This window comes from Mauremys reevesii, linkage group 3, assembly GCF_016161935.1.
Source record: "Mauremys reevesii isolate NIE-2019 linkage group 3, ASM1616193v1, whole genome shotgun sequence".
NCBI classification, from domain to species: Eukaryota; Metazoa; Chordata; order Testudines; family Geoemydidae; genus Mauremys; species Mauremys reevesii.
Window position 1 is genome coordinate 207,426,374 of NC_052625.1, and position 121,896 is coordinate 207,548,269.

General features: G+C 62.5%; 3 protein-coding genes across 5 annotated transcripts; all 3 read right to left on the reverse strand.

The window, feature by feature from the left end:
• Positions 1 to 28,419: 28,419 nt before the first annotated feature.
• Positions 28,420 to 77,503, reverse strand: TRIM54 (tripartite motif containing 54). Of its 2 annotated transcripts, none has more exons than XM_039533088.1 (10): positions 77,209 to 77,503; positions 61,745 to 61,917; positions 60,704 to 60,875; positions 57,711 to 57,806; positions 41,565 to 41,798; positions 41,239 to 41,261; positions 37,870 to 37,994; positions 37,290 to 37,388; positions 29,052 to 29,087; positions 28,420 to 28,564 (listed from the first exon to the last, which is right to left on the reverse strand). In XM_039533088.1, the coding sequence occupies exons 1-10, from the start codon at positions 77,374 to 77,376 to the stop codon at positions 28,554 to 28,556; spliced, it is 1,137 nt and encodes a 378-aa protein (XP_039389022.1). In that variant the 5' UTR covers positions 77,377 to 77,503; the 3' UTR covers positions 28,420 to 28,553. The 2 variants fall into 2 exon arrangements, with proteins under 2 accessions (XP_039389022.1, XP_039389021.1); XM_039533087.1 differs by having other exon boundaries at positions 29,052 to 29,090.
• A 16,144-nt stretch (positions 77,504 to 93,647) lies between these two features.
• On the reverse strand, positions 93,648 to 101,033 carry DNAJC5G (DnaJ heat shock protein family (Hsp40) member C5 gamma). Its single transcript, XM_039528390.1, has 5 exons — positions 100,876 to 101,033; positions 98,538 to 98,656; positions 97,967 to 98,180; positions 96,059 to 96,212; positions 93,648 to 94,560 (listed from the first exon to the last, which is right to left on the reverse strand). Exons 2-5 carry the CDS (start codon positions 98,648 to 98,650, stop codon positions 94,472 to 94,474), a joined length of 570 nt encoding a protein of 189 aa, XP_039384324.1. The 5' UTR covers positions 98,651 to 98,656; positions 100,876 to 101,033; the 3' UTR covers positions 93,648 to 94,471.
• Positions 101,034 to 101,466: 433 nt separating this feature from the next.
• On the reverse strand, positions 101,467 to 120,694 carry LOC120401520 (uridine-cytidine kinase-like 1). 2 transcript variants are annotated; one of them, XM_039531610.1, is made up of 16 exons: positions 120,552 to 120,694; positions 119,794 to 119,993; positions 115,747 to 115,853; positions 115,181 to 115,351; positions 114,116 to 114,187; positions 113,568 to 113,757; positions 113,068 to 113,129; positions 111,336 to 111,352; positions 107,884 to 107,982; positions 106,313 to 106,406; positions 105,129 to 105,191; positions 104,491 to 104,613; positions 104,213 to 104,320; positions 103,412 to 103,568; positions 103,164 to 103,179; positions 101,467 to 102,024 (listed from the first exon to the last, which is right to left on the reverse strand). In XM_039531610.1, exons 1-16 carry the CDS (start codon positions 120,596 to 120,598, stop codon positions 101,619 to 101,621), a joined length of 1,932 nt encoding a protein of 643 aa, XP_039387544.1. In that variant the 5' UTR covers positions 120,599 to 120,694; the 3' UTR covers positions 101,467 to 101,618. The 2 variants fall into 2 exon arrangements, with proteins under 2 accessions (XP_039387544.1, XP_039387545.1); XM_039531611.1 differs by lacking the exon at positions 101,467 to 102,024 and having other exon boundaries at positions 102,631 to 103,179; positions 120,552 to 120,693.
• Between the last annotated feature and the right edge of the window lie 1,202 nt (positions 120,695 to 121,896).

Consider the following 121,896-nt stretch of genomic DNA (forward strand, 5'->3'; position numbering starts at 1 on the left):
CCCCCGAAGACCCGCGGCGGGGACCCCCCCGCCGCCGAATTACCGCCGAAGCGGGACCCGCCACCGAAGCGCAGCCCGGTCTTCGGCGGTAATTCGGCGGAGGGGGGCCCCCGCCACGGGTCTTCGGGGCACTTCGGTGGCGGGTCCCGGAACGGAAGGGCCCCCCGCCGCCGAATTACCGCCGAAGACCGGGTTGCGCTTCGGCGGCGGGTCCAGCTCCGTCTTCAGCTGTAATTCGCCAGCGGGGGGTCGTTCCGCCCCGGAGCGGAAGGACCTGCCGCCGGCGAAGACCGGGAGCAGAAGCAGCTCCTGCGCCCGGCCGCGCAAGAGTTTGCCGGGCCCCCCGGAGGGATTGAGGGACCCCACTCCAGGGGCCCCGAAAAACTCTCGTGGGGGCCCCTGTGGGGCTCGGGGCCTGGGGCAAATTGCCCCTCTTGCCCCCCCCTCTGGGTGGCCCTGGCTACAAACTGAAGCTCTGAACAAGGGACTGACCGACCCATCCCAGCTGTGGATGTTCCAGAGACTTGATTTGAACCTGCAGTTTATTCCATCACTGCTACAAGCCTGAACTAAGAACTTTGCCGTTACTGTATGTAATTGATTCCATTTAACCAGTTCTAGCTCTCATCTCGATCTTTTTCCATTTATGAATAAACCTTTAGATTTTAGATTCTAAAGGATTGGTAACAGCGTGATTTGTGGGTAAGATCTGATGTGTATATTGACCTGGGTCTGGGGCTTGGTCCTTTGGGATCAAGAGAACCGTTTTCTTGTATTGGGGTGTTGGTTTTCATAACCATTTATCCCCAGGACGAGTGGGACTGGTGGTGATACTGGGAGACTGGAGTGTCTAAGGAAATTGCTTGTGTGACTTGTAGTTAGCCAGTGGGGTGAGACCAAAGTCCTCTTTGTCTGGCTGGTTTGGTTGCCTTGGTGTGCAAAGGACCCCAGCCTTGGGCTGTGACTGCCCTGCTCGGACCAATTTGTCCTGAATTGTCTCTCTCAGAAGTATCCCGCCAGAGGCAGCATTGTAACGACAGGGAAGCAGGGTGCTTCCAAGTATGGGACTGAAGTAAGTGACTGAAGCGCTGATCAAAGGGGAGAGCCTGGCTAAAGGGCAGCCAGCCAGCCTGTGTGAGAAGCATCTAAGTTTGTAAAGGAATTGAAAGTGCTAAGATCAGCTTAGAATGTGTTTTGACCCAATCTGACGTGTTGTGCTTTGACATATAATCACTTAAAATCTGTCTTTGTAGTTAATAAATTTGAAGAAGTGTGTTTGGTTTGAGATGTGTCAGAGACTCCCCTTGGTATAAGAAGTTTGGTGCCTATCAATTTCTTTGTTAAATTGATGAACTCATATAAGTTTGCAGCATCCAGGGGGCATAACTGGACACTGCAAGATGGAGGTTCCTAGGGTTGTGCCTGGGACTGGAGCTATTGGCTAGTGTCATTTGGTTGCAAGTAGCTGGGAGCAGCTTACATAGAATCATAGAATATCAGGGTTGGATGGGACCTCAGGAGGTATCTAGTCCAACCCCCTGCTGGCTACTTATACAGCCCAAAATGCCATTAGCCTTCTTGGCAACAAGGGCACACTGTTGACTCATATCCAGCTCCTCGTCCACTGTAACCCCTAGGTCCTTTTCTGCAGAACTGCTGCCTACCCACTCGGTCCCTAGTCTATAGCAGTACATGGGATTCTTCCGTCCTAAGTACAGGACTCTGCACTTGTCCTTGTTGAACCTCATCAGGTTTCTTTTGGCCCAGTCCTCTAATTTGTCTAGGTCCCTCTGGACCCTATCCCTACCCCCCAGCGTATCTACCACTCCCCCCAGCTTAGTGTCATCTGCAAACTTGCCCAGAGTTCAGTCCACACCATCCTCCAGATCGTTAATGAAGATATTGAACAAAACCGGCCCCAGCACCGACCCTTGGGGCACCCCACTTGTTACCGGCTGCCAACTAGACATGGAGCCATTGATCACTACCCGTTGAGCCCGACCATCTAGCCAGCTTTCTATCCACCTTATAGTCTGCGCAGTAAGTGGCTTGGCAGTGTGTAACCTCGGGAGTTACAGCGCAGAAAGCTGCTTTACTGCGCAGAAACTTGCCAGTGTAGACAAGGCCGGAATGAATGTTCCCCTGACAGCGAGCTGGGAGGGGGAGAGGCTTTGGGTGTGTTTATGTAAATATAGTTTGCTCCTGCTCTGCTTTATATTCAGCAGATAGAGCGGTGTCAAAGTAATCAGCTTTGGCTGGTGTTGGGTACGAATCACTTTAGTACTGAATGCAGGGGCAGTGAAATGCTGTTACCAAAATGTTGTAATTATTGTAGGAATGCAAAGAAGCAGGACTGTGCTTAGCCTGTCCCAAATGAGGGGGGTGACCTTCAGCTGAAAGCACCTTGTTAAGCCAGGGGCTCGAATGCCAGAGGCCTGTGAAAGGAAGAGTGGGTGGGAACAGATCTTCCAGCCAGGAGGTGTGTGGCCTCTGCCTAGGAATCCCTAGACTGTTCCTCCCCCACTGTTCAACGACCAAGCTACGTAAGGGCTTGTCTAGACTGAAAAGTGCTGCCCTGGCACCAGCGCTCTAAACGCACCCTCTGCCCGGGGGGCGCAGCTCCCCGTGCTGGTGCCCTGTCTACACTGGTGCTTTACAGCGCTGAGACTTGTGCTCGGGGGGTGTTTTTTCACACCCCTGAGCCAGAAAGTTGCAATGCTGTAAATTGCCAGTGTAGACGAGGCCTCGGTTTCATTGGGAGCCTCTTTTGTTATTTTAAATGCTCCATCACTGAGAGAGGAATCACTTGGGATGGGGCAGTGTCTGCCCAGCCAGCGGAGAGCTGAAAATCAGTAAGAGACGGCTGAGCAGAGGGTGCAGCAGAGAGGCAGGTGGCTGGCAGAGGAGTGGCGGGTGAGCGGCCAGATAGCTGTCAGGGGAGCATTCCCTCAGACCCATGGTTAACGGGAAGTCAGAAATGCAGGTGCTCAGGCATCCCCGGGCTCACCACCAGACACTGGACTCTGATGAGTGGTTACTGAAAACCAATTTCCTCACATATGGGGCCTCTAACCCCAGGAGAGCAGCCCCTTAGCCAGGCCAGGAGCCAGCTCAGATCTGCCCCAGTAACCGCACTGCTGCCATGCAGCGGCGTATTATCGCCTAGGCCAACAAGGCCTAGGGCTAGGGCAGCAAATTTGCTCGTGACCCCTCTCCAACTCCGCCCCTTCCCCAGATCCCCGGCCTGCCTCCTCCCCCAGGTGCGCCGCGCTTCCCTCCTTCCACCTCCCTCCCAGGCTTGCCGCGCGAAAGCGCTGGGAGGGAGGGAGGGAGAAGCGAGTAGCGGCACTCGGAGGAGGCAGAGCAGAGGTGAGCTGGGGCCTGCAGGCGCGGGGAATAACCCGAGGGGGGCCGGGAACCGGTCCCCGCCCAGCTCACCTCCACTCCACCGCTGCCATCCCCCGAGCGTGCCACAACTCCCCTTCCCCCCCCGCCCCCCAGGCTTACCACGGGGGAGCGGAGGTGAGCTGGGGCCGGCGGGCGCGGGGAATAACCCGAGGGGGGCCGGGAACCGCTCTCCACCCAGCTCACCTCCACTCCACCGCTGCCATCCCCCGAGCGTGCCACAACTCCCCTTCCCCCCCCGCCCCCCAGGCTTACCACGGGGGAGCGGAGGTGAGCTGGGGCCGGCGGGCGCGGGGAATAACCCGAGGGGGGCCGGGAACCGCTCGACGCCCAGCTCACCTCCACTCCACCGCTGCCATCCCCCGAGTGTGCCACAACTCCCCTTCCCCCCCGCCCCCCAGGCTTACCACGGGGGAGCGGAGGTGAGCTGGGGCCGGCGGGCGCGGGGAGTGACTCTTTGGGGGGGGCAGGGAACCGGTCCCCGCCCAGCTCACCTCCACTCCACCGCTGCCATCCCCCGAGCGCGCCACAACTCCCCTTCCCCCCCGCCCCCCAGGCTTACCGCGGGGGAGCGGAGGTGAGCTGGGGCTGGCGGGCGCGGGCGGTGACTCTTTGGTGGGGGCAGGGAACCGCTCCCCGCCCAGCTCACCTCCACTCCACCGCTGCCATCCCCCGAGTGTGCCACAACTCCCCTTCCCCGCCCCAGGCTAGCTCACCGCCACTCCACCGCTGCCATCCCCCGAGTGTGCCACAACTCCCCTTCCCCCCCGCCCCCCAGGCTTACCGCGGGGGAGCGGAGGTGAGCTGGCCGGGGGAGGGATTTTTTGAGGGCCTAGGGGCGCCAAATTTGTTAATCCGCCACTGCTGCCACGCCCGTAGGCACTAGAAGCTACAGGGTTAATGGCAAACACAAGAAGAGCGCGACTAAGGCCTGGTCTACACTGGGGGGGGGTTGAACTAAGGTACACGACTTCAGGAACGGGAATAGCGTAGCTGAACTCGAACTACCTTAGTTCGAACTACTCACCCGTCCAGACGCCGCGGGATCGAAGTCCGCGGCTCCCCCGTCGACTCGAACGGCGGTGGAGTTCCGGAGTCGACGGGAGCGCGTCCGGAGTTCGAATTAGACGCGATCGTTCGAACTCCGAGAAGTCGAACTCTCCGCGTCGACCCGGCTGGTAAGTATGGACCTACCCTTAGAGTTAGCAGCTCACCCGCAGCCCACCATTGCGACGCCCTCGTTTCAGGGCAGTGGCAGTGACGGAATAGCCTGCTGGCTTGCAGCATCCCGCTGGCATCTCCCAAAAGTCTGGGAGGGCCTCGGTCCATAGTTCAAAATGCTCCGCTCAGCGGGAAAGCCACAGGCCAGAGAAGCAGGGCAGGCAGTGGCGGCCCAAAGGGAGATTTCTCAGGGCTTTTATATCCTCTGCCATGTGCCTGGAAATTCACTGTCTCACACAAGCCCACAGCCAGGGGCATGGAAAGTTAGTGGCCCAAGCTGGAGTCCAGGGTCACATGGGCACATGCACAGCCCCAGCCGCTGTCTGGCCTTGCAGTAAATCTATGGGGCTCGTCCCGGCGGCCGGCCCGTGTGTGATGCCAGGGCATTGCCAACACTCATTACTTCAGCCAGTCGCACCTTCCCCCGGGCCGGCGGCCGGGACAGGCTTGTACCAGATTTGCTGCAATTGTCGAACCCTGGCAGCAGGCACTCGCCCAGCAGCGCAGCCCGTCTGCCACGGAGCCGGGCTGCGAGGCGCCTGCGGGGGGCGCTGGCCGCGGAGCGGCTCCTTGAGCTGAGGGGTTGGCGGTGCCGGTGCCTGCAGGTGGGTGACTTGGTGCAGACGGGCGGGAGGTCTGGGCGTACGGGGCGTGTGAGGTGGGAGCGGGTGGCTCCTATGGGGCATGCAGGAGGGGCTCGCAGCCAGGAAGTGGGGAGGCTGTTTGTGGACACCCCTCCCCACACCCTGTGCCCCACACGCATGGCCTGCTGGGACGAGGCTGCAGCCAGCAAGGGCCCATGATTAACCCCTTCCTAACGGAGCTGTTCTGTTTGAGAACGTCGGGCCCCTTGTTCTGTGCTCGTGGCAGATTCTCACGCGGGTAACTCATCGGCCCCCTTCCCTCTCTCATTCACCATGGCTGATGGGCCGAGCTGGGGGCAGGGGGCTCATCACACAGACCCCTCCCCTGACCCACACCCCTCCCTGCCCCATCACACAGAGCCCTCCCCCATTGCACAGACCCCCTCCCCTCCCCATCAGATGGACCCCTCCCCTGGTGATCCCACACCCCACACCGCTCCCTGCCCCATCACACGGACCCCCTCCCCTGATCCCCACCCCTCCCCGCCCCATCACACAGACCCCTCCCCCATTGCACAGACCCCCTCCCCTCCCCATCACACAGACCCCTCCCCTGACCTCCACCCCTCCCCTGGTGATCCCACACCCCACACCGCTCCCGCCCCATCACACGGACCCCTCCTGATCCCCACCCCTCCTGACCCCACCCCATCACACGGACCTCTCCTGACCTCCACCCTCCCTGACCCCACCCCATCACACGGACCTCTCCCCTGACCTCCACCCTCCCCTGACCCCGCCCCATCACACGGACCCCTCTCCTGATCCCCACCCTTCCCTGCTGCATCACACAGACCCCTCCCTGACCCACACCCTCCCCATTGCACTGACCCCTCCTCCCCATCCAACAGACCCCTCCCTGATCCTCACCTCCCCTGACCTCCACCCCATAACACGGACCCCTCCCCACCCCATCACACGGACCCCCATCCCCTCCCTATCACACAGACCCCTCCTGACCCCGCCCCATCACACAGACCCTTCCCCATTGCACAGACCCCCTCCCTGCCCCATCACACAGACCCCTCCCCTGATCCCCACCCTTCCCCGCCCCATCACATGGACCCCTCCCCTGATCCCCACCCCTCCCCTGACCCCACCCCATCACACAGACCCCTCCTTCCCTGCCCCATCACACGGACCCCTCCCCTGACCCCACACCTCCCCACCCCATCACACAGACCCCTCCGCTCCCGCCCCATCACACAGACCCCTCCCCATTGCACAGACCCCTCCTCCCCATCAGATGGACCTCCCCTGGTGATCCCACACCCCACACCGCCCCTGCCCCATCACACGGACCCTCCCCTGATCCCCACCCTCCCCGCTGCATCACACAGACCCTCCCCATTACACAGACCCCTCCCTTCCCGCCCCATCACACAGACCCTCCCTGACCCCACCCCATCACACGGACCCCTCCCTTGACCCCCACACCTCCCCACCCCATCACACAGATCCTCCCTTCCCTGCTGCATCACACAGACCCCCTGATCCCATACCCCACACTGCTCCCGCCCCATCACACAGACCCTCCCCTGACCTCCACCTCCCCTGATCCCACACCCCACACCGCTCCCGCCCCATCACACAGACCCTCCCTGACCCCACACCTCCCTGATCCCACACCCCACACCGCCCCGCCCCATCACACAGACCCCTCCCCTGACCCCCACACCTCCCCACCCCATCACACAGACCCCTCCTTCCCCGCCCCATCACACGGACCCTCCTGACCCCAACCCCTCCCCACCCCATCACACAGACCCCTCCCCTGACCTCCACCCTCCCCTGATCCCACACCCCACACCGCTCCCCGTCCCATCACACGGACCCTCCCCTGATCCCCACCCCTCCCGCTGCATCAAACAGACCCCTCCCGACCTCCACCCTCCCCTGACCTCCACCCCTCCCCTGATACCACACCCCACACCGCTCCCGCCCCATCACACGGACCCCTCCCCTGATCCCCACCCCTCCCCTGACCCCTGCCCCTCCCCGCCCCATCACACAGACCCCTCCCCTGACCCCCACCCCATCACACGGACCCCTCCTGACCCCCACACCTCCCCACCCCATCACACAGATCCCGCCTTCCTGCTGCATCACACAGACCCCCGATCCCATACCCCACACCGCTCCCGCCCCATCACACAGACCCTCCCCTGACCTCCACCCTCCCCTGATCCCACACCCCACACCGCTCCCGCCCCATCACACAGACCTCCCCTGACCTCCATCCTCCCCACCCCATCACACAGACCCCTCCCTTCCCGCCCCATCACACGGACCCCTCCTGACCCCACACCTCCCACCCCATCACACAGACCCTCCCTTCCCGCCCCATCACACGGACCCTCCCTGACCCCCACACCTCCCCACCCCATCACACAGACCCCTCCCTTCCCGCCCCATCACACGGACCCTCCCTGACCCCCACCCCTCCCCACCCCATCACAAAGACCTCCCCTGACCTCCACCCTCCCCTGATCCCACACCCCACACCGCTCCCGCCCCATCACACGGACCCTCTCCTGATCCCCACCCTCCCCACCCCATCACACGGACCTCCCCTGATCCCACGCCTCCCTTGACCCCCACCCTCCCCGCCCCATCACACAGACCCTCCCCTGACCCCCACCCCTCCCCTGACTCCCACCCCATCACACGGACCCCTCCCCATTGCACAGACCCCTCCTCCCCATCACACGGACCCTCCTGATCCCCACCCTTCCCCACTGCATCACACAGACCCCTCCCCTGACCTCCACCCCTCCCCCATTGCACAGACCCCTCCCCTCCCCATCACACAGACCCCTTACTTGATCCCACACCCCTCCCCACCCCATCACACAGACCCCCCTCCCCCCTCCCTATCACACAGACCCCTCCTGACCCCGCCCCATCACACAGACCCTCCCCACCCCACCCTGAACAACACAGACCAAGAAACTTCCCCAAAATAATTCCCAGAGCTGATGTTTTAGGAAAACATCCAGTCTTGATGGAAAAACAGCCAGTGCTGGAGAACCGCCCCCACCCCCGGCCCCTGTTCTGATGGTTAATCACTCTCATAGCTACATTTACACTGTATTTACAGTCTGAGATTGTCTGGCTTCAACTTCCAGCCCTGGGCTGTGTCAGACCTTCCTCCGCTCGATTGAAGAGCCCATTAGCAAATATTTGTTCCCCATGTAGAGCCTGATAGACCATGGCTCTTCTCTGACCCTCACCAACTGATCAGCATCCTCCCAGGGACACAGGATCCCAGCAGCTGTCACATCAGCACCAAATCCAGAGGGAAAAATAACCTCTCGGCTCCGACGCAAGATTCCCCTCTTTGTCCAGCCCAGGATCACGTTAGCTGTTTTACTGGAATCATAGACGATTAGGGTGGGATGAGATCTCAGGAGGTATCCAGTCCAACCCCCTGCTTAAAGCAGGATCAACCCCAACTAAATCATCCCAGCCAGGGCTTTGTCAAGCCTGACCTTAAAAACCTCTAAGGAAGGAGATTCCACCCCCCCCCAGAGAACCCATTCCAGTGCTTCACCACCCTCCTAGTGAAATAGTGTTTCCTAATATCCAACCTAAACCTCCCCCACTGCAACTTGAGACCATTACTCCTTGTTCTGTCATCTGCCACCACTGAGAACAGTCTAGATCCAGGGGTAGGCAACCTATGGCATAGGTGCCGAAGTCGGCACACAAGCTGATATTTAGTGGCACTCACACTGCCTGGGTCCTGGCCACCGATCCAGGGGGCTCTACATTTTAATTTAATTTTAAATGAAGCATCTTAAACATTTTTAAAACCTTATTTACTTTACATACAACAATAGTTTAGTTATATATTATAGACTTAGAGAGAGAGACCTTCTAAAAACGTTAAAATGTATTACTGGCACGTGGAACCCTAAATTAGAGTCAATAAATGAAGACTTGGGACAGCACTTCTGAAAGATTGACGACCCCTGGTCTAGATCCATCCTCTTTGGAACCCCCTTTCAGGTAGTTGAAAGCAGCTATCAAATCCCCCCTCATTCTTCTCTTCTGCAGACTAAACAATCCCAGGTCCCTCAGTCTCTCCTCATAAGTCATGTGCTCCAGTCCCCTAATCATTTTTGTTGCCCTCCGCTGGACTCTTTGCAATTTATCCACATCCTTCTTGTAGTGTGGGGCCCAAAACTGGACACAGTACTCCAGATGAGGCCTCACCAGTGCCGAATAGAGGGGAATGATCACATCCCTCGATCTGCTGGCAATGCCCCTACTTATACAGCCCAAAATGCCATTAGCCTTCTTGGCAACAAGGACACACTGCTGACTCATATCCAGCTTCTCATCCACTGTAACCCCTAGGTCCTTTTCTGCAGAACTGCTGCCTAGCCATTCGGTCCCTAGTCTGTAGCAGTGTGTGACGTTATGTGTCTGATCTAATATCTCATTGAAGGATGACAGGGCCAGAAAGAGTTAATTACCTCCCAGACTGACCTGACCCAGGGCCCAACCTTAGAGACTGGTTAGGAAGATCTGTAAATGACCAGAGCTTTGAAATGCAGCCGCATTGTTAGAGGCAGAAGGGGAGGTGTTTGCTCAGGGCTTGGGATGTCAGCAAACAAGGCTTGTCTATTGCTAGAGCTTTGATTCAAAGATCAAAAAAGGAATATTAACATTTAGGAAGACACTTGAATGAAATAGTGTTATTGTCTGTGTGTCTCTTTGAAGGTTGTGGTAACCTGTATCTGAACTGTTTAATGGATGAATTACCCTGTGCTAATTGCCAGGATGTTTGGGAGAAGGAGAGTTAAGCCCATTGTTTTCTCAGGCCGAAAGGCTGCTAAGAACCCTGGGACATGATCCTGCTTCATCTCAGATCTGCTTTGGGTTTCAAGGGGGGGAAACCTTAAGCCACAAGGATTGAGATCCCTGGTCACTGACTGGAGCTGCCCAGAATATGGACATTGGACTATAACCTATGGACTATTTCTAAAAGGACTTTTAGCAACTACAAGCTCATCTCTGCTGTGTCTGAACCTCAAGAACTGAATTCAAGTCTGTCTGTGTATTAATCTTTCAACCAACTCTCTCTCTCTCTTTTCTTTTTAAATAAATTTTAGTTTAGTTAATAAGAATTGGCTGTAGCGTGTATTTTGAGTAAGATCTAAGTTATAATTGGACCTGGGTGTGTGGCTGATCCTTTGGGGTTGGAAGAACCTTTTCTTCCGCTCTACTCCGCGCTGGTCAGGCCTCGGCTGGAGTATTGTGTCCAGTTCTGGGCACCACATTTCAAGAAAGATGGAGAAATTGGAGAGGGTCCAGAGAAGAGCAACAAGAATGATGAAAGGTCTAGAGAACATGACCTATGAAGGAAGCTGAAAGAACTGGGTTTGTTTAGTTTGGAAAAGAGAAGCCTGAGAGGGGACATGAGAGCAGTTTTCAGGTATCTAAAAGGGTGTCATCAGGAGGAGGGAGAAAACTTGTTCACCTTAGCCTCTGAGGACAGGACAAGAAGCAATGGGCTTAAACTGCAGCAAGGGTGGTTTAGGTTGGACATTAGGAAAAACTTCCTAATTGTCAGGGTGGTTAAACACTGGAATAAATTGCCCAGGGAGGCTGTGGACTCTCCATCTCTGGAGATATTTAAGAGTAGGTTAGATAAATGTCTATCAGGGATGGTCTAGACAGTATTTGGTCCTGCCAAGAGGGCAGGGGACTGGACTTGATGACCTCTCGAGGTCCCTTCCAGTCCTAGAGTCTATGAATCTATGATGAGATAAGATTTTCAGGATTCATCATCACCTGTGACAGGTGTGTCTGGACAGAGGCCTGAGGCTGGGCACTTTAAGGGAACTGTGGGGTTTGGACTCTGAGTAACCAGTGAGGTGCTACAGAAGCTGTTCTATGCTGGTTGGTAAATCTAAGTACTGGAATATCCACCAGCTTCTGGGGTTTGTCTGCCCTGTTTTGTTTGCAGTTCACCCTAATTAAGTGACCTCAGCTGGCTCCCACCGGCAGCACCGTCACACAGTACATGGGATTCTTCTGTCCTAAGTGCAGGACTCTGCACTTGGCCTTGTCAAACCTCATCAGGTTTCTTTTTGGCCACAGCATTGCTCTGGGAGCTCATGTTTGTCTGTCGTGTGCCCCAAACTTTTCCAGAGTCCCTGCTGCCCAGGACCGAGTCCCCCAACCTGTATGTACAGCTGTATCCTTTGTTCCTAGATGGACACATTTACACCTGTTTGCTTAACATAAGAACGGCCATACTGGGTCAGACCAAAGGTCCATCTAGCCCAGTATCCTGTCTACTGACAGTGGCCACTGCCAGGTGCCCCCGAGGGAATGAACAGACCAGGTAATCATCAAGTGACCCATCCCCTGTCCCCATTCCCAGCTTCTGGCAAATTGGTTAGGGAGACCCAGACCATTGGGTTGCATCCCTGCCCATCTTGGCTAATATCATCCAGGAACTTATCTAATTTTTGTTGAACCCAGTTATACTTTTGGCCTTCACACCATCCCCTGGCAATGAGTTCCACAGGTTGTGTGGTGTTTGAAGAACTACTTCCTGTTCTTTGTTTTAAACCTGCTGCCTATTAATTTCATTGGGTGACCCCCGGTTCTTATGTTATGTGACAGGGTAAATAACACTTCCTCTTTCACGTCTTCACATGATTTGCCTCTATTGTATCCCCCCTCAGGCAGCTCCTTTCCAAGCTGAAAAGTCCCAATTTGTTTTCTCTCTCCTCATACAGCAGCTGTTCCATCCCCCTAATCATTTTTGTTGCCCTTCTCTGAACCGTTTCTAATTCCAGTAGAGCTTTTTTGAGATGGGGTGACCACATCTGCACACAGTGTTCAAGAGCTGGGTGTCCCATGGATTTATACTCAGGCAATATATTTTCTGTCTCATTATCTGTCCCTTTTCTAATGATTCTCAACATGCTTTTCGCTTTTTTGGCTGCCGCTGCACATTGAGTGGATGTTTTCAGAGAACTATCCACAGTGACTCCACGATCTTTCCTGAGTGGTAACGGCTAATTTAGCCCCCATCATTGTATATGTAGCATTGGGATGATGTTTTCCAATGTGCATCACTTTGCATTTATCAACATTGAATTTCATCTGCCATTTTGTTGCCCAGTCGCCCAGGTCCCTTTTTAACCAGCGCAGCTTCTTTTTGACTGTTGGATTGTGGATTTGGGGGCACCTGGTACGGTGTCTTACATGAGTTCCAATTCTCAGTCACATTTTTCTGATTAAACTCTTCCTCCCAGCTGATCTGGCTCCTAATTGTTTTCAGCTCTGTGAAAGTGGCCCTGTTGAAGCCCCAGATGTGCATATCACTGGTCCGGGCTTTATGCTGGTTGCGCATTATAAATGTGATCAAGTCATGGTCACTGTTACCGAAGCTGCCAGGAATTTTTCGCTCTGTGATCAGTTCCCCTCTGTTAGGACCACAGGAGCCAACTTTCCTTGGTGCCGGTGGGTGCTCGTACCCCCCTGCCCCTGGTCCCGCCCCTGGCCCACCCCGACTCCGCCCCCTCCCTACCCCTATTGGACCCCTCCCCAAATCCCTGCCCCGCCTCTTCTCCGAGCGCCATGTTCCCCCTCCCCCCCCAGCGCTTGCCGCGTGAAACAGCTGTTTTGTGGTGCAAGCGCTGGGAGGGAGGGGGGAGAAGCAGGACTCAGCGGCGCCCTCGGGGGAGGATGCGGAGGTGGAGCGGAGGCGAGCTGGGGCGAGGAGCTGCCGGTGTCGGTGTCGGAGTCGGTGCCTATGGTTAGGACCAGGTCTAATGTACAATCCCCCGCATCGGCTGCAACCCTTTGGGAGGCAGGGATTTGCCATCGCTATGCGCAGCCATTCCAAGGATGTTTCGCGCTGGCAGGACGAGCCCTCCAGCAGGTCACTCAGCATGAAGGCGCCAGCGGTCACGGCTTGTTCCCCTGCATGCTGCGTACGGCGCGGGTCATCCTGGGGTCTGGAACACACACCAGCTCACGCCCTGTCCTGTGCTTAGGCTGCTAGGACATGGAGCCAGAAACAGCTACCATCATTTTCTTCTGAGTTATCCATGACTTGGAGCCAGGTAATGCCCCTCCCTCTCCCCTGCCTGGGTGGGGTGCACCACTGATTGTGCACCAGCTCTGTGTCAGAACAAGGAACACGCTCAGAAATCAGCAGTCCCAACCCCCCTGGCTCCGCGCCGTGCTGCAGCGGCACAGGGAGGAGAGGAGCCCTTCTCGCCATGGCCTTCGGCTCCTGAACGAGTTGTGTTCTCAGCAGCTCCAGCCTGTGCTGAGCGCTCGGCTCTGCTTACCCCTCCTGTGCGAATAGCTGAACCCCCCCAGCTCCTCCAGCCAGCCCGTCCCGAGGAGAGCGGCCCCCCTCCAAGGTGCAGGCCAGGCAGCCCGTTCCGCCCCCTCGCCCTGTAGAAGGGGGCCCCATATTCCACTACCGCAAAGCCCTCCACCTACATGCCTCACCTGGCCAGCGATTCCCCTCCTGCCTCCTCTGGCTCCTTGCTCGTGGGCCAGGAGGGCGCTCGGAGGAGATGGCCTGGCCATTCCTCGTCAGCAGGCTGCTGCGAGCTCTGATGTCTCCCCCTACCCATGAGCCAGCCCGGCACGCCAGGACCGAGCCCCGGGGACCCCTGCCTGTGGCTGTCAGACCCTGGCCAATCTTCGCTCCGGGGAGGGCGCACCCCTTGGGGCCAGGGCTGCTGGGGGGGGAGCAAGTGGGGCAATTTGCCCCAGGCCCCCATGAGAATATCATATTCTATAGTATTGCAACTCTTGTTAACATAAGAACATAAGAAAGGCCGTACCGGGTCAGACCAAAGGTCCATCTAGCCCAGTATCTGTCTACCGACAGTGGCCAATGCCAGGTGCCCCTGAGGGAGTGAACCTAACAGGCAATGATCAAATGATCTCTCTCCTGCCATCCATCTCCATCCTCTGACGAACAGAGGCTAGGGACACCATTCTTACCCATCCTGGCTAATAGCCATTTATGGACTTAGCCACCATGAATTTATCCAGTCCCCTTTTAAACATTGTTATAGTCCTAGCCTTCACAACCTCCTCAGGTAAGGAGTTCCACAAGTTGACTGTGCGCTGCGTGAAGAAGAACTTCCTTTTATTTGTTTTAAACCTGCTGCCTATTAATTTCATTTGGTGACCCCTAGTTCTTGTATTATGTGAATAAGTAAATAACTTTTCCTTATCCACTTTCTCAACATCACTCATGATTTTATATACCTCTATCATGTCCCCCCTTAGTCTTCTCTTTTCCAAACTGAAGAGTTCTAGCCTCTTTAATCTTTCCTCATATGGGACCTCTCTAACCCCTAATCATTTTAGTTGCTCTTTTCTGAATCTTTTCTAGTGCTAGAATATCTTTTTGAGGTGAGGAGACCACATCTGTACACAGTATTCGAGATGTGGGCGTACCATGGATTTATATAAGGGCAATAATATATTCTCAGTCTTATTCTCTATCCCCTTTTAATGATTCCTAACATCCTGTTTGCTTTTTGACCGCCTCTGCACACTGCGTGGACATCTTCAGAGAACTATCCACGATAACTCCAAGATCTTTTTCCTGACTCGTTGTAGCCAAATTAGCCCCCATCATGTTGTATGTATAGTTGGGGTTATTTTTTCCAATGTGCATTACTTTACATTTATCCACATTAAATTTCATTTGCCATTTTGTTGCCCAATCACTTAGTTTTGTGAGATCTATATGAAGTTCTTCACAATCTGCTTTGGTCTTAACTATCTTGAGTAGTTTAGTATCATCTGCAAACTTTGCCACCTCACTGTTTACCCCTTTCTCCAGATCATTTATGAATAAATTGAATAGGATTGGTCCTAGGACTGACCCTTGCGGAACACCACTAGTTACCCCTCTCCATTCTGAGAATTTACCATTAATTCCTACCCTTTGTTCCCTGTCCTTTAACCAGTTCTCAATCCATGAAAGGACCTTTCCTTTTATCCCATGACAGCTTAATTTACGTAAGAGCCTTTGGTGAGGGACCTTGTCAAAGGCTTTCTGGAAATCTAAGTACACTATGTCCACCGGATCCCCCTTGTCCACATGTTTGTTGACCCCTTCAAAGAACTCTAATAGATTAGTAAGACACGATTTCCCTTTACAGAAACCATGTTGACTATTGCTCAAGAGTTTATGTTTTGTTTATGGAAGGGGCCCCCAAAATTGCTTTGCCCCAGGCCCCTGAATCCTCTGGGCGGCCCTGCCTGGGGCCTGGGGAGCGATGTTGCATGTGGGTGCATTGCTGGGGGGCGGAACATCCCTGTGGGTGCATTGCTGGGCAGGGCATGTCTTGTGTGTCAAGGGATGCACTATGTGGGAGGGGTGGGATGTGTTGTGGGGGAGATGTGCTGGGTGGGGGTGAGCTGTGCCATGTGGGGGTGAGATGCACTGTATTGCTTGGCAGGATGCACCGTGTGGGGAGGTGGGGTGATCTGTGTGGGGTGGGATGTGCCATGTGAGGGTGGGATGGGTTGTACTGTGCTGGGGGAGTGGGATGCATCACGTGGGAGTGGGATGCAACATGGGGTGGGATGGGTTGTACTGTGCTGTGGGGCTGGATGCACCGTGTAGGGGTGGGATGCACTGTGTGGGGTGGGATGCACGGTGTGGGGGTGGGATGAGTTGTACTGTGCTGTGGGGGGGGGGCGGGATGCACCATGTAGGGGTAGGATGCGCTGTGTGGGCTGGGATGGGTTGTACTGTGGTGGTGGGGGGATGCACCACGTGGGAGTGGGATGCACCATGTGGGCTGGGCTGGGTTGTACTGTGCTGTGGGGAGTGCACCGTGTAGGGGTGGAATGCACTGTAAGGGGGTGGGATGGGTTGCCCTGTGCTGGGGGGGTGGGATGCACTCTATAGGGATGGAATGCACTGTCTGGGGAGGGATGCTCTGTGACGTGGTGGAATACACTGTGAGGGGGTGGGATACAGTGTATTTCTTGGCAGGATGCACTGTGTGTGGGTGGGATGCACCTTGTGGGAGTGGGGTGCACCATGGTGGGGTGGGATGGGTTGTACTGTGCTGTGGAGGGGCAGGATGCACCCCGTGGGAGTGGGATGCGCTGTGAGGGGGTGGGATGGGTTGTACTGTGCTGGGGGGGGATGCACTGTGTGGGGTGGGATTCACTGTGAGGGGGTGGGATGCAGTGTATTGCTTGGCAGGATGCACTGTGTGGGGGTGGGATGCACTGTGAGGGGGGTTTTCCCAGCTCCGGATCACACTGGTCGCCCGTTGCTGGCCCACGGCTCTGTGCTAGCCCAGGCAGGTGGGGGCCGTGCTGCGGTGGCAAGGGGAGCTGCCCGGTGCTCGGACCTACATCCCGCAGCCGCCCTCGCGTGCTTCCCCCCAGCTCTGGGCAGCGCTCACCAAACCCCAGCAGAGCAGAGAGACGGGCACCGACCAGCCCCCGGCAGCGCCCACCCGGGGGCACCGCTGATGGACCCCCAGTGCGGGCCAGACCCGGGAGCCCCTGCGCCCGGTAACCGCGGCAGCCACTTCCCTGCCCTTGGGGTTCGGGGAGCGGAGCGGCCGGCAGCAGAGCTCAGCACCATGGACAGCAACGCGTGCAGGCCCGGGCCTCCGGCCCCGGGGGGGAGACATAGGGGGGGCGCAGGCCCGCGCCTCCGGGCCCGGGCTATGGGGGGCAGTGAGTGTGGGGGGCTATGGGGACAGTGGTGGGAGTTTTGGGGGGCAGTGAGTGATGGGGGCTATGGGGCAGTGAGTGTGGGGGCTGTGGGGCAGAGAGTGTGGGGGCTATGGGGGCAGTGGAGGGGTTATAGGGGCAGTGAGTGTGGGGGCTGTGGGGCAGAGAGTGTGGGGCTATGGGGGCAGTGGAGGGGTTATAGGGGCAGTGAGTGTGGGGGCTATGGGGCAGTGGAGGGGCTATGGGGGCAGTGAGTGTGGGGGCTATGGGGGGCAGTGAGTGTGGGGGGCTATGGGGCAGTGGAGGGGGATTATAGGGGGCAGTGGAGGGGGGCTATGGGGGCAGTGGAGGGGGCTATGGGGCAGAGAGTGGGGGCTAACGGGGCAATGTGTTATGGGGGCTGGCTCTAGGGGACGGCTGTGGGTACATCGGGCTGTGGGTGGAGCGGTTATAGCTGGGGGGTTGCTCTGGGGGGCAGTGTGGGGGCAATACGCTATGGGGGTGGTTATGGGGCGGCCAAGGAGGGGGCATGGCCACGCAGGAGGAACTGAATGGGGGCCACATACCTATGGGCTGGCTATGGGTGGGGGAGGCTTTCTGGCCGCTGCGCCCCACGGGCAGCTAAGAATCTGAAAATAAAGCGCAGGGCGAGGCGAGACGCAGGGCCTGGGACCGGCCCAGAACGAACCGTCCCCGAGCCGCGGCGCTCGGTGCCCCCGGGGCTCAGGCTCCAGGTCCCGCGCTGCGCGGGCCGGTCCCATGGCGGGGGGCGCGGACCGGGCCGGTCCCGGCGCTGGCCCAGGCCGGACCCTGAGTCGCTCCATCTCTAATCAGTTCATGTCCCACTGACGTCAATGGAGCTCCCGGCTCTATATAAACATCCCGCGAGCCTCCGGCTCAGCGCGCTCGGGACGGACCGGACCGGACCGGACTCACCCCCACCCCGCACGGCACCACTCGGTGAGGCCGCCGGAGTGGCCGCGCGCCCCGCCCGATTCCCCAGGACCGGGCTGCCCGGGACCCTGCGCCGGAGAGCGCAGCCTGGGGCGGGGGCGGGGGCTCGGGGGCAGCCCAGGGCGGGGTGTGGGGAGGCTCGGCGGAGCGGGGAGGGCTCGGGGAGCGCAGCCCGGGGCGGGGTGTGAGGGGGGGGGCTCGTTGGGGCGGGGGCGCACCCCGGGGCGGGGACGGGGTGGGACTTGGGGGCTCGGCGAGGCAGCCCGGGGCGGGGTGTGAGGGGGCCTGTTGGGCGGGGGGCGCAGCCCGGGCGGGGTGTGGGGAGGGTGCTCGTTGGGGCAGCCCGGGCGGGTGTGCGGAGGGGGCCTGTTGGGGCGGGGCGCAGCCCGGGCGGGGTCGTTGGGGCAGCCCGGAGCAGGGGACGGGGTGGGGCTTGGGGCTCGGCGAGGCAGCCCGGGTGGGGTGTGGGAGGGGCCTCAGCGCGCGCAGCCGGGGCGGTGTGAGGGGGCTCGTTGGACGGGGCGCAGCCCGTGGCGGGGTGTGAGGGGGCTCGTTGGGGGGGCGCACCCTGGGCGGGGTGTGAGCGGGGCCTCGTTGGGACGGGGCGCAGCCCGGGGCGGGGTGTGAGGGGGCTCGTTGGACGGGGCGCAGCCCGGGCGGGGTGTGAGGGGGCCTGTTGGGACGGGGCGCAGCCCGGGGCGGGGGTGTGAGGGGGCTCGTTGGGGCGGGGCGCAGTCCGGGGCCTGGTGTGGGGCGCTCGGCGGGGCTCGGGGCAGCCGGGCGGGGTATGAGGGGGCTCGTTGGGGCGGGGCGCAGCCCGGGGCCTGGTGTGGGAGGGCGCTCGGCGGGGCTCGGGGCAGCCGGGGCGGGGTCCGGTTCCCGGTCACCTTCGCGGTCTCTCCGCAGGTCCCGGACCGCGCCCGGCATGAGGCGGGCGCTGCTGACCGCGCTGCTGGCGTCGCTGCTGCTCCCGCTGCGCCCCGCCGGGCCCCGCAGCAGCGCCGAGGCCGCGCCCCGCCCGAGCCGGTCCCTGCGGGCCCCGCGCAGCGCCCCGAGCCGGCCCCGCTGCTGCGCGCCCTGCGGCCCGTGGGCGGCCTGGCGCGGGCGAGGCGCGAGGAGCCGCCGCTCTCCATCGACCTGACCTTCCACCTGCTGCGCCACATGCTGGACGTGGCGCGGGCGCAGAGCCAACGCGCGCAGGCCGAGCAGAACCGGCTCATCTTCGACTCGGTGGGCAAGTGAGGCCACGTGCGCGGGCCGCTGCGCCGGGCCGGGCCGGGCCGCCGGGGGCGCGCAGAGAGCCCGGCCCCGCAGCGCCCCCCGGCCCGGCCCGGCCCCGCAGCGTTTCGCGCCAGGGCGCAGCTGGAGGCGCAGCTCGGGCGCTGCGATTTTCTAATAAAATGTCTTGGGAAAAGCCACGGCGTCTGCGCGTCTGTGCTGGGCGGGGGTGCGGGGCTCTTCGGGGCGCAGGGGCGGTGCGGGGCGGTGCGGGGATCTCCCGGGGCAGGGGCGGGGTGCGGGGCTCTCCGAGAGGCAGGGTCGGTGCAGGGTGCGGGGGTCCGATGCTCTCCCGGGGGCAGGGTCTGTTCTGGGCGGGGGTCCAGGGCTTTCCGGGGACAGGGGCGGGGTGCGGCGCTCTCTGGGGGGCAGGGTCTGTGCTGGGCGAGGTGCGGGCTCTCCCGGGGGCAGGCGCGGTGGTGCGGGGCTCTTTGGGGGCAGGGTCTGTGCGGGGTGGGGTGCGGAGCTCGGGAGGCAGGGTCGGTGCAGGGTGCGGGGTCCGGGGCTCTCCTGGGGACAGGGTCTGTGCTGGGCGGGGTCCAGGGCTCTCCGGGGGCGGGGTGCGGAGCTCTCTGGGGGCAGGGTCTGTGCTGGGCGGGGTGCGGGCTCTCCCGGGGCAGGGTCGGTGCAGGGTGCGGGGGTCCGATGCTCTCCCGAGGGCAGGGTCTGTTCTGGGCGGGGGTCCAGGGCTTTCCGGTGGCAGGGGCGGGGTGCGGAGCTCTCTGGGGGGCAGGGTCTGTGCGGGGTGCGGGGGTTCGGGGCTCTCCCGGGGGCAGGGTCTGTTCTGGGCGGGGGTCCAGGACTCTCCGGGGGCGGGGGCGGAGCTCTCTGGGGGCAGGGTCTGTGCTGGGCGGGGGTGCGGGGCTCTCCCGGGGGCAGGGTCGGTGGTGCGGGGCTCTCTGGGGGACAGGGTCGGTGCAGGGTGCGGGGTCCGGGCTCTCCTGGGGACAGGGTCTGTGCTGGGCGGGGTCCAGGACTCTCCGGGGGCGGGGGCGGAGCTCTCTGGGGGCAGGGTCTGTGCGGGGTGCGGGGGTGCGGAGCTCTCTGGGGGGCAGGGGCAGTGCGGGGTGCGGGGGTGCGGAGCTCTCTGGGGGGCAGGGTCTGTGCTGGGCGGGGGTGCGGGGCTCTCCCGGGGGCGGGCGGCCTGGGGGCTGGAGCCGCAGGGCCGGGGACCGCCGAGGGCTATGGGGGGATGCGGGGATCCGGGCGGGACTGGGCTCTGCTGGGGCGGCGCTGCCCGGGACGGGAGCGGGGCCGCAGGGCTGGGGCCCGGGGCCCTGTGTGCACCCCGGGCCCGAGGGAGCGGGCGGGAAGCGAGCTGGCCCGGAGCGCCGCAGCGGAGCTGCCTGGGGTCCCAAGGCCCGGCCGGGCCGGGCCCCCACCGGCCGCTGGGCGGGTCGTTAGCCTGGAGCCGCCGACACCAGTCCCCGGCCGAGTCCGAGGAGGGGGAAGGGGCGTCTGACCGGGGGGGGAGCCCAGGGGGCCAGACCCCGAGGGGGAGCGGGCGGAGTTGGGCCAATAGCTCCGAGGGGCTCCAGCCCCGTTGCTCGGACCTCACCCCCGGCCCAGGGTCAGTCCCGGGGCCCCGCCTGTCTGGGGGAGCTGGGGCCTGATGCGGAGCCGCTGCCTGGGGGGTGGGGGACAAAGCGGGGAGGGGCCCTGCCGCCAACACCCAGCCGGGCTGGGGCGGGACCGAGACCCGGAACATTGGCCTGGCCCACGGGGGGGGGCGGGGGAGGTCAGGCGGGAGGCACCTCCCCCTGTGCGCAGGGCAGAGCCGGCTGCTGAGCCCCGAGTTCGGTCCGCCTCCCCCTTCTGGGTGCACCTGCAGGCGGGGGGCGGGGGGAGAGTTCTATGGGCCAGGGGCCGGGGGGCGGGGAGGGGACCCCGACGAGCCAGGGGCCTGGGGGAGGGGAGGGGACCCCGACGAGCCAGGTGATGGGGAGGAGGAGGGGACCCCGACGAGCCAGGGGCCTGGGGGAGGGGAGGGGACCCCGACGAGCCAGGGGATGGGGGAGGGGAGGGCAGGGGACCCCGACGAGCCAGGGGTCGGGGGAGGGGAGGGCAGGGGACCCCGACGAGCCAGGGGCCTGGGGGAGGGGAGGGCAGGGGACCCCGATGGGCCAGGGGCCTGGGGGAGGGGAGGGGAAGGACCCGAACGGGCCAGGTGATGGGGGAGGCGTTGGCTGCCCCCTCCCATTGCAAAGTCGCTATTGACTCTGGTGTTTCGTGCTGCCCGTCTCAAGGTCCCTGGGTGCCCAGGGTGGCGGATCCTGTAGTTGGGGGCTCGGTGGTGCCTGCTCAGAGCCCCGGGGAAGGCAGCAGGGTGCCATGGGGCTGGACCCTGCCCCTGCTTCCTTTCTCCCTGGGGGGCGCAGGCTTTGTTCGGGTGGTTCCCCGGTCTCCAGAGGGGCCCAGCCACCAGCGTGCCAGGAGGGGCAGGGACTGGGGCGCCCGGGTGGGTGGGAGACAGGGCAGGGCCTGGCCCTTTGTGGTGCGGTGCCCAGGGGTGCCCTACGGTGCTGCTGGCAGGGTGCTGGGGCCCAAGACAACCCAGACCCCGGCAACCTGCCGCAGCCTTGCAGGGCAGAGCCGCGTGGCCTGCAGCACCAGCCCCTCTGCGCCATGAACCCCCTGCAGATTCCCTGGGCGCCCGGCAGCTCTGCACGGGCCTGGGGCTGGACGGGTTTGCTTGGCTGCAGACACAGAGAGTGGGTCTAGCCCCCCGCATTGGGGGAAGCAGCTTGTAGGGCCCAGGTCTTGCTGCGTGGCAGAGGGTTTGCAGCATGGGGGACACTGGGGGGCATGGGAATGGAGGAGCGGTGGCTCTGAGGGGCACAGGGCTTGCAGCACAGAGACAGAGGAGTGGGGGAGCTGGGGGGACAGGGACAGAGGTGCAGAGTAGGTGGGGGAACCTGAGGGACCTGGGGCACCACAGGGGAAAGAGAAGTGGGGGAGCTGCGGGGCACGAGGACAGAGGAGCGGAGGGACCAGGGGCAGCACAGGGACAGAGGAGCAGGCGGCACTGGGCCGTATGGGGACAGAGGAACAGGGGAGGTGGGGGGGACACAGGGACAGAGGAGCGGGCGGCACTGGGCCATACAGGGACAGAGGAACAGGGGAGGTGGGGGGACACAGGGGCAGAGGAGCAGGCGGCACTGGGCCGTATGGGGACAGAGGAACAGGGGAGGTGGGGGGACACAGGGACAGAGGAGCAGGCGGCACTGGGCCGTATGGGGACAGAGGAACAGGGGAGGTGGGGGGACACAGGGACAGAGGAGCAGGCGGCACTGGGCCGTATGGGGACAGAGGAACAGGGGAGGTGGGGGGGACACAGGGACAGAGGAGCAGGCGGCACTGGGCCGTACGGGGACAGAGGAACAGGGGAGGTGGGGGGACACAGGGACAGAGGAGCAGGCGGCACTGGGCCGTACGGGGACAGAGGAGCGGGCGGCACTGGGCCGTACGGGGACAGAGGAACAGGGGAGGTGGGGGGACACAGGGACAGAGGAGCGGGAGGTGGGGACACAGGGACAGAGGAACAGGGAGGTGGGGGGACACAGGGACAGAGGAGCGGGCGGCACTGGGCCGTATGGGGACAGAGGAACAGGGGAGGTGGGGGGACACAGGGCCAGAGGAGCTGGCGGCACTGGGCCGTACGGGGACAGAGGACCGGGGGTGGTGGGGGGACACAGGGACAGAGGAGCGGGCGGCACTGGGCCATACGGGGACAGAGGAACAGAGGAGGTGGGGACACAGGGACAGAGGAGCAGGCGGCACTGGGCCATGGGGACAGAGGAACAGGGGAGGTGGGGGACACAGGGACAGAGGAGCAGGCGGCACTGGGCGTATGGGGACAGAGGAACAGGGAGGTGGGGACACAGGGACAGAGGAGCAGGCAGCACTGGGCTGTATGGGGACAGAGGAGCGGGCAGAGGCACGGAGGAGCTGTGGGGCACAGGGACAGAGGAGCGGGCGGCACTGGGCCATATGGGACAGAGGAACAGGGAGGTGGGGACAGAGGACACTGGGCCGTACAGGAACAGAGGCACGGAGGAGCTGTGGGGCACGAGGACAGAGGAACGGGCGGCACTGGGCCGTACGGGGACAGAGGAACAGGGGAGGTGGGGGGACACAGGGACAGAGGAGCGGGCAGCACTGGGCCATACGGGGACAGAGGAACAGGGGAGGTGGGGGGACACAGGGACAGAGGAGCGGGCGGCACTGGGCCATACGGGGACAGAGGAACAGGGGAGGTGGGGGGACACAGGGACAGAGGAGCGGGCGGCACTGGGCCATACGGGGACAGAGGAACAGGGGAGGTGGGGGGACACAGGGACAGAGGAGCGGGCAACACTGGGCCGTACGGGGACAGAGGAACAGGGGAGGTGGGGGGACACAGGGACAGAGGAGCGGGCGGCACTGGGCCATACAGGGACAGAGGAACAGAGGAGGTGGGGGGGACACAGGGACAGAGGAGTGGGCGGCACTGGGCCATACGGGGACAGAGGAACAGGGGAGGTGGGGGGACACAGGGACAGAGGAGCGGGCAGCACTGGGCCGTATGGGCACAGAGGAACAGGGGAGGTGGGGGGACAGAGGAGCGGGCGGCACTGGGCAGTACGGGGACAGAGGAGCGGGTGGCACTGGGCCGTACAGGAACAGAGGCACGGAGGAGCTGTGGGGGCACGAGGACAGAGGAGCGGGCGGCACTGGGCCGTATGGGCACAGAGGAACAGGGGAGGTGGGGGGACAGAGGAGCGGGTTGCACTGGGCCGTACAGGAACAGAGGCACGGAGGAGCTGTGGGGCACGAGGACAGAGGAGCGGGCGGCACTGGGCCGTACGGGGACAGAGGAGCGGGCGGCACTGGGCCGTACGGGGACAGAGGCACGGAGGAGCTGTGGGGCATGAGGACAGAGGAGCAGTTCCAGAGCATCGCCCAGGGACCCCATGACAGACCCACTGTTGGACACCTGTGGGGCCGGGCCCATGGGGGTGAGCCCAGGGCTGGGTTCTGGGGGCACTGGCAGGCACTGGACGTCCCAAGGCTTCTGACCTGAGCCCCTGGCTGGCCTGGGCTCAGGTGTCCTCACAGGCCGCAGCGCCACCCGCTGCCCTTGGAAGTGGCTATAAAACTCTACTGCTCCATGGGGCTGACACTGAGGGCTTGGGGGGGGGGGGGGGACAGACCCAGCTGCGCGGCTGCCCTGACACTCCCATGGCGTCCTGCAGCCCCAGAGCCGCTTGCATTGGGTGTGGCAGCTTGTACAGGGGTGAGCGGCTGCAGACTGGAGGGGCCACCAGTCCCCCCACCGAGGGCCAGGCCCTGCCATGGCTGGTGTCTGGGGGCCACAGTTCAGCGGGGCCCCTGGCCCCAAGGAGCAGAGGCCGCTCTGGGGCAGACCCCTGCACTTTCTGGGCACCAGCAGTGAGCTGGGGAAGAGGATATCAGCTTCCTGCAGCCACAGGAGAGGGGAGGCCAGACCTGGTGTGAGAACTGGGCCTGTTCTTACTGGGGGCTGTGAGTGCTGAGTGGGGGGTGTTGGCCTGGGAGGACAATCTGCATTGGGGGATGGGAGACTGGCTGGAGGGAGGAGACCTGAGCGTGTAACGTGAGACCCCAGGAAGGGGGAGAGGCCAGGTGAGGCCAGGTGACACCTCTGCCCAGGAAGCTGAACAACGGCTGGGAGAGGAGACGCTGGGGGGAGTGAAGGAGTTTTCAGGCGGTGTCTGGGGAATGGAGGGAAGCCCAGATGGGGCTCTGACCCCCCAAGGGGGCTGTGATGCTCCTGGGACCCCAAGAGGGACCTAACAGGGGGGATCTGGTTATCTGTGCCTGCAAGACCCGTCTGGGACTGTGTCCTGTCGGCTAAATAAACCTTCTGCTTTCCTGGCTGGCTGAGAGTCCCGGTGAATCGCAGGAAGCCGGGGGTGCAGGGCCCTGACTCCCCCACACTCCGAGACTCCTTGCCCCCCCATGGGGGTATTCAGAGTGGGGGGCTGAGCCCCCCCCCATGCTATAAGTGCTGTGCTGAGCCGCCTCGGCAGTGGCGTCAGAGCCCAGCTGGGGCCGTGCCCAGAGCTCCGCCCGAGCGCCTGCAGCTGCCCCCCATGTGTGCTGAGCCGGGGCTGGCTCCTGCGTCACTGGGCCTGCCGGCGGCTCCAGGGCCAGGGTCAGGTTTGTGGAGCCAGCGTGGGCTGCTGCAGGCACAGCGCCGGGAGCAGGCAGGGGCACATCTCCCAGCTCACGGCAGTAATTGCACACAGCCCCACGCTGCTGGGTGCCCGCTTGGCTGAGCCCTGTTTGCCCACTGCCGCCAGAGGAAATTGCATGAGACACAGCACCTGCCCCATCTGCACAGGCCCATGGTAACGGGGGGCTGCGGGGGGCTCCATGCTGCTCCCCCTCCCTGGCCGTGCCCACAACTCCTTCCCATGGGGGAGCCACCACCCCCACAGCCGCATACAACTGGAGGCTCAGCAGGCTCAGGCGGCACAGCCAGAGCCCTGCACCCCTGGCAGCGTGTGCAAGGTGAGCAGGACACCTGGCTTCTATTCTCCGACACCCCCTCAGGGTATTAATACCTCACAGCTCTGACCCCAGGCTGGTGCCAGGGAGCAGCTCAGCAGGGGGCGCTCTCCCCCGGCAGGCAGGGCAGGCCCCAGGGCGGCACTAGGGGGCGCTGTGCTGCAGGGTTGGGGGCTCAGCAGGGGGCGCTCTCCCCCGGCAGGCAGGGCAGGCCCCAGGGCGGCACTAGGGGGCGCTGTGCTGCAGGGTTGGGGGCTCAGCAGGGGGCGCTCTCCCCCGGCAGGCAGGGCAGGCCCCAGGGCAGCACTAGGGGGCGCTGTGCTGCAGGGAGCAGGGTGGGGAGCTCAGCAGGGGGCGCTCTTCCCCGGCAGGCAGGGCTGGCCCCGGGGCGGCGCTAGGGGACACTGGGCTGCAGGGAGCAGGGTGGGGAGCTCAGCAGGGGGCGCTCTTCCCCGGCAGGCAGGGCTGGCCCCGAGGCGGCACTAGGGGGCACTGGGTTGCAGGGAGTGGGGTGGGGCACTCAGTAGGGGGCGCTGTGGTGCAGGGCTCAGCAGGGGGCACTCTCCCCTGGCAGGCAGGGCTGGCCCCAGGGTGGCACTAGGGGGCGCTGTGCTGCAGGGAGCAGGGTGGGGAGCTCAGCAGGGGGCGCTCTTCCCCAGCAGGCAGGGCTGGCCCCAGGGCGGCACTAGGGGGCACTGGGCTGCAGGGAGTGGGGTGGGGCACTCAGTAGGGGGTGCTGTGGTGCAGGGCTCAGCAGGGGGCACTAGGGGGCGCTGGGCTGCAGGGAACAGGGTAGGGGGGGCTCAGCAGGGGGGTGCTCTCCCCCAGCAGGCAGGGCTGGCCCCGGAGTGGCACTAGGGGGCGCTGTGCTGTAGGGAGCAGGGTGCAGGGCTCAGCAGGGGGTGCTCTCCCCCAGCAGGCAGGGCAGGCCCCAGGGCAGCACTGGGGGCGCTGGGCTGCAGGGAGTGGGGTGGGGCACTCAGTAGGGGGCGCTGGGCTGCAGGGTTGGGGGCTCAGCAGGGGGCGCTATCCCCTGGCAGGCAGGGCTGGCCCTGGGGCGGCACTAGGGGCCCATGATGCAGGGAGTGGGGCAGGGGTGCACTGGGGGGTGCGCTCCTGTTGCAATTGGCGTGGTGCTATCCAGTCTTTCCCTGGTGGAGGCGCCATTGCATGGCGGGGGTGTCGGATCGGGGGGTGTGTATGACAGGCCTGGTCATTGAGCTCGGGGGGGGCTGTGATGGCTGCCCCCGCCTCCCCCCCCCCCCCGCCCCATATGTGACCAGGGCTCTGCGGGACGGGGCCTGATGGCCCTCTGAGCTAGCGCAAGTGGTGACGCAATGGGAAGATCCGGCCCCCACCTGTGTCATCTGAACCCCAGCCCCCTCCACCCCACCCCACCCACAGCACCACCCAGCCAGGGACACCAGAGGGTTTTTCACATGCTTTTAACAAAATTACAAACAAAATTCCATTATTCTTGGAATATAGAAAACCTGAGGGAAGGGGGCCAGGAACGGCAGGGACTTAGCTTGGGCGTTCAAGTGGGGGCTAGGAACACAGGGCCTCGGCCGGGGGAGAGGGGGCCGGGAACACGGGGGTCTCGGCCGGGTGAGGGGGGCCAGGAACGCGGGGTCTCGGCCGGGGAGAGGGGCCAGGAACGCGGGGTCTCGGCCGGGAGAGGGGCCGGGAACGCGGGCCTCGGCCGGGGAGAGGGGGCCGAACGCGGGCCTCGGCCGGGGAGAGGGGCCGGAACGCGGGGTCTCGGCCGGGAGAGGGGCCGAACGCGGGTCTCGGCCGGGAGAGGGGCCGGGAACGCGGGGTCTCGGCCGGGGAGAGGGGCCGAACGCGGGGCCTCGGCCGAGGAGAGGGGCGGGGAACGCGGGGACTCGGCCGGGGAGAGGGGTCCGGGAATGCGGGGCTTCGGCCGGGGAGAGGGGCCGGGAATGCGGGGGTCTCGGCCGGGAGGGTGCCGGGACCGCGGGGGTCTCGGCCGGGGGAGAGGGGGCCGGGAACGCGGGGGTCTCGGCCGGGGGAGAGGGGGCCGGGAACGCGGGGGTCTCGGCCGGGGGAGAGGGGGCGGGGAACACGGGCCTCGGCCGAGGAGAGGGGCCGAACGCGGGGTCTCGGCCGGGGAGAGGGGCCGGGAACGCGGGGGTCTCGGCCGGGGGAGAGGGGGCCGGTAACACGGGCCTCGGCCGAGGAAGAGGGGCCGAACGCGGGGTCTCGGCCGGGGAGAGGGGTCCAGGAACGCGGGCCTCGGCCGGGGAGAGGGGGCCGGGAACACGGGGTCTCGGCCGGGGAGAGGGGGCCGGGAACGCGGGGTCTCGGCCGGGGAGAGGGGTCCGGGAATGCGGGGGTCTCGGCCGGGGGAGAGGGGTCCAGGAACGCGGGGCCTCGGCCGGGGGAGAGGGGTCCAGGAACGCGGGGGTCTCGGCCGAGGGGTCCGGGAACGCGGGGCCTCGGCCGGGCGAGAGGGGGCCGGGAACGCGGGGTCTCGGCCGGGGAGAGGGGGCCGGGAACGCGGGGTCTCGGCCGGGGAGAGGGGTCCGGGAATGCGGGGGTCTCGGCCGGGGGAGAGGGGTCCAGGAACGCGGGGCCTCGGCCGGGGGAGAGGGGTCCAGGAACGCGGGGGTCTCGGCCGGGGGAGAGGGGGCCGGGAACGCGGGGGTCTCGGCCGAGGGGGCCGGGAACGCGGGGTCTCGGCCGGGGAGAGGGGGCTGGGAACGCGGGGTCTCGGCCGGGGGAAATCGGTCGCTGATGACACCACGTCCTGGGGGTCTCACTCGTGGGCTCCTCCTGCAGTGCCGGCTCTCAGTGCTGACCTGGCGCGGGGAGAGGGGGATCAGCACCCGCTCCCTGCGCTGGAGCCCCCTGGGCGGGCACTGGCTGAAATCCCAGAGGGTCAGGCCTAGTGCCTGGGGGGCAGGTGCTGGGGGGCAGGGGCTGGAGGCTCCCAACTCAGCCAGGCCAGGGTCCGGGGCAGGCCTGTCCTGACAGTCGGGGCTACAGGACTCTCCCGGCTGGTTCCTAAGCATCTGAGCAGCAGGGCCTCCGGCTCCCCTGGGAGACGTGTTCCCGGCTGCACCCATCTCCCTGCCAGGGAGTTTGCAGTTCCACCCAGTCACCCCCTAGCCCCCCTCCCCCCATGGCCTTTGCCATCTTCTCAGCCCCTGCCCCCATCTACACTCTCCCCTGTGGGTCGGGACCTCCAGCTGGACGTCAGCTGCCCCCATGTAGGGCCCCCCCGACCCCCAGGCTGGCCCGGCTGCACCTCGGCCCAGTGGCGGCCTGGCCGGGAACGGCACTTACCATGCGGGGAGCTCGCTGGCTTCTGCCTGGACCCCACTGCTAGGGAGGGAGGGAGAGAGGGCGGGTGAGCTGGAGCAGGAGGCTGCCTGCGGCTGCCCCTCCCCAAATATTCCCCCCACCCCCGCTGCCCGGCGCCCCCACCCAGCCCCGCTGGGGAGCCTGGGCCCGGTGAGCTGATGGAGGAGGGGTCAGTGGCAGGCCAAGAGCGGAGCCAGGCAGCGGGACAGCAAAGGCGCGTGGGGCCCTGGGTTCAGGAGCCTCCAGCCAGACCCACCCTAAGTGCAGGCCACGCCTTCCCCTCCCACCTCCCTGCGGCCCAAGTCGCAGCCTCTGACCCTTGCGGGCCCCGGGCTGTCAGGCTGGGACTAGGGGGCATTTTCTGTACTATTTTATGAGCCCTGCGTGTGGCTCAGTTTCCCCTCGGTGCTGCGTCGTTACCGAGTGGGTGGAAAGGGGCTGTGTGCTCCCAGGGCAGGGGGAGACGGGGGTGGGTGTCACCCAGCTGCCCAGGCCCCCTCCCAGCGGAGCTCTGCGGGTGACAGTGGCAGATCCAATCGCCAACGCCCCAGAGGGAGAGGGACGTCCCACCTCTCCGCAGGGCAGCTGAGCACCAGTCCCCAGCTCAGAACAGGCTGGGGGGGGGGGACTGGCTGCTGGAGGGGGGGCCCGCGGACCAGGGATTTGGACCAAGGAGTGAGATGGAGACAGACAGAGCTTGAACCACGGGGGTCACTGCAGCTGGGCTGGGCTGTAACCGTCACTTCTCTGGGCTCCCCAAGGGCTGCCTGGGCCGTGCGCCAGGCCGCGGATACACCCGCCTGTCTGCCCGCGCTGGCTGGGTGTCCCCGCAGACGCTGGCGGGGGGGTGCTGCTCCCCCAGATTGCACACGTCTCCCCCAGGGTCTGTCCCAGACTCGCTGCCCAGAGCTCCCGGGGTGGGGCAGGGGGGCTGCAGCCCCAGGGGCCCAGTCTCAGGAGGTGGGGAGGCCGTGTGGCTCACCCTGGGGGAAGAGTGAGACCCCAGGGGGTCAGGGTCACTGAAGGCCCCTCCCAGGGACTGTTAGAATCATAGACTTTAAGGTCAGAAGTCCTATACATAAATGTTTATGACTTCTCGCTCATTTTTTAATCTGTATGTGATCCTCTACTCTGACCTCCTGCACAATGCAGGCCACAGAATCTCACCCCCCACACCTGTAACAAACCCCTAGCCTATGTCTGAGTTACTGAAGTCCTCAAATCGTGGCTTAAAGACCTCAAGGGTCAGAGAATCCTCCAGCAAGTGACCCGTGCCCCATGCTGCAGAGGAAGGCGAAAAACCTCCAGGGCCTCTGCCAATCTGCCCTGGAGGAAAATTCCTTTCCGACCTCAAACCTGGCGATCAGCTAAACCCTGAGCATGTGGGCAAGACTCACCAGCCAGCACCCAGGAAAGAATTCTCTGCAGTAACTCAGATCCCACCTCATCTAACGTCCCATCACAGGCCATGGGCATATTTACCACTAGTAGTTGTGACGTTATTGATATAAACTGGGACCATATAGAACATGGGTTGCAACCAAGGTCCTGTAGTGGCACCAAATCTTAGGTAAAGGGGGTCATATAAGGTGTCTAAGACCAGGTTCTGGGTTGCTGGTTATGATTATGCTGTCTGTGTGCATGTATCATTTTTAGTTGAAGTTATGTATATTGGCTCTATCCTGTCTGTATTTCAAGTTGGTGATGTGCTTCTGGGTGATATCCCAGACAAGCTGGTGTTAGCTCTGCATAGCTGGCTTGATGGCCCATTAAGGACCATCAGCTACACAATTGACCCATGGAGAGAAGGCAGACACGCCTTGTGACTCAGCGAAGTTTGCAGGGACTGGCCCATGTGACTCCAGACTCCATTTTGCTGTAATTTTCCAGAGTAAGGACAAAGAGGTTCTTACATCTGGAAGATCCTATATAAGGCTGATGCATCATCTCCATCTTGTCTTCAATCCTGCTTCTACCTCTGGAGGGACTTTGCTACAACCTGAAGCTCTGCACAAAGGACTGATGACCCATCCCAGCAGGGAATGTTCTCCAGAGACTTGATTTGAACCTGCAGTTTACTCCAGCACTGCTGCAAGCCTGAACTAAGAACTTTGCCATTACTGTATGGAATTGATTCCATTTAACCAATTCTACCTCTCATCTCTACCTTTTTCCCTTTACGAATAAACCTTTAGATTTTAGATTCTAAGGGATTGGCAACAGCGTGATTTGTGGGTAAGATCTGATGTGTATATTGACCTGGGGCTGGGGCTTGGTCCTTTGGGATCGAGGGAACCTTTTTCTTTTATTGGGGCGTTGGTTTTCATAACCATTCATCCCCAGGACGAGTGGCACTGGTGGTGATGCTGGGAGACTGGAGTGTCTAAGGAAATTGCTTGTGTGACTTGTGGTTAGCCAGTGGGGTGAGACCGAAGTCCCTTTTGTCTGGCTGGTTTGGTTTGCCTTAGAGGTGGAAAAACCCCAGCCTAGGGCTGTGACTGCCCTGTTTGAGCAATTGGTCCTGAATTGGCACTCTCAGTTGGGTCCCGCCAGAACCGCATCGTCACAGTGGCGTAGTCGTGCTTGGATCCACAGAACCAGGTCAATTAAGCTTTGGGCCAGAACCCCACGCTATCCAAATTTTATATTTGGGATTGAGAGTTTGGTTGGTTAAAGATCAGTGACCATGAGACAGAAAGCATCAGGAAAAGCAAGGAAACTGCAAGCCTTGAGAGACAGCCTGAAGTTTGAATATGAGCAAGAACTGGCAGAAATTCGAATGGAGAAAGAGGCTGATGAGAGAAAGAAAGAAGTTGCTGAGAGAGAAGAAAAAGCTCGGAAGAGGCGTCTGGAGCTGCTGGCTGCTGAGGAGAAAACTCGACAGATGCAACAGGAGACTCACAAGATGCAACAAGAAACTGTCAGACTTCAGCTCCAAGTCAAAAAAGCAAGAGAAGAACAGCAAAACTGTATCCTCTTGAAAATCCAGTTTATAACTGTGTTGATATGTGGTATTACTCTGGGCAGTTTTCTGTGTTTAACCAGTATTGCTATGGCTGGGGAGAGGGGGATTCTAACCTGGTGGGAAATAGCTGTGTGTCTGTGCCAGAAAGCAGTGTGTCTGTAAGTGGAGTTTCTGAATGTCTGTCTGATGTCTGAGAAGTGAATCTGAAGTTAGATCATGGGCAGAAAGATCTCATGGGTGAGGAAAATGTTTCTCAAGAGCAAATTAAAGTAGATGGTCAGGTGGAAGCCCTAACTGAGGAAGGAGAGGGTAGATTTGTGATGGGTGATGGACTGGTGGCTAGTGCAGCTTGTAGAAGTGAACCTGAAATGGGTAACTGTGATTTGCTGGAAGTAGCTCAGTGTAGTGAAAAAAGCAGCAGCTTATCTGTTGGGAGAGGCAATGTGCCTGGTAGGGAAAGTTTGGAGGAGCCCAGGCAGCCTTGTGAGCTGATGGCTTGGTCCAGTCAGCAGTTTGGGAAGGGAGGGATAGTGGAAGATGAGTGTCCCTGTCCCTTACCTGTGTCCTGTGGGGAGAAATGTGACAGTGAAGGGAATGTGCCTGTGTCTGTCAGGGGTATTGACTTGCCTATGGAGGAAGTTACCCCAATCTCCAAGCAGTTGTCTGTGAACAGCCCTGTGTGCTGGGACAAGGGAAATGAGATCCCAAGCTGTGTGTCTGGTGAAGGAGAATGTGTCTCCGGCTCTTCTGTGTCTGTGGAGCAGACAGAAGGTGCCTTTCAGCCTGTGATGGTTGAGGGTGATTCAGTTGTCTCGGAGTTGGTTGTAAATACAGCTAAAGCCCAGGAAGGGAATGGTCCTAAGTTTGTGTCTGCTGGGGAGAATGGCACTGTGACTAGGTTGCATCCAGTTAGTGTCATAGCAAAATCCCAGAGACCAGACAATTCTGGTGCGTGTAGTTTGCCAGTTGCTAATGTGTGGTTGGAAAGGGGTGTAGCAACTCTGTCTGATCAGGGTGATACCCTAGCCAGGGAACAAGGAGAGCAGAAAGGTGATTTAATTGTGTTACCTACTGACAGTTTGACGACTTGTAGCAAGAAGGAAAAGATTCCTGAGCTTGTGTGTGGCCAAGGGAAGGAGAATCTAGATAACAGGTTAGAAGCAAAGTCTATAAGTTTGCCTGAAAGGGGATTGTGTAGGAATCTGCCTGATGGGCCAGAGGTGATTCTGAATGTAAGTGAGACCCAGCAAGAGTCTGTGGTTGCTCAGGGAAGTGTTCCTGTAGAGCAAGCCCTAGGTGGAGAGGGGAAGGGCAGAATTTCTGTGAGGGGTGAATTGCTGCTTAGAAAAGCTCCTAGGGAAAGGAATCCTCATGGTAGCCTGTGCAAGCAGTTTACTGCAACTGAAGGGTGTAAAAGTGATTTAATCAAGGAAGTTTCAGTTCCTAACAGCCAGAAATTTTCTGTTGTGAATGGATCCACTGACTTTCCTTTTGAAAGATCCAGTGTGGGCAGCTTTGAAAAGGTCTCAGGTGGAGTAGAAGCTGTTAAGGAAGTTGAGCAGCCCTATAACCACCTGGCTGTGTGTGGCCAGCTTGTTGGAAAGACCATGGTGTTGGGACAGGAATGTCTCCAGGCTAATTCTGGGAGTGAGCAGTCTGTGCTTCAGGATCTGAGGACAGATTCAGTTACTGGTGTTTCAAAGCAGAACAGTTTTATGGCTGAATGCTTAAGGATGCAGGGGAGAGCAAGCCAGCTCTCACCCTCAGACCCTTTGGATTTGTGTGGTATCTCTGTAAGACAAAGTCCAGCCTTGGAATCCATAGCAGCTAAGAAGTTAAAAGCTAGTGTCTGTGTTGATGTGAATTACTTGGCTGGCAGGGAGAAGAAAGACTTGCTAATAGCGGTTAGCACAGAGGGCCCACCCCATCAGCCAGTGAATTCTGTTAAGCAAGAGAAGTCAGGGTTTAATCCTGCAGGACAAGAAGGAAAGAGAAGACTGAATTTTGCAAAGGGAAGCCACAGGTTAACCCTAAAATGCACAAACTCCAGTGGTATTGAGCCAAGGGTGTGGCATGACAAACATGATTGTAAATGGACACTTGCAATACATTTGTTGTTATTGCTAATGCTAATTTTTGTAACTAATGTGTTGCTATTGCCAAGAACTGTAAAAATGTACAATGTGCCTAATCTTTTGGAAAATCCCTGGAACATGTTGAAAGGAATACATGAAAACACACGTTATGTTAAAGGGCCTTGCTATACTGATGTTTCACAGTTAATGCCTGTAAACGGTATTGGAACTTTTCACAGGGGAAAATACATTCCAGACCTGATGTGCTGTATGAAAGGGGAAACTGAGGCACACTACCATATTGCTTTCATGGCTAAATGCCAAGATTCCTGTACTATGAACAACATCAATATCTACATTGGTGTAATGTTAATTGGGTTCCAAACATTGGCCAAAGCTGGTATGGATAAAGTAGCTGTTTTCTTTAGCTCTTGGCAAGATCACATGAAACATACAGCAACCATGCTGCAAAAGCTAACCAAGTTATACCTTGAGTTTGTAAAGAGATTCAATCATGTTATTGAACATGACTTTGATAAACCATTTCTGTTATACACTGGTGCGGCCTCTAGCCCAACACTAGCTGTAGTGAGACAGACCCAAGCAAAGGGGGCTCTTGGGATGCAGTCAGCGATATTTGTGACATCCCCTCCTGCATCAATTTTGCGTTGGGGGTGTGACGTTATTGATATAAATTGGGACCATATAGAACATGGGTTGCAACCAAGGTCCTGTAGTGGCACCAAATCTTAGGTAAAGGGGGTCATATAAGGTGTCTAAGACCAGGTTCTGGGTTGCTGGTTATGATTATGCTGTCTGTGTGCATGTATCATTTTTAGTTGAAGTTATGTATATTGGCTCTATACTGTCTGTATTTCAAGTTGGTGATGTGCTTCTGGGTGATATCCCAGCCAAGTTGGTGTTAGCTCTGCCTAGCCTGCTTGATGGCCCATTAAGGACAAACAGCTACACAATTGACCCATGGAGAGAAGGCAGACACGCCTTGTGACTCAGCGAAGTATGCAGAGACTGGCCCATGTGACTGCAGACTCCATTTTGCTGTAATTTTCCACAGTAAGGACAAAGAGGCTCTTACACCTGGAAAAGCCTATAAAAGGCTGATGCCTCATCTCCATCTTGTCTTCAATCCTGCTTCTTACCTCTGGAGGGACTTTGCTACAAACTGAAGCTCTGCACAAAGGACTGAGGACCCATCCCAGCTGGGGATGTTCCAGAGACTTGATTTGAACGTGCAGTTTATTCCATCACTGCTACAAGCCTGAACTAAGAACTTTCCCATTACTGTATGTAATTGATTCCATTTAACCAATTCTAGCTCTCATCTCTATATTTTTCCCTTTACGAATAAACCTTTAGATTTTAGATTCTAAAGGATTGGCAACAGCGTGATTTGTGGGTAAGATCTGATGTGTATATTGACCTGGGTCTGGGGCTTGGTCCTTTGGGATCGAGAGAACCTTTTTCTTTTACTGGGGTGTTGGTTTTCATAACCATTCATCCCCAGGACGGGTGGCACTGGTGGGGATACTGGGAGACTGGAGTGTCTAAGGAAATTGCTTGTGTGACTTGTGGTTAGCCAGTGGGGTGAGACCGAAGTCCCTTTTGTCTGGCTGGTTTGGTTTGCCTTAGAGGTGGAAAAACCCCAGCCTAGGGCTGTGACTGCCGTTTGAGCAATTGGTCCTGATTTGGCACTCTCAGTGGGGTCCCGCCAGAATCGCTCCGTCACAGTAGTCAAAGATCAATGAATTGCCTGTTCGCAGCCTGGGGCGTAGCCTGGCGCTGGGCCTGTGACAGAGGGTCAGACATGCACTACGAGGCCGGGGGTGAGCTCAGGAAGGAGGCTGATACACTGGAGAGGGGTCAGGGAAGAGCCGTGGGACTGATCGAAGGGGTAGAAACCTGCCTCAGTGACATGCCAGGAGCTCGAACTAGACCAAGGGAAGGTCTAAGGGGTGACGTGCTCCCAGCCTAGAGCAGTGGCTGCTTCCCCACCTTTGTGGGCTCAGGGCCCATGTGTAAATGTCGCGACCCAGGAACTAGTCTGGGGGTGGGGGCCCTGGGGTGGTTGTGAGTGGGAGGTGGGGGGTTGGGTCCTGCCCGGCTCCTGCAGCTCCTGTGCTGGGGTTGGGCTTGGCTCTCTGCTCGGGCCCTTGCACCTCGGGGTGGCAGTGCCGCTCGGGTTTGGCCCCAGCCCCCTGCCTGGGCCAAACGGACGTGAGCGGAGCTGTGCCCTGGCTCAGGGGTGGCAGCGCCAGCCACTCAAACCCGGCCCACCCAGACTGAGTGGGGCAGGGACCCGAGGTGCCGGAACGGGGGGAGCACCAGGTGCCATGGCCCTCCCACTGCTGAAAGTGAACAAGCCTGGCCTGACCCCGCCCCCCGAGGCCTGCCCACAAGCTGGAGCCCAGCCCAGGCAGCTGTGGGGAGCCACAGACCCGCTCCCTGCCCAGGGCATGAGAGCAGCCCCTGGCCTGTGTCCCCACCCCACGGTCCAGCTGCGGCCCCCAGGGACCCGCCCGCCCCCCCCAACCAGGCTGGACGTCGGAGCCGGGCCGAGCAGGCAGCTGTGATGAGCCGCAGCCCCTCCCTCCACCTGCCCTGGGCGGGGGCCCCGGGGGTCGGAGACACAGGCTAGGGGCTGCTCTTGGGCTCTCCCCCCCGAGCAGGAGGGGCAGGGCCAGGGCCACGGAGGGGGGCCTCGTGGCCCCCCCGCCTTTAGGAAGAATCTGTAGCCCCTGGCAGGGACCACGAGGGAGCCCAGCCAGCCCCGTGGGACAGGAGCTGCCACACGACTCTTCGACACAGTCTGGGCGGAGAAGCCCTGCTCTGCCAGTGCCTCCGCGGAACAAGCCTTGCCCCAGGGGCTGTGCGGGCAGGTGGAGGACAGGCGAAGCCGAAGCGGGACAGATCCCCACTGGCAATGGGGGTCGGTGTTTAACGGGGAGGTAATTAGCCATTGGACGATCCCCCAGGCCGGGCAGTTCTCTGGCTCTGACAGCTGCTCAGTGCAGCCAGCTCTGCTCTGGGGCAGGTCTCTGGCCCGGGTCGTACAGGGGGCGAAGCACATGGTCATGGGCCCTGCTAGCTGGGGGCTCTGGGGGGCTCTAGGCTGTTACATCGTGTGGCCCGGGGTGACTGTCCCTCACTCCAGGCACTCACCTTCAGCCCCCTCTAGCGCCTCTGGCCTGTCCTCGTCGGCTCCAGCGTCTCCTCCATCCCCGCCCACAAACCCGTCCGTGTCGTCCTCACCCAGCAAGTCTGGGAGAGCGAGGGAATCCAGAGTCAGCACCCGCACCAGTGGGGGCTGAGCCTGCCCCACCCTCCCCGCTGAGGGTCCCTGGCCAGGCCGCCCCAGAGAGCCCAGCAGGGCGGAGGCTCTGACCATGCCACCTGCCCCCAGCACACAGCCAGCTGCGCGTGGAGAGGGGCAGAAGCCGGGACCCACTGCCAGGGAGGGGCCGAGCTGGCAGCCACCCCAGGAGGCTGAGATCAATGCTCTGCCACCCCCTCCTGCACCCCCTCTGAAAGCCCATACGCCCTGGTCCCCACACCCCTCGGAGGGGTCCCCCTGCCACAGCTAACACCAGCCGTGCCCCTGCCTTGGTGCATGTCAGACAGACACACAGACGGACGTCTGGGCCGAGGAGCGGCTCTGCCCACCCCACACAGCACCCAGGGCCGGGGCTCGCACCATGGCCCCAGCAGGACCCGCCGGACCCTGCGGCACCCCCTGGGTCACCTGTCTGGAACTCGATGGTTCTCAGCATCTCGGCCAGGTTGTCCACATTGACAGAGAAGTGGTCCATCTTCTCGTAGCCGGGCTCTGGGCGGCTACTCATCGACACCTTCGACATGTCCGTGATCCTGCAGGCAGAGCCGGGGGCAGGTCAGCCTCATTCACAGCCAGTGCGGAGCACCGAGCCTGACTCCGTGACACCCCTGCACAGCCCGACCAGCTCCCCCCACACTCTGGGATTGGGGACCCTGGCCGAGCTGTGTGCGAGGAGCCCAGGGCTGGGGCACCAGGGGGCTACAGGTCAGGATTTTTGTGCTCAAACCCCCCCCCCCCCCCCCGAGACACAGGCATCGCCTCATGGGATCCCAGCCAAGGTCCGTCCAGCCCAGTGAGAGTGGGACAACCTGCCTGTGATGAAGTGGGGATATTTTGTAATATTTTATTAACCCTATGTGTGCCTCTGTGTGCTGTGACGTTCCTGACATAACCTGTGACCAGACAGATTATTGTTCCAACCACATTTATATATTTGCAACAACTACTGTACAAAGGTTGTCGTGTGAGGTGTCTATGGAGAGGTTCTGATTTGCTGGTTGTAACTATGCTGTCTGTACGTGTGTATCAGGTTTGTAGTTGAAGTTATGAATATTGGCTCTGTACTGGTATCTCCATGTGTTTGATTCTAAGAGGTCTCAGTGAAGCATTTGGGCAGCTTCTTGAGAAGGTAAGTGCCCGACCAAGAAACACGTAACTGACAATACAACCGCATCTGCTCCAACCCCTCAGGCAGAGCCCAACACCTACAAGATCTCCACCAAGCAGTCTCAGAACTCTGATACCCGCACGAGGAAATAAGGAAACAGATCAACAGAGCCAGACCTGTACCCAGAAGCCTCCTACTGCAAGACCAAGCCCAAGAAAGAAACCAACAGTACCCCACTGGCCATCACATACAGTCCCCAGCTCAAACCCCTCCAGCGCATCATCAGGGATCTACAACCCATCCTGGACAACGATCCCTCGTTTTCACAGGCCTTGGGTGGCAGGCCAGTCCTCGCCCACAGACAACCTGCCAACCTTAAACATATTCTCACCAGCAACCGCACACCGCACCATAGTAACTCTAACATAGGAACCAATCCATGCAACAAACCTCGATGCCAACTCTGCCCACATATCTACACCAGCGACACCATCACAGGACCTAACCAGATCGGCCACACCATCACCGGTTCACGTCCACCAATGTAATATACACCATTATGTGCCAGCAATGCCCCTCTGCTATGTACATCGGCCAAACTGGACAGTCTCTAAGGAAAAGGATAAATGGACACAAGTCAGATATCAGGAATGGCAATATACAAAAACCTGTAGGAGACACTTCAACCTCCCTGGCCACACAATAGCAGATTTAAAGGTATCCATCCTGCAGCAAAAAAACTTCAAGACCAGACTTCAAAGACTGTGAATGGCTAGCCAACTACACAAGCAGTTTCTCTTCTATTGGTGTTCTCACCTCAACTGCTAGAACAGGGCCTCATCCTCCCTGACTGAACTAACTTCGTTATCTCTAGCCTGATTCTTGCTTGCATATATATACCTGCCTCTGGAAATTTCCACTACATGCCTCTGACGAAGTGGGTATTCACCCACGAAAGCTCATGCTCCAATACGTCTGTTAGTCTATAAGGTGCCATGGCTACCCCCCTCTGATACTTAACTGACAATGGTCTTTGGGAGACTCCAATCCACATCTGAGCTTTCCTGGGAACATTCAAACTAATATGTAAACAATGGCGTCAGCCTGTAAAGAACTGAGTCATCATGGACATGTGGCTTGCCCATACGACTCCAGGCTCCATCTTGCTGCTGTAATTTTCCACTGTAAGAACAAAGAGGTTCTTACACCTGGAAGAGACTATAAAAAGCTGCTGCCTCATCTCCATCTTGTCTTCAATCCTGCTTCTTACCTCTGGAGGGACTTTGCTACAAATGGAAGCTCTACACAAGGGACTGAATGACCCATCCCAGCGGGGGATGTTCCAGAGACTTGATTTGAACCTGCAGTTTATTCCATCACTGCTGCAAGCCTGAACCAAGAACTTTCCCATTACTGTATGGAATTGATTCCATTTAACCAGTTCTAGCTCTCATCTAGATCTTTTTCCTTTTATGAATAAACCTTTAGATTTTAGATTCTAAAGGATTGGCAACAGTATGATTTGTGGGTAAGATCTGATGTGTATGTTGACCTGGGGCTGGGGCTTGATTCTTTGGGATTGAGAGAACCTTTTTTCTTTTACTGGGGTGTTGGTTTTCATAACCATTCATCCCCAGGACGAGTGCACTGGTGGTGATACTGGGACACTGGAGTGTCTGAGGGAATTGCTTGTGTGACTTGTGGTTAGCCAGTGGGGTGAGACCAAAGTCCTCTTTGTCTGGCTGGTTTGGTTTGCCTTAGAGGTGGAAAAACCCCAGCCTAGGGCTGTGACTGCCCTGCTCTGAGCAATTTGTCCTGAATTGACACTCTCGGTTGGGTCCCACCAAGGGCAGCATTGTTACAGCTGCATTGTTACCCAGTGAGGGGAGGGCTGAGCACCCCCAGGCAGGCTCAGGCACAGATGGGAATGGCGCCCAGGTGTCTGGGACTACGTGGATCATTGGAAAAGGACTGGCTGACTCCGTATCAATGGAGAATCCATGGCAACGCTGGCAAATCTAATTGCTGGGACATGGACACCTGGCCCCACCTCTCAGCAGGAGCCGAGCAGCATCTCCCCAGCTGGGGAACAGGGGTTGGGAGGTGCGAGGGGGGGATAAGAGCTGGGGGCAGGGAGGAGTTGGGGGCAGGGCTCTCACCTGGAGTCTGACCAAGGAGGGTGGACGGAGAGACAGACAGAGCTGTCTGGGGGGTCACTGCAGCTGGGCTGGGCTGTAACCGTCAGTCAGGTCTCTGGGCGGCCCAAGGGGCTGCCTGGGCCGTGCGCCAGGTGACCAATAAACCCGCCTGGTTTCACAGTGCTGGGTGAGTGTCCCTGCAGGCGCTGGGCGAGGGGCACTGATCCCTGAGGAGAGGACACGTCCCCCCAGGCTCTGTCCCAGACTCGCTGCCTGGAGCTCCCGGGTGGGGCCCAGTCTCAGGAGGCGGGGAGGCCGCGTGGCTCACCCCGGGGGAGGAGTGGGACCCCGGGGGGGGGGGGTCAGGGTCACGGAAGGCCCCTCCCAGAGCCTGTTCCCAGGCTGGGGGCTTAGCACTGACCCCGTGGATCTGTGACTCTGCCCCAAGGACCCCCCACCCCTACAGAGATGGGCTCCACCCAGAGGTTCCTCTCCTCTGTTGTCTCCCCCCACCCCTCCCCCCAGACTTACTTTTGAAGCAGCTCCTTGGATTGCTGCAGGGAGGGAGAGGCAGAGAGCTTGGTTAGCGTCAGCACCTGCTCCTGGAGCCCAGCCCCCGCCTGAGCCCATCAGCCTGCCGGCTGGCCCTGGCATCGCCACCATCACCAAGCGGGTTTACCCCTCAGCCAAGCAGGACCTGGCTGGGGGCAGAGCGGCAACCACAGGCGCCTGTGGCCTAGCAGGGCCCTGCCCCGAGCCCTTTGCCCAGGCCCTTGCTCCAGGAGGAGGGTGCCCACGGCTTGGCCAGATCCCAGCATGGTGAAGCCCCTCTCCTGCCCTCCCCTTCCCCCACAGACCTGCAGGTACGCGGCCATCTGGGGCTCCTCCATGGCCTGGATGGCCGACTCCACCAGCTTGGCGGAGAGCTCCAGGTGCTCCCCGTACTGGCGGATGAGGGAGCGCACGTGGCTGACCCGCTCCTCCTGCTCCCGGCTGATGCGCTGCACCAGCTCCTTCTTGCGCTCCTCCAGGGTGCTGTAGAGGGAGTCGAAACGCTGGCTCAGGTGCTGCTTCTGCCGCCGACTGTTCTCCTGCAGGGGGAGCCGCACGCACATCACTGGAGGGGCTCGGGGGCCACCCCTCCTCCAGCCCCACATTCCCAGGTCAATCCACCCCGCTCCCTACTGCGTCACACTCCCCCACTGCAACTGGAGACCTCTGCTCCTTGTTCTGTCATCTGCTACCACTGAGAACAGTCTAGATCCATCCTCTTTGGAACCCCCTTTCAGGTAGTTGAAAGCAGCTATCAAATCCCCCCTCATTCTTCTCTTCTGCAGACTAAACAATCTCAGTTCCCTCAGCCTCTCCTCATCAGTCATGTGCTCCAGCCCCCTAATCATTTTCATTTCCCTCTGCTGGACTCTCTCCAATTTCTCCACATCCTCCTTGTAGTGTGGGGCCCAAAACTGGACACAGTACTCCAGATGAGGCCTCACCAGTGCTGAATAGAGAGGAATGATCACATCCCTCGATCTGCTGGAAATGCCCCTACTTATACAACCCAAAATGCCATTAGCCTTCTTGGCAACAAGGGCACACTGTTGACTCATATCCAGCTTCTCGTCCACTGTAATCCCCAGGTCCTTTTCTGCAGAACTGCTGCCCAGCCATTCGGTCCCTAGTCTGTAGCAGTGCATGGGATTCTTCTGTCCTAAGTGCAAGACTCTGCACTTGTCCTTGTTGAACCTCATCATATTTCTTTCGGCCCAATCCTCTAATTTGTCTAGGTCCCTCTGTATCCTGTCCCTACCCTCCAGCATATCTACCACTCCTCCCAGTTTAGTGTCATCTGCAAACTTGCTAAGGGTGCAGTCCACACCATCCTCCAGATCGTTAATGAAGATATTGAACAAAACCGGCCCCAGCACCGACCCTTGGGGCACTCCGCATGATACCAGCTGCCAACTAGACATGGAGCCATTGATCAATACCCGTTGAGCCCGACGATCTAGCCAGCTTTCTATCCACCTTATAGTCCATTCATCCAGCCCAGACTTCTTTAACTTGCTGGCAAGAATACTGTGGGAGACCATATCAAAAGCTTTGCTAAAGTCAAGGAATAAAACATCCACTGCTTTCCCCTCATCCACAGACCCAGTTATCTCCTCATAGAAGGCAATTAGGTTAGTCAGGCATGACTTGCCCTTGGTGAATCCATGCTGACTGTTCCTGATCACTTTCCTCTCCTCTAAGTGCTTCAGAATTGATTCCTTGAGGACCTGTTCCATGATTTTTCCAGGGACTGAGGTGAGGCAGAATCTACTCACATTGGCCACTTTGGGTTTACCCATGTCCCACTTACGGGGCGTCTCCACGTCCCTCTCCCAGCACCCAGGCTAAGGCTCATCCCCTTCGGGTCTCTCCATCCCCAGACTGACTGTCCCCAAAGTGATCTGCCCACCGGCCTGCATGGCACAGACCCTTCGGCTTCCTGTCCACTACCCACGGCCTAGGCTCGTAGGGACACATCTCCGGGAGTTGTTCCGACCCAGCCAGGTTACACAAATCCTCCAGTGCAGTGACCCCTCCCCCCACCCCATTTTGGGGAGCTTCCAGGTGGGTCACCCCCAGGGTCTTCTGCACACCCCAAAACCTGTTCCCATAAGCCTCAGGTGCCCATTCAGACATGAGCAGCGGAGCCTGGTTGAACTGTTCCTAGTCCCCAGTATTGGCTCCGCCCATCTGGCTGGGCTCCCCTATGGCTCTGGGACCGAGCAAGGGGGTGAGACGTGGAGCCGGCCCGCGGGGTCAGCCTGGTTCGATCACAGGCCTCCTCAAAGGCAGGGAGGTGGGAACCGATATCCCGCCCTCCTCCAACTGGGCAATAAGTTGGGATCCAGGCTCCCCTAGAACTGGCAACCTGGGGCCTTTCCCCACTTTCCCCTCAGTGGGTCCTCTCGCCCTCGGCTTCTCCAGCCCCCGTTCTCGCTTTCGCCGCCTCTCCTGCTTCCTCGTGTTTTCACTGCATCTCACGGGCTCCTCCAGCTCCCAGCACTTCAACTCCATCGCTGGGGAGCCAGGTGGCGAGGATGCCCTGCTGGACGGGGAGCCGGTCATGGAGGGAGCCAGGAGGCGAGGACGCCCTGCTGGACGGGGAGCCGGTCATGGAGGGAGCCAGGTCGCGAGGACGCCCTGCTGGACAGGGAGCCAGGTCATGGAGGGAGCCAGGAGGCGAGGACGCCCTGCTGGACGGAGAGCCAGGTCATGGAGGGAGCCAGGTCGCGAGGACGCCCTGCTGGACAGGGAGCCAGGTCATGGAGGGAGCCAGGTGGCGAGGACGCCCTGCTGGATGGGGAGCCAGGTCATGGAGGGAGACAGGTCGCGAGGACGCCCTGCTGGACAGGGAGCCAGGTCATGGAGGGAGCCAGGAGGCGAGGATGCCCTGCTGGACGGGGAGCCGGTCATGGAGGGAGCCAGGTGGCGAGGACGCCCTGCTGGACAGGGAGCCAGGTCATGGAGGGAGCCAGGAGGCGAGGACGCCCTGCTGGACGGGGAGCCAGGTCATGGAGGGAGCCAGGTCGCGAGGACGCCCTGCTGGACAGGGAGCCAGGTCATGGAGGGAGCCAGGAGGCGAGGATGCCCTGCTGGACAGGGAGCCAGGTCATGGAGGGAGCCAGGTCGCGAGGACGCCCTGCTAGACGGGGAGCCAGGTCATGGAGGGAGCCAGGTGGCGAGGACGCCCTGCTGGATGGGGAGCCAGGTCATGGAGGGAGCCAGGTCACGAGGACGCCCTGCTGGACGGGGAGCCAGGTCATGGAGGGAGCCAGGTCGCGAGGACGCCCTGCTGGACAGGGAGCCAGGTCATGGAGGGAGCCAGGAGGCGAGGACGCCCTGCTGGACAGGGAGCCAGGTCATGTAGGGAGCCAGGTGGCGAGGACGCCCTGCTGGACGGGGAGCCAGGTCATGGAGGGAGCCAGGTCGCGAGGACTCCCTGCTGGACAGGGAGCCAGGTCATGGAGGGAGCCAGGTCGCGAGGACGCCCTGCTGGACGGGGAGCCAGGTCATGGAGGGAGCCAGGTCGCGAGGACGCCCTGCTGGACAGGGAGCCAGGTCATGGAGGGAGCCAGGAGGCGAGGACGCCCTGCTGGACGGGGAGCCAGGTCATGGAGGGAGCCAGGTGGCGAGGACGCTGTGAAGAAGTAGGAAGCACAGACTGTCTGTGCGGGGGAGGGGAGAGCCAGAGGTTTAGGTGAGATGCAGGAATTCAAAGGGTGAGTTGAGCCTGGCCTGGGGGAGGGGAGGTGACACCTCTGGCCAGGGGAGACAAAGGAAGGAGGCGGAGGAGAGAGGAGGGGCCGGAGAGGACTGGGAGAAGAAGGTGGGCTGGAGAAGAGAGAGGAGCAGGGAGACCGAGCTCTGATCCCCGGGGGGGGGGGCTGTGAGGCCCCCCAAGATGGGCCTAACCGGGGAATCTGATTATCTGTGCCTGCAAGACCTGTGTTGGACTGTGTTCCTGTCGTCTAAATAAACCTTCTGCTTTACTGGATGGCTGAGAGTCCTGGTGAATCGTAGGGAGCACGGGGGTGAAGGCCCTGGGTCCCCCACACTCCGTGACAACTGGTGGCAGCGGTGGGATCGGCGGCACCCCGTGGACGGCGCTTCCTGCAGTAAGTGACTGGGGAGCAGGAAAACGAAGGGGCGATTCACCCCTGGGAGAGTGTGGCCAGAGAGCAGGACTTTGCAGTAACAGGGTCCCCCGGGGGATCACAGCGAGCGAGCCCAGGGGCGGAGGAGTCTGCAGCTCGACCCTGGCAGAGAGGGGGTGACCTCAAAGACTGGCACACGAGGGGTCCCCCTGGAACCCGTGGGGAGCGGCGAACACCCCGGCCTGCGAGCGGCCAGCAGGAAGATGTATTCCCAGAAGCGCAAGTGTGAGCTGGTGGAGCTGTGCAGGCAGAAGGGGCTGCGCAGTGGGAGGCTCACCAAGGCCCAGCTGATTGCCCGGCTGGAGGAGAGAGATCGCAGGAATGAACCGGTCCCTGTCTCTGAGGGAAGCAGCCGGGCAGATGCAGCGCAGGCCCCAGTGTCTGGACCCGCTGGGAGTGGGCAGCCGGCCGCTGAGGGCTCCTCGAGACCCCCCACCCCTAGGCCTAGGGGGAGGGGGAGGAGGAGCCCAGCTACGGAGGGCACCGTGACCCCCCCGGCCAGCAGGGGATCGGCCCGGCAACGCTCGGCCTCCGTGGAACTCAGGCGGCTGGAGTTGGAGAGAGAGATCAAACTGATGGAGATGGAGGAGCGTAAGGAGCTGAGGGCATATGAGGAAAGACAAAGCCAACGTGAATACGAGGCGAGAGAGAAGGAGAAGCAACAGCAGCGTGAATTCGAGGCGAGAGAAGGAGAAGCAGCGTGAATTCGAGGCGAGAGATAAGGAGGAGCAGCGCAGACATGAGCTGGCCATGGCCCAGCTGAACAACAGGAGGCCCGGCTGCGGTGAGTGAGGGTGTGCCCAAGCCTACAAAGAGCTTCGATACGAACTTCCTGGCCCCGCGTAAGGAGGGGGAGGACATAGACACCTTCCTGACGGCCTTTGAGAACGCCTGCGCGCTGCACCAGGTTGACCCCGCAGACAGGATCCGGCGCCTCACCCCCTTACTGGACTCCACCGCCGTGGAGGTGTACAGCCGAATGAAAGGGGAGGAGGCGCGGGACTACAACCTGTTCAAAGAGGCCCTGCTCCGCAGTTTGGGCTGACCCGGAGATGTACGGAAGAGGTTCGGGGTCAACGTAAGACCCGGGAGGTCACATACCTACAACTGGTCAACCGGGCGCAGGGGTACGCCCGCAAGTGGACGGCTGGGGCCCAAACTAGAGAGGACCTGCTTGACCTAGTCGTACTGGAGCACCTGTATGATCAGTGCCCAGCTGACCTGAAGCAGTGGCTGATGGACCGGAAGCCGGAGAACCCGCAGCATGCAGGCCGGCTGGCCGACCAATACATGGACAGTCGGGCGGGGGATGGCAGGGAGGAGTCTCAAAGGAGCAGATCTGCCTCAACGCAGAGAGAGAGTCACCATGGGACCTCCCAGAAGGAGCCGAGGAGGGCCCCATCAAAGGAAGCATCTGGCGTCAGGTCCAGCCATCCCCCTCGAGGGGACCCACGAGACATGGGCTGCTATCAATGTGGCCAACCGGGCCACGTACGGGGCCAGTGCCCCAAGCTCCGGGACAAACTGAGCAGACCAACCCCACACCGGGTCAACTTGGTAGAGACCCAGCCGGATGAGGGGCAGCGGTCGCACGAAAGGGGGGTAGGCCGCGTACCCCCTGCAAAGGAGGGAGGGGGGCCCCGGGTCGACCCCTCCGAGGGGCTGGATGCTCCCAGCCCTGAGTTTGGGGTTTACAGGGTGGGCACGGGACTACCCCTCCGGAGCGAGTGCCTTGTTCCCCTGGAGGTAGACGGGAAGGAGGTCACTGGGTACTGGGATACGGGCGCAGAGGTGACGCTTGCCCGGCCGCAGGTGGTGGGCTCAGATCGGATGGTGCCCCACACCTACCTGAACCTGAGGGGCGTGATCGGGACCCCATTCAAGGTGCCTGTCGCGAGGGTACACCTAAAGTGGGGGGACAAGGAGGGCCTCAAGGACGTGGGAGTGCACCCATATTTGCCCACGGAGGTGTTAATGGGGGGGGACCTCGAGGACTGGCCAAGTAACACCCAGGGTACCCTGTCCGTGAACCGAACTCAGGGTTGACGAGGGCTCTGCACCCTGACCCGGGAAAGTACTTTGGCCGAGACACGGACCCGGACCCGGTAGGGAGGGCAGCCCAGGACAGGGCCCAGAGAGGCTGTGGTCCCAGACCCAGCCGGTGAGAGAGGACAGATCCCCGCCCCTGCCCCAGCGGCTGAGTACCAGGCCGCGGTGCGGGAAGACCCCTCCTTGCGGAGGATAAGGGACCTGGCCAGCCTCGGGGGGGGACAGACCATGGGACGAGGTGGCCGGAAAAGGTTCCTGTGGGAGAAGGGGCTCCTGTACCGAGAATGGGCTCCCCCAGGGAAGATGGAGTCAGGGGGGATCAGGAGGCAGCTGGTGGTACCCCAGGAGTATCGCCGCCAGCTGCTGTGCCAGGCCCATGACATTCCCCCCTCAGGGCACCAGGGAGCCTGGCGTACCCAGCAGCGGCTGCTGCAGAACTATTACTGGCCTGGGGTCTTTGCCCATGTCCGGCAGCACCGCCGCTCCTGTGGCCCCTGCCGGAGGGGGGGGAAGGCCCGGGACAGGGGGGAGATGGCTGTAAGGCCCTCGCCCCGCCCTGAGGAGCCTGTCCAGAGGGGGGCCCGGGTCAGAAGGGGGGCTCTGAACCGAGAGAGCCCAAATCACAGCCCCCCAGACTGGAACGTGGGGAGAAGGCCCCAGCCCAGGGTGCACCCCAGGGGTACTGGGGTGGGAAAGGCGCGGGCGGCATAAGGTTGTAGGTGGGTCCGAACTTCCCGGGTCACTGGCTGGAGTGACCCGCTCAGTTCAGTCTCGGAGGGGAGGTGTGAAGAAGTAGGAAGCACAGACTGTCTGTGCGGGAGGAGAGCCAGAGGTTTAGGTGAGATGCAGGAATTCAAAGGGTGAGTTGAGCCTGGCCTGGGGGAGGGGAGGTGACACCTCTGGCCAGGGGAGACAAAGGAAGGAGGCGGAGGAGAGAGGAGGGGCCGGAGAGGACTGGGAGAAGAAGGTGGGCTGGAGAAGAGAGAGGAGCAGGGAGACCGAGCTCTGATCCCCGGGGGGGGGGCTGTGAGGCCCCCCAAGATGGGCCTAACCGGGGAATCTGATTATCTGTGCCTGCAAGACCTGTGTTGGACTGTGTTCCTGTCGTCTAAATAAACCTTCTGCTTTACTGGATGGCTGAGAGTCCTGGTGAATCGTAGGGAGCACGGGGGTGAAGGCCCTGGGTCCCCCACACTCCGTGACAGACGCCCTGCTGGATGGGGAGCCACGTCATGGAGGGAGCCAGGTGGCGAGGACGCCCTGCTGGACGGGGAGCCAGGTCATGGAGGGAGCCAGGTCGCGAGGACGCCCTGCTGGACAGGGAGCCAGGTCATGGAGGGAGCCAGGAGGCGAGGATGCCCTGCTGGACAGGGAGCCAGGTCATGGAGGGAGCCAGGTCGTGAGGACGCCCTGCTGGACGGGGAGCCAGGTCATGGAGGGAGCCAGGTGGCGAGGACGCCCTGCTGGATGGGGAGCCAGGTCATGGAGGGAGCCAGGTCACGAGGACGCCCTGCTGGACGGGGAGCCAGGTCATGGAGGGAGCCAGGTCGCGAGGACGCCCTGCTGGACAGGGAGCCAGGTAATGGAGGGAGCCAGGAGGCGAGGACGCCCTGCTGGACAGGGAGCCAGGTCATGTAGGGAGCCAGGTGGCGAGGACGCCCTGCTGGACGGGGAGCCAGGTCAGGGAGGGAGCCAGGTCGCGAGGACTCCCTGCTGGACAGGGAGCCAGGTCATGGAGGGAGCCAGGTCGCGAGGACGCCCTGCTGGACGGGGAGCCAGGTCATGGAGGGAGCCAGGTCGCGAGGACGCCCTGCTGGACAGGGAGCCAGGTCATGGAGGGAGCCAGGAGGCGAGGACGCCCTGCTGGACAGGGAGCCAGGTCATGGAGGGAGCCAGGTCGCGAGGACGCCCTGCTGGACGGGGAGCCAGGTCATGGAGGGAGCCAGGAGGCGAGGACGCCCTGCTGGACAGGGAGCCAGGTCATGGAGGGAGCCAGGTGGCGAGGACGCCCTGCTGGATGGGGAGCCAGGTCATGGAGGGAGCCAGGTCACGAGGACGCCCTGCTGGACGGGGAGCCAGGTCATGGAGGGAGCCAGGTCGCGAGGACGCCCTGCTGGACAGGGAGCCAGGTCATGGAGGGAGCCAGGAGGCGAGGACGCCCTGCTGGACAGGGAGCCAGGTAATGGAGGGAGCCAGGAGGCGAGGACGCCCTGCTGGACAGGGAGCCAGGTCATGTAGGGAGCCAGGTGGCGAGGACGCCCTGCTGGACGGGGAGCCAGGTCATGGAGGGAGCCAGGTCGCGAGGACGCCCTGCTGGACGGGGAGCCAGGTCATGGAGGGAGCCAGGTCGCGAGGACGCCCTGCTGGACGGGGAGCCAGGTCATGGAGGGAGCCAGGTCGCGAGGACGCCCTGCTGGACAGGAGCCAGGTCATGGAGGGAGCCAGGAGGCGAGACGCCCTGCTGGACTGGGAGCCAGGTCATGGAGGGAGCCAGGTGGCGAGGACGCCCTGCTGGACGGGGAGCCAGGTCATGGAGGGAGCCAGGAGGCGAGGACGCCCTGCTGGACAGGGAGCCAGGTCATGGAGGGAGCCAGGTGGCGAGGACGCCCTGCTGGATGGGGAGCCAGGTCATGGAGGGAGCCAGGTCACGAGGACGCCCTGCTGGACGGGGAGCCAGGTCATGGAGGGAGCCAGGTCGCGAGGACGCCCTGCTGGACAGGGAGCCAGGTCATGGAGGGAGCCAGGAGGCGAGGACGCCCTGCTGGACAGGAGCCAGGTCATGTAGGGAGCCAGGTGGCGAGGACGCCCTGCTGGTCAGGGAGCCAGGTCATGGAGGGAGCCAGGTCGCGAGGACGCCCTGCTGGACGGGGAGCCGGTCATGGAGGGAGCCAGGTCGCGAGGACGCCCTGCTGGACAGGGAGCCAGGTCATAGAGGGAGCCAGGAGGCGAGGACGCCCTGCTGGACGGGGAGCCAGGTCATGGAGGGAGCCAGGTCGCGAGGACGCCCTGCTGGACAGGGACCCAGGTCATGGAGGGAGCCAGGTGGCGAGGACGCCCTGCTGGATGGGGAGCCAGGTCATGGAGGGAGCCAGGTCGCGAGGACGCCCTGCTGGACAGGGAGCCAGGTCATGGAGGGAGCCAGGAGGCGAGGATGCCCTGCTGGACGGGGAGCCGGTCATGGAGGGAGCCAGGTCGCGAGGACGCCCTGCTGGACAGGGAGCCAGGTCATGGAGGGAGCCAGGAGGCGAGGACGCCCTGCTGGACGGGGAGCCAGCTCATGGAGGGAGCCAGGTCGCGAGGACGCCCTGCTGGACAGGGAGCCAGGTCATGGAGGGAGCCAGGAGGCGAGGATGCCCTGCTGGACAGGGAGCCAGGTCATGGAGGGAGCCAGGAGGCGAGGACGCCCTGCTGGACGGGGAGCCAGGTCGTGGAGGGAGCCAGGTGGCGAGGACGCCCTGCTGGACAGGGAGCCAGGTCATGGAGGGAGCCAGGTGGCGAGGACGCCCTGCTGGATGGGGAGCCAGGTCATGGAGGGAGCCAGGTCGCGAGGACGCCCTGCTGGACAGGGAGCCAGGTCATGGAGGGAGCCAGGAGGCGAGGACGCCCTGCTGGACGGGGAGCCAGGTCATGGAGGGAGCCAGGTCGCGAGGACGCCCTGCTGGACGGGGAGCCAGGTCATGGAGGGAGCCAGGTCGCGAGGACGCCCTGCTGGACAGGGAGCCAGGTCATGGAGGGAGCCAGGTGTTGAGGACTCCCTGCTGGACGGGGAGCCAGGTCATGGAGGGAGCCAGGAGGCGAGACGCCCTGCTGGACGGGGAGCCAGGTCATGGAGGAGCCAGGTCGTGAGGACGCCCTGCTGGACGGAGCCGGTCATGGAGGGAGCCAGGTCGCGAGGACGCCCTGCTGGACGGGGAGCCAGGTCATGGAGGGAGCCAGGAGCCGAGGATGCCCTGCTGGACGGGCCGGTCATGGAGGAGCCAGGTCGCGAGGACGCCCTGCTGGACAGGGAGCCAGGTCATGGAGGGAGCCAGGAGGCGAGGACGCCCTGCTGGACGGGGAGCCAGGTCATGGAGGGAGCCAGGTCGCGAGGTCTCCCTGCTGGACAGGGAGCCAGGTCATGGAGGGAGCCAGGAGGCGAGGATGCCCTGCTGGACGGGGAGCCAGGTCATTGAGTGAGCCAGGTGGCGAGGACACCCTGCTGGACGGAGCCAGGTCATGGAGGGAGCCAGGAGGCGAGGATGCCCTGCTGGACAGGAGCCAGGTCATCGAGGAGCCAGGAGGCGAGGACGCCCTGCTGGACGGGAGCCAGGTCATGGAGGGAGCCAGGTGGCGAGGACGCCCTGCTGGACGGGAGCCAGGTCATGGAGGAGCCAGGTCGCGAGGACGCCCTGCTGGACAGGGAGCCAGGTCATGGAGGGAGCCAGGAGGCGAGGACGCCCTGCTGGATGGGGAGCCAGGTCATGGAGGGAGCCAGGTCGCGAGGACTCCTGCTGGACGGGAGCCGGTCATGGAGGGAGCCAGGTCGCGAGGACGCCCTGCTGGACGGGAGCCAGGTCATGGAGGGAGCCAGGTGGCGAGGACGCCCTGCTGGACGGGGAGCCAGGTCATGGAAGGAGCCTGGTCGCGAGGACGCCCTGCTGGACAGGGAGCCAGGTCATGGAGGGAGCCAGGAGGCGAGGACGCCCTGCTGGACGGGGAGCCAGGTCATGGAGGGAGCCTGGTCGCGAGGACGCCCTGCTGGACAGGGAGCCAGGTCATGGAGGGAGCCAGGTGGCGAGGACGCCCTGCTGGACGGGGAGCCAGGTCATGGAGGGAGCCAGGTCGCGAGGACGCCCTGCTGGACAGGGAGCCAGGTCATGGAGGGAGCCAGGCTGTGAGGACGCCCTGCTGGACGGGGAGCCAGGTCATGGAGGGAGCCAGGTCGCGAGGACGCCCTGCTGGACTGGGAGCCAGGTCATGGAGGGAGCCAGGTCGCGAGGACGCCCTGCTGGACGGGGAGCCAGGTCATGGAGGGAGCCAGGTCGCGAGGACGCCCTGCTGGACAGGGACCCAGGTCATGGAGGAGCCAGGTGGCGAGGACGCCCTGCTGGATGGGGAGCCAGGTCATGGAGGGAGCCAGGTCGCGAGGACGCCTGCTGGACAGGGAGCCAGGTCATGGAGGGAGCCAGGAGGCGAGGAAGCCCTGCTGGACGGGGAGCCAGCTCATGGAGGGAGCCAGGTCGCGAGGACGCCCTGCTGGACAGGGAGCCAGGTCATGGAGGGAGCCAGGAGGGGAGGACGCCCTGCTGGACGGGGAGCCAGCTCATGGAGGGAGCCAGGTCGCGAGGACGCCCTGCTGGACAGGGAGCCAGGTCATGGAGGGAGCCAGGAGGCGAGGACGCCCTGCTGGACCGGGAGCCAGGTCATGGAGGGAGCCAGGTGGCGAGGACGCCCTGCTGGACGGGGAGCCAGGTCGTGGAGGAGCCAGGTGGCGAGGACGCCCTGCTGGACAGGAGCCAGGTCATGGAGGGAGCCAGGTGGCGAGGACGCCCTGCTGGATGGGGAGCCAGGTCATGGAGGGAGCCAGGACGCGAGGACGCCATGCTGGACAGTGAGCCAGGTCAGGGAGGGAGCCAGGAGGCGAGGACGCCCTGCTGGACGGAGCCAGGTCATGGAGGAGCCAGGTCGCGAGGACGCCCTGCTGGACGGGGAGCCAGGTCATGGAGGGAGCCAGGTCGCGAGGACGCCCTGCTGGACGGGGAGCCAGGTCATGGAGGGAGCCAGGTCGTGAGGACGCCCTGCTGGACGGGGAGCCAGGTCATGGAGGGAGCCAGGAGGCGAGGACGCCCTGCTGGACGGGGAGCCAGGTCATGGAGGGAGCCAGGTCGTGAGGACGCCCTGCTGGACGGGGAGCCGGTCATGGAGGGAGCCAGGTCGCGAGGACGCCCTGCTGGACAGGGAGCCAGGTCATGGAGGGAGCCAGGAGGCGAGGATGCCCTGCTGGACGGGGAGCCGGTCATGGAGGGAGCCAGGTCGCGAGGACGCCCTGCTGGACAGGGAGCCAGGTCATGGAGGGAGCCAGGAGGCGAGGACGCCCTGCTGGACGGGGAGCCAGGTCATGGAGGGAGCCAGGTCGCGAGGATGCCCTGCTGGACAGGGAGCCAGGTCATGGAGGGAGCCAGGAGGCGAGGATGCCCTGCTGGACGGGGAGCCAGGTCATTGAGTGAGCCAGGTGGCGAGGACACCCTGCTGGACGGGGAGCCAGGTCATGGAGGGAGCCAGGAGGCGAGGATGCCCTGCTGGACAGGGAGCCAGGTCATCGAGGGAGCCAGGAGGCGAGGACGCCCTGCTGGACGGGGAGCCAGGTCATGGAGGGAGCCAGGTGGCGAGGACGCCCTGCTGGACGGGGAGCCAGGTCATGGAGGGAGCCAGGTCGCGAGGACGCCCTGCTGGACAGGGAGCCAGGTCATGGAGGGAGCCAGGAGGCGAGGACGCCCTGCTGGATGGGGAGCCAGGTCATGGAGGGAGCCAGGTCGCGAGGACTCCCTGCTGGACGGGGAGCCGGTCATGGAGGGAGCCAGGTCGCGAGGACGCCCTGCTGGACGGGGAGCCAGGTCATGGAGGGAGCCAGGTGGCGAGGACGCCCTGCTGGACGGGGAGCCAGGTCATGGAAGGAGCCTGGTCGCGAGGACGCCCTGCTGGACCGGGAGCCAGGTCATGGAGGGAGCCAGGAGGCGAGGACGCCCTGCTGGACGGGGAGCCAGGTCATGGATGGAGCCTGGTCGCGAGGACGCCCTGCTGGACAGGAGCCAGGTCATGGAGGGAGCCAGGTGGCGAGGACGCCCTGCTGGACGGGGAGCCAGGTCATGGAAGGAGCCAGGTCGCGAGGACGCCCTGCTGGACAGGGAGCCAGGTCATGGAGGAGCCAGGCTGTGAGGACGCCCTGCTGGACGGGAGCCAGGTCATGGAGGAGCCAGGTGGCGAGGACGCCCTGCTGGACGGGGAGCCAGGTCATGGAGGGAGCCAGGTCGCGAGGACGCCCTGCTGGACCGGGAGCCAGGTCATGGAGGGAGCCAGGTCGCAAGGACGCCCTGCTGGACAGGGAGCCAGGTCATGGAGGGAGCCAGGCTGTGAGGACGCCCTGCTGGACGGGGAGCCAGGTCATGGAGGGAGCCAGGTCGCGAGGACGCCCTGCTGGACGGGGAGCCAGGTCATGGAGGGAGCCAGGTCGCGAGGACGCCCTGCTGGACAGGGAGCCAGGTCATGGAGGGAGCCAGGCTGTGAGGATGCCCTGCTGGACGGGGAGCCAGGTCATTGAGTGAGCCAGGTGGCGAGGACACCCTGCTGGACGGGGAGCCAGGTCATGGAGGGAGCCAGGTCGCGAGGACGCCCTGCTGGACGGGGAGCCAGGTCGTGGAGGGAGCCAGGCTGTGAGGACGCCCTGCTGGACGGGGAGCCAGGTCATGGAGGGAGCCAGGTCGCGAGGACGCCCTGCTGGACGGGGAGCCAGGTCGTGGAGGGAGCCAGGATGAGAGGACGCCCTGCTGGACGGGGAGCCAGGTCATGGAGGGAGCCAGGTCGCGAGGACGCCCTGCTGGACGGGGAGCCAGGTCATGGAGGGAGCCAGGTCGCGAGGACGCCCTGCTGGACGGGGAGCCAGGTCATGGAGGGAGCCAGGTGGCGAGGACGCCCTGCTGGACAGGGAGCCAGGTCATGGAGGGAGCCAGGTCGCGAGGACGCCCTGCTGGACAGTGAGCCAGGTCGTGTAGGGAGCCAGGTGGCGAGGACGCCCTGCTGGACAGGGAGCCAGGTCATGGAGGGAGCCAGGTCGCGAGGACGCCCTGCTGGACGGGGAGCCAGGTCATGGAGGGAGCCAGGTGGCGAGGACGCCCTGCTGGACAGGGAGCCAGGTCATGGAGGGAGCCAGGCTGTGAGGACGCCCTGCTGGACGGGGAGCCAGGTCATGGAGGGAGCCAGGCGCCGAGGACGCCCTGCTGGACGGGGAGCCAGGTCATGGAGGGAGCCAGGCGCCGAGGACGCCCTGCTGGACAGGGAGCCAGGTCATGGAGGGAGCCAGGTCGCGAGGACGCCCTGCTGCTGCCTCCATTCCTGCGGGACTTTTCTGGAACCCCACTGTGACGCAGCAGGGAGCGGGGGGACTGACCTGGGAATGTCCTTTAGTTTTACTGGGGCTGCCTGCATGGGGGAGGGGAGAGTGGGGGGGTGACTTTAGGTGAGGGACAGGACCTGAGCCTGTAACCTGAGGCAGGACGGGGGGTGGGGCGAGTTAACACCTTTGCTGGGGAAGCTGGACAAAGGAAGAGGAGGAGCCGGGGGGAGGGGAGTGAGTCGGCTGGAGGGTTTGGGGTTTCAGTTTTGGGCTGGCTGGGAAGAAGCAGGAACCCCCAGTCTGGGGTCTAAGCTCCTTGCCCCCCAGAGGGACCTGGCTGAGGGGTCCTGGTTGTACCTACAAGCCCTGCTTGGGACCGTGTTCCTGTCGTCTAATAACCCTTCTGTGTTACCGGCTGGCTGAGAGTCCCGGTGAATCACAGGAAGTGGGGGGGGGTGCAGGGCCCGGACTCCCCCACACTCCATGACACCCTCTTGGCCCTGGAACCTGGTTCTTGGACCGACGGTCCTTCTCCAGCTGTGCAACCAGCTGCAGCTTGTCGAGTTTCCCAGTGGTTAACCCTCTCTTCCTGCACAGGTTTGCAACGTCCCTCTTATGGAGGTGGTTATACCCCGTTTTCTTCTGTTTCCTTTCAACTGGCCTTGTTTTACTGTTGCAAGTCACTTATTGCAAAATGCTACTGGTGCATCCAGGACCCCACCGCTGCCACCACCTGTCAGGCTCCACAGGATGAGTGCTATGGCCTCAGCTTGGGAACAGTCTCTGGAAGGACCCTTCAGTGGGCCAGACCTCCCGGGGGCCTCATTCTTCCTTCAGTGGAGACCCCATGGCCACACCGCCTCCTTAGACTGAATGTCTGGGGCTCCAAACCTCCTGCTTCACCCCTTGAGCTTCAGTGACTGTAACTGAGCCAGACCCTGGGGGGACGTGTCCTCTCCTCAGGGATCAGTGCCCCTCGCCCAGCGCCTGCAGGGACACTCACCCAGCGCTGTGAAACCAGGCGGGTTTATTGGTCACCTGGCGCACGGCCCAGGCAGCCCCTCGGGCCGCCCAGAGACCTGACTGACGGTTACAGCCCAGCCCAGCTGCAGTGACCCCCCAGACAGCTCTGTCGGTCTCTCCGTCCACCCTCCTTGGTCAGACTCCAGGTGAGAGCCCTGCCCCCGACTCCTCCCAGCCCCCAGCTCTTAAATCCATCTCCCGCTGGGGCGTAGGGTGCCTGGTGCCAACGTCCCGGGGATTGGATCAGCCACTGATGTGGGGTCAGCCTCGGCCAGTCCTTTTTAATGCCCCGCCTGGCTCAGGCTGCTGGGTGCCATTCCCACCACTGTCTCATTGCCTGTCCTGAGAGCAAACCCCACACTGGGTAACACTGCTCCATAAAGAGGAACCTGAGGCACATGCCGGTGTCATAAAAATATGACAGAAAATTCCCCCTTTGTCCCACCTTCCCTGTTGGACACCTGCACCTTGTTCCCAGACCGAATTCGTGTCGCGCCCGCTCCCAGCCGGCGGCTCGCGATCCTCTGGCAGATGGAGGAGCCGTCTGCTCTCCCAGCTCTCTCCCCACACAGGTACGCGCAGACCCTGAGCAAGTCACCTTTCAACCGTCGAGACAATCAGATCCGCCTCCTCCAGGCTCTCCGCAGCCGGCGGATTTTCTAGCCCTCTGTCCTGTTCCCTGAACCCCCCATTGGCAGAGCAGGCCCCAGCCCCGGCTCACTTCCCTGGCTGGAGAGCCAGTCCACCTTGTACCCGGAAGGCGCCTTCGCCGTCTTAGCTACAGCCTGGCACGGGCTACGCTGGGCCGGCTGCTTTCCCCAGGAGCCCTTCCCTGCCTTCCCGGCTCACCCCCAGCCCCAGGCACCCAGCCTGTGACCTGGCGTTTGTGCCGCAGGGCCCGGCTCCCCAGGCCGCGTGGGCCGTGCTGCCCCAGGGCTATTTACCGCTCCGCTCTCCCCAGCAGGTTTGACCGGCGGGGATTTTTATCTTGGCTGCCAGGTCCCTGATGAAGACCCCGAAGAGCCGTGGGCGGCTCCCGGATCGAGCCCACTCCCAACCCCCGCGGGAGGAGAGACCCCTGCACAGAGCCACTGGCTGCTCTCGCCCCGTGCGGGGGCTGCCCGGGGACCCCTCACCTCGATGGCCTTGCAGATCTCCTCCATCTGGGTCACGATGGCCTGGATGCGGTCGTTCCCAGCCACCAGCATGGCGACGCCGTCGCTCAGTTCACTCTGCCACAGGGAAGGGGGGGTCAGTGCTGGGCATGGGGGGGTCGGTGCTGGGCACGGGCAGAGGGGTCAGTGCTGGGCACAGGCGGGGGGGTCAGTGCTAGGCACGGGCAGAGGGGTCAGTGCTGGGCACGAGGGGGTCAGTGCTGGGCACGGGCGGGGGGGTCAGTGCTAGGCACAGGCAGGGGGGTCAGTGCTGGGCATGAGTGGGGGGGGTCAGTGCTCGGCACGGGCAGAGGGGTCGGTACTGGGCACAGGGGGGGTCGGTGCTGGGCACAGGGGGGGTCGGTGCTGGGCACGGATGGGGGTCGGTGCTGGGCACGGATGGGGGTCAGTGCTGGGCACAGGCAGAGGGTCGGTGCTGGGCATGAGGGGGTCAGTGCTGGGCACGGGCAGAGGGGTCGGTGCTGGGCACGGGTGGGGTCAGTGATGGGCACGAGGGGTCAGTGCTGGGCACGGGGGGGACAGTGCTAGGCACAGGCAGAGGGGTCGGTACTGGGCACAGGGGGTCGGTGCTGGGCACGGGGTTGGTGCTGGGCACGGATGGGGGTCAGTGCTGGGCACAAGGGGGTCAGTGCTGGGCACGGGCAGGGGGGGTCAGTGCTAGGCACGGGCAGAGGGGTCGGGACTGGGCCCAGGGGGGGTCGGTACTGGGCCCGGAGGGGGGGGTCAGTGCTGGGCACGGGCAGAGGGGACAGAGCTGGGCACAGGAAGAGGGGTCAGTGCTGGGCACAGGCAGGAGGGTCGGTGCGGGGCAGGGGTGGGGGGGTCGGTGCTGGGCATGGGCAGTGGGGTCAGTGCTGGGCACGAGGGGGTTGGTGCCGGGCATGGGCAGAGGGGTCGGTGCTGGGCACGGGTGGGGTCAATGCTGGGCAGAGGGGTCGGTGCTGGGCACAGGCAGAGGGGTCAGTGCTGGGCACAGGCAGAGGGGTCAGTGCTGGGCACGGTCAGAGGGGTCGGTGCTGGGCACAGGGGGGGTCGGTGCTGGGCACAGGGGTCTGTGCTGGGCACAGGTGGGGGGGTCGGTGCTGGGCCCGGGGGGATTCAGTGCTAGGCACGGGCAGAGGGGTCAGTGCTGGGCACGAGGGGGTCGGTGCCGGGCACAGGCAGGAGGGTCGGTGCTGGGCACAGGCAGAGGGGTCGGTGCTGGGCACGAGGGGGTCAGTGCTAGGCACGGGTGTGGGGTCGGTGCTGGGCACGGGTGGGGGGACGGTGCTGGGCACGGGTGGGGGGTCAGTGCTGGGCACGAGGGGGTCGGTGCCGGGCACAGGCAGGAGGGTCGGAGCTGGGCCCAGGCAGGTGGGTCGGTGCTGGGCCCAGGCACGCGGGGGTCGGTGCTGGGCACAGGCAGAGGAGTCGGTGCTGGTCACGGGGGGGTCAGTGCTAGGCACGGGTGTGGGGGTTGGTGCTGGTCACGGGCAGAGGGGTCGGTGCTGGGCACAGGCAGGGGGTCAGTGCTGGGCACGAGGGGGTCGGTGCCGGGCACAGGCAGAAAGGTCGGTGCTGGGCACGGGCAGAGGGGTCGGTGCGGGTCACGGGGGGGTCAGTGCTAGGCACGGGTGTGGGGGTTGGTGCTGGGCCCGGGGGGGCGTCGGTGCCGGGCACAGGCAGGAGGGTCGGTGCCGGGCACAGGCAGGGGGGTCGGTGCCGGGCACAGGCAGGAGGGTCGGTGCCGGGCACAGGCAGGGGGGTCGGTGCCGGGCACAGCCAGGGGGGTCGGTGCCGGGCACAGCCAGGGGGGTCGGTGCCGGGCACAGCCAGGGGGGTTGGTGCCGGGCACAGCCAGGGGCAGTCCCTCCTTGCTGCGGGAGGGGGCCTGGCCGGCAGCCACCACAGCAATGAATATGTGGGGAGCTCAGCAAGCCCAGACTGGGCCCTGCAGGCTCCCTGCCAGCCCCCCCTACCCCCGGCCCTCTGCCAGGAGCCCCCCAGAGCCTGCACCTGGGGCAGCTCTGGCCCCTCGGTGTCCCCGGGGAGGAGAGACCTGCCCCAGGCCCGGAAGGGGGGGCAGCCGCTGAATCGCACAGACCTGGGGGTGGGGCTGTCCGGTCCCCCTCCTGCTGCTCCAGCCGGGCCAGGCCAGGCTGGCTCCTGGGGGGATCAGGCAGCCCAAGGGCCCCCTCGGCCACATGGGCACCAACCGCAGCGGAGGAGAACGGGACACGGGGACCCCGCCACGCCCCCTCCCCCGGCCACGCGCAGGGCCGGCTCCAGACCCCAGCCCGCCAAGCGCACGCTTGGGGCGGCATTTTAACTGGAGGGCGGCAGGCGGGTCCGGCGGAGCTTCCGCAGTCATGCCTGTGGGAGGCCCAACGGAGCCGCGGGACGAGCGGACCTGCCGCAGGCACGACTGCGGAAGCTCCACCGTAGGCGCGGGACCAGCGGCACGTCTGCGGGAGGTCCCTGCAGGCTCCCTGCCAGCCCCCCCTACCCCCGGCACGTCTGCGGGAGGTCCCTGCAGGCTCCCTGCCAGCCCCCCTACCCCCGGCACGTCTGCGGGAGGTCCCGGCAGGCTCCTGCCAGCCCCCCGTACCCCCGGCAGGTCTGCGGGAGGTCCCTGCAGGCTCCCTGCCAGCCCCCCTACCCCCGGCACGTCTGCGGGAGGTCCCTGCAGGCTCCCTGCCAGCCCCCCCTACCCCCGGCACGTCTGCGGGAGGTCCCTGCAGGCTCCCTGCCAGCCCCCCCTACCCCCGGCACGTCTGCGGGAGGTCCCTGCAGGCTCCCTGCCAGCCCCCCCTACCCCCGGCACGTCTGCGGGAGGTCCCGCGGAGGCACGGGACCGGCGCCCGGCAGCGCGAGCGGCGCAGCGCCACCCTGCTTGGGGCGGCGGAATTCGTAGAGCCGCCCCTGGCCACGCGCCCCCTGCCCCAGTTCCTGGCCCCCCGGGTGCCACCAGGTACCTTCTGGCGCTTGTAGACGCTGGGCAGCGGGGCCACCTCGCAGTCCTTGTGGGCCCCGAACACCTTGCACAGGGAGCAGGTGGGCGCCTCGCAGCTCAGGCAGTAGATGTTGATCTTCTCGTCCTCGTGCTCATCGCACATCAGCTGCTGCTCTGCTTTGGCGTGCAGGGGCCTGGGGGATGGGCACAGCTTGGGCTCCACTCCCCACACCCCCTGCCGGCCCCCAGGGCTCCCCGCCCTCCGTGTGCCCTGCAGCCGCCCCGCACGGCCCGGAATAACCCCACGCGCTCAGGAACCCGCCCCCCCGGCCGGCCCCCAGGGCCCCCGCCCTCCGTGTGCCCTGCAGCTGCCCTGCATGGCCTGGAATCACCCCCCGTGCTCAGGAACCCCACACCCCCTGCCGGCCCCAGCCGGCCCCCCGCCCTCCGTGTGCCCTGCAGCCGCCCCGCACGGCCCGGACTAACCCCCCGCGCTCAGGACCCCCCCCCCCCGCACCCCCTGCCGGCCCCCTGCCCTCCGTGTGCCCTGCAGCTGCCCTGCATGGCCTGGAATAACCCCACATGCTCAGGAACCCGCACCCCCTGCCGGCCCCCAGGGCCCCCCGCCCGCCGTGTGCCCGGCAGCCGCCCCGCACGGCCCGGAATAACCCCACGCGCTCAGGAACCCCCCCCCCCCGCACCCCCTGCCGGCCCCCTGCCCTCCGTGTGCCCTGCAGCTGCCCCGCACAGCCCAGAATCACCCCACGTGCTCAGGAACCCCCGCACCCCTGCCAGCCCCCAGGGCCCCCACCCTCCGTGTGCCCTGCAGCCGCCCGCACGGCCCAGAATCGCCCCACACGCTCAGGAACCCCGCAGCCCCTGCCGGCTCCCCCGCCCTCCGTGTGCCCTGTAGCCACCCCGCACGGCCCAGAATCACCCCATATGCTCAGGAACACCCCACACACTCCTGCCCCCTGTGCAGATCTTCCCCTCCCCTCCCCAAGCCCTTGGGCCCCCCAGGCCCTGGCAGACCCATGCCCCTCGCTGGGCCTCTGCCCCCCACCTGGTCGACTCCTGCTTGTAGATGTCGATGATGTTCTCCACGAGCAGGTTGCGCTGCAGCCCGTAGACGCCGTGCCGGTCCAGGACGACCTCGTGGCGGCAGGAGGGACACCGGAACCGCCCCCCCGACGACACCGAGCTCGAGCCCCGCGACTGCCACAGTGGGTTGGAAGCCTGGCATGGAACAGGCACAAGTCAGGAGGGTGGGGCCAGGAACGCTAAGGCCAGGAGGCCATGGGGGAGACCCAAATATGCCTGCCCAACACTGAGCACCCAGCCCGGGGTCACCCCTCCGTGCTCCAGCCCCAGAGCTGGCTGCAGGGCACCAGCCCAGGCACCTGGCATAGACACAGCAACATCCAGGTGAAGTGCAGGGCAGAGTCACTGTGACGAAGTGGGGCTGTTCTTAATGTTTCCTCTGAATACTGTGCGGGTGCCTCAGTTTCCCCTAGGCAGTTCTTAAGTCTCCAGGGTGCATAACTGGCCGACACTCTGTCTCCTGGCAACAAACGGCCGGGGCCCTTCCCCCTGCCAGGGGATGCTAAAGGGGAACACAGAGCTCAGGTGACCTCCTGGCCCGGGAAAGAGACAAAGGCCAGAGAGGAGGGGCTGGAGGGGGGGTCAGTCTGGAGCTGGCTGGGGATGAGGAGTGAGGGCAGCCAGGGGGGTCTGGCTCACTGCCCCCCAGAATGGACCCAGCTGTAGGGTTCGCTGTACCTATGTCACGGAGTGTGGGGGAGTCAGGCCCTGCACCCCCGGCTCCCTACGATTCACCAGGTCTCTCAGCCAGCCAGTAAAGCAGAAGGTTTATTTAGACGACAGGAACACAGTCCAACACAGGTCTTGCAGGCACAGATAACAGGATCCCCCCGGTTAGGTCCATTTTGGGGGCCTCACAGCCCCCCCCCTCGGGGATCAGAGCCCTTCCTCCCTGCTTCCCTTCTTTCCCCAGCCAGCTCCAGTCTGCCCAGCCCCTCCAGCCCCTCCTCTCTGCTCAGCCCCTTTCCCGGGCCAGGAGGTCACCTGACCCCTTTGTCTCCAACACCTGCAGTGGCACCTTTGCAGGGAGGGGCCCAGGCCATCAGTTGCTAGGAGACAGAGGGTCAGGCATTCAGGTGCACTGGCCTTCTGCTTTGCTAGATACTTAGGAACTGCACCCAGCCCCCCAGCCCCCAGTAAGACCAGTCCCACTTCCTCACAACCTACAAGCTCTGTGTTAGACCCTGTTCCTGTCATCGAATAAACCTCTGTGTCCCCGGCTGGCTGAGAGTCACGTCTGACTGCGCAGTGGGGGGGCAGGACCCTGTGGCCCCCCCAGGACCCCGCCTGGGCGACTCGCTGGGGGAAGCGCACGGAGGGCAGAGGATGCTGAATGCTCCAAGGAGAGACCCAGGAGGTGAAGCCGTGGGAGCTTCCTGCCCTGCAGACAGGCTGCTCCGAGGGAGAGGAGGCTCCCCAGGGTCCTGCCTGGCTCGGTGGGGAGCAGCTCCAGAGCAGCGCCCGGGGACGCCGTGACACTCACAAACTCAGGCCAGGGCACGTCTGGGCTGCAAAGGGGCCAGCTCTGCACAGCTCAGGGGAGTGAGCCCCTTCGATAGCCCTGCCAGCCCCGCCCACAGCCCCCCCAGCCCTACCAGTCCCCCCAGCCCTGCCAGCCCCACCCACAGCCCCCAGAGCCCTGGCAGCCCCGCCCACAGCCCCCAAGCCCTGCCAGCCCCCCCCACAGCCACCCCAGCCCTGCCCCCAGCCCCCCAGCCCTGCCAGCCCCGCCCACAGCCCCACCCACAGCCCCCCAGAGCCCTGCCAGCCCCGCCCACAGCCCCCCACAGCCCTGCCAGCCCCAGCCCTGCCCACAGCCCCCACAGCCCTGCCAGCCCCGCCCACAAACCCCCAAGCCCAGCCAGCCCCGCCCACAGCCCCCAGAGCCCTGCCAGCCCCAGCCCTGCCCACAGCCCCCAGCCCTGCCAGCCCCGCCCACAAACCCCAAGCCCTGCCAGCCCCGCCCACAGCCCCCATAGCCCTGCCAGCCCCACCCACAGCCATACCAGGGCCACCCCAGCCCCACCCCCAGCTGAACCAGGCCGCCCACTCGTCCCTCCCTGCACCCCAGGGCGCCTCGCCGGGCTCCTCTCCCCAAGCCCCAGACAAACGAGCAGCCCAGACTGAAGACGCGTCCCCTGGGAGTCCGGAGGGGCCTGGTCTGTCCCGACGGCCAGGCCTGAGCCAGGGCCGGCTGCAGGCACCAGCATTCCAAGCTGGGGCTTGGGGCGCAATGTGCAAGGGGCGGCCGGCCCTCTTGTTTTGCCCCCAAGCAGCGCGCCGAATTGCCGCCGTGGGCGGTCCGTGTGCCCGTAGGGCGGCAGGCGCGTTTCTGCGGTAGCGGCAATTCAGCGGCAGCGTCTATGTTTAGCTGTCCGCGGCGGCTTCAGCTAAACATAGAAGCTGCCGCCGAATTGCCGCCGCCGCGGAAACGCACCTGCCGCCCTCAGGGCACACGGACTGCCCCCGCCCCCACCATCCGGCGGCAATTCAGCGCGCTGCTTGGGGTGGTGAAAACTGTAGAGCCGGCTCTGGCCTGAGCCCACAGTGGGGAAACTCACTGCCAGCCCCCGCAACCTGCTCCTTGCCTGTCTCGCGCTCCCGACTTTCCATCAAAGCCTGAATAACCTGCCCTGCATCGGCCCTGCGAGACGAGCTGGCCACAGCCCTGCCGGCCGGAGGAGACAAGGCCGGAGTGTGACCCAGAGGCTGGGGCCCCCTGCCAGCCAAAGCCCCATCCGTGGCTGACCAACCGCCCCCTGCTCCAAAGCCGCATTTCCAGCTTTCCTCGCCACTCTCTCCTCTGCCTTGTGTCCGGATGGTGACCCCTCTTCACACTGCAGGACCGGGGCCAGGGAGCCCTTTCCGCCCCCCCCATGCCGGTCCGCGGTGAAAAGGAGACGCGAGTATTTTACCACCAAAGCAGAGAGACTTTCGCGTACGTTTGTGCTGCACAATCGCTCAGTTTCATTTCTGTGCAAACGCTTGTTTGAATTTCTTGTTCATTCCTGTTTGAGCAGGAACCTGCTGGGCTCAGAATGGGGAGGGGAGGGGGTTGGGGGGTGTTTGCCAAGGACCCAAGCGTGACGAAGTGGGGGGGGGGTCTTGTGTTTTCCTTGTTTTTCCAGTGGGTTGCATGCAGAGGGGGTGGGACTCAGTGTCCCTGGGTGTTACTGGTTTAACGTGGGGAGGGGAGAGGGAGTTTGTTGTTACACAGGACCGGAGAGGGAACGTGGGACCCCGGCCGATGGCCTGGAGGATGGAGACCCCAGCGACTGATGACCTGGTGACCCAGCTCAGGAGTCGCAGCCGGTTCTGGCCAGTGGGGGTGTCACAGAGTCCCCGGGCGCTGCTCTGGAGCTGCTCCCCACCAAGCCAGGCAGGACCCTGGGGAGCCTCCTCTCCCTCGGAGCAGCCTGTCTGCAGGGCAAGAAGCTCCCACGGCTTCACCTCCTGGGTCTCTCCTTGGAGCATTCAGCCTCCTCTGCCCCTCCGTGCGCTTCCCACAGCGAGTCTGCCCAGGCGGGGTCCTGGGGGGGCCACAGGGTCCTGCCCCCCCACGTCGCAGTCAGACGTGACTCTCAGCCAGCCAGTAACACAGAGGTTTATTCGATGACAGGAACAGGGGCTAAAACAGAGCTTGTAGGTACAGAGAACAGGACCCCCTTTAGTTAGGTCCATCTGGGGCCCCAGGGAGGCCACAGCCCCGTTGGGAAGCCCAAGCCCCGTCGGGGCTCCCCTCCATTTCCCAGCCAGCTCCAAACTGAAACTCCCCCCAGCCTCTCACTCAGCCTCCCCCCGGCTCCTCCCCCAGCCTTTGTGTCCTTTGTCCAGTGTCCCGGGCAGAGGTGTCACCTGGCCCCCAACCCCCCTCCTGGGTTCTCAGGTTACCTGCTCAGGGATCCTCCCTTCCCCAGTGCGGACAGTCCCGGCACAACCCCCTGCCACCTTCCCAGGTCAGTGCTCCCCCCTCAGCATTCACAGAACAGCCAGCACAGCCCCACTTCCTCACAGGAGGACAATGGGCTGCGGGGAGAGGACCCCGGTGACCTGACCAGCCGGTTCCAGCCAGAGGGGCCAGAGGGGGGCTGAGAGGAGACCCAGGCCTTCCTGTTTACGACCCTGTTTCCTGGAGAGAAGCCAATGGACAGAGGGGGCCTGGGGCCGGGGGTATCGGAGGCCCAGCTGGGAAGCAGGGGGGCTCGGGGCTGGAGAGGGGGAGCAGGCAGAGCCCACCTGGCTGCAGGGGGACTGGGATGTGCTGGGCTGAGGGAGCCAGGCCTGAGGCTGGAGAGTTTCCTGTGCTGGGTTCAACTCTCAATAAACCTCCTGTGTTAACGCTGGGGGAGAGTTGCTCCGGGCTAGAGAACAGGGCAGGGGGAGGGGGCATCGTCCCCTTCGGGGGGTGGAGGCCCCGGGGGGGCCAGAGCGCATGGACTCCCTGGGGGGGCCCACGGCAGAGACAGATGTGCTGAGGCTCAGAGAGGTGCGGCTCCAGGAGGTGGAGGGGCCTGACCCCGAGAGAGAGTGGCTCCCCGAGAAGGGCTGTCGCACTTGTTGGTGGCATCGGGCATCTGTATTAGGCCTGAATGAACCAAAGTTATTCTATGCATGCCTAGAGGGCCCCAAGCTAAACTTTAATCGACCTCAGCTAGTTATCAGTGCAACACTGATACCAGGAGGCAATTATAAGGCCTGCTTGCAACTGGCTGAAGAGGAGGAAGGGAAGGCAGGATAACGAATCAAAGGGAGGAAAACAAAATAACCTGTCAAGAGAAAGTCACTAACGAGATGATTTGTTTACTGCCAAGTATGACTTAACTGCTTAATGTATTTGCTATTGCAAAGTGTATTTGCTCCTTGGGTATAGTCGGGTGGGGGGCGAAGGGGGGGGTAAGGGGGAGGAGTGGGGGGGGTAATGGGGAATGCTTAGCTGAAATCATGTATAAGAAGAGAAAAACGGCTTGTATCGGGGTGCAGGATTTGAGATTGCTATGTCTCCCTGGCACCTTTTTGAGCTCAAATAAACTTGGTTTGCTTCTCCACCCTGGTGTGTTAATTAGTGCGGCGCACACCGGGCAACGAACCCCTGTTGCTGTCCTCGGGCCTCTGTGCCGGCAACAGACTGAAAGGGCCCCCCCCACGGACCACCCGGGGCCACGCGTGGGCACGATCTGTGAGTCCGTGACACCGAGCCAGCCACGGGCTCTGGAAACCCCCCAAACCCGAGAGTCACTGTCCTAAGGTGGGACAGTGACAGTCACTAAACACCTTGATCTCATTGAGATCAATGCAACAGGCCTCGGCCCCGGGAGCGGGGGCTGCTCAGCGGGGGGACCCAGCCAGTGCCCCGCGGGCAGAGCCTCGCTGACTCACACTGCCCCATGGGACAGCGGGCGCTCGCCATGGGGGGCACATGGCACAGGGACGGGGGATGGACACTCGTTCCAGCCGCAGGCGGAGACGGCAGCTGTGACTCTTGAGGGCTGTGCAGGCAGCTCAGAAAACCCGCGGCTGAGCCGGTTCCCTGCCTCCCGGCCACGGTGTCCCTGGAGCCCCCGGCCTGGCAGCGTGTGGAGAACGTGGGGCACATCGGGGGCTCAGAGGCGGATCGCAGGGGCTGGGAGCAATGTCCAGGGCCAGCCGTCGCACGAGAGGGCAGCGCACCCCACGGACCAGAACCGAGCCCGGGGGCCCCTGGGCCCCTCACTGGAGCAGTGACCCTGCAGGTCCAACCAGGGAGGGACGTGGGGCTAGATGGACCCTGGTTCTGATCCACCTGCTCAGTCCCACCTCCCCCCGGCCAGAGCTGAGGAGCACCCCACCCCCAGCCCCTAACTTACCCCTCCAGTCCAGAGGCTGCACTAATCACCCAAAGCAGGGCCCCCACCACCTGAGCAGAAGCAGCAGGCACCAAGCAGGACCCAGGGACCCCTGGCGTCCACCCTGCCGTGCCCGAGAGGCCCCCTCACGCCCCCTACCCTGCTGGTCGCACCGGGCACTCACGGCCATGGAGGCTGCCCCACACTAATAGACCAGCTGTGCCAGTGTCTCCGGAGGGGGCTGCAGAGGTGGGGAGGAGCCCAGGGCAGAGGCCAGTTACTATTGGAGACATAGGCGGCAGGTTCGTATAATTTTTGGTGGGGCCCAAAATGGTGGTGTCCCCCCCCCCGCTCTCACCCTGTAAGCTGATATAAAATGAAGCTACAATGCGTCAGCACTACAAGATTACAAGGGTCAATTAAAAGTGGAAAGTCAGAAGCAGCACTTGCCTATTAATACCTAATATACGGTATTAAATTTTGTTGCACCTGTTGTGACAAAGTGGGAATGTTCTTAATATTTTCTCTGAATACTGTGTGGGTGCCTCAGTTTCCCCTGCAAAGTGCCAACTGACGGTGTTGGGGACAAAGAGATCAGGTGGCCTCCTTGTCCGGAAGAGACACAGAGGCCAGATGAGGGAGTGTCAGTTTGGAGCTGGCTGGGGAAATCGGGAGAGGCCCAGAACTTGGGTCTGGGCTCCCCACCCCCCAAGATGGACCTAAGAACATAAGTCTCCAGGCATAAGAACATAAGTCTAAATAATAAGATGGGTGAACTAGAGTGCCTTGTGATAAAGGAGGATATTGATATAATAGGCATCACAGAAACCTGGTGGACTGAGAGCAATCAATGGGACACAATCATTCCGGGGTACAAAATATATCGGAAGGACAGAACAGGCCGTGCAGGGGGAGGAGTGGCACTATATGTTAAAGAAAGTGTAGATTCAAATGAAGTAAAAATCTTAAGCGAATCCACAGGTTCCATAGAGTCTCTATGGATAGAAATTTCATGCTCTAGTAAAAATATAACATTAGGGATCTATTATCGACCACCTGACCAGGACAGTAATAGTGATGATGAAATGCTAAGGGAAATTAGAGAGGCTATCAAAATTAAGAACCCAATAATAGTGGGGGATTTCAATTATCCCCATATTGACTGGGAACACTTCACTTCAGGACGAAATGCAGAGATAAAATTTCTCGATACTTTAAATGACTGCTTCATGGAGCAGCTGGTACGGGAACCCACAAGGGGAGAGGCGACTCTAGATTTAATCCTGAGTGGAGCGGAGGAGCTGGTCCAAGAGGTAACTATAGCAGGACCGCTTGGAAATAGTGACCATAATACAATAGCATTCAAAATCCCTGTGGTGGGAAGAACATCCCAACTGCCCACCACTGTGGCCTTTAATTTCAAAAGGGGGAACTATACAAAAATGAGGGGGTTAGTTAGACAAAAGTTAAAAGGTACATTGACTAAAGTGAAATCCCTGCAAGTTGCGTGGGCCCTTTTTAAAGACACCATAATAGAGGCCCAACTTCAATGTATACCCCAAATTAAGAAAAACAGTAAAAGAACTAAAAAAGAGCCACCGTGGCTTAACCACCATGTAAAAGAAGCAGTGAAAGATAAAAAGACTTCCTTTAAAAAGTGGAAGTCAAATCCTAGTGAGGCAAATAGAAAGGAGCACAAACGCTGCCAACTTAAGTGCAAGAGTGTAATAAGAAAAGCCAAAGAGGAGTTTGAAGAACGGCTAGCCAAAACTCCAAAGGTAATAACAAAATGTTTTTTAAGTACATCAGAAGCAGGAAGCCTGCTAAACAACCAGTGGGGCCCCTTGATGATCAAAATACAAAAGGAGCGCTTAAAGATGATAAAGTCATTGCGGAGAAACTAAATGGATTCTTTGCCTCAGTCTTCACGGCTGAGGATGTTAGGGAGATTCCCAAACCTGAGCTGGCTTTTGTAGGTGACAAATCTGAGGAACTGTCACAGATTGAAGTGTCACTAGAGGAGGTTTTGGAATTAATTGATAAACTCAACATTAACAAGTCACCGGGACCAGATGGCATTCACCCAAGAGTTCTGAAAGAACTCAAATGTGAAGTTATGGAACTATTAACTAAGGTTTGTAACCTGTCCTTTAAATTGGCTTCGTACCCAATGACTGGAAGTTAGCTAATGTAACGCCAATATTTAAAAAGGGCTCTAGGGGTGGTCCAGGCAATTACAGACCGGTAAGTCTACCGTCGGTACCGGGCAAATTAGTTGAAACAATAGTAAAGAATAAAATTGTCAGACACATAGAAAAACATAAACTCTTGAGCAATAGTCAACATGGTTTCTGTAAAGGGAAATCGTGTCTTACTAATCTATTAGAGTTCTTTGAAGGGTCAACAAACATGTGGACAAGGGGGATCCGTGGACATAGTGTACTTAGATTTCCAGAAAGCCTTTGACAAGGTCCTCACCAAAGGCTCTTACGTAAATTAAGCTGTCATGGGATAAAAGGAAAGGTCCTTTCATGGATTGAGAACTGGTTAAAGGACAGGGAACAAAGGGTAGGAATTAATGGTAAATTTTCAGAATGGAGAGGGGTAACTAGTGGTGTTCCCAAGGGTCAGTCCTAGGACCAATCCTATTCAATTTATTCATAAATGATCTGGAGAAAGGGGTAAACAGTGAGGTGGCAAAGTTTGCAGATGATACTAAACTACTCAAGATAGTTAAGACTAAAGCAGATTGTGAAGAACTTCAAAAGCTCACAAAACTAAGTGATTGGGCAACAAAATGGCAAATGAAATTTAATGTGGATAAATGTAAAGTAATGCACACTGGAAAAAATAACCCCAACTATACATACAACATGATGGGGGCTAATTTAGCTACAACGAGTCAGGAAAAGATCTTGGAGTTATCGTGGATAGTTCTCTGAAGATGTCCACGCAGTGTGCAGAGGCGGTCAAAAAAGCAAACAGGATGTTAGGAATCATTAAAAGGGGATAGAGAATAAGACTGAGAATATATTATTGCCCTTATATAAATCCATGGTACGCCCACATCTCGAATACTGTGTACAGATGTGGTCTCCTCACCTCAAAAAGATATTCTAGCACTAGAAAAGGTTCAGAAAGAGCAACTAAAATGATTAGGGGTTTAGAGAAGGTCCCATATGAGGAAAGATTAAAGAGGCTAGGACTCTTCAGTTTGGAAAAGAGAAGACTAAGGGGGGACATGATAGAGGTATATAAAATCATGAGTGATGTTGAGAAAGTGGATAAGGAAAAGTTATTTACTTATTCACATAATACAAGAACTAGGGGTCACCAAATGAAATTAATAGGCAGCAGGTTTAAAACAAATAAAAGGAAGTTCTTCTTCACGCAGCGCACAGTCAACTTGTGGAACTCCTTACCTGAGGAGGTTGTGAAGGCTAGGACTATAACAATGTTTAAAAGGGGACTGGATAAATTCATGGTGGCTAAGTCCATAAATGGCTATTAGCCAGGATGGGTAAGAATGGTGTCCCTAGCCTCTGTTCGTCAGAGGATGGAGATGGATGGCAGGAGAGAGATCACTTGATCATTGCCTGTTAGGTTCACTCCCTCAGGGGCACCTGGCATTGGCCACTGTCGGTAGACAGATACTGGGCTAGATGGACCTTTGGTCTGACCCGGTACGGCCTTTCTTATGTTCTTATGTTCTTATGTTCTTAAGATGGACCTGACTGAGGGGTCCTGTTTTCTGTACCAACAAGCTCTGTTTAAACTGTGTTCCCGTCATCTAATAAACCTTCTGTTTTACTGTCTGGCTGAGAGTCACATCTGACTGCGGAGTTGGGGTGCAGGGCCCTCTGGTTGCCCCAGGACCTGCCTGGGCAGACTCGCTGTGGAAAGTGCACGGTGTGGAAGGGCTGAATGCTCCGAGGTCAGACCCAGGAAGGTGTAAGCTTCTTGCCCTGGAGACAGTCTGCTCAGAGAGGAGGCTACCCCAGAGTCCTGACTGGCTTTGTATGGAGTTGTTCCAAAGCATCCCAGCATCCCCTTCCACACCGTGCGCTTCCCGGAAGTCTGCACAGGCACTGACACTCCCTCCTCTGGCCTTTGTCTCTGTTCCAAGCATTAGGAGGCCACCTGATCTCTTTGTTCTCCAACACCTTCAGCTGACACCTTGCAGGAGAGTGGCCCAGGCTATCAGTTGCCTGGAGACAGGGTGTCGGCCATTCTCTGTGCAGACGGCATCACACTGGCCCTCTAGGGCTTTACAACAATCACACCCCCTTATCCCACCATCTAGAGCCTTAAGAAATGCATTGGGGAAACTGAGGCACACAGACAGTATTCAGAGAAAACACCTGTATACGACCAGTTACATACTTTGAAGGGTGTAAAATAATCAAATATTGTGCTAAATACAATGATACTCCAAACTGACCACCAAATTGAAGTTGCATGTTTTTCCCCTCAGGTGAGGGTTCTGGGGTGGGGCTGGGGATGAGGGGTTCACAGTGCAGGAGCGTGCTCGGTGCTGGGGGTGCAGGCTTTGGGGTGGGGCAGGGCTGAGGATGAGGAACTTGGGGTGCAGACAGGCTGCCCCAGGGCTAGGGCCAGAGAGGACTCCCCATCACCACCACTGGCAGCAGCAAGCTCCAGGGGAGGGTCCCCTCCTGCCCCCCATGGCACACACACTCTGCACATGCTCCTAGGGCCCCTCTCAGGTCCAGAAAGCTCACTCCCTCCCCTATGATGGGTACTGGGGGCACAGGTGGCCTTCCATGTTGCTGCCCTCACCATAACTTCACTGTGGATGGGGATGGGGCTGCCTTGCCCAGCATGGGGCAGAAGTGGGGGAGGCAGGGTGGTGGCTGGCTATGGGGTGGGGGAGCAGGGTGTCATAAAATTCACCCAAGCCCCAGCTGCTCAGGTCTAGGAAGCCTCCCTCTCCCATCCCTCCTGTGGCGGGTGGGTGGGTGGGTGCTGGGGGAGGGGGCATTGCCTTCACATGTGGCTTCCTGCCTCCCCTGTGCAGCCTGCTGTGCCTCACTGGGGGTAGGAGTAGGGGCTGGGGCTGGGGCTGGGGCTGGGGCTGGGGCAGGGGGGGAATCATAGGGTCAAACACTCACGGAAGCCCCAGCAGCTGCTAAGGTGAATGATGTCTGTCTCCTGGCCCGTTTGTGTCTCCTCCAGGTAGGGGCAGGAGAGGGCAGGAGAGGAGAGGAGGGGAGGCCCTCTCCTCCTCCCTCCCCTCCTGAGTGCTTCAGCAGTCGTTAGCACTTTCCTCTTATGCTAATGCTGCAGCCCTTAGGCTACGGCAGCAGCAGCAAAGGAGAGAGAGAGAGACGTGCTGTGCGCTCTCTTTACATTCAGGCAGGGAAACTCCGGGGAGGGGGGAAAATCTAATATTTCCAACTATTGGTGGAGCAGAGCCCCTGATTGTGAATATTCCTGGGGCTTTAGCTCCACGAGCCCATATAAGTTGGCGCCCATGCTTGGAGATGGAGACGAGACGTGCGGGCTTGTGAGCAGGCCACAGGGAGCGCCAGGGGCTGGGGAAAACCACAGAGCCCCCTGACCAGCCGTGGGGCTGGCTGCCTGGACAAGGCTGGGGACCACTGCAGGGCCGGTTCGTGTGACGCTGACTCCGGCCAGGCTCTGGGGGGTGGATGAGTGTCAGGGGGCCTGGCCCCCCATGCACCCCCATCCCATCCCCCAGTGCTGCTCCCAGCCCCCATGCGTCCCCCATCTCATCCCCCAGTGCCGCTCCCAGCCCCCCACGCAGCCCCCACCCCATCCCCCTGTGCTGCTCCCAGCACCTCACACGGCCCCCATCCCATCCCCCTGTGCTGCTCCCAGCACCTCACACGGCCCCCATCCCATCCCCCTGTGCTGCTCCCAGCACCTCACACGGCCCCCATCCCATCCCCTGTGCTGCTCCCAGCACCTCACACGCCCCCATCCCATCCCATCCCATCCCCAGTGCCGCTCCCAGCCCCCACGCAGCCCCACCCCATCCCCAGTGCCGCTCCCAGCCCCCACGCGCCCCCACCCCATCCCCAGTGTCGCTCCCAGCACCCCACGCAGCCCCCACCCCATCCCCAGTGTCGCTCCCAGCCCCACGCGGCCCCCACCCCATCCCCCTGTGCTGCTCCCAGCCCCCACGCGGCCCCCATCGCCTCCCCCAGTGTCGCGCCCAGCACCCCACGCGGCCCCCACCCCATCCCCTGTGCTGCTCCCAGCACCTCACACGGCCCCATCCCATCCCATCCCATCCCCAGTGCCGCTCCCAGCCCCCACGCAGCCCCCACCCCATCCCCAGTGCCGCTCCCAGCCCCACGCGCCCCCACCCCATCCCCAGTGTCGCTCCCAGCACCCCACGCAGCCCCCACCCCATCCCCAGTGTCGCTCCCAGCCCCCACGCGGCCCCACCCCATCCCCTGTGCTGCTCCCAGCCCCACGCAGCCCCCACCCCATCCCCAGTGCCGCTCCCAGCCCCCACGCAGCCCCCACCCCATCCCCTGTGCTGCTCCCAGCCCCCACGCAGCCCCCACCCCATCCCCAGTGTCGCTCCCAGCCCCCACAGCCCCCACCCCATCCCCTGTGCTGCTCCCAGCACCCCACGCGCCCCACCCCATCCCCTGTGCCGCTCCCAGCCCCATGCGCCCCATCTCATCCCCAGTGCCGCTCCCAGCCCCATGCGTCCCCATCTCATCACCCAGTGCCGCTCCCAGCCCCCATGCATCCCCACCCCATCCCCAGTGTCGCTCCCAGCCCCCACGCGCCCCCACCCCATCCCCTGTGCCGCTCCCAGCCCCCATGCGTCCCCCATCTCATCCCCAGTGCCGCTCCCAGCCCCCACGCAGCCCCACCCCATCCCCTGTGCTGCTCCCAGCCCCCACGCAGCCCCACCCCATCCCCAGTGTCGCTCCCAGCCTCCCACGCAGCCCTCCCCATCCCCAGTGTCGCTCCCAGCCCCACGCGGCCCCACCCCATCCCCTGTGCCGCTCCCAGCCCCATGCGTCCCCATCTCATCCCCAGTGCCGCTCCCAGCCCCCACGCAGCCCCCACCCCATCCCCAGTGCCGCTCCCAGCCCCCACGCAGCCCCCACCCCATCCCCAGTGCCGCTCCCAGCCCCCACGCAGCCCCCACCCCATCCCCAGTGTCGGTCCCAGCACCCCACGTGGCCCCACCCCATCCCCAGTGTCGCTCCCAGCCCCCACGCAGCCCCACCCCATCCCCTGTGCTGCTGCCAGCCCCCACGCAGCCCCCACCCCATCCCCTGTGCTGCTCCCAGCCCCCACGCGCCCCATCCCATCCCCAGTGCCGCTCCCAGCCCCCACACAGCCCCCATCCCCAGTGCCGCTCCCAGCCCCCACGCAGCCCCACCCCATCCCCTGTGCCGCTCCCAGCCCCCACGCAGCCCCCACCCCATCCCCTGTGCCGCTCCCAGCCCCACGCAGCCCCCACCCCATCCCCTGTGCCGCTCCCAGCCCCACGCAGCCCCCACCCCATCCCCAGTGTCGCTCCCAGCCCCACGCAGCCCCCACCCCATCCCCAGTGTCGCTCCCAGCCCCCACGCAGCCCCCACCCCATCCCCTGTGCTGCTGCCAGCCCCCACGCGGCCCCCATCCCATCCCCAGTGCCGCTCCCAGCCCCCACACAGCCCCCATCCCCAGTGCCGCTCCCAGCCCCCACGCAGCCCCCACCCCATCCCCTGTGCCGCTCCCAGCCCCCACGCAGCCCCCACCCCATCCCCTGTGCTGCTCCCAGCCCCCACGCAGCCCCCACCCCATCCCCAGTGTCGCTCCCAGCACCCCACGCGCCCCCACCCCATCCCCAGTGCCGCTCCCAGCCCCCACGCAGCCCCACCCCATCCCCAGTGCCGCTCCCAGCCCCCACGCAGCCCCCACCCCATCCCCAGTGTCGGTCCCAGCACCCCACGTGGCCCCCACCCCATCCCCAGTGTCGCTCCCAGCCCCCACGCAGCCCCCACCCCATCCCCTGTGCTGCTGCCAGCCCCCACGCAGCCCCCACCCCATCCCCTGTGCTGCTCCCAGCCCCCACGCAGCCCCCATCCCATCCCATCCCCAGTGCCGCTCCCAGCCCCACACAGCCCCCATCCCCAGTGCCGCTCCCAGCCCCCACGCAGCCCCCACCCCATCCCCAGTGTCGCTCCCAGCCCCCACGCAGCCCCCACCCCATCCCCAGTGCCGCTCCCAGCCCCCACGCAGCCCCACCCCATCCCCTGTGCCGCTCCCAGCCCCCACGCGCCCCCACCCCATCCCCTGTGCCGCTCCCAGCCCCATGCGTCCCCATCCCATCCCCAGTGCCGCTCCCAGCCCCCACACAGCCCCCATCCCCAGTGCCGCTCCCAGCCCCCACGCAGCCCCCACCCCATCCCCAGTGCCGCTCCCAGCCCCCACGCAGCCCCCACCCCATCCCCTGTGCCGCTCCCAGCCCCCACGCAGCCCCACCCCATCCCCTGTGCCGCTCCCAGCCCCCACGCAGCCCCCACCCCATCCCCTGTGCCGCTCCCAGCCCCCACGCAGCCCCCACCCCATCCCCAGTGTCGCTCCCAGCCCCCACGCAGCCCCCACCCCATCCCCAGTGTCGGTCCCAGCCCCCACGCAGCCCCCACCCCATCCCCAGTGTCGCTCCCAGCCCCCACGCAGCCCCACCCCATCCCCTGTGCTGCTGCCAGCCCCCACGCGGCCCCCATCCCATCCCCAGTGCCGCTCCCAGCCCCACACAGCCCCCATCCCCAGTGCCGCTCCCAGCCCCCACGCAGCCCCCACCCCATCCCCTGTGCCGCTCCCAGCCCCCACGCGGCCCCCACCCCATCCCCTGTGCTGCTCCCAGCCCCCACGCAGCCCCCATCCCATCCCATCCCCAGTGCCGCTCCCAGCCCCCACACAGCCCCATCCCCAGTGCCGCTCCCAGCCCCCACGCAGCCCCCACCCCATCCCCTGTGCCGCTCCCAGCCCCCACGCAGCCCCCACCCCATCCCCTGTGCCGCTCCCAGCCCCCACGCAGCCCCCACCCCATCCCCTGTGCCGCTCCCAGCCCCACGCAGCCCCCACCCCATCCCCTGTGCCGCTCCCAGCCCCCACGCAGCCCCCACCCCATCCCCAGTGCCGCTCCCAGCCCCCACGCAGCCCCCACCCCATCCCCTGTGCCGCTCCCAGCCCCCACGCAGCCCCACCCCATCCCCAGTGCCGCTCCCAGCCCCCACGCAGCCCCCACCCCATCCCCTGTGCCGCTCCCAGCCCCCACGCAGCCCCCACCCCATCCCCAGTGCCGCTCCCAGCCCCCACGCAGCCCCCACCCCATCCCCAGTGTCGCTCCCAGCACCCCATGCGGCCCCCATCCCATCCCATCCCCAGTGCCGCTCCCAGCCCCCACGCAGCCCCCACCCCATCCCCAGTGTCGCTCCCAGCACCCCATGCGGCCCCCACCCCATCCCCAGTGCCGCTCCCAGCCCCCACGCAGCCCCCACCCCATCCCCAGTGCCGCTCCCAGCCCCAATGCCACCCACCCCGGTAGCCCGTCTCTCCAGCCCCACACACACACACTCCAGCCCAGCCCGCCCGTCGCGCGCACCTGGAAGATGTCGTTGGCACATTTCCGGCACAGGTTGTGCTGGCAGGGCAGGATGACCACGGGCTTGCTGAACATCTCCAGGCAGATGGGGCAGATCAGCTGCTTCTCCAGGCTGTCCATGCTGTGCGAGTCCCCCAGCATGGGCTTGAATCCCACCGCAAAGTTCATCCCCGCGGCCCTGCCCGGTGCTCTGCCCCGGCCTCCCCTTGGGCTGGCTGCCTGGCCCTGGCCTGCGCTCGCCCCGTCTGCGCCTCTAGCTCCGTGCGTCCGTCTGCCCCGGAGCCGCTCCCCTGCCCGTCTGCACTGGCTGCCCGCCCCGGCCCCGGCCCCGGCCCCGGCCCCAGCCCCTGCGGTGAGCGCGGGCGCTAATTTTAGCAGCACGTGGGCCCCGTGGAATCCCAGAGCCAATTTTATCGCAGGCCGAGGCTGCAGCTGTCAGCGGCGTCGGGTGACACTGAGTCACGCAGGCTTGGCGGGGTCCTGGCTCCCTCTGGGCCAGGCTGGGTCCTGGCAGGCCGGTGTGCTCCTCCCCCTCGCAGCCAGGGGCCCTGCGGTGCTGTCCCGGGGAGGCCAGCAGGACGGAGGCCTGGGGGAGGGAAAGGGCCCCATGCAGCGGGGTGACCCTGGAGGGCAGCCTGCTCCTTGGGCTCAGCAGGGGCAAAGACCCCGCAGCACCGGACCCTGCCCAGATGTGCTCCCAGGCCAGGCCACGAGGCACCGCAGGGAGAGGAGGCAGAGGGAGGCCAGGCCAAGCCGAGACGGGCGCGTGCTGGTTACTCCAGGCCGGTTGGGTGGGTGCAGCTGCAGCCACCCCTGGGTTCATGGGCTGACATTGCTGCAGGGGCTCTTGGGGACTCTGAGCCACACGCCAGGGCCCCTGCACCTGTAATTCCCCTCAGGGGGCCAGCCCCGTTCCCCTCCCTCCTGCGGGAGCATTGCCAGTCTGCACAGCCGCCTGCCTTCTCTGGGCTGTTCCCGGCAGAGCCAGGCTGCCAAGCGCCAGGCCGGCTTCTGGCTGACAACACAGTGACTGTCCCGGTGACAGAGCCGCACGGCTCTCCTGTGTCACCCAAGCACCCGGCTGCTTCAGGCTGACAACACAGTGACTGACCCGGTGACAGAGCCGCACGGCTCTCCTGTGTCACCCAAGCACCCGGCTGCTTCAGGCTGACAACACAGTGACTGACCCGGTGACAGAGCCACACGGCTCTCCTGTGTCACCCAAGCACCCGGCTGCTTCAGGCTGACAACACAGTGACTGTCCCGGTGACAGAGCCGCACGGCTCTCCTGTGTCACCCAAGCACCCGGCTGCTTCAGGCTGACAACACAGTGACTGTCCCGGTGACAGAGCCGCACGGCTCTCCTGTGTCACCCAAGCACCCGGCTGCTTCAGGCTGACAACACAGTGACTGTCCCGGTGACAGAGCCGCACGGCTCTCCTGTGTCACCCAAGCACCCGGCTGCTTCAGGCTGACAACACAGTGACTGTCCCGGTGACAGAGCCGCACAGCTCTCCTGTGTCACCCAAGCACCCGGCTGCTTCAGGCTGACAACACAGTGACTGTCCCGGTGACAGAGCCGCACGGCTCTCCTGTGTCACCCAAGCACCCGGCTGCTTCAGGCTGACAACACAGTGACTGTCCCGGTGACAGAGCCGCACGGCTCTCCTGTGTCACCCAAGCACCCGGCTGCTTCAGGCTGACAACACAGTGACTGTCCCGTGACAGAGCCGCACGGCTCTCCTGTGTCACCCAAGCACCCGGCTGCTTCAGGCTGACAACACAGTGACTGTCCCGGTGACAGAGCCGCACGGCTCTCCTGTGTCACCCAAGCACCCGGCTGCTTCAGGCTGACAACACAGTGACTGTCCCGGTGACAGAGCCGCACGGCTCTCCTGTGTCACCCAAGCACCCGGCTGCTTCAGGCTGACAACACAGTGACTGTCCCGGTGACAGAGCCGCACGGCTCTCCTGTGTCACCCAAGCACCCGGCTGCTTCTGGCTGACAACACAGTGCCTGTCCCGGTGACAGAGCCGCACGGCTCTCCTGTGTCACCCAAGCACCCGGCTGCTTCAGGCTGACAACACAGTGCCTGTCCCGGTGACAGAGCCGCACGGCTCTCCTGTGTCACCCAAGCACCCGGCTGCTTCAGGCTGACAACACAGTGACTGTCCCGGTGACAGAGCCGCACGGCTCTCCTGTGTCACCCAAGCACCCGGCTGCTTCAGGCTGACAACACAGTGACTGTCCCGGTGACAGAGCCGCACGGCTCTCCTGTGTCACCCAAGCACCCGGCTGCTTCAGGCTGACAACACAGTGACTGTCCCGGTGACAGAGCCGCACGGCTCTCCTGTGTCACCCAAGCACCCGGCTGCTTCAGGCTGACAACACAGTGCCTGTCCCGGTGACAGAGCCGCACGGCTCTCCTGTGTCACCCAAGCACCCGGCTGCTTCAGGCTGACAACACAGTGACTGTCCTGGTGACAGGGCCACTGACGTTATTGACTTGAACTGGGACCGTATAGATCATAGTTGCAACCAAGGTCCTGTAGTGGCACCAAATCTTGTATAAGGGGGTCATATAAGGTGTCTAAGACCAGGTTCTGGGTTGCTGGTTACGATTGTGCTGTCTGTGTGTCTGTATCAGTTTTGTAGTTGAAGTTATGAGTATTGGCTCTGTACTGTCTGTATTTCAAACTTCTGCTCTGCTTCTAGGTGACACCCCAGACAAGTTGGTGTTAGCTCTGCTTAGTGGCCCGTTAAGGACCATCAGCTACAACTGACCCATGGAGAGAAGGCAGATCCGCCTTGTGACTCAGCAAGGCAGGCAGGGACCTGCCTATGGACAGAACTCTGAGGTTTTTCCAGGACATGGGCTGGGTAACTTGTGTTTGGAACAAAGGAAGAGAGGCCACATGACAAGAGACTATAAAAGGCAGCTGCAGCTCCTCTATCCGGTCTTCAATCCTGCTTCTGACCTCTGGAGGGACTTTGCTACAAACTGAAGCTCTACACAAAGGACTGAAGGACCCATCCCAGCTCGGGATGTTCCAGAGACTTGATTTGAACCTGCAGTTTACTCCAGCACTGCTACAAGCCTGAACCAAGAACTTTGCCATCACTGTATGGAATTGATTCCATTTAACCAATTCTAGCTCTCATCTCTACCTTTTTCCCTTTATGAATAAACCTTTAGATTTTAGATTCTAAAGGATTGGCAACAGTGTGATTTGTGGGTAAGATCTGATGTGTAAATTGACCTGGGTCTGGGGCTTGGTCCTTTGGGATCGAGGGAACCTTTTTCTTTCACTGGGGTGTTGGTTTTCATAACCATTCATCCCCAGGACGAGTGCACTGGTGGTGATACTGGGAGACTGGAGTGTCTAAGGAAATTGCTTGTGTGACTTGTGGTTAGCCAGTGGGGTGAGACCAAAGTCCTTTTGTCTGGCTGGTTTGGTTTGCCTTAGAGGTGGAAAAACCCCAGCCTAGGGCTGTGACTGCCCAGTTTAAGCAATTGGTCCTGATTTGGCACTCTCGGTTGGGTCCCGCCAGAACCAGCATCGTTACACTGTCCCATAATGCTCTGTTTCTGTACTGGATTGACTCGGAGACCAAAAGGGGATATTGTCCTTTAGACGGGACTTGTGGTGTAAAAATATTTGTCCTCAACTCTCTTTGAAGCCTGTAATTCCACAGAGCAGCTCACCTGTGAACTGTCTCGTTCCTTCGAATGGCTGTTGCTGAAGGCATTGTCTGAGCAAGGACCCACTGAATGGCGATCGCAGCACATGCCATCAAAGCCCACGTGTGGAGCTGCTGGTCAGCGCCCAGCCTGCAGCTAGAAAGGAAGCTTCAGGCCTGATCCAGCCGTCTCAGGTCTGCTTAGACTTTGAACAGGGAAAGCATAAGTCGTAGGCCGGCGTCTTGCACCTACTGCTTTGGAGCGAAGGCCCGGAAGGACTCGCAGCCTCTGCCCCCGGACGGCCTATTGGACTATTACCCTTTACAGGGGTTCCAGAGAGACTGTTACAGCTCAGCCGCCACGAACCTGACCTAGGACTTCACACCCTTGAGATTAGCCACAGCAACGCTCGTCTTCCTTCCCCGTTAGCTGTAGTGACTGGAGCTTACTGGGTAAGGGCTGAGACACACACGGAGCTGGGGATCAGTGTTCAGGCCTTTGGGATTGCTGAACCCAGAGGCAGATTATGGTTTTGTGGGGCCCTGGGCCAGAACAAGAAGAGGGCCCCTCCCCACCCCTTCCGCCTGCAGTCTCCCCCCTCCCTGAACTCTTGCTGGGAAAGTGGGGTCGGGGCACAGGGCTTCCCCCACTCCCTGGCAGGAGCACCAGGCAGACAGGCGGAGTGGGTTGGGGGTGTCCATCTTTCCAGCCCCCCAATTGGCCGTGGCCCCTGGGGACAGGCCCCATTGGCCCATGGCTAATCCACCACTGGGGGAACCTCACACGTGGTGAGCCAGTAACCCCCTGTATTACACCTGGCTGCCGGCCTGGGAGCCAGGGGCTGAAATGCCTCCAGCGGCTGGAGTTTGGCTGCAGAAGCCGTTATGTCACTGGCCTGGTGACTCCAATTATAGACTAACCCAGCAGCTTTGGGGACTGGCGGCTCCACTTCGTGCTGTCTGCCCTGCGCGTGGCACCCCAGTGTGACCCATCCAGGCACCTGCTCACACCCCCAAACGCAATTTCCCACCTCTACCAGGTACCTGCAGGATCCTGACAGCGCACTATGCACAACACTGCATCAGGTCCCCCCCAAGGACCGGTCTGTTAGAGGGCCCTAGCAGGGGGAGTTTTCAGGCAGCCCCACTCCTGTTTGCCACCCCAAACCTTTGGGTTTGAAACTGGGCTGGGGTCCTGCCATTCCCTCCTCCCCTCATCTGCCAGGCAGTAACCCACTGCCTCCATGTGCCGGCTGTCGTGGCTGCAGCCTGGCGGTCCTGACCCTAGGTGGGGGTAGGAAGCATTTGGGAGGATCTGGGTAACTTGTCCCACTGCACAGTGGGGCCCAACCCAGTCCTGTCTCTGGGGCTCTGGTGTCCCGGGGCTCGTCAGGCCAGGACCCAGGGTGCTCCCCAGCATTGACAGGCCCCCCTGGAGTCATGACTCCACCCCACAGCCCCCATTTCCCCCTTGTGGGTAACCTGTTCCCCTCCCCCCAGGGCAGAGGCCTCTCTCAGCACCCCCTCCTGATGGGCTGTGATTCGGGGTCTCTTACTGAGAACCTGCCATGGCCAGGGCCACCTTCTGACCAGGGGTCTGTTACCAGCACGCAGCTGGGGGCTGTTTACCCTTCGCTGGGGCCTCTCTCACCCCTGGGCAGGGCAAATCCGTCCAGCCCTCGCCCTGCCCAGGTCTCCCTGCGCTCAGCCGGGCTCTCAGCCAGCACAGGGCTCAGCGAGGGCAGGCTGGGAGCTGGCACTGTTGGGCACAGCATCCAGCTGAGGTTACACCTGAGCCCGTGGGAATCACAGCCCCCCTGGGGACCTGGGTGGGGCCGTTCCTCTGCCCCCTCGGGCCCAGGGCTGGTTACAGACAGGAAGGTGCCCTGAGCCTAGCAGCCTTTCCTTCGCGTCACAAGCGGGGAGAAGGACTCTCCCTCTCCCTGACAGACAGCCGTCTGCGTGTTCCTGGCACCTCCACGCCCAGCCTTCCGGCTCGGGGGTGCAGGAACCGGGGTGGAGTTTTGTCCTACAGTGACCCAGACATTCCTCACAAGGACGTCTGAGCTGGTGACCTGGAGAACCCCGACTACCAGCCCCCGCCCGCCTGTGTCTGCCCAGGGCTCTGAGCCATAGGCAAGCGAATGGCTCCATGCCTGGGTCTGTAGCCCATCACAGCCCTTCAGCATTCGATGGGGGGCACCACCCAGGGTGTGACACGGGGCCTCTGTCCCAGAATCTCCCCACCCCAGGAGTGTCTCCCCCTTGGCCACCTCCCTCCGCTCCCCTGGGGGTCTGATGAGTCCGACAAGACACAAGCACCCATGTCTGGAGTGGGAGCTCATCCACCAGCACTGTGACAAAGTAGGAATTTTCTGTAATATTTTTAAACCCCTGCACATGCCTCAGTTTCCCCTATATTTTGCATAGCTACCCAGTGGGAGGAAAAGCCTCCCTGAGAGCAAACAGTCATAACAGCCCTAGGTGTGAATGGCGCCATCTGTCTCAGCTGGGATGGGTCGTTGCAGAGACCTGGCTGAGGCTGGCCCCGTATCAATGGAGAACCTGAGAAGATGATGGGAAATCGAACCATCAGGACACTGACACCTACCAGCCAGCGACCCAGAGGGATACAGGTTTCCCCACCTCAGCAGTAAAGCTGAGCAGAGACCCAAGTTCCCTCTAAGCTGCACAGCAACGCAGCAGCCTATCAAGGGCCACGCAGGTGCCTCTCCCATGGCCCCAGCCCCAGAGCTGCCGCAGCTGTGGAGAGGCGCTGCCCCCACCCCACAGGTGCTGCTGTGGGAGAGAGGGGTGGGGGTGAGTCCTCTCTCCCCACCGCAGCCCCAAGGCAGCCTGCACCCCAACCCCTCAGCCCCAGCCCCACCCCAGAGCCTGCACCCCAACCCTCTGCCCCAACCCTGATCCCCCTTCACACCCCGAACCTTTCATCCTTGACCCCACCCCAGAGCCTGAACCCCCCTCCGCACCCCAACCCTGATCCCCCTCCCACACACTGAACCATCATCCCCAGCCCCACCCAGAGCCTGCACCCTCTGTACCCCAACCCTGATCCCCCTCCCACACCCCAAACCTCTCATCCTTGACCCCACCCCAGAGCCTGCACCCCCCCTCTGCACCCCAACCCTGATCCCCCTCCCACACACTGAACCATCATCCCCAGCCCCACCCAGAGCCTGCACCCCCTGTACCCCAACCCTGATCCCCACACCCCAAACCACTCATCCTTGACCCCACCCCAGAGCCTGCACCCCACCCCACACCCCAACCCTCTGTCCCAGCCCTGAGCCCCCTCCCACACTCCAAACCCCTCGGCCCCACCCCCACCACACATCACCTCCATATTGATGCACATAGAATTCATTCCGCACATGCATGGGAAAAATTAGAGGGAACATCGGCAGAGACCCCAGCTGAGAACAAAGGGTTGGGAGGTGCGAGGGGGGGATAAGAGCTGGGGGCAGGGAGGAGTCGGGGGCAGGGCTCTCACCTGGAGTCTGACCAAGGAGGGTGGACGGAGAGACAGACAGAGCTGTCTGGGGGGTCACTGCAGCTGGGCTGGGCTGTAACCGTCAGTCAGGTCTCTGGGCGGCCCGAGGGGCTGCCTGGGCCGTGCGCCAGGTGACCAATAAACCCGCCTGGTTTCACAGCGCTGGGTGAGTGTCCCTGCAGGCGCTGGGCGAGGGGCACTGATCCCGGAGGAGAGGACACGTCCCCCCAGGCTCTGTCCCAGACTCGCTGCCTGGAGCTCCCGGGTGGGGCCCAGTCTCAGGAGGCGGGGAGGCCGCGTGGCTCACCCCGGGGGAAGAGTGGGACCCCGGGGGGGGGGGGGTCAGGGTCACTGAAGGCCCCTCCCAGAGCCTGTTCCCAGGCTGGGGGCTTAGCACTGGCCCTGTGGGTCCGTGACCCGCACACACTGTGCCAGAGCAGCTGGCTCTATGGCCACTTCCCAGGGAAAGGTCAGACACTTAGTTCACTCCACAAGGTCCAGCTACAGGCTGACATCTTAGCTTGGCAGAGGATGGTGAACCCCTCAGTCCCAGGCTAATCTCATGTTCTCAAGTCTTGGACACTCCCCCCCCCCCCACAGGAATAAGATATGAGGACAAGGCATAAGTGGGTGAATTCTGCATCACTGCACATGTGCATAATTAATGAACCATGCATATTTTTAATTTTTTGCACAGAAAAAAGCTTCTGCTGGAAAGTTGCTGCAATTCCACCTTTTGCCCACCAGAGGGCGTGGTAGCAATAGAACAAAGCTGCAGCTCCGGGCCAGCTAGGAAAGAGAAAGAGCCTGTAGTGCCTTCTTCACAGTGCCTGTCAGGCCAGGTCAGGAAACAGGGGATATGGGGAGACAGTGTGGAGCTGCTGAGGGGTCAGATGGGGGCTCATAAGGGCTAGTGGAGGAAGACAGACTGGGGCAGAGGCTGAATGGGAGTGGATGCACAAGGCTATGGGGGGGGGGAAGGGCAGGGCCACAGTGGGATGGGGTGGCTGAGTGAGGGCACAGAGACACATGGGGACAAGGTGCAGGGCCACATAGGGATGGGGAGGGGGTGGCTGAGTGGGGGTGCAAGGACACATGGGGACGGGGCAGATGTGCTGACTGAACGGGAGAGCTGGGATCAGTCAGGTCTGCATGGGGGAAGTGCCCCAACAATCCCCACACCCCAAAAAAACCTGTTCCATTCTTCTTCCACCCACACCCAACAACCCTCCAGCTTTGCTCCCTGCCCAGCAATTACTTCCCTCTCCCTCAGCTCCTCCGTTACCCCGACTCCCCCCGGCCTTTGCACTGCTTCGGAGGGGTGTGGGAAATATGGGTCTGTGTTGTACTTTAAATGAATTATTACTCAGAATTCTGTATTAATGTGCCTAGTAAATCTAATTAAAATGCCTAGTATGAATCTATTTGTCAAAAATCATTTCCTGAATCGTTTGTGTTGTCTGCATTGTTACAGACACTTGCTGACAGGTATTTTGAAATAAATTACCAAAATAATTGAAACTGGTGTGATTATATTGTGTTATTTTGACAAATAAAATATGCAGAATTTTACCATATTGTGCACAGAATTTTTATTTTTTTGGCACAGAATTCCACCGGGAGTAATAGACTCATTGATTGCCAGGCCAGAAGGGACCACTGCAACCATCTTGTCTGACTTCCTGCATAACACACGCCAGAGCCTTTCCCCACTATAATTCCCAGAGCAGAGCTTTGAGGAAAACATCCCACTGTGACTGAAAAATGGCCAGCGATGGAAAATCCACAGCTCCTGGTAAATTGTTCCAATGGCTAATTAATTACTCTCACCATTACACATGTATACGTTCTTTCCAGTCTGAATTCGCCTAGCTTCAACTTCCCACCACTGGCATTAAACCTTCCTCTGCTAGACTGAAGCACCCACTATACAATATTTGTCCCCCATGTAGGTACTTACAGACTGGGCTCAAGTCACCAGAGCGCCAAGATGTTCCCGCTTGGTGGCAACAACCCCTCAACGTTCAGCTGGGGACCATAAGTACCAGACCTACGACTAGGAAATCATCATCCAAAACCTGTTTGACCAAGATTCATGGTAATCCTCAAATTCAATCTGCTAGTTGCGTCATCTGTTTCTCCAGACTGCAGACAAACTGCTACTGGGTACTTACCGGAGACACATCGTGAACACCGATCCACTGCCCCTGTAACGGGGGTGGCACCTACCTCTCATGAGCACCCCCTTTCTCTGGCTGACATACCTGCAAACACAGGTCTTTTCACAGGACAGCACCCACCTCTTGTGGACAGCCTCTTTCTCTTGGTTGGGTGTGAGCCTGCTTGTCTTTCTGTTCTTACACGAGGGTGGCACCCACCTCTTGCCAGCACTCCCTGGCTGATGGTTCTCTCAGTGGGTGTTCAGCAGCTCAGCCCTCAGCCCTCCACACACTGCTCCCCTTCCGGGATATTCAGTCCAAGTTCTTATCTCGGCCCTGGTACGAGGCCACAGCACTAAGGCTTCTCCCAGGGGCACTTCTTCAGCTGCCCAGCCGGGACCCATCTCGGTACCCGCAGTTGGTGGTGTTTCAGCAGGGTCCCCTGGGCTCAGTGTGTGACCAGGCTGGCGGGGCCCATCTTGGTGTCCTCGCAGGCCTGGCCAAGTTCTGTGCTCAGTCCCCCGGGCACAGTCTGCCCGCACTGACCTTCTGCTGGTCCTGCCAGCCAGGCACCCGGTTGTCAGCAGCCTTCCCTGGGCTTCAGTCCTGTCTGCAGTGAGCTGTTCATGCTGTTCTAGCCAGTCAGGCACCCAGTCCTCTCTTGCCGAGCTCCACACAGCAATGAAGGCTCTGCTCTGCTGACTGCCTTTTATCCGACCCTTCTGGTCCCTTATTGGTCGGTCCAGCAGCCCGTCTGATTGGCCACTCCTCTGCAGCCATTCTAGGCAGCCTGGAGGACTCCTCACTGCTCTAGTCTGGGACAGGGTGACACAGGGCAGCGAGGCCTCCAGCAGGGGCTCCCGGACCTAAATCCACCCTGCTACAGTCCCCCTTTCACATATTGTGACCATCTTACAAAAACAGCAAATAGGGTCAAAACACACAACAACCTGCTCAGAAAGCTGCCCAGAACGCCATGGGGCACCAGTGCCCAAACACTGCACACGTTAGCCTTGGCACTCATTGGCAGAGCACTGCACTCCAGTCTGGGCTCGCTCGTCTCACACAACGATCAACATACAACTTAATTCCACCGTGCATATTATTTCAGGCACACTTAAATATACTCCTCAGCCATGATTAGGAGTTCTCTGCAATATTGCTCCACCCAGTGTTCGCAGAGAGAAAAGCATAGCAAAGCTTATGATGAAATTGTGTAATATGCCACATCTACCGTTAACTAAAGACTTGTTTAATCCACCACATGGTCGTCTGCCCTCACAGCGTCCACTGTGGGTAAGTTTACCGGGTGAGGGATTTACAGTAGAGGACGCGTGGTGAGCTTCATGGTTCGCAGAGAAAGTGACAAATAATTAGCTTGTCTCTGACCCCACTCAACATCAACCCAGGTTTGATTTACCACAAAGGCAATGGAGCCTTCTCAACCGCTTTCGTACCGGATGTGGAATTTGTGCTGCAGCAGAATTTCAGTGGTGTTTTAGAGCCAGTCACTCTGTGGGCAGCAACATTGTTGAGGATGCAAAATGACTCAACTTCCTGGAGTCTTCATGCCTCAAACATTGTTGATAAGGACACTGGGGCTTGGCTTGACTGGATTGCGTATGCCAAATAAATAAATAAATAAATCAAGTTACTCCTTAGCTTTCCCTTAAGATAATTAGATTGAGCTCTTTGAGTCTATCACGATAAGTTTTGTAATCTTTTAATCATTCTTGTGGCTCTTCTCTGACCCCTCCTCCTTGAACTGTGGGCACCAGACCTGGATGGGCTGCAGTCGCACCAGTGCCAAACAGAGGTACAATAACCTCTCTGCTCCTACTCGAGATTCCCGTTTATGCTCCCAGGATGGCATTAGCCCTTGTGGCCAGTGTTACACTGGGAGCTCATGTCCAGCTGATTGTCCACCATGGCACCCAGGGTAGAGTCCCTCAGCCTGTAACTGGGGCCTGCATCCTTTATTCCTAGTGGTACATTTACATTTAGCCGTATTGAAACGCATAGTGCTTGCTTGTGCCCAGCGTCTCAAGGGATTCAGACCACTGTGTCACTGACTTGTCCTCTTCGTTATTCACCACTCCCCCAAATCTTTGGGTCATCTGAAAACTTCGTCAGTGTTGGTTTTGTTTTCTTCCAGGTCATTGATAAAACTGTTAAATAGTGTAGGGCCAAGACCCCATCCCTGTGGGACCCCACTGGAAACGAACTCGCTTGACAATGAGAACACCCATTTTCAGTTACCTTTTGAGACCTACCACTTAGCCAGTTTTTAATCCATTTAATGTGGGACAGGTTCATTTTATATCATTCTAGCTTTTTAGTCAAAATGTCGTGTGATACCAAGTCCAATGTAGACACTAAGTGAGGTGTATACACTGACGCTGCGTCGTTCTACCTACATCACGCGAAGCTCCGTGCCGCTCACCACTCTACCTACGTCGCACGAAGCTCCGTGCCACTAGCCGCTCTACCTACATCGTGCGAAGCTCCGCGCCTCTGGCCGCTCTACCTACATCGTGCGAAGCTCCGCGCCTCTGGCCGCTCTACCTACATCGTGCGAAGCTCCGCGCCTCTGGCCGCTCTACCTACATCGTGCGAAGCTCCGCGCCTCTGGCCGCTCTACCTACATCGCACCAAGCTCCGCACCTCTGGCCGCTCTACCTACGTCATGCGAAGCTCCGCACCTCTGGCCGCTCTACCTACGTCGCACCAAGCTCCGCACCTCTGGCCGCTCTACCTACGTCGCGCGAAGCTCCGCGCCTCTGGCCGCTCTACCTACGTCGCACCAAGCTCCGCGCCTCTGGCCGCTCTACCTACGTCGCGTGAAGCTCCGCGCCTCCGCGTGGTGGTTTTGTCAGCATGGCAGGGGCGTTCCGCCGGCGGGAGATGCAGCGCAGCATATACTCATCCAGTGTTTTGTCAATGAAAGCTGACTTCTGTCAACAAAACCATGTAGTGTAGACAAGGCCTTAGAGAAGTCTGAGTATGTTATGTCAACTGTTACCTTTACCAATCAAACTTGTCATCTCATCAAAAAATACATCGTTAGTTTGACAGGTTCTATTTCCTATAAAGCTGTGATGATTGCCATTAATTATACCACCCTCCTTTAATTCTTTATTAACCAAGTTCTGTATCAGCTGCTCCATTTGTCACACCTCCCCCAGTCAGTGCTACACCCCAGCTTTGGAACAGCCTCTTGGAGGAACTCTTCAGTGGCCCAGACCCCCCAGCGGGTCCCACTCTTCCTTCAGGGCAGGCCATGCAGCCTCACCACCTCCGGAGACGGGACTTCCCTGGCTCTAGCACTTACTACTTCTGGGTCCAAGGGCACTGGCCAGTAGCCTTTGGTGAGATCTGTGGTAATGAGGTACCAGGCCCTGCCCCAACTTGTCTAGGGTCTGGTCAGTCAAGAGCATGGAGTAGGCATCAGACACAGTGATGGCACTGAGCTTCTGATGATCCCCACAGAACCAGATCAACCCGCCCTTCTTGGGGACCAGCACCACAGGCAAGGCCCAGGGACTGGAGGATGGCTGGGTCACCCCTAAAGCCAGCGTGTCCTTGCCCTCTCTCCAGGTCCTGGGCTGGTTTCCTGTCTGCAGCAGACACCAAGTAATGCCCAGCATGTGCTGTATCTGTTTGCCCTTGGCACCAAAGGCATTCGAGAGACTTTTCCTTTGAGTTGTCAGTGACTCACAAACAGGTGACAGATTCCCCCTCCCCTCCCGCCCACTCTTCTCACAAACGTTACCATCGGGGCTTCGAGATCCCTAGGTGGGGATCTACTGGGGTCAGCTACCCCCACACTTTGCCTGTCCTCAAGTCCCACATCTGGAGCAGCCCCACTGGTTAGTTTCCCAGGACCCAGGCTTGGCCTCATCCCCTTTGGGTTCGTTTTCACACCCAGAGCCACAAACATCTGCCAACCAGCCTGCACGGCGCAGCTCCTTCGGCTTCCTACTAGTCCCAGGTTCAGCTTGCAGGACAGATCCTGGCGTTGCTTGAACCCGAGCAGCTCGTAAAAACATGCGCAGAGACAAACTCCCATCGGGGGGTGGGGGGGGGCTTCCATCTACATCGATCTCTTGGGCACTGCACACACCAAAACCTCGTCCTGTGAGCACCACGCCCTCCATCTGGCTGTGCACCTCTATCACCAGGGATCAGGCAGGGGCGAGACGGTGGGAACCGGCTCAAAGTGCAGCCGTCTCAAAGGCCAAGGTCTGTATCGCCCTCCCTTAAACTGGGCACTCTGTACAACATAGGTTCCTGTGGACTCTCCCCACTCGCCCCTCCACATCCAGGGGCTGCTGGGGCTGCTTTTCCTGGTGCATCCAGTGTCTCAGTCAGCTCCCTGCCTTGTGTGCGCCGCTGGGCTCCCTCCCACTCTCTGCTGCAGCTCCAGAGATGGGAATTGGGAGTGAGGACGCCCTGCTGCTGCATTCATTGACCTTGGGCTCTCAGAGCCCCGCCTGGGTCTGACCAGCCTTCTCCAGCCGTACAACCAGCTGCACCCCCACACAGCTCTGCCATGCTCTTCTTAGGGAGGGGGTGTCACGGACCCACGGGATCGGGGCTCTGACCCCAACCTGGGAACAGTCCCTGGGAGGGGCCTTCAGTGGGCCAGACCCCCCGGATCTCACTCTTCCCCCAGGATGAGCCATACGGCCTCCTCGCCTCCTGCCTCAGCCCATCGCTGAGCACCTGGGAGAGACTTAGCCACTCTGCAGGGACCCCTGTGCCCACCTGTGCCTGCAGTGACACCAGGCGGCCTTTCCCCAGAGCCGGTCTTGGGCCCCTGGGCACGGACTGGGGAGCCCTCAGGTTAAGTCACAGTCCAGCTGGCCAAGCTGCTGTGGGCTCCACTTCCGCTCCCTCTCCCCCTCGAATGTCTGTCTGTCCCAGGCAGCCCCAGGTCTCACCCAAGGCCAGCTCCTGTCCCAGCCCCGCCTGCTGGAGCTTGTTCAGTCCTGGGGACTCCCACTGTCCAGCCAGAGCCTCACTGGAGCTGAGGTGGGGTCAGCCTGGCCTTAACGCCCTGACACACCCCTCCTGCTCGGCCCCCTGGGCAGCACCCCTGCCCGGGAAGTCTCGCCAGGCTCAGCCTTCAGGAAAGCATTGCAAGAAATTCCCTCTTTGTTGCAAGGGGGCTGGCGTGCTGCTGCTGTGGGAGGGGGGACCCGAGGTTGGTGTGGTGCCACTGGTGGGGGAGGGGGGCACTGGGGCTGGCCTGGCATGGTACAGTTGGTGGGGGCGTGTTTGAACCACCTGGCACTGAGAAAGGCCAACAAACCTGGCCATTGGGGGAGGGGCTCCCTCCTGAGTGACACGGAGCTGCCCTGGTTAAAGGGCTGGGTCACCCCCTGGCCTGGTCAGCCCTTGCCTGGCCCCTCCCCCAGAGCATACCCCATGGCCTCTCTGCCCCACGGGCTGGCAAGCACTGGGGAACGCACCCCCACCTGCCCAGCTGATTCCAGCCCGCAGGCCAGGGGAGAGGGCAGCCTGAGCCGACAATTAATCCTTGGCACACCGAGCAGCCCCAGGGAGCAGCCCCAAAAGCCATCTGTGCCCTGGCAGGGCAGCAGCCTCGACCCACTGCCCCCTCCCCATGGAGCACCCCCGAGGGAGGGCAGCCAGAGGCAGCTGGGGGACAAGCATTGGTAGGAGCAGAGGCCTAGGCAGGTGTCTTCCCCAGGCCCATCTCCACACAGGGGAGGAACCTGGACTTGGGGGGCAGGGGTTAAGAACCACCCTCCAGGGGAGGTGCAGTGCAGGGAGCAGCTGCATGGTGGGGTGTGTGGGGGGGTGTGATTCCAAAGGCCCCTTGCCCTCCCCCAGGCCCATTCAGCCTCTAGGGCAAGGTCATGCTCCACTCCCAGCTCTGCCAGGTGCCTGCTGGGCAACCATGGGGCAGGCGCTGCCCTGCCCCCCCTTGGCACAGCACAGTGGAGGGCCAGGAGGCAGCATCCAGCAGGCCAGGGGCACATGGCTGTAACAGCTCCACTCCAAGCTCAGCCAGGCGCCCGGGCTGGATGCAGGTGGTGGGGAACGCTCCAGGCCAGCTGATGTGGGGGGCACAATGGCCCCTGCGAGCTGGACTCCACCCCCATCCCACCTGGACCCCAGCCAATGACACCCCAACGGACCCCCCCCAGCCCTGCCCCCATGGCCCCTCCTGACTTCAGCAGAGGGACGGGACCCCACGCCCTCCAACTCACAGCTGCATTGCCTCTGAGCCAGCGTAGGGACCAGCCCCAGGCTGCAGGGGCAGGATGGCGACTGCTCTCCGGCCACAGGCGCACACACACCGGTGGGGGGGGAGGGGGCAATGCCTTGGGCAGGGAGTCCTAAGCTAGGACAGCTGGGTTCACACCCCTCCCTGACCCAGGCCACCTAGGCTTCCCCCCACCCACCCAAGGAGGAGCAGAACCTGGCTTGCGGCGTGATACCATTAGCCTCATGCCCAGCAGCTTGGGGAAGCCGAGAGTGGCACAGCGGGCGCTGCTAGGCGTGCCCAGCCCCAGCTGTTAGCAGACAGCCCCAGAGCCCAGGATGCCCTTGTCCTGGCTCTCTCCTCACCCCACGTGGCATGCAGTGGCAGGAAGTTCCGCAGGCACGTTCTAGGTTATACAAGAACTAGGCAGCTTCGGCTCTCTTCACAGGGACGCTCGGATTGCCCAGTGGGCTCACTCCTTCCTCCATGCTCAAGCCAGGCTGCGTGGCTGGCAGTGCAGCTGCCAGGGGCTGAGGGCTGAGCAAGGACCCTGCCCCTGCTCTGCTGGGCTCCCAGGGAGGTGGCCACAGGCAGCAGACGCTGAGGTCCAGCCATGTCCCTCCCCATCTCTGGTCCTTCACTGTCCAGCTGACAGCCCCTGCAGGGAAGGCTCCCGCCCAGCTGTGACCACCCCCCCTTCACTGGCTCTCAGCACACAGTAATGCGACAGTGCTGGGGCCAGTCCTGGGACACGGGTGAGAGGAGCTGCACACAGCCTGGCTCTGGACACGCTCCTGAGGACACAGCCTGGAGCAAGGCTGGGCAGGTGCAAGTCATGGGCTCAGACCACGGTGAGAGACAAGCCCCCCAGCAGCCTTTAATGGTGCCACTGAGGCCAGACAACAGGTTCCTTTATTGCCCTGACACACCGTCCCAGTGGGCCCCAGGGCGCCGGCAGGGCCACCCCGAGGCTCAGACACAGTGACTGAGGTTCTCTGTGCCACGTGGAGGCCAGGCCGGGAGTGCAAGCAGGCAGTGAGTGCACTGTCTGCCAGGACCACGCCTGCCCGGAGAGCTGCGTTTGGCACCCAACACAGGGAAGGGACAGGCCCCTGGAAGCAGCAGGGTGCCCGGCAGGCTCTGCCTGCGGCTGCCCCGTCTCCATGGGCTAGTTACAGTGGGGTTGGTCTCCTTTGACTCCAGGCTGCACGGCTGGGGCACAAGCTTGTGCTTCTCAGCCAGCGCCCTGCGAGCTCGGTGTCTGCGGGGCGTGGGGGGAGGGGCCCGGCTGAGGAGAAGCCAGGCGGGTGCTGGTGCTGGTGGTGAGTGACTGGCCGAGGGAGGGATGGGGGCTGTGCAGCAGTGCAGCCTCCTGTGGGGGGGTTACCCAGGGGTTTCCAGTCTCAGGTTCCTTCTGCAGCAATGCCAGTGCAGGGAGCCTGGCCAGTCAGCAGGCTGCTGCAGCAGCCAGAGAAGTCACAGCATGAGGAGCCTTGGGCAGGCGCAGGAGCGAGTCCTTGCAGGAACGGCCGCCCCACAGGCGTTGCCAGTTTACCTGAGATTCGAGCCGCAGCCAGGTGGCCTGGCTGCCCCCAGCACAGGGGCCAGGAACCCCAGTGGGGTTCCCACCCAGAGTCCAGGCAAGGGCACAGGCAGTCAGCAGGTCCAAGTTGGCCTCATGCGTCAGTCCTGAGGCTGGCGTCTGGCAGCGGCTCCTCTCCAGCTGCTGCAGGCAGGGGCTGCACCACAATGGGTGTCTGGGTCTCTGCGGGGCGACAGGCTCAGTGGAGGGGCAGGGTATTCAGGGGTCTCAGAGCACCCCCACTTCCACCCGGGATCCCCCCAACCCCACACCAGGCTACCTGCTTGGCACAGACCCTGGGAGCTCAGGGCTCCGGACAGCTGCTCCAGGCTCCAAGAGGATGCAGGTCCCAGGGAGGTGAGAGCCATGGAGCAGGGGATGGACCTGGCCAGCCCAAACGGCTATTACTGGCCCACGACTGTGGGCAAAGATGGTGGGGCACTGGCAGCCAGGGAGAGCTGGGGGAGCCCAGGCTGGGTAGGTGGGAGGGGAAGACCAGGCTGGGGGGCAGGGAGCAAAGGGTGGGTTCGGGGGTCAAGGGAGCTGTAAGTGCTCCCCTGACACACTGAAAGGCTCCTCCAAGCCAGGAGGTACCACAAATCCTGCGGGTCCGTGACAAAGGGCCACCCACAGCAGGCACCAGGAGCGCCCCATCAGCAGACGGGCAGGCGTAGCAGCCATGCCCACCCCCTGCTGTCTCCCTCCATGCCTGCCTGGGGCCCCAGGGGCACGCAGCTGGGGGAGACTGTGGCAGGGCAGGGCCTGGGGGATGCGGGCTGGTGAGTCCCAGGGCGACAAGGACAATTGCCTTGTGCTGGGGCCTCCCCCCCGGCCACTTGAAGCACTGTCACCAGGCCTCCCGGACATCAGCTCAGCCGACAGCAGGACTCCCCCACCCTCTCGCTTTGGCCAACGGCAGGGAGGGCTCAGCCCCATGCTGGAGGGCAGGGTTCCCCCAAGAGCAGGACTGGCAGCAGGGCAGGCTCCAGGGATGCTCAGCTCCCTCCGGGCGCCTGGATCCCAGCCGTTGTCTGCTCTGCCCTGCACCCTGCTCACATGCAGCCCTGGTGCCAGGACCGACCGCAGGCTCAGCCAAGCCCCTGCTCCCACAGGGGCTGCTGGGCCCACCCCGCAGGGGGCAGGATAGCACAATCCCGAGAGCTCCAAGCACTAGGTCCTGCACTGCCTGTCCCAGCCCAGCGGGGACCCCAGGGTGTCAGCGAGATCCTGACCCCACTTCCCTCCATTCCCAGCACAGGCGCTGGCGGGGAGGGGGGGGCTTCCTACCAGTCCCCCCTTCCTGGTGACAGCTGCCAGGCCCCACCACAGCCCCTGGGATGGGCCAGGCCAAGCCAGCCACAGGCTTGTGTAGGGCAGATGAGAGACCTGCCCAGAGTTCACAGCAAGCTGTGGCAGAGCTGGGAGCCTAGGCCGGAGCCCAGTACTGCCCCCTCCACTAGCTCCAGCTCTTGCTGTCATCCGCCCACCCCCGGTGCTGGCCGTGTGCCTGCAGCCTCCTGCCCCAACCCTCCTGTTACCCTCACTGCCTTTGGCTCAATCGTGCATCTGCCCTGGGGGTTCCCTGCCCCGCTCAGAGCGGGGCTCGGACGAAGAGCAGGCCCCGGGCTGAGCTGGGCTCCCTTCTAGCAGCAGGAGCACAGGCAGGGCTACTCCCCCTCACCTTCAGCCTCAGCTTGGATCTGCGCCTCCAGGTCCTCAGGGTTGACGTACTTGTAGGAGTCCTCGTCCTCAGGCGGACGGCACTTCCCGCAGCAGAAACAGCAGCAGCAGCAGCAGCAGCAGCAGGTGAAGATGCCACAGCACACAGCCAAGGCCTGCATGGGAGGGAGCGGCCGGGTCATCGACTCAGAGGGGCTGCGAGAGGCTTCTCAGTCCAGTGCCCCACACTGGGGCAGGACTAAGGATTCTCTGAGCAGCCCTGACAGGGGTGTGTCCAAGCAGCTCTGAAAAACCTCCAGTGACCCAGGTTCCACAGCCTCCCTGGGCAATTTGTTCCAGTGATTAACCACCCGGACAGTTAGGACGTTTTCCCTAATGTCCAACCTAAACCCCCCTTGCTGCAATTTAAGCTCATTGCTCCTTCCTCTTTATAACAACCGTTTATGTGCCTGAAGACTTATTCCCCCCGCAATCTTCTCTTTGCCAAACTAAACAAACCAACTTTTCAACCCTCCCTGGAAGGTCCATGCTTTCCTGGCCTAGAACCATGTGTGCTGCTCTTCTCTGGACTCGCTCCAGTTTGCCCACATCTTTCCTGAACTGGACACAATGCTCCAGCTGAGGCCATATCAGGGTGGAGTAGCGCGGAAGAGTCACTTCTCCTGTCTTGCTTCCAACACTCCTGCTAATACAGCCCAGACTGATGTTGGCTTTTTATGCAACAGTGTTACACTCTTCATTCATACTTAGGTTGTGATCCACTATAACAGATCCCTTTCCGCAGTATCCTTCCTAGGCAGCCATTGCCCAGTTTGTATGTGTGCAACTGATTGTTCCTTCCTGAGTGGAGCACTTTGCATTTGTCCTTATTGAATTTCATCCTATTTACTTCAAACCATTTCTCCAGCTTGTCCAGATCATTTTGAATTTTAATCCTGTCCTCCAAAGCACTCGCGACCCCTCCCAGCTTGGTATCGTCCACAAACTTCTTAAGTGTGCTCTCTGTGCCATTCTCTAAATCACTGATGAAGATATGGAATAGAAGTAGCCCCAGGACAGATCCCTGTGGGACCCCACTGGATGTGCCCTTCTAGCTGACTGTGACCACCGAGAACGACTCTCTGGGAACGGTTTTGCACCTACCTTACAGTAGGCTACATTTCCCTAGTTTGTTTATGAGACAGTCACTTGAGAGAGTCTCATATCTCAACTTCAGTAAGGCTTTTATCCCATCTGCCACTTCCCCCTAGCCACAAGGCTTGTTACCGTCAAAGGAGGATATTATGTTGGTTTGCCACGATTTGTTCTTGACAAATACATGTTCGCTGTCACTGATCACCTTATTATCTTGTAAGTCTTTACAAATACATTGTTTGAGTATTTGCGCCACTATCTTTCCAGGTACCAAAGCTAAACTGACTGGTCTGTAATGCCCTGGTTTGTCCTTGTTCCTGTTTAGTGCTAAGGGCTATATCTGCCCTTTGCCAGCCCTCTGGGATCTGGCTTCCGGAGTTCTCAAAGATAAGCACTAATGGCCCAGAGGTCTCGTCAGCCAGTACCTTAAGTATTCTAAGATGCATTTCATCAGGCCCTGCCGACTTGAAGACACCTAACTTGTCTATGTAATTCTTAGCTTAGCCTCATATCCTGCCCCATTTACACCGATGGTCAGACTGACTGTGAACTCCCACCTCTGCCGCAATGGGTGGCTCGGGGCCTGGGCACCCCACCCACCTCCGGTTGGAGCACCCAGAGCCCAGGAGACCTCTCCATGTCACCCCACCTGGCAGCCTAAGCCACGTGACTGGAGCAGCCAGTGCTGGAGAGTGGCCCGTGGTGTCTCTGCGGGAGCCTGACAGGTGCACAGAACAGAGCGGGGGGCTGTGCCAAGCAAGCAGCGGGCACGCACCTTGAACCACCACTTGGACATGAGGAAGTAGTATTTGACACTCTCCTCGCCAAACTGCTCCGCCACGTAGAGCCCCATGGAGCCGTACTCGTCATAGATCCGCCGCTTGTTCTCATCATTCAGCGTCGCGTTCGCATTGTTGATCTCCTTGAACTTCTCCACTGCCTCGGGATTCTCGGGGTTCTTGTCCGGGTGGTACTTCAGGGCCAGTTTCCTGCATGGTGCAGAGGAGCGGCAGGGCTGAGGAGACGTCCCAAGCCGCTCCCCCAGATCTCAGGGGGGCACTCAGAGAATCTTCCCTCCCTTTTCCCTGGGGCTGGGAGACCCTGAGCTACTTGGTATGACCCTGCCCCATGCTGGGGGCAGGAGGGCATGGTGTAACTCCACCCTGCAGTTCCAGGGTGTGCATTCCTCTCCAGACACAGGGCCAGAGCCCAGCAGGCGGGCAGAGGCACTCGCCCGCATGGCTGGCTGGGCTATCCCTGCCCCACAGGTCCGGCAGCAGAGGTGCAGCCACAAAGGGCCCGTGGGAGAGGCTGGGGTCACTGGGCCCAGCAGGTGGATTCCCTACCTGTATGCCTTCTTGATCTCCTCTGAAGAAGCCCCCTTCTCCAGGCCCAGGACTCTGTACAAACTCTCCCCAGCCCGGGACATTTTCCGCTGGGGTCGGCCGGGTTCCGCCATGTTGCTCTGTATTGGAGGGGAAATGGGAGGGTAAGTAAATATGCCCATGCCCTGCAAGCTGCAGCCACCAGTTTGTGGGCAGGACTGGTGAGGACACGAGGAGCTGGGCGCAGGGGCTGGCACGCCAGCTATTCCAGCTCCCTAGAGCGAGCAGCGGGGCCTGTGCTGGCCAGGATCCTCTCACCCACTGCAGGGCCATGCAGGCAGGCAGCGGGGCACAGCTGCCTAGGGGGTCCCCCTCCCATCACAAGGCCCACTCAGCAGAGCCCCCTGGGGGATTATGAGACCATGCAGACAGCAGCTCTCCAGCAGAGGGCCAAGCCCAGCGCTCACAATGCCAGCGAGGAAGCAGGGAAAGGCAGATTTCCGGCAGGCCCCGCATGCACCACCTGGGCTGGGTCTCCCACACGCAAAGCCAGGCCAGGCCAGCAGTGCCTACAGCTCCCTCCATACCAAACCTGGACTCTGGAGACAAGGCCACATCAGTACCAGGTGCAGCAAAGCAGACCAGCACCACGAGCCCCAGCAGCCTGGGGCGAGCCTGCCACCTGCGCAGACCCTCGGCCTGGGGCAGCGGTGCCCTCTGGCAGGCCGCTCGCAGCAGCTGCTCTGCCTCCCCTTCACCCTCATGAGTCAGGGCTGCCAATGGCCAGCACTGCCCGCTCCTGGCCACAGGGCCCGCAGCCTGGGGACCAGGGTACTCCCAGATACATGCCAGCGCAGCACGCCCCACTCCCAGCCATGCACTAACTGCAGACATCGAAGTGCATCTGCCCACACAGTCACCCCCAAACCCTCAGTCTGCAGCTTGTCAGAGCTTTGGGCTTCTCTCACCCTGCAAGCTCCCAAAAAGGGCACAAGAGCTCAGGAGCAGGACAGGGGCCAGGACACAGCACTTACCTAGCTGGGAATCCAGGCTCACCCGGCAGCAGGAATGAGGAAGTGAAACAAGGCAGGGCAAGAACTGGCCAGACAAGGATGAGAGACAGCCCAGCAACCAGCCTGCCCATGACCCAAGAGAGGACAGAGACAGCCCAGCAACCAGCCTGCCCACTGCCAGCCCCTGCCTGGCTAGCAATACGGCCCCATGGATGTGACCGAGCTCTTGGGCTGGATCCCTGGCTTGGGGGAATCACTTCCTGCTCTGAGCCCCACCCCTCACGGCCCAGCCCAGCCAGGCTGGCTGCAGGGCGGGAGTGTGGGGCAGTGAAGAGCTGGTTACGACAGACTTAGCAGGCTTTGAGACTGACCCATGTTAATCAGATTACACAGCCAGGGATGCTGGGCCGCGGGTGACACTGAGCGATGCCCTCACACAGGGGCGGCTCTAGCAATCCCGCCACCCCAAGCAGGGCGGTGCGCCGCGGGGGGCGCGCTGGCGGGACCTCCTGCAGACGTGCCTGCGCAGGGTCCGCTGGTGCCGCGGCTCTGGTGGAGCATCCGCAGGACCCGCCTGCCGCCCCGCCGGCAAAAGGCCGCCCCAAGCCCACGCTTGACGCGCTGGGGTCAGGAGCCGGCCCTGCTCTCACAGCATCAGCAGGCACCAAGCACCGCGTGGGACCAGGCTGCCGGGCCGGCCCAGTGACAGCCCAGCTCCTGGCCCGGCTCTGTTGACGGACCATGGCATGGGGGGCACGTGCCAGCCCGCAGGCAGCTGCCCAGGCCGAAGCCCACGGACCCCAGTGGGGCTGCACAGCGGGAGGGGCGATGAGCCGGAGCCCAGACCCTCCCCTCGCCCCCGGGAGGCGTCACAGCCACCGCGGATGATCGGGGGCGCGCCAGCCCCCGGGAGCAGCCGCCCGGAGCTCGGGGCCGGTCCCGCTGCGGGCAGGGGCGGCTGGCACCGGGCCGCTCCAGGCGCTGCTCCCGGGACAATGCGGGCAGGGGGCTCCGCTCCCCGGCCCCGGGCACACGCCGGTTCTCGGCCCCGCAGCCGCGGGGAGCCGCGCCTGGCGGGGCGCGGGAGGACGCGGGGCACCAGCTCCGAGCCTGGCAGCTCCCGGCGCCCCCGCTCTGGCCAGGCCCCACCGCGGAGCCCCCGCTGGAGCCCGGGGCGCAGCCCCAGCCCCAGCCCCGGCCGCCCACGGGCCCGGAGTCACCGCCGGGCCGGGACCCTGAGCCGCGGCCCGGCCTCGCCCGTCTCGTCGCGGGGAGTTCCGCAGGCCAGCGCCCCCGGCCGCCGCACAGCGCCCCCGCCCCGGCCCCGGCCCCGGCCCGTCTCTCACCGGCGGCTCCCGCGGCCCCGCTCAGCTTCCACCACCGACCCGGTAGAACCAGACCCGCGTCACGACTGCGCATGCGCAGCCCGAGCCCTGCGCAGGCGCCTTAACCCTGACCGGCCCCCTGCGCATGTGCAGATCCTTGTACGGAGATGAAAGGGCGCAGCCGCGGGGCCGGCCCGAACCGCGGGACCACCGGGCCTGGGAGCCTCCCCGAGACACAACTCCCGGCATGCCCCGCGCGCCTCCAACGCCCGGCATGCCCCGCTCCCCGGCTCCCAGCATGCTCCGCTCGCCTCCAACTCCCCGCAGGCCCCGCTTCCCTCCAGATACACCAATTCCCAGCATGCCCCGCTCCCCCGCTATGCCAACTCCCAGCATGCTCCACTCTGTCACCCCAGCTCCCAGCATGCCCTGCTCCCCTGCTATGCCAACTCCCAGCATACCCCACTCCCCCTCACCCCAGCTCCCAGCATGCCCCGCTCCCTGTCACCCGCCAGGCAGTGGAGAGGCCCCTGGCCCCCCAGCACTGGGCGGGCACTGCTCCTTGATTGCCCTCACGCTGGAGCCGACATGCAGAAAGGAGGCGCGCGGGGCAATCCTGGCAGACCCTTTATTAGCGTGTACAAAACAAAGGCAGCCATGTACAGTATTGCAGAGGCAGAGCAGGTGGGTGCCCGGTCCCAGGGCTGGCGAAGAGCCGCTTGCAGGAACCAAGCACTAGGGGCATCTGCCACTTCCCAGGCACGTCAAGCGGGCCCAGGAGATCTTGCAGAAGCCTCGGATGCCCTCGCCAGTCTCAGTAAAGGGCCAAGAAAAGCATGCCCCACCCGCGTGCTGTTGGCCCCGGGCCCAGAGCCCCAGCAAGGCATGAGGCAGCCCCTGGCTTCTAGCACTGTGCGGGGCAATGGGAGACCTCCCTGAAACCAGCTCTCCGAGGAGAAGGAAATCCTCTTGTCCCACTCTGTGCTCCTGATTTCCTGTGCACTGTAGTAATGGATGAGCCAGCACTGGCGTGGCAGCCGTCTCCCCATGCCCCGGGCACGGAGGCAGCATTGTGGGGAGGGGCTCAGATGGGGGGCTGCTGAAACACGTTGAGACCTCCTTGTCATGCTCTCCCTTGGAGCAGCTTCTGCGGCAAGTAGCTGTCCTGCCCTGAGCACGAGACAGGAGTCAAGGAAGGAGCTCAGGGTCTCCGCACAAGCCCACACCTGCATAGGGATGAACTACAATCCCCCACCTACCTCCCAGACAAGCTGAGCATCTCCACCAGAGCAGCAGAGCGGCCCTGGCCACCCACCTGTGGCCAGTGACCCAGAGAAGAGGGAGCTGCCAGACTCACTAACATGGCCCGTGGCTGGAATGCCCGCTGTAGGTGGTGAGGGGCACCTCCTATTCTGCACAAGCCCTAGTTCCCTGCCAGCACCAGACTGCTCCAGGCTAAACAGCCCCAGGGCCCTGCCCCACATTCAGGACTATCAGGGCACTGGGGTGGGGGGAAAGAGTAGAGCTGCAGGTCGAGGGAGACGGGGCTGTTCCCTTCCATTTGATCCTTTGTCCCTGACAATTTTTCAAGTAGCTGGCCCCTGAGCCGGAACGTGGGGGGAGTAACTGCTCAGAGCAAGTATCAGAGGGGGAGCCGTGTTAGTCTGGATCTGTAAAAGCAGCAAAGAGTCTTGTGGCACCTTATAGACTAACAGACGTTTTGGAGCATGAGCTTTCGTGGGTGAATACCCACTTCGTCGGATGCATGTACATGAAAGCTCATGCTCCAAAATGTCTGTTAGTCTATAAGGTGCCACAAGACTCTTTGCTGCTTCCTCACAGCAAACAAACATATAGAGCCTGCCCCAGCCAGTGCATGGGCCTCACCTCACCCCTTCCAGGCCACAGGGAGAGTCTCCTACCACCTCCACCACTCCACACGCACCCACATCCATGTGGGGCCACAGGGAGAATCTGATCCCCCCTCCACCCGCCTACCCAGCCGAGGGGGGCACAAGGAGTGTGTGCCCAGCGTGCGGACACCAGGCCACAGGCAGTCTCTGCCCTGCACGCACACTGGAGGGCGCTGGTGGGCTGCTCGCCCGACAGCATGTGGTCCAGAGGGAAGTAGCATCCCACTAAGTCTCACAGGGCCTGTGAGGCCAGCCGGGAGGGGCCATCCTGGGGGAGCAGAAGGGCAAGGCTGGAGGGAGGAGGAAGGGAGGCCATTGCGCAAGGTGGGGAGGCCAGCTCAGTAGTCCATGCTCTCACTCTCACACCAGACGGAGGGGGCATCAGTACCAAAGTACCTGTCTCCAAAGTTACCTAGACACAAAAGCAACACGGTAAGGCGACCAGCAGCAGCACCACACCCTCTCCCCCGAGGCAGCCCCAGGGGAATGAAACCCTTGCCTCACATCAATCCCCCCAGTCTGCAGCCCAGCCCGGCCCTGCCGGGAGCACGGCTGTCTCTGGGCCGAGGAAGGGCACCGTAGGGCCTGCTCTGAGCGGCCACAGGCAGTCGCCCAAGCCAGGCTGTGCTCTCCGTCCCCCTTACCGATGCCAGGGATGATGTGGAATTCCTCGTTGACCCTCTTGTCCACGGCTGTGGTGATGATGCGGACCCGGGGGAAGGCGTAGGCCACGGAGTGAACCCCCATCTCTGCCATCAGCAGGGACAGCAGGAAGATCTTCTCCTCGTGAACATCGTGATCCTGCAGCACAGACAGTGCTGAGCAGTCTGGCCCCAGAGTGAAGTGCATGGGCGGCAGGTGGAGCCCCCTTCCGGGAGGCTAGGGCCCCAGCCCTGCCCCTTCTGCCCAAGCAGCTCCGTGGCCGGAGGAGCACCAGGCCGCCCCAAGCCCACTCCCCCATCCTCCTCCCCAGCCAGGAGCCCTGAGCCCACCCCCTCCATCGCAAGCCCTGGGCCGGCCCCAGCCACGCCGCACCTCCCCTCCTGAGACGCCCCGCTGGAAAAGCAAAGCTCCTCCTGAAGACTGAGTTTTTTCTATGCCCCGTGCAGGTTCCGGGATGGCTGAGGAGGTGGTATCTGCAACTCCAGGAGATTACTGATGAACTGGGGAAGTTGAGTAGCACATACCATATCCTCAACCACCTCAATACCTGCCTGGCGCAGAATAAGAAGCAAAAACTTCCCCCACGCAAACCGCCAAAACCTGCAACCCGGCGGCAGCGGCTAGGCCAGGGGAGGCTTAGCCTATTATACCACCACCTATGGCCAAGTGCCCCATGCTCTCAGAGCAGTAGCCTCCCTGCTTCCATGCTGGAAACCTCAGCCTACACTCCCCAGGCAGCCCGCCCTGATTCCCAGAGGGTTGGGCCAGCCCGGCAGGCTCACCAGCAGGACGCGCACGGCCATCATGGCTGCAGCCCCCGTGGACACGGTGCTGTCCATCAGGATGACATAATCTTCGCTGATCTCCTTGGGGAGCCGCAGATAGTGAAGCTGAGGAGAGATGGGGGACAGGGCTTATGAAGGAGTCAAGTGCCATGCCCTGGGCCCGCCCCCCACGCAGCCCCTTGTGCAGCCCCCCAGATGGAGCAGGGTGGCTGCTGAGAGCACAAGCACTCCGTGGACACTGGGGGCAGAGAAGGGATGGACAGGGCAGCGCTCACCTCAGGCTCCCCTGTGTCGTGGTTGGTCTGGATCAGAATCTTGCCCAGTCGAATGTCTTTGCAGACAGCAGTGAGCGCCTGCTCCATGGTCTCCCCCGCCCGCAGGATGGACACACCTGTGATCTGGTGCAGAGGGAAGACAACAGCCACCTTAGATTGGACTGGGCATGCAGCTACCCCGAGGGGGCAGCGACCGCCTCCCGCCTCTCAGACCCCACACCAGAGCAGCACTTCCCTCCCTGTCCCCTGCCTCCCGCACTGGGGCAGCACCTCCCAACAGCCCCCCAGCCCTCACACTGGGGCAAGGAACCCCCAGCCACCTTTCTTATTCCCCAAAGCAGTCTGGGAAGCCATGCATCTCCCTCCTGGAGCCCAAGGGGGTGTTGTCCTAGATGGGTGGATAGACATTTCTCTGGTCCCCATCAACCCGGGACCTGAGAGCCTCAGCATCTTCTCCCAATCCTGCCTCGCTGCACAGGACAGGGGGAACTGACCTCGCAGAAGCTAAGTGACTGGCCCGAGGTCACACAGGCAGTCTGTGCAGAGCAGGGAATGGGACCAGCCCTCCCCAGGCCAGGGCCGTGGAATGGCCACCCTTCCTCCCAGAGTTCGGGGGGCGGGGACCTGGCCAGTCTCACCCGCTGCCTGTGGAACCGCTTCCCTTCATACACGGTCCCCTGAGGCGTCTCCACAGTCACTGGCTGCAGGAGAAGAACAGGTCATTAACGTGGGGGCAGACCCTGAGCCAGGCTGCAGCATGATGCAGCAATTTCGTCCAGACAGCGAAAGAGCAGGGCCTGGGCCTCACATGGCAGGTGGGGGCAAGTCACCTGGAAGGGGCAGGGCCTGTACCGTGAGTGGCAGGCAGAAAGGGTGGGGCCTATAACTTGAGCGGCAAGCAGGAGGGGCAGGGCCTATACCGTGAGTGGCAGGCAGGAGGGGCAGGTCACTGGGGAAGGGGCAGGGCCTATACCGTGAGTGGCAGGCAGGAGGGGCAGGGCCTATACCGTGAGTGGCAGGCAGGAGGGGCAGGGCCAATAACATAAGTGGCAGGCAGGAGGGGCAGGTCACTGGGGAAGGGGCAGGGCCTATACCGTGAGTGGCAGGCAGGAGGGGCAGGGCCTGTACCATGAGTGGCAGGCAGAAAGGGTGGGGCCTATACCTTGAGTGGCAGGCAGGAGAGGCGGGGCCTGTACCATGACTGGCAGGCAGGAGGGACAGGTCACTGGGGAAGGGGCAGGGCCCATACCGTGAGTGGCAGGTAGCAGAGGCAGGTCACCCAGGAAGGGGCAGGACCTTTACTGTAAGCAGGAGGAAGAGGGGCAGGGCCTGTAGCATGAATGGCAGGCCGGAGGGGTGGGGCCTGTAGTGAGAGTGGCAGGCAGGAAGGGCTGGTCACCGGGGAAGGGGCAGGGCCTGTACCATGAGTGGCAGGCAGAAGGGGCAGGGCCTATACCATGAGTGGCAGGCAGGTCACCAGGGAAGGGGCGGGACCTGTACCATGAGTGGCAGGCAGAAGGGGCGGGGCCTGTACCATGATTGGCAGGCAGGAAGGGCCGGTCACCAAGGAAAGGGCAGGACCTGTAGTGAGAGTGGCAGGCAGGAAGGGCTGGTCACCGGGGAAGGGGCGGGGCCTGTACCATGAGTGGCAGGCAGAAGGGGCGGGGCCTGTACCATGAGTGGCAGGCAGAAGGGCTGGTCACCAAGGAAAGGGCAGGGCCTGTACCGTGAGTGGCAGGCAGAAGGGGCGGGGCCTGTACCATGAGTGGCAGGCAGAAGGGGCAGGTCACCAGGGAAGGGGCAGGGCCTACAGGTCACATACTTTGAGTGGCAGGAAGGAGAGGGCATGTTCAATCAGCAGCCTCATCAGGCGCTTGGAATAGAAGATGAATTCATCTCTGGTTGTGTCCTTGTTCCTGTGGGACCAGTGACAGAGATGAGAGCAGACTCCAGGCCCTGGGGCCCCTGCGTCCCCCCACCCCAATTCCAGCCCCATCCCATGGGCAGGAGAATGCAGCGCAGGGAAGTGGATGGGGGCAGAGCAGGCATATTGGGGAAAATATCTCGTCACTCCCCAGACTGAGCCAGGTTCTCCCAGACGGCTGCCAGGGTAGATCCATGCACGCCCTGCACCGGGGCCTGTCACCTCTCCCATGTGGGGGTCCCACGGCATAGAGGGGACCTAGCCATCACCTCCCCTCCAGGGAAAATAAGGGAAGAACTGATATGGGAGACACTTAATAAAGAATGGCATTAATTATATTCCTCTCCTTTTCAATCACCGTGGATTTATGGAAATAGTTTGATAGGATCTCTCTCTTTCTGATGAGGTTACAAGTTTGGCTGATAAAGGTAACAGTGGTGATGTGACAGACTTAGATTTCTGTAAGGCATTTGACTTGGTACCACGTGACACTAACTAAAATGATACATATTCAAAATGGCACACAGTAAGTGGATTAAAAGCTAGCTGACAGGTCTCAAAATAACACTGTAAACAGGGAATCATCCTCAAGTGAGTGCTCCTAGTGAAGTCCCACAGGGATCTGTTCTTGGGCCCTCTGAAAGAGAACAAAACCACCCCTGATAAAGATTGGGGGAGTGGTAAATAATGAAGAGGACAGGTCACACAGAGAGCCAGATCACTCTTAATACGGCTAGATGTAAATGTATAGATCTAGGAACAAAGAATGCAGCTGATACTCAGCACAGGGGACAGTTATTTTGGGAACGATTTGGGAGTGGGGATGGATAATCAGCTCAACGTGAGCTCCTCCTGTAACGCTGTGGCCGAAAGAGCTAATCCCAGCCTTGGATGCATAAATAGGGACTCAAGTAGGAGTCCAGAGGTTATTTTACGATGGACACCCTGCAGCGAAGGGAACCAGGGCCAAAGGAGGCCCATGTTCGAGAGACTTTGTCAACCACACCTCAAGGGGGCTTGATTTGAAATATGCCTGTCAGAGTGAGTTAATGGAAAAGTCAGAAGAGAAACTGAGGCAGGGGGACAGAAGTGCTCCAGGACTGCAACTAGGCCAGCCCCCGTCCCCGCCCCGGGAGGAGAGGGCGAGCGGGCGGAAGGAGAGGGCGGGCGTGGGGGGAAAGGAGAGGCTGCCCCCCAGGGGGAGAGGACAGGGGGGAAGGAGAGGGCGGGCATGGGGGGAAAGGAGAGGCTGCCTCAGGGGAGAGGGCGGGCGGGCGGACGGCGCGGGCGGGCGTGGGGGGAAAGGAGAGGCTGCCCCAGCGGAGAGGCGGGCAGGCGGAAGGAGAGGGCGGGCGTGGGGAAAGGAGAGGGCGGGCGTGGGGGGAAAGGAGAGGCTGCCCCCCAGGCGGAGAGGACAGGGGGGAAGGAGAGGCACGCCCCCAGACACAGCAGCCGGGAGGACACAGTACCTGATGATGGTGTGCATGCCACGCACCTGCGGCGTGCTCTCGAGGACACTCAGCGACTTGGGCAGCGGCTGCCCTTGGTGGGCAGAGGCCAGGGCCGCTCTGCAGAGATAGACAAGTGAGTGTGGCTCTGCCAGGCATTGGCACAAGCATGCACACACAAGCCCCCCGCCAGCAGCACATGCATGGACGTGCCGGTGGCCCTGCCAGCTCCACCACATTCACTACCCCGCGGGCACATGTGTGTCTGATATCTGCATGGCAGTCCCATGCCCTGCTCCCGGGGCTCCCTCCAAACACAGGGCACAGACCCCCAGCTGCATTGGGGGGGGGGGGGACGGGACACGTAGACACTTGCTCTGGCACACCAGGGAGGGCCCCACCTCCAAGGAGCTGGACTAGCAATGGCAGTGAAGCTGCAGTAGCCTGGGCAGTGTTGCAGGCTAGCCCCACCCGGCGGGGCCCTGGTACACACTTGTCACTCAAGCGAGTTGTGAGCTAGCTAGATTGAGGCTAGTTTAGACGGAAGCTAACGCAGGTGCAGCCTCCCCACGCAGTACAGACAGCCCCTAAGGGCCTGCTGTGACAAGGGAATTGTAAGAGCTGTTCTGAAGCCTAGCCGTGCCTCAGTTTCCCCTATGCACTGCACTGTTATTCACTGGGGAAAAGGGATGACGTTGGCTCTTAGGCCAGGCTAAGAGACCTAGGTGGGTGTCATCTCCCCGTCTGGGTGGAATGAACGGAGTCATCAGCAAACCAGCTGACACCCCGCAGATCAAGAATGGGGCCAGAGAGACGACCAGCTCTGATGACTCCTCTCAGCAAGGAGGCTGAGCCGAGAACAAATGCCTGGCGGGTGAGAGCTGGGATGGGTGCTGGCTTCTGGAGGAAACGCTCTCCCCTAGGAACTGTCCATCTAACTTCTGTCGCTCAGGGGTGTGAAAAGGCCACCCCCCGCGCGACGCATGTTACAGGCGCTGGTCAGCGGGAGACGCTCTCCCACCACCATCGCTTCCGCCTCTTGCCGAGGTGCAGTAGTTACCCCGATGGGAGAGCGCTCGCCCGCTGGCATCGCGCACCTCCACCAGGGGTGCTGCAGGCTGGGCCATGTGCGCTTCTGGGGCAGACTAGTTGTGACTGAGGAGGTCAGACTTAGGGTTTGTCTATGCTCAAAATGCTGCAGCTGCCTTGTGTAGCAGCTCAGTGCAGACACGCCGAAAGGACGCGGTGTCGATAATCCACCTCCCCAGAAGGCAGGGGATAGGTCGATGGAAGAATTCTTCTGTCAACCTAGCGCTGTCTAGACGGGGACTTAGGTCAGCTCAACTATGCCACTCCGGGGGGGGATATTTTTCACACCCCTGAGCAACATAGTTACACTGACCCAATTTAAACCAGGGGTGGGGGGCCTGGAGTTCACTGCAGCCTGGCTGGGCTCTGCACTGACCACCATGGTCCATGCTTCAAGCTTCTCCTCTATGGGCTCAGCCAGGACTCCTCTCTCTGGGCTCCTCACCCTGTTTAAAGCAGCTGTGAGTGTCACTGCAAATATCCAGCAAGGTGCCTGGATCGCTGCGAATGGACAAGCCTCTACTCGGATGGGTCTCAGTGGCACTCGCTGACCAGAGCTCTTGGTGTGAAGCAGCACTGCTGGAGCCCAGCGGTTCAGACTCGGGAAGGGAGAGTGGGACCCGTGGGGTCTGGCCCACTGAAGGGCTCCTCCGAGAGTCTGTTCCCAAGCTGGGGACGTAGCACCGATCCCGTGGCTCTGTGACACCCACGCAGCCCTGAACCCAGCTGGGTGCCCCTTCCAGGCCCAGCTGCTCTCACGGCTGTGGTGCAGTTTGAGGCCAATGAAGCGTGTCTCTCGCTGGAGGAAAAGCAGGAGCAGCCTGCCCAGTGCTCCCCTGGGCGAAGCCCATATCCCAACTGCGCAGGTGGCGAAGCTCACGCAGCGTGGGGCGCTCAGCTTCACTGCCCCCCCCATTCCTCCAGGGGCAGGGCTAGCAGCAACTGCTCCCCAGGCCTATCTGCCGCTTCCCCCCTCCTCCCACAGCAGGGAGCCCAGCGTGCACCAGGGCCCTGCCTGGCAGGGGGTTAGTGCCAAGAGGCTGTGGAGAGGCCTGGGTGACAGCCCCAGCCCCGCAGGTCTCACACACAGCACCGTGGGCAGGCTCTGCTCTGCTCTGCTCCGCGGGGCTGGAGCTCAGGGCTCCGAGACAAACAAAGCAAGTCACGAGCCAAGGAGACGTCCCCCCAAGCCAAGCAACACACACAGGAGCAGCCAGGGCAGCAGAGAAGGAACAGAGACAAACTGTCCTCACATATCCCAGCGCAGCTTCCTCTGGTGCAGACACCGCGGGCCCACAGGGACAGGGGAGGGCACGACGGGGGACAAAAGAGAGACAAACGGGAGTTAGAGGGCAGCAGGCGGCAGCAGCTTCCTGCTGTGGGGAGAGGGGGGCAGCCCAACAGGGCCTGAAGGGAGAAGCATCTGGCCCCAGCCCTAGCGAGAGCAGGGAGCTGCTGGAAGCACCTGGAGGAGGGAAGCGGCCTGGTCCCACCTAGCTGCAGGGACAGGAATGGGGGTGGAGCTGCCTGGCCCCAGCAGGTGGCCATGGAGGCCCCCCTCCCGTTTTGGCTTTGCCCTGCCACAGCCCAGCAGCAGCAGCGGCAGCAGCACGGCAGTGTCTGAGCACAGCACGCCCAGCAGCGCTGCGTTAAGCTGGCAATCCCGGCGTGGGAGTGTGCACTGGGGCTGCTGCCCCTTTCCAGACCCGCTCTGGAGGAGCCAAGCCAGCCCCCCCCCCCCCCCCGACAGCAGCTGAGCCCCACGACTCAGCAGCACAGCCTGGCCCGGTGCGAGCAGCAAGGAGAGTGGCCAGAGCGGTCCCAAGGGGTCAGACCCCCTCCCATACACATACACACACACTCCCCTCGGCTGCCCAAGAGGAGGCCAGCAGAGGAGGCAGGGCAAGGGTCCTGGCGCCCCTCCCTCCGGGGAGCTGTGCCGACAAGCTGCCAGCAAGCCGCAGCAGCTCTCCCTGCTCGGGGAGCCCCTCGGACTCCAGAGGAGATGCGATCGGCAGCTCCCAGGCTGCAAGCCACCCAGCAGCGGGCTCCGCTGCGCCAAGCAGAGGCCCCCCCGGGGGACCCAGCACACGCTGCGGAGGGGCCAGAGCCATCCCCGGTGGGCAGGTGGCGGCTGCAGGGGCTCCCAGGCAGTCAGCTACAGGAGCAGCAGCAGGGAGTCTATGCACGTCGTGGGCCACAGGAATCGAGTGGTCACTAGCGCTGCCAGCCCTTCAGCAGGGCCAGTGCTCCCCATGCCTCGTCTGTGCGGCTGCTCCCCTCCCAGGTCCCCGCACTGCGCCCCGGGGACAGGTCTGGGCTGCTCCCCTCCCTGCACTGCTCCCTGGGCTGAGGGGAAAGGGGCCGCACTGCACCCATCGTACCTGACCGTGATTTCACGCTGCAATGGCGAGAGCCCACGTCGGGAGACACGGTGATTACAGGGCAGGGGATGAGGAGAGAAATACAGAAGATCTGTCACTGCACGCAACTGGTCACAAGCCAGCCAGCACCCAAGCCAGCCCCACGGCAGCCCAGCCCCCATGCCCACCCCGATGGCAGCCCAGCACCTCCAGCCATTGCTAACTCCGAGAGCAGGCAAAGCCACAGCAGAGCCATCAGCAGTGGGTGCACGTATATCCATGGAGGGGCAGGGCTGGGCTGGCAGGGGGCTGTGGGGCGGGATGGGGGCACTGGCAGGGCTGTGTGTGCGGAGCTCAGGGCTGGGCTGGCCAGGGGCTGTGGGGCGGGATGGGGGCACTGGCAGAGCTGTGGGGGAGCTCCTAGCAGGAGGCTGTGGGGCAGGATGGGGGCACTGGCAGAGCTGTGGGGGGAGCTCAGGGCTGGCAGAAGGTCTGTGTGGCAGGATTGGGGCACTGGCAGGGCTGTGTGTGGGGAGCTCAGGGCTGGCAGGGGGCTATGGGTTGGGATTGGGGCACTGGCAGGGCTGTGTGTGGGGAGCTCAGGGCTGGCCGGGGGCTGTGGGGCAGGATTGGGGGCACTGGCAGGGCTGTGTATGGGGAGCCCAGGGCTGGGCTGGCAGGAGGCTGTGGGGCAGGATGGGGGCACTGGCAGGGCTGTGTGTGGGGAGCCCAGGGCTGGGCTGGCAGGAGGCTGTGGGGCAGGATGGGGGCACTGGCAGGGCTGTGTGTGGGGAGCCCAGGGCTGGGCTGGCAGGAGGCTGTGGGGCAGGATGGGGCTGTGTGGCAGGATTGGGGCACTGGCAGGGCTGTGTGTGGGGAGCCCAGGGCTGGCAGGGGGCTGTGGGTTGCGACTGGGGCACTGGCAGAGCTGTTTGTGGGGAGCTCATGGCAGGGGCTGTGGGGCAGGATGGAGGCACTGGCAGAGCTCTGGGGGGGAGCTCATAGCAGAAGGCTGTGGGGCGGGTTGGGGGCACTGGCAGGGCTGTGTGTGGGGAGCTCAGGGCTGGCGGGCTATGGGTTGGGATTGGGGGGGGGGCAGGGCTGTGTGTGGGGAGCTCAGGGCTGGCAGGAGGCTGTGGGGCAGGATGGGGGCACTGGCAGGGCTGTGGGGGGAGCTCCTAGCAGGAGGCTGTGGGGCAGGATGGGGGCACTGGCAGAGCTGTGGGGGGAGCTCAGGGCTGGCAGAAGGTCTGTGTGGCAGGATTGGGGCACTGGCAGGGCTATGTGTGGGGAGCTCAGGGCTGGCAGGGGTCTGTGGGGCAGGATGGGGGCACTGGCAGGGCTGTGTGTGGGGAGCCCAGGGCTGGGCTGGGCTGGCCGGGGGCTGCAGGTCAGGACTGTGGGACCAGGTGAGCAGGGGCCAGCTACCAGCGTGGGGCACCAGACTGGAGAACAAGGGGGTGCGGAAGACGTGCAATGGGGTGCTCTGGGCCAGCCAGCTCGGGCCCTGCTCACTCTCACCCTTCCCCCCTCAGCCTGGCTGGAGGCACCACTGGGGCACCAGGGGCCTTGAGACAGGGACAATCCTGGGTCAGCAGGAGCCACAGGGCCCGTTGTCCCCCCCACAGCGCACACTGACCAAGGAGCCAGACACAGCAGCAGCCGGGCTGGGCCCAGCCCCCCCCCCGGCCTAGCCCAGCCCCCCTCACCTTCTCCAGCCCCCCTACCCTGGCCCTGGCCCAGCCCCCCTCACCTTCTCCAGCTGGCTGTGCACATGCTGCACAATGAGATCCAGGGCCACAAAGTTCTCCCCACCTGACGGGAGCAAGAACCAGAAATGAACCACAGCCCTTCTGCCCCCACCCCAGCCCACCCCACCCACACTTCTCCCCTCCCCAGAACCCAGCCCACCCCCCACCCCGACCCCTCAGCCCAGCTCCTCACCCACTCACTCCCACCGGGAGCCCAGTCCCCCAGCCCAGCCCACTCCACCCACCTGGAACACAGCCCTGCCTACACGACACCCCTGCCCACCTGGAGCCCAGTCCCTCCCACCCCAACCCTGCCCACACATCCCCCTGATCCCCAGCCCAGCTCCCCACCCACTCACCCCAACACTTCCAGCCCCCTGGAGCCCAGCCCTGCCCACCCTGACACCCCTCCAGATACCCAGAGCACAGCCCCACCCACCCTGGCCCCCACTGCCCACCTGAAGCCTGGCCTCACCCCCAGCTCCCCCGGCCCTGGCCTCACCTCTGGGCACCACGATGTCGGCCACCTGCACGGTGGGCTCGATGTACTGCTCGAAGGCCGGCTTGACGAACTTGTTGTACTGCTTGATGACCCCCACGATGTCCCGCCCGCGCTCCATGATGTCACGCTGCAGCCGCCGCACCAGCCGGATGTCAGAGTCCGTGTCCACAAACACCTTCATGTCCAGGAGCTGGGGGCCGGGAGGGTGAGCACCCGTCCGGGCCCTGCCCCCGCACACCCAGCTCTGACCACACAGAGCACAATGGGGTGCTTCTCAGGAGTGGCCAGCTGGCTGTTCCCCCTCCCTCCACGCGAGTCTCCCCCACCCCACCAGGGTGCTCTGAGGACAGACCTGTCCTCCCCACCGGTTCCCAGGCAGCGCCCCTGCCCCCGCAGGCACCCAGGACAGCGGCCCCTGCCCCCGCAGGCACCCAGGACAGCGGCCCCTGCCCCCGCAGGCACCCAGGACAGCGGCCCCTGCCCCCGCAGGCACCCAGGACAGCGGCCCCTGCCCCAAGCAGAGCCCAGCCCCCGCAGGAACTCCATACCTTCAGCAGCTCCTTGTTGGCAAAAGATAAAATCCCCTCGAACACGACCACATTGGCCCCATAGATGGTTTTCTGCAGGGAGAGAAGGGCCACACCACGCTTCAGAGACCGGTAACCCTGACCCTGTCTGCTCCCCCACGGCACCCCATAGCCCTGCCCTACCCCAACCCGTGCCCACACACCCCAACCTTCCCACAAACACACACACAGGGCCCTCCCCTCCCCTCGGGAAGTCGTACGCCTGGAGGGGCTCCCCGCCCTGCCCCCACATACCCACTGCCCCAGCCTCCCGGGAAGCCGTACACCTGGAGGGCTCCCGCCCCCCATACCCACTGCCCCCAGCCCTCCCCTCGGGAAGCCGTACTCCTGGAGGGGCTCCCCGCCCCGCCCCACATACCCACTGCCCCAGCCCTCCCTCGGGAAGCCAGACGCCTGGAGGCTCCCGCCACCCCACATACCCACTGCCCCCAGCCCTCCCCTCGGGAAGCCGTAAGCCTGGAGGGGCTCCCGCCTGCCCCACATACCCACTGCCCCAGCCCTCCTCGGGAAGCCGTTCGTCTGGAGGGGCTCCCCGCCCTGCCCCCACATACCCCCTGCCCCCAGCCCTCCCCTCGGGAAGCCGTACGTCTGGAGGGGCTCCCCGCCCCGCCCCACATACCCACTGCCCCCAGCCCTCCCCTCAGGAAGCCGTACACCTGGAGGGGCTCCCCCCCCAGCCCCCACAGACCCACTGCCCCCCGCCCTCCCCTCGGGAAGCCGTACGCCTGGAGGGGCCCCCCGCCCCGCCCCACATACCCACTGCCCCCAGCCCTCCCCTCGGGAAGCCGTACGTCTGGAGGGGCTCCCCGCCCCGCCCCACATACCCACTGCCCCCAGCCCTCCCCTCGGGAAGCCGTACGCCTGGAGGGGCTCCCCGCCCCACCCCACATACCCACAGCCCCAGCCTCCCCTCGGGAAGCCGTACGCCTGGAGGGGCTCCCCGCCCTGCCCCACATACCCACTGCCCCCAGCCCTCCCCTCGGGAAGCCGTACGCCTGGAGGGGCTCCCCGCCCCGCCCCACATACCCACTCCTTGCGGCGGCTGTGCGTGGTGAAGTCGTACACCGGCACCTTGACGCTCTTGCCCTTCTTCAGCTTGCGCAGCACGCTGATCAGCAGGTCGAAGTCGAAGGCGTCGGGGTGGTCGAAGTTGTACTCGTTGTGGGCAGCCAGCTCCTGCTGCTCCTTATTCAGCACCTGGGGAGGGGTGGGGGGGGGCGCACAGGGAAGGGGGTGGAGCAGCGTACCGGGGAGGGGCACAGGTGCAGTATGTGGAAGGGAGGGAGAGGGGCACGGGGAAGGGTTGATAAGATGGAAGAAACTTAGTCTGTTCGATCTGCCAAAATTCAGACACGGAGCCCAGTGCCCCCACCCTGACACCCCCCCAAGCAGCTGCCCCACTGGTGGGGACCCAGGGCTGTCTCCCAGGCAGAGCTCAGGGAGCCCAGCTCCCCACGCCTTCAGCCTCAGCTAGGCTCTGGCCCCCCACCCCCATTCGCAGCAGCTGGTCAGCCTCAGGCTGGGGCGGCCGAGTGCCAGAGCCCTGTGCAGCCTGTCGGGGCTCCCCCTTCCCCCAGGGGCACACAGCTCACCTTATAGAAGCAGTCCATGGACAGCAGCACCACCCAGGGCACATCCAGGGCCTCAATGATCTTATTGGCCACCGTGGTCTTGCCTGACGCGCTCCCTCCACACAGGCCTGGGGAGAGAAATCCACCTGGGACGCTGGCGCTAGCCGCTGCTTCCCCAGCGCAACGCAGAGGGGCCAGAGCCACCTCCCCATCCAGGAGAGTCACAGGAAGGTCAGCATGGAGAAAACAGCCACATCCCACCCCCCAGAGGAACCCTGTCAGCAAGGGCTTGTCACCAGCACGCTGCAGCTTGGGCCTGCCCCCCAGGGAACGCTCTGGGCCAGTTAGCAAGGGCTCCCGGCCACAACACTGACACCAACGCTCAGGGCCCTCAGAGTCAGGCACAGCCCCTGCTAAGCCACACCCTCAGCCATGACAGGGCCACGCAGGGGGAACACCGGAGAAACGGCAGGCAACACATGCCCATCCCCGTGGCTTCAGGGCAGCTGGTCCCTGCTTGGGGAGCAGGACGGGACAGAGCTGGCCTGACCCACATCATCTCCCCAATATGCTGTCTGGCAGCATTGCTCCAAACTTCGCAGAGACGCTGCCCAGGGCTACGTTCAGGCGTAGCAGAGGCCAGGTGGGTCGGTACAGGCTGCTGGGCAAAGGGACAAGGCCTCAGAGCTGCTCAATGAAAGAACTGGCCAGACCACCCCTCCCCCACTCACCAGCACCTGCTGTCACCAACTGAGCCTGCCCCCCATTCTCCATCATCTGCTGCCCCCCCCTCCCACCCTCCCACCCACTCACCAGCACCCCCTGACCCTCTCCAGCTCTGTCACCCCTAGACCCCCATCCCTCCCTGCCCCCTCCCACCTGTGTCACACCCTCCCCCACTCACCAGCACCTGCTGTCACCAACTGAACCTGCCCCCCATTCTCCATCGTCCCACCTGTGTCACCCCTTCCCCACTCAACAGCACCCACTGACCCCTCCAGCTCACTGTCACCCCTAGACCCCCAGCCCCTCCCAGCACCCTCCCCCACTCACCAGCACCTGCTGTCACCAATTGAGCCTGCCCCCATTCTCCATCGTCCCCTCCCTGCCTGCCACTGCCCCCTCCCATCTGCATCACTCCCTCCCCCACTCACCAGCACCCGCTGACCCCTCCAGCTCACTGTCACCCCTAGACCCCCATCCCCTCCCTGCACCCTCCCCCACTCACCAGCACCTGCTGTCACCCCTTGGGCCTGCCCCCAGTCTCCATCGTCCCTCCCTGCCTGCCACTGCCCCCTCCCATCTGCGTCACTCCCTCCCCCACTCACCAGCACCCGCTGACCCCTCCAGCTCACTGTCACCCCTAGACCCCTCCTCCCTGCACCCTCCCCACTCACCGGCACCTGCTGTCACCAATTGAGCCTGCCCCATTCTCCATCGTCCCACCTGTGTCACACCCTCCCCCACTCACCGGCACCTGCTGTCACCAATTGAGCCTGCCCCCATTCTCCATCGTCCCACCTGTGTCACACCCTCCCCCACTCACCAGCACCTGCTGTCACCAACTGAGCCTGCCCCCCATTCGCCATCATCCCCTCCCTGCCTGCCACTGCCCCCTCCCACCTGTGTCACCCCTTCCCCACTCACCAGCACCCGCTGACCCCTCCAGCTCACTGTCACCCCTAGACCCCCATCCCCTCCCTGCACCCTCCCCCACTCACCGGCACCTGCTGTCACCAATTGAGCCTGCCCCCATTCTCCATCGTCCCACCTGTGTCACACCCTCCCCCACTCACCAGCACCTGCTGTCACCAATTGAGCCTGCCCCCCATTCTCCATCGTCCCCTCCCTGCCTGCCACTGCCCCCTCCCATCTGCATCACTCCCTCCCCCACTCACCAGCACCCGCTGACCCCTCTCCCCACCCATGTCACCCCCAACTCACCAGCACCTGCTGTCACCCCTTGAGCCTGCCCCCCATTCTCCATCATCCCCTCCCTGCCTGCCACTGCCCCCTCCCATCTGCGTCACTCCCTCCCCCACTCACTAGCACCCACTGACCCCTCCAGCTCACTGTCACCCCTAGACCCCTCTCCCACCCATGTCACCCCAACTCACCAGCACCTGCTGTCACCCCTTGAGCCTGCCCCCATTCTCCATCGTCCCTCCCTGCCTGCCACTGCCCCCTCCCATCTGTGTCACACCCTCCCCCACTCACCAGCACCTGCTGACCCCTAGACCCCCATCCCCTCCCTACTACTGCCCTCCCCACCCATGTCACTCCCCCAACTCACCAGCACCTGCTGTCACCCCTAGAGCCTGCCCCCCATTCTCCATCATCCCCTCCCTGCCTGCCACTGCCCCCTCCCACCTGTGTCACCCCTTCCCCACTCAACAGCACCCACTGACCCCTCCAGCTCATTGTCACCCCTTGACCCTGCCCCTCCCACTGCCCATCATCCCCTGCCTACTGGCCACTTCCCTCCTCACCCTCTCATCCCCCCCCAGCTCCTCCCTCCACTTGCCATCACCCCTCTGCCCCCTTAAGCTCACTGTAACCCCCACGCTCGCTTCCCATCACCCCACACAAAGCATGATCCCCTCTGATCCCTGTGTCCATGTCAGTTGCTGAATCAGGAAGCCTCATGGGGCAGGACCCTTCAAGGCAGTCAGCATGTCCATTCTAACACATCAGCCACACGGGCTCCCTCCCCCCTTGCTCTCTGCCCCACTGAGCCCCAGGGAGCTCAGACTGGGGAAAGAGAGGGGCTATTCCACAGCTGGTGCTGGCAACAGTGGTGCTTGGAGCAGGCAGCTCATCTACTCACAGCAAGGCCCAGTGGGGTAAAGGCAGAGAGGGGGAACAGCGCCAGGCTGCAGGGGGAAGGCTAGCAGCGCAGAGCCGGACCTGATCGGGGGTGGAGGAGTGGTTGGGTGGGCAGGAGAGGCCTGGGGGTTGAGGGGTGCACAGCAGCAGGTTCACACCCACAGTCAGTCAGTACAGTCCAAAGTCTAGGACAGGGACCGGCAACCTTTCAGAAGTGCTGTGCCGAATCTTCATCTATTTGCTCTAATTTAAGGTTTCGCGTGCCAGTAATACATTTTAACGTTTTTAGAAGGTCTCTTTCTAGACGTCTATAATATATAACTAAACTACTGTTGTATATAAAGTAAATAAGGTTTTTAAAATGTTTAAGAAGCTTCATTTAAAATTAAATTAAAATGCAGAGCCCCCAGGACGCAGGCAGTGTGAGTGCCCCTGAAAATCAGCTCACATGCCAAAGGCGGCACGTGTGCCATAGGTTGCCTACCCCTGGTCTAGGAGACTGCTGGAGTCCTCGCTCAGCAACACCCACAAGTAACAGTGCCTGCAACCTCAGGCTGGCTAGGAGACACCCCCTCGCCCCTTCCTGGAGGGCAAGGACCTGCCTCAGTTATACACACTCCAGCCCCCATCTGCATCACAGCAACAAGACACACCTGGGCAGGGAGCCCTGGGCACTGCGGGGAGTCCAGCTAGCTCAGCCTGCTGCAGCACCTCTACCCAGCAACATGGGGGCCTGCCAGCACATCCCACCTGGAGCAGGAGCCCTGGGCAGGGAGCCCTGGGCATGGCGGGGAGTCCAGCTAGCTCAGCCTGCTGCAGCTCCTCTCCCCGGCAACATGGGGGCCTGCCAGCACATCCCACCTGCCCACAGGCATCAGGTCAGGTTCAAGGTCTCGGCCCTTCCCCTCTGGGGTGCTCCAGGGCCCGGGCCCAGCGGGCCTAGCAGCGTAAGGCCAGGTCTACACCGAACCTTTCGCCAGTCTAGCAACGTTGGTGAGCGGCGAGTTTGAGCCGCCCTTGGACACCAGCCCCAGCCCGACACAGGCCCAGCGATGCTGCGCTTTCGCCAGGACAGTGCACGGCACCGGAGAGCAGCGCAGGCAGGGGAGCGGCAGGGCCAGCCCGAGCTGCCCATGAGGCCAGGAGCTAGATTGGGGAGCCCAGCAGGGCGTGACGGCTGGGGCAGGCCCCTCCTGGCGGGTCCCGCACCTGGCACAGCTGCGGGGGGGGGGGTTGTCTCACCGATGACGAAGGCTTCCTTGAAGGGCGTGCCCGTCTCGGTGTACCAGGGCGGCCGCCCCGCCGTGTAAATGGTCCGTTTGCTGGTCCGCAGCAGCGGGGGCTCCGTCTTCGACTGGCTCATGGTCCGCTTCCGCGGGGACAGCGCGGGCGTCAGCGGCAGGCGGCTCAGCAGCGTGTCCAGGGAGTCCTCACCACTGCCGCTGCGGGGCACCACACCTCAGAGCCGGTCCCCCCCCGAGGGCAGCGCGCCCCTGACAGCCCGGGCTGCCCCCCGCCCCCGCCGGGCAGCGCGCCCCAGAGAGCCCGGGCCCCCACCCCGCCGGGCGCCGGGCCGCGCGCCCCAGGGAGCCCGGCCCCCCCCCGCCCCCGCCGGGCAGCGCGCCCCAGGGAGCCCGGCCCCCCCCCGCCCCCGCCGGGCAGCGCGCCCCAGAGAGCCCGCCCCAGGGCAGCACGCCCCTGACATCCCGGGCCCCCGCCCCTGCCGGGCAGCGCGCCCAGAGAGCCCGGGCCCCGCCCCCCCGCCCCGCCGGGCAGCGCGCCCCAGACAGCCCGGGCCCCGCCGGGCAGCGCCCCAGAGAGCCCGGGCTGCCCCGCCCCGCCGGGCAGCGCGCCCCAGACAGCCCGGGCCCTCCGCCGGGCAGCGCGCCCCAGAGAGCCCGGGCTGCCCCCCGCCCCCGCCGGGCAGCGCGCCCCAGAGAGCCCGAGCCCCCTTGCACCCTCCGACCCCCACAGCGCGCTCGGACACACCCCGCCCTCACCTGTCCCGCCGCGACCCGGGCCACCCCTCCGCGCCCGCCGCCGCCATCTTGCCGGTTGCCGCAGGGGCTGCCGGGAGCTGCGGTCCCCAGAGCCGTGTCTCGTGGCTCCGTCGGGCGGGGCAGCGAGAACTACAACTCCCAGCAGCCTCTGCGCGAGCCTCTGCCCCGCCCACTGCCTGACCCAAACCCTGCCCACTGCTCGGCCCACCTGCCGCATGGCCCCGCCCACTGCCTGCCCCATGAACCCCGCCCACCGCCCACTGCCCGCCCGCCAGCTTAATGACCCCGCCCCCTGCCTGCCCGAACCCTGCCCACTGCTCGGCCCACCTGCCGCATGGCCCCGCCCACTGCCCCGCCCGCCTGCCGCATGGCCCCGCCCACTGCCTGCCCGAACCCCGCCCACTGCCCCGCCCGCCTGCCGCATGGCCCCGCCCACTGCCTGCCCGAACCCTGCCCACTGCTCGCCCATCTGCCCATGGCCCCGCCCACTGCCCCGCCCACCTGCTGCATGGCCTCGCCCACTGCCTGCCCCATGATCACTGCCACCAATCCTGGCCCCTAAACTGCCCCCGCCTGCCCCTAACCCTGCCCTCGGCCCCACCCAGCTGCCCATGGCCCCGCCCACTGCCCCGCCCGTCCGCTGCATGGCCCCGCCCACTGCCTGCCCCATGGTCACTCCCACCAATCCTGACCCATAAACTGCCCCCGCCTGCCCGAACCCTGCCCACGGCCCCACCCATCTGCCCATGGCCCCGCCCACTGCCCCGCCCGTCCGCTGCATGGCCCCGCCCACTGCCTGCCCGAACCCCGCCCACAGCCCCACCCATCTGCCCCAGGCCCCGCCCACTGCCCCCCCCGCCTGCCGCATGGCCCCGCCCACTGCCTGCCCGAACCCTGCCCGCGGCCCCGCCCACTGCCCATGGCCCCGCCCGCCTGCTGCATGGCCCGGCCCACTGCCTGCCCTGGGAGGTGGGGGGTCCAGCTCGCTGCCAGAGGGGTCTGGCCTGGGGCTGCGGGGGGCAGCTGGCGGCAGTCAGTACCGGTGGGGGTGGGATGGCCAAGGGGGGCTCCACTGTGAGCAGAGAGTGTGGGGCGAGTGGCGGGGCTGGGACAAGCACCTGATACTTTGCTGCGGGGGGGGGGGTTGGATCTGGAACAAGAACAGAACCAGCGTTTCCCACGGAGACTCGTCCGTTCTATGGCAGCCTCTTGAGTGCTCAGATTCTCTCCCCTGGGGGAGTTCCTGTGGAGGGGGGCTGAGGTCGGACTTCCCCTGGATGCCTGAGCAGGGACAAAGCTAGGGGGCTGGAGGAGCCATTTGCTGGTCGCCTGCCCTGGAGCCTTG

What these genes read in the sequence shown, in the direction of transcription:
- TRIM54 (XM_039533087.1), bottom strand. Translation starts at nt 77,376, where the DNA reads ATGAACTTTGCGGTGGGATTCAAGCCCATGCTGGGGGACTCGCACAGC. An exon ending in GTGCCAACGACATCTTCCAG is followed by an intron (nt 61,918 to 77,208) that starts GTGCGCGCGACG and finishes GTTCCATGCCAG; the next exon opens with GCTTCCAACCCACTGTGGCA. An exon ending in GGCGCTAGAGGGGGCTGAAG is followed by an intron (nt 29,091 to 37,289) that starts GTGAGTGCCTGG and finishes CTCCCTCCCTAG; the next exon opens with CAGTGGGGTCCAGGCAGAAG.
- DNAJC5G (XM_039528390.1), bottom strand. Translation starts at nt 98,650, where the DNA reads ATGGCGGAACCCGGCCGACCCCAGCGGAAAATGTCCCGGGCTGGGGAG. An exon ending in GAGATCAAGAAGGCATACAG is followed by an intron (nt 98,181 to 98,537) that starts GTAGGGAATCCA and finishes TGCACCATGCAG; the next exon opens with GAAACTGGCCCTGAAGTACC. An exon ending in TGTCCAAGTGGTGGTTCAAG is followed by an intron (nt 96,213 to 97,966) that starts GTGCGTGCCCGC and finishes CCTCCCATGCAG; the next exon opens with GCCTTGGCTGTGTGCTGTGG.
- LOC120401520 (XM_039531610.1), bottom strand. Translation starts at nt 120,598, where the DNA reads ATGGCGGCGGCGGGCGCGGAGGGGTGGCCCGGGTCGCGGCGGGACAG. An exon ending in CCATGGACTGCTTCTATAAG is followed by an intron (nt 115,352 to 115,746) that starts GTGAGCTGTGTG and finishes ACCCCTCCCCAG; the next exon opens with GTGCTGAATAAGGAGCAGCA. An exon ending in ACGACACAGGGGAGCCTGAG is followed by an intron (nt 104,321 to 104,490) that starts GTGAGCGCTGCC and finishes ATCTCTCCTCAG; the next exon opens with CTTCACTATCTGCGGCTCCC.